The sequence below is a fragment of the Thunnus albacares genome, chromosome 12, assembly GCF_914725855.1.
Source record: "Thunnus albacares chromosome 12, fThuAlb1.1, whole genome shotgun sequence".
NCBI lineage: Eukaryota > Metazoa > Chordata > Actinopteri > Scombriformes > Scombridae > Thunnus > Thunnus albacares.
In genome coordinates, this window is record NC_058117.1 from 348,471 (window position 1) to 478,414 (window position 129,944).

Consider the following 129,944-nt stretch of genomic DNA (forward strand, 5'->3'; position numbering starts at 1 on the left):
TTTCAGAATGTATTTATTATTATTCTTAATTTTGATATGCTATACATAGAACTCAAAGAACAGCTAGCAAGTATTAGGGTCAGAGGTTTCACACTGGACACACTTAGTAGAGTAACTACATCAAATAGCAGATCTTTCCTTTCCTCTTTCATTGACCTAATTCACCAACAGAGGTCCTGAGTGGGATTATCAGCCAACACCGCTTTGTAAAGAAATCTCTTAAAAATCACTTAAAACCAGGAAGAGTTCACTCACTATGTAAATGTACACTGACAGGTCAAGTGAAATCACATATCATTTCACTTGACCTGTTTTCCAGAAATTTCCTTAAAAGAAAATCAACTAGAAAGAATCATTATTGATGGCTTGACAAGAAAATCTGATTGATGTTTAAACAGCAGATTTCCTCTGTAGCTTACTTTGTTTAAATGCAACCTTGTATAGTATTATTTGAAAGGGACATTGACGTTATATGAGTTTATTTGCAGTGTATCCCAAATCCAGTGTAGCCTTTGTTTACTTGTTACCATTTCATGAACTAACACTGAACATAAAGCTACCTCAGTTTGTTTAATGGACAGAATACCCTCCACCTTCTTATTGCCAATACCTTTTCCCCTGTAATACTTTAGTTACAGCTTCCTGTTTCTGTAAGGAACTCAATTAGACTGAAAATACAACATATCCATTAACAAATAATATTCGGTGCACTCAAAAGTATAACACTGACATTAGATAATGAAATTGAATGTTAAATTGACTTTTTAAAATTTGCAATGTACCAAACTGCAATTTAATTTGAATTGGAATTATGTATTGGTATTCTAGGTGACCATGAAAAATGCCATTTCCATTTAATTTTCACTAGAATTGGCTAAAAACATGTATTAATTTGAATTTGAATTAATTCCAATTATGCATTTTAAACCTGCAAATACATATATTTATTATTTTAATTTGTCATATATCATGCATATGTAAATTGATAATGAAATGGCAGCATTTAGTTTTTACTGCATCTGGCCCTTGGATTAAAGATGTTGTCAGTAAACTTAAGTTTATTGGCAATGGTTGGTCTGCCTTCACTTTCTTGTACACAAGCGATGACTTGTTTAATCTCACTGAAATGAGTTGCTGTCATAAAAAGAAGGATCCTCGACAGATAAGGATTTGGCTGGCGATTTTCTAGATTTTTTCCTATTGTCAGCAAATCTCAGGTGCAGAGCCAAACCAACAATGAACTGAATGTATGTGTATCTGAATCTTTTACAATGTACAATGTAGAACAAAGAGGTTGTGATATGTAACCAAACAGGTGGCTTTGGGTCTGAAAGGTGAGGCCAATGCAGAAGTGCCTTAAACCTGCATTCTCTTTAATGGCCAGCAGAGGGCAACTCCACTGGTGTCAATGACAGCTGTCACCCAACACCTAGCTGGTTGTTTTGATTTAAAAAATATATCCAAAGATGCTATTTCCTCTTCTGTTCTTGCTGATTAATGCTGTTACCTCTTCTTAAGACTCTTTTCTGAAGATTATTTGAAAGTTATTTTGCAAAATGTCCCACTTTTTAAGTCCAAGTTTGAGATGTATTCAGGAGCCCATCTCTGGTGTACCCATCTCTCATAGAACACAACCACCACTTTCCTAATGAGTTTATGGTCTTAATCGCTGGTTTCAAGTCCTCTTCAAAGACGATACAGCAGGGTATGCTTTAGGGCCTGGCTACCTTGTGATTGACAAGTCCCTACCCCAAGGGTGTGTGAGGGCGCTCCTCCCCAGCTCCATGCTTTCATCCAAATATGGTCACTTTTCATCACTTCTGGCTCCAAAAAACCAAGATGGCGATAGTCAAAATGCCAAACTAGAGGACTCCACAAACCAATGGGTGACGTCACAGTGGATACATCCATTATTTTTATACAGTCTATGTATGTAACACAACAGGCTGGCAAAGCTCTTTAAACGGAACCACATTCAAGCGCATGCGCAGTGGTGTCTGCCTGAGGGAGCATTCAGACTGACATTACCTCTGCATGAAAAAACACAGCCCAACCCCCGTTAATTGAAGCAGTGGGGGTGATACAGCAGACAGCTCTACAAAAAAGTTGAACCAGATAACTTTTCAGGGTTGTAAAATCCTGTCTGAGTATTACAAACCTCAGCACAGTATTTTGGCATCTGATAAGCATTCATATGCATTTATCTGGAGCTTTGGATTATATTTCATTGTCTCACTGTTTCCTTAATAAACACACCCCACCCCTTGCACTGTTTTAAACGTATGGCTGATTTCAGTCTGAATGCTGTCTTACAGGGAACTACTCTCCGGAGACTGAAAACATGATCGCTGTTATTACTCTTTGGAGCTCTTTCTAAACAAACTACCATGACCATAAACTTTAGGGTGAAGGAACATGTCACCCAGTGCAGGGGTATGACTCACTAACGTGTTTTAATGGTTTTTGGACAACAGTGGAGGTCTACAGTACAGAGGAATAACATATATCAAGCTTTGGATACACACACAATACTTGTTAGTAGGATGAGTTCATTGTTGGTTTGGTTCTACACATGAGATTTGTTGACACTAAGAAAAATATAGAAAATTGCCAGGCAAATCACCTAACCCTAACCCAGGCAAGTGCTCAATGTCTGATTGGTCGTGGGTATCCTGCTCATTACAGTGTATCATAAATAGGACATGGCATCAACAGACTCCCTCCCTCACTCCAGTCATAAATCTTACAAGCTGCTTTCTATGTTTTGTTAGCCTTAAAGAAGATATATTTCTAATTTGTTTTCTTTTTTTCAACCTCATCTCCCAATGGCAGGCTGAAGTGAAAGTGCAGCTTGGTTTTCTGGTTAGCCAAGTGTGTGTGTGTGTGTGTGTGTGTGTGTGTGTGTGTGTGTGTGTGTTTGTGTGTGTGTGTGTATGGGTGGAGGGTGGGGATTATTAGCATTATTTGTGTCAACAGCAGTTACTGTGCTTATACTAGGACTGAATCATTGTCTAACAAGGACATTGTATAGACCTCAGTCCTCCATCCCTCTCTCTGATGAAAGGCTTTGTGTCCAGTTCTAGGAAACATAGCTGGCTGCTGATTCTCTTTGGTTGGAATTCAAAGCATAATGTAACAATGTTACATGTAACAATACTGTAGATAAATAAACAAGCCATGATCACAATGATAAAAATGCAATTTTCCATTGCTTTCTATTTCCCAAATCTTAGGTAATAGTTTTTCTTTGCCTAAACTTAAGCAACATTTAGGCAGATCAGTAAAGCGTCATCATGAATCATTTTGCAACTGTCGTGTCATTTTGAAAGCCTCTGAACAACACCTATCCTGTCATTTAGGTATGAGGACTTGTTGGAGGAGACACATGGGAGTTAGCAATGACAAAAACAATTCCACAGTCACAGCACTCCACTCACACAGCCAGCATGTACTTGTGTTTCTATGTGGCTCTCTGAGATGTGAACAGGCCATGTTTCTTGTGAGCATCTTTGCCCTCAGGCTGTCTCTGTTCATCAGCTGTACACTCTACTGTACTCTCTACTGATGGTTAGGATGAGTTTGAGATGAGATAATTCAGCCTTAGTACAAGCACAGTAACCAGCAGGTGAATGATGATGCGATTCTAGTCCTGTATCCTGTCACACTATAATCATTTTGTACAGATGTCTGTTTAGAGAGTTGGTTGAACATGGAGTACCACAGATAATGAAATGATCAATTTAAAGCTAATCTGTAAATAAATGTATGCAAAGTGTACATGTTAAAAAAGAACATTCCTCTCTTTTTGAGTTCTGACTGTGAAGGGTGTCTTTAGAGGTTTGATGCCACCATGATGGCTGTAACTATGATGATATACTACAGAGAATAAAACGATAAATGTGGTGTATGTGGTGTATTTAAAAATGATACAAATGTTTAAGACAAAAAAAATATTGGTCTTTTCAGTAAGTTGCATTGTGTGATGAAAGTCTGAAATGCTAAAAATGCATTCAATGGGGAAAAGTACATTTTATTGTAAAAATAAATCAAGAGTGATAAACAGGATCAAAATGACATTTTTGTATATATGAAATTTTTGTAAATTTTTATTTGAATCTAATGCAACACAAACTACCAAAATTCATTTAATAAAGTACACTGTGGTCATTTTTTTGGCCTCAAGTTTGTTCATTTGTTCTTTCATTTATTCAGGTTGAGGAAAGAGTATTCTGGTATTTTATTTCTTTATTAGGATTGAGACTTAATGTGCACCAAATCAGGGTCAGTGTATAGTATCAGAATAATGAAAAAAAGTATCTAAAATGAGAAAAATAAAGCCATCCAGAAATCTTCAGATTAGTAAGATATGTGCGGGTTTAACTTGGGTTTTCCAGTGTCACAAAACTGGTTTACTTTAATTGATATAGATCACCAATCTATGCTACACAACTAACCTGCAAGTTACATGGGTAAGTAAATGTATTAAGCTGCTAAGATTAAAATTTTGGTCTTAAGTGCATGAAATTCAATTCAAACCATGATGCATAAAATATTTCAAATTTACTCTTGAAATCTCTTTTTTCTTAAAGAGGCCGTACTCTGAGCCTCCCCTCCCTTTTGCAATAAAATCAGTGTAAATCTGACATTTTAATATTTGGAGCTAACACACCACATGTTTTTATGAATGATTTTGGACCACTGTCGCAAATGTTAAATCAGTAGCAAGAAATCTAGGTGTCATTTTTGACTCAGGCCTTATATTTGAACAATATGTCAACTGTTAAATCATGCTTTTTCTACCTCACGACTCAGTTGGTCTAAAATGCAACAGCTCTACTTTTAATGGGTTTTAACAGACATCACATAACCTATAAGAACATAATGGTTCTGACATTCCTCCACTCGCTGCCAGTCCATTTTAGAATCGATCCTATGAGCCAGTGCACAGCTTTATACCCTCTTGCAGGCATTTACACACCGTTCCAAAATGTAAATTTATAACAAAGGGTGACCAGGCCTTCTTGGCTCAACTTCAGTACAAACTTTTATAGATGTGCTTTCTGTCATCTTTTATCTTGAGGCAGTCATGGTTTTAATTTCTGTATTGATCTCCTTTTCTTTTCCTTTACCTTATTCCCATGGGCATCATTTTAACGCTTTAATTTAAAAATGCATTGATTATTTATATGTGCTTTTGTTGTGTGTTTTGTTTATAAATGTGCAGGGAATGTTAAGGACTTTGTAAACAATATTTCTAAAAAGTGCTATATAAATAAAGATTATATTATTATTACCTGTTTGATACCTTTTAAGAGGTGGTCATGGCCTTGTGGTCACTCAGAATCTGTTTGGTTCTTAGTTGCATCAGGTGTTTGGACCCTGATGTACATGCTTGCAGGTCTAGTTAGTAATAGTAGAGTAGCAGTAGCAGTAGGCGACATCAGCAGTCGTGGAAGGTCTATAGTTCTCTATCTATAGATAGATATTACTTTATTGATCCCCGAAAGGAAATTCAAATTGTCAAGAGCTCATCAAAATATAAAAGCAAAAAACTATCCAGTCAATTCAGAAGGAATTGAACAGTCTTATTGCTGTGGGGATGAAGGATTTCCTGAATTGCTCCGTTCTGCAGTATAATGAGAGGAGCCGACTGCTGCAGCCACTCCTCTGTCGCTCCAGGAGGCTGTGGAGAGGGTGTGTGCTATTGTCCATTATAGCTTTCAGTTTGTTCAGTGTGCCTCTCTCCACCACAGATCTTAGCGGGTCCATTCTCCTGCCCAACACTGAGTCCGCTTTTTTGACCAGCTTGGCTAATTGCTTGGTGTTTTTGTCTGTGAGGCTGCCTCCCCAGCACACTGCAGCAAAAAAAGAGTGCACTGGTGATAGGTAAAAATTACCAAATAGACTGAGGTTGGTTGAAGTCAAGCATCTCTTTAATTCAAACCAAACATATGTTGTAGACACGGAGAGTACGCAGAGTCTCCGTGGAGAATTCTGACAAGACAAAGGAAAGACATTAGTATATATTGACGGTCTTGATGCCCTGGGAGGCACCTCTAGTTGTTTACAGATTCCTTCTAACAGCCCCAGACAAAACTTTACAGAGCTCTCACTTTCACATGACCATGATGTCTATTATGTCTATTATAGTGTTCCCCTCAAGGCCCTGCCGTCAAATACATACATACATATGACCATATCTACTTAACTAATACATGAATTTTTCCATCATTTCCCCCCTGTTTATACTTTATAAAACAAATGAATAAAATCAAAAACATAGAAAAATGTATAGTGAAAACTAAATGTGTAATTGATTAGGATATTCGTAATACAAGATACAATCAAATCAACATCAAATCATCATGAATGAACATAGTTTTTTTTTTTTTTTCTTAAACGATTACATGGATACATGATAAAAGATAACAGTCCTCGTAAAATCAATCAACATCAACTATGCCTAAGCCAGTAATTAATTACTAATGATTAATAGTGATTAATAATGATTAATAGTGATTAATAATTTTGACAATTTCGATTATACCATCATAATTGATAAAAAAATGATCAAAATACATCACAGCTGTAAGTTACAACGTTTCCATCAGAATCATCAGTCAATATCACTTCTCACGATTTTTAATATTAACGTCATAAAGAATCCTTCTTTTGTAACATTACATCACATATCCAAAAGTAGGAGTTGTTCTTGATATCTTGCTTCCTGGTGCATGACCACAGCTACAGACTTTTTTACCAGTGCCTTGATAATGGGAATGATGCAACAAACACTTACAAAGATCAGAATCAAAAATGGAGCGACTGGAGCCAATAATTTCAAACAAACAGCATACCATGGACCGGTTACGAACCAGGACTTATCAAATTTTGAGTCATGATCAACAGCATCACGCAATGAGGTCAGATTAGCAATAGCCTGCTGAATGACTCCTCCCTCATCATCATTAGCAGGGATGTATGTGCAGCATGAGGCACCTACGAGAGCACACACACCTCCAGTGGCTGCAGTGAGTTGATCTAGCACAATGCGGTTTTGAAGGGCAACGGCCCTGAGGCCTCTAAACTCCTCCCGTTCAGCCTGCCACATAACCAGCGTAGTGTTTACGAACCCAGAGAACCTGTAGTTCATAGTTTCCATCCGCAGCATTACTTTACCCACTCCAAGAGACGGGAAGAGTGACAGCATGACTTTTTCACCAGTGGACCACAACTTATGGTCTTCTGGAACATTAGAGCCCCAGACAGGATCATGCGGCTGACTTACATCTCTCCTCATACGCTGCTCACCCGGAAGTTCACCAGGGTGGGGCATAGCTGAAACAATGAAGGAATGATCAGTCAACTTCACTAGCTTTAGTGACTCTTTCCCTCCATATGAGAGTGAAGCCAGGTAGTTCTGTAACGGGTATAGGATGGACCCAATAGCAGCACAAATGACACTGGTATAAACTTAGTAGTCTTTATTTCACACGATGTCAAGGCAATATAAGCACGGTCGGAGAAACACAGTTCTAAGGAGTATGACTCCACTGGAAATTGAACCCCGATCTTCCACTCCCACAGCAGACAAAGACCAGGGAACAGGCAGGCAGAACTCAGAGTCAGGGACAGAAGGCTGGTGGGTTTACCGGGGCAGAGACGAGGAGCGATGGTCGAAGACAAGCTGATCGGAAACCAGGAAGGCAGTCCAGTGAAGAAAGCAAGATGACTGAGCATAGTAGCGTAGACAATCTGACAAGAAGGGAGTGGGCCGAGGCAGCTTATATACAGGCTTGATTGCAGATGATGAGCAGGTGGGAGCGCCAGGTGAAGGTGGTTGAACTAATGAGGGGTGTGGCAGAGCAGAGAGTGAGACTGAATGATTGGATAATTCCCACAGCAACAGGTGAGGGGGAGAGCAGACTCTGACAAGTTCCACACAGGAATCAGAGATGTTTTGATTCAACCAGGTTTCAGTATAACACATGAGGCTTTCTGAGTCTTCACCAATATCTCCAGCTCATCACTTTTGTTGGGCAGAGAGTTGACATTTCCCATGATGAGCGATGGCAGAAAGGGCTTATATCTCCATTTCCTGACCTTCACCTTTGCACCAGCACAGCAAACACGAAAACACCTCTTTATCTCAGCTATAATAGGGTGGTATCCTCCAGATTTGCTCAGTTTCAATGAAAGACGCTCTTCTCTTGAGTAAACTCTTCTCCCCACAGAAATATCCATCAGCAATTGACAAAAAATAATAAAAATACAACAAAAATAAAGTAAAATTTAATAAAAAATTGAGAGCTACCAGACTTTGCTGTTGCTTGTTGAAGTGCATGTTCTATCTATCTATCTATCTGTCTGTCTGTATATCTGTCTATCTGTCTGTCTATCTATCTGTTGGGACGGGTAGGAGAGTTTGGTTATTAGTAATAATTCATAATTATCATAGATAATTATGAATTATGAAATCAAAAGATTATTATATCAGTCAATAATTCGGGCACCAACTGTTGCATCTGTGAGGAGCACAGTTGGTTATTTGCAATAATTATCAATTATCAATGATAATTAATTAATCATAACAATTAATAGAATTATTAATATGAATGAACAATTACAGGGCACCATCCGGAAACTGGGACCAATAACCAAACAAGGTAGTCTCGTAAAAAAGTTCACCTAGAATGTTGATATCTGAGAGATATCAACATTCAAGGGTGAACAAAGAAGGGTTGAATTCGAGCTCTGACTCCTTCAATCAGCCTTTTTTCACGATATGTTAAACACAATAATGACAAAAGCTCTCTTTAAGCTGTAACAGTATTAAACTTAAATTAATTAATTAACTTAAAATTAAACTTAGCAAAATTAACAGAGTTAATGAATGCTCCGTTCAATAAGCTACTATTCTAAAATCTAATTCTACCAAAACAAAACACAAACAGCTATGTACAGGGTTGAGCACATGCAGAGTGCATGTGTGTGTGTGAGTGGGTGTGTGTGTGTATGTGTGTGTGTGTGTGACAAGATGGCAACCGGGCCTGACATGATGACGTCGTTGGTCTGCGACGTGGCCGTGACTATGGGAGGAAGTCACGTCACGCGAGAACCAAATGGCGGAAGTATGGCAGTGTCTGGGTTAGGCAATAGCAAGATGGCGTCGCCTGGTGGTCGGCTGACTCACAGGGGGATAGAAGTTCCCCCTAATTTAATTGAACATGGAGTTTGTATTTTTCAGGGCATCGTCTGATTTTAAAGGGGCGGTGATGTCATGGCTGTGTCATCATGACGCTCCGCTGTGCAGGAGCGTCTCCGCCAATGAGAGACTATATGTTGACTGTTTCCTGTCGAGGTGTGAAATTTGCAAAGCATCACTGGAAATGGACTTTGCAATGGACTCTCATTGTCTGTGAGCAGCATTTTTGGCGCTGTTACTTTGTCTCAGAGGGAACAAAGGAAAAGGCACCTCATGGTCAGGCCTCAGTGGGTACATGTAGGCCTTCTCTGTGTGACCTCGTGGTTTGAGGCCCAACATATCTATCTAGACTATGAGCATAGCCAATGACAATGTTTTGAGATGCAGTAGGGGCAGATAATATAGATATGACAATCAAAGCGAAAAACAAGTTGTTTTCTGGTTTTGATATATATATATATTTATATGCAGAGGTTGCGGCATGACTATCATGACTAAGCTGGACACCCGGCACCCCCGTAGCCGATTACCAAGGCTGAAAGTCTGCTAGAGGACGTGAATGCAGCACTACGTACTGTTCCTACTTAGACCATAACTGAGAGCAATCAGCTGATAAACACCACAGCAACAGTGATCCTAGAAGTGCTTGGCTACAAGATGAACACCATAAGTCACAAAGAGCATTACCCTCCATGGAGAATGAGACTGGAGGCCAAGATCAAGGCAACACGGAGAGAAGTTAGTCAACTCTTAGAACTACAGAAAGATGTGGGGACAAAAGGGATACCTAGGAAGTACAACATGCTGTCTATACCTGAGGCACTGAAGACTGCCAAGCAAAGGCTTATAGCTCTGGCTACCCGCCTGAAGAGATACACAGGAGAAGCAGAAGCTAGGAGAGAAAATAGAATGTTCTCCACCGAACCATCCAAAGTGTACTTTCAGTGGCAGGGTAACAACACCAAAACAGATCCACTCAGGGCTGAGACTGAACAATATTGGAAGAGCATATGGGAGAAGGAGGCAGGACAGTCCTGATCATGAAGTACCCCCAGAAGGGCATGATCTCATCCAGCTACTGGCCAATAACCTGCCTCTGTACAACATGGAAGCTCCTGTCAGGCATCATAGCAGCTAAGATGAATAGGCACATGGCCCAATACCTGAGCAGGGCCCAGAAAGGAATTGGTAGTAATACCGGGGGCGTCAAGCACCAGCTACTGGTCGATAGAGCAGTCATCCAAGACTGCAAGACCAGGCAGACCAACTTGTGCATCGCATGGATTGACTACAAGAAAGCCTACGACTCAATGCCACACAGGGATACTGGAATGCTTGGAAATGGACAACATCAACAGGACACTAAGAGCCTTCATCAAGAACTCAATGGGGCTGTGGAAAACAATGTGGATGCCAACTCAAAGCCAATTGCACAAGTTACCATCAAGTGCGGCATATACCAAGGTGATGCACTATCCCCGCTACTGTTCTGCATAGGCCTGAACCCCCTCAGCCGGATCATCTCAAAGAGTGGCTACAGATACCAGTTCCGAAGTGGAACAACCATCAGTCATCTCCTCTACATGGATGACATGAAGCTGTATGCCAGGAATGAGCATGACATCGACTCACTGATCCACATCACCAGGATCTACAGCAACGACATCAGAATGTCATTCGGACTAGCTAAGTGTAGTTGGATGGTATTGAAGAGAGGGAGGATGATCAAAACCGAGGGGCATGAACAACAAAGGACAAGCCCCTTGCACAGCATGTACCACCGACAGATAGAGGAAGTGGTTGATATCAAGAAATACTACCAGTGGCTGGAAAAGGCTGGACTGAAGGACAGCACAGAAGCACTAATCATGGCAACACAAGAACAGGCACTTAATACAAAATCAATAGAGGTGGGGATCTACCACACCAGACAGGACCCCAGGTGCAGGCTGTGCAAGGGTGCTCCTGAGACAGTTAGGCACATAATAGCAGCATAATATCTTTGCGCAGATGCAGGCAGGAACAGCGTACATGGAACGCCATAACCAAGTGGCTGGCATAGTGTACAGGAACATCTGCACTGAATATGGGCTGGAACTTAGCATAATTGTGGATCTGAGCCACTGTGTGAAACAGTTTTGTCAGAATGGAGGTTGTGGGGTAAAACGTGCCAGTGATGTTGGGGAAGTTGAGTCAATGGCTCAATTTACCCCCAAAAATTATTTTCTGATATTCTAGCGACTAGAGACACTGTTCATGTTAATGTTTGATCACTGTTACAGTGTTGCAATGTTGATGAATAAATACCTAATTGTTGACTAATGTTAAGTTTAAGCCACACACAAACATGTTGTACATACAGACAAATTAAAGGAAAAGCCAACAATGTTTTAGTAAGGTGTTGGGCCACCACGTGCCACCAGAACAGCTTCAATACACCTTGGCATTGATTCTACAAGTCTCTGGAACTTTTCTGGAGGGATGAACACCATTCTTCAAAAAGATATTCCCTAGTTTTGATGATGATGATGGTGGAGAGCGCTGTCCAACACCTCAGTCCAAAATCTCCCATAGGTTTCAGTTGGTTCGAGATCAGGTAACTGTGAAGGCCTTATGATTCACATCATTTTCATACTCATACATCAAACCATTCAGTGACCTCTCGTGCCCTACGGATGGGGGCATTGTCATCCTGGAAGAGACCACTCCCATCAGGATAGAAATGTTTCATCATAGGATTAAGGTGATCACTCAAAACAACTTTGTATTTATTTGCAGTGACCCTTCCCTCTAAGGGTACAAGTGGACCCAAACCATGTCAGCAAAATGCCCAGTAACAGCCAGGTACAAGCTCTCTATGTGTTACAGGGTTGGTGGCACACTGTGTTATAATTAACAAGGGGAGCACTTGAATTAACAACTAATTCTGACAGCTTGACAGGATGGCATTTAATGTGTGCCATTCGAATGCTGAACCAAAATTTTTACACTTCCTACAGAGTAGGTTCAACCTGAGTGGCTAGCAGCAACAGCAATCTCTTAGTTTAACACTACGAGGGCTTAAAGTGGTAGTTATCAACAACTCAAGATTTGGGTTAACAATTGCTTTAGCTAAAATTGATTTGAAAAAATCAATTCTCCCAACACTTCACTTGTTTGTAAGTACAGCTAGATATCTTCTCCTGTGGCAGACTGGTCGTGTTAAATATAAAGACTTTTGGATAGTCTAAAGGTTTTAGATTCCAGAATTTTGGTGCTGGCCAAAATTATGCTGAAATTAATATTGCACAATTATGAATAATTGCCAACAATACTCTGCCTCATGCAGGGCGCCATTTTGTTGGGCCGTGGCTACAAGTTTGGCTATCAGCAATAATTAACGATTATCAAAGATTAATCATTAAAACAGACAACAGGTATATCCAAAAGCATTTATTTAACGAAAGGGTAAAAGCAACACACAATACTAATCTAGCTAAGTGTACCTATATATAAGTGAGTGAGTGTGTATGTGTGTAGGGAAGACAATAGCAAGATGGCTGCAGTCACCTGGTGACTGAGCACATTGCATGCCGACAATTTCGCTGATAAAGGGAACTACAGAGATAAAAGGCCAGACCATGTGGTGTCTTGAACCACATGTGCTGCCTGAACCAAAGTTTGCTAAACTAGGTTTTAACCTCTTAACTGTGTGGTTCTCTATTCAAGGCATATTGGTGTATGCTAAAGGTGCCAGGTTAAAATGAGGTTAGTTGCATGCAAGGCCTAGTTACTGGATGTAACATGTGTTACACCTAGCGGTGTGGCTATGCAGTGACTATAAGCAAAAAGGACATCACAACAACAGTTCAATGTATAACCGTAACCAAATCAATACACGTACAGTACATTGTTTGAGTTAAACATTCTTGCTTAGCCGTACTATGCTTCACTGTGTTGCTAGGCTATGCCCAGTTGTTACCAGTTCATGAAGGAAGAGATGCTTTGTGGCGTTCTGCTTTGTAGCCGGTGGCTGAGCAGGCTGAGAAGGCTTTGGCTCTGAAGCTGAAAGATGCAGGCATTGCTGGAGAGACAGCACCCTAGTTGTGCAGAGGGCCCAGGTCACTCCTTTGTGTAGAGTTAGCGGCAAGCTAACTCCATTTCGCGGCTCCTGTACTTGTTAAACTGGCCAGCAGACTTGTGTGTTAGCTGCTGGCACAAGGAAACTTAGTTTCTGAGTCTTAGGCAGGCTCTCACGTCTTCTGCCGTAAAGAAGACTGTGTGTGTCTGCTGTGAGCAGGCCACACAAGAGAGCTGAGAGATGCTCCAGCAGCTGCTGGAGGTGTGAAAGAGCAAGCAGCTGCTCCTGCAGCTGAAGGAGAAAGAGAGCAAGGAGCTGCTCCTGCTGCAGCTCGTGGAGAAAAGAGAAAGATAAGAGGGGAATCTCTAGTTTTGATCACCTGAATCCATGGGTGGAGCTTCACACTTTGGTTGCGAACCCCAACATAACAATAATTATAATAGAGATGACCAGTAATAATAATAGCAATAATACCCAGAGAAGGTGTCAAGGCTGGACCACGCTGTCATCACTCAGGTTCTGGAATTTCTTGTGAGACAAGAAAGCAAAAAAAACTCCAGGGAAGAAGCCAAGTTAGTAACATGCATTAAACGTACATGAATGCATACAGATGGAGAGGTGGAGGAGAAGACGGCCCTAACTATAAGCTTTATCAAAAAGGAAAGTTTTAAGCCTAACTCTTAAATGTAGAGAGGGTGTCTGCCCCCCAGACCGAATCTGGAAGATGGTTCCACAGGAGAGGGGCCTGATAGTTCAAGGCTCTGCCTCCCATTCTACTTTTGGAGACCACAAGTAAGCCGGCACTCTGGGAGCGCAGTGTTCTCTTGGGGTAGTAGGGTACTACAAGCTCTTTAAGATATGATGGCGTCTGACCATTAAGGGCTTTTTAGGTGAGGAGAAGGATTTTAAATTAAATTCTGGATTTCACTGGAAGCCAATGTAGCGAAGCTAAAATGACAGAAATATGATCTCTTTCTCTAGTTTTTGTCAGTACATGTGCAGCTGCATTCTGGACCAGCTGGAGAGTCTTTAGAGACTTGTTTGGGCAGCCCGATAATAAGAAATTGCCATAATCCAGCCTCAAAGTAATTAAAGCTGCAAGCTGCGATGAATGGGCCCTTGCGCCTCCCGCACGTCAGGCCGCGGTGCACTCGAAGGGCTTCTGTCACGGGCATGTAGATGTCTTCAGACCCGGGCTGTTTTCAGACAGTGCAAGAAGGAGATAAACATCACTTCCTTTATCCACTATTTTGTTTGCTGCTGGGGCTGCTTCGCTGAAATTTTGTAGGGGGCGCTATTCAGCCAGTTTGCATCACTAATGGAATATTGTCATGCAGACGTGTTCAGGCCGGGACTCTTATCAAACATGTAAAGTTCGGTGCGGACTGGAGCATGTACAATAAAGTTATAGCAACTTCCTCTAAAATCTAAACAGTGTGAGGATGAGACTTTTCTGCAGGGTGGGACATGTCTGTCTTGCTCATACCTGTGTCATCAAAATTATGCAAGTTTTGGGCCCTTTCACTGTAATTTCAATTAATAATTTGAAAACTTTTGATGAGTTTGTGTGTAAAAGAAATTCACTTCCTAATTTTCATCAAGTCTATTTTTAGAAAAGTAAAGACTTTTAACCCACATGACCTGGTCAAAGTTTGATTGACATGTGTACTGTCAGGTGTGTAGAGACATAAGTAACTGCAGCTTTAGTTAAGAGCCCAAATTTAGTTAAGATTTTACTTTTCTACTGCACTTTATCACTTAGTCACCCTCACAATAACCCCAAACTTCATACAAATTTTGTATATAATGTACTGTAAGTATATAGACCTTTCTGCTATATCCTATAAAATTGAGCTACATTCAACTGTCACACCCATCCCCTGACTTTCTTCCCTCCCTCTCCCTGTCAGATTGAGAGCAGGATTTCAGAGCAGTCTTCTAGTGGAAATATCTTCATAAATCCCATGACTTTGGCCAAATCTTACATTAAAAATCACATTTTAGAAGGAATTTTCGTCGCGATTCCATTGATGCAGGTTTGAAAGTGGTCTGACTTATAGTTTAGATGTCAGATGCCTCAGTTTGGCACAAAGTCCATGCCCAGAGATTGCCTCCCCATTGGTTTACATTGTAAGGTGCAATGTGGCACTCCAACTTTCGGGGCTTATAAAATCTAACTCGTTCGAGTTATTACAAAATTTTTTAACAACTTTTGTTCAGCACAGTGTCATAAGTCATGTATTCAAGTTTGAAGCCGATACCATTAACACCCTAGGAGGTGATAGCGTTTCTTGGGGGTCCAAAATTGGCGCAAAGTCGTACTTTGATGGGCATATTGCAGACTTCCTGTTGGATTTAGGTCAGGGGTCTCAGCATAGGTCATGTAGGTCTTGATGAGACAAATAATTGAGTTTTGGTTCAATCTCTCTACGACATTCCTATGGGCCATGGCGGCCATTTTAGTGACATAGGGGATGCTATAGAGCACATTTTGGCACTTTGGGAGATAATTTTTACATTTTATCATTCAGGGTTGAAGTAGCAGAATAACAAAGAAGAAAGAAAGAAACAAACACACGAAATACAATAAGGTTTTCGCCCCTTTGGGGCTCAGGCCCTAATTAATTCACACATATACATATACATACCTACATACATACATACAGACAGCTGTCTATTGCGTAGGCCCACATGGGATGTTGAATATCCCGTTAAATGTGTTTTCATCTTATTAACTGTATCTACATTGATTGATCAAGGCTCCCAGTCTGTCTGTGAGCTTGCCTGTTTCATCAGAGGCAGACAGGTAGGCTCATTTGCTACAGTGGGTGGGGACATAAAGCCAATGATTCATTATGTATATCATCATATGCATCATCATCATGTATTTATAAATACAAACACTGTTGATTTCGTCCCGTGGAGCCAACATGTAAACTATTTTGGTTCAGCAAATTTCTACTGTCAGTCAGCCTGGTGAAGGCAGTTTGTCTGGCCACTGTCTTCTCAGCCCCCCAGAAGCTGCAACTGACAGACAGCTGCCTCTGTGGACAGAGATGCTAAACGCAGGTCTGTGTCGGTATGGATTAAACGGATATAACACCTTCCTCCTCTTTTGTTGAGTGAGGGGGAGGAGGAAAAGATCATCATCTCTGGATGTCAATATCATCCAGTGATGATGATGATGATGATGATGATCTCTGACCTGCGTTCAGTGTCTCTGTCCACAGAAGCAGCCATCTGTCAGCTGCAGCTCCTGGGGAGGGTTAGTGCCAGAAGGTGGCACTATAGGGTTAGAGTAACCCTGTCGCCACCTACTGGCAACAGGAAGTTATAAGCCTTGTACTTCTACAAACTGCCCCTTGCAGGTTAACCAGATCCACCTAAAATTTTGTAAATTAAGCTTTATGATGTGTTTGATGATAAATAGTGAAGCTTTTCAGTTTTCATCAAATGCTGTTGCCATGGTGACGCATTATTTGCAATGAAACAGGGAGCTGCTTTTGAGGTGCCAGACATGCTCGAAAAACTCAAGAAACTTGGCGCACGCATCAAAACCTGCGAAAATTGCAAGAATATACAGGGATTGCGTTCATGTGTATTTAGAAGGCTCCATAGCGACCCCTAACGTGTTGCAGGCCATAGTTGGGATAAAGTTGCTCCAATATTCATGAAATTTGGAACTCACGTTGCTCTCATAATTTTGGAGGTATTCACAGTGGTTTTCATTAGCTCCGCCCAACCGGAAGTCGGCTATTTTGGATTTTGTGCATTTTTTGTGTATTTCATGCTTATTTTTTGAAGTTCCCCTTGAGGGTTTATCAGATTCTTTTGAAATTTGGTTGGTATAACTCTCAGACTAATGTGACACTAAAATGCAAACAAATAGTCAATACCTCGAATGTCATAGGTCATGTGACAACAAAATATTATGGGAAATCTTCAGATGGCCACACAAACTGGTCATTTTTCATCAGCTCTGATCCACACTCATCCCAAATGCTTGACTAACAGAGTCATGGCACACACAACATATGCTTTTTTATGTGTTTCTAGCAATTTAACTGCTATTCCACACAAACTAGTCATTTTTCATCAGATCGGCCACAATGAGTTGGAAATATCAGCATATCGGATATTGGCAAAAATCCAATGTCGTGCATCCCTAGTTAAAAGTTTTTACATTCCTAAAAATAAACTCGATGAAAATTAGGAAATTAATTTGTTTTACACACAAACTCATCAAGGGTTTTCAATTTACTGATTGAAATTCAAGTGAATGGGCACAAAACTTGCATGATTTTTATGACACAGGTGTGAGCAAGGCAGCCATGTCTCACCCTGCAGAAACTTCTTTTGACAAAAACAGGAATTACATTCAACATTCAGCTCTTCCTCCACCTTCCTCCTGCAGCTCACATACACCGCCATCTTTGCCTGTCCTAAAACAAAGTTCAATATCTGACATTTGTTCTTCTGTTGGTGAGTATATTTATAACCACAACTAAAAGCCTGCTTCATAAAAATTTCTCCATATCTGCTAAAAATGGTTTCCAATAACACAAACAGAGCTGTCAGACGAGTGCACTCTGAGAAACAGTGAAACACTGTCTCTCTTTGGCTACAGAAGGGGCATTTCTCCTCCACGGCAGCATTAATAACAGAGATAAATGAGTTCACTGCTACAATGCCATGTAGGATTCCCCACTGCAGGTCTGCATGCTTCTTTGTTAAAGGAGGTTTATACAAAGACCTCCATGCTGGTTTGACGTCAGGGTCTAAGTCCTCCATAAGTTCTCCGTGGGGTGTCACAGTGTCCATTTAGTTTATTCTGGTTCAAAGTTTTAACCATCAACTTATACAGAGTCTTTCCTCAGGCGCCCTCCAATGAAGCTCCCACAGGGTTGACAGACTCAAGTAAAGGACCAGAACAGTCTTTAAAATCTGGAAAAAGTCCAATGGCGGGATACGGGTCCATACAGTTTGGCAGCAGCGCACCATCACAAAAGTCAGTTAACAGAAAGCACTGATGTCCTGTCAGCTTCTGTTTCCAGTGTTTCGAGTCCTCCTCTAGTATTTGTAACCCAGGATGAAAACCTGTTTGGAGAAAAATTCCCCAAACTCACCAAAGAGCCTCTTCAAAAACAGAAACAGAGGAGTTAACCTCACACATTCAAAAAAACAGTGAAAAACAGTTTCTCTCTGAGGACAGAAAGGACAACGCTCAGAAGCACTTGGATTTAAAACAGAAATAAAAGCATTTACAGGCAGGACGCCATGTAAAACCCTCCACTGTAAGTTTCCCACCTTCTTGGTTAACAAGGTTTTATAAAGTGCTCTCTATTGAGGCCTCACCTCGGCACTCAGACCCAGGTGAGACCTCCATGGTGTGTCAGCACGCCCCCTCAACTTGGCTTTGTTCACCATCTTTACCAACAGCTGGTACATCCTTCACCCAGTTAAACCATTCAAGTTTACACCTCCGGGTACAGCACAATTCAACAAAACACCAGAGCAGTCTTTAAAATCAGGAGTCAATGTGATTGCTGGAAAAGGATCAGTCGGTGGGTAAAACAGAGCCCTGGCAGTATAAGACCAGGAGGTTCTGTTCTGTCTGTGAGAGCTGGTCTCTCCACACTCTGAGCTGGTTGGTTAAGAGTCTCTCTGAAAATACTCCCAGCTGAGAAGCCAGAGCAGAAACCATCTCTAGCTTAGGTCCACACAGTCTCACCAGCTGCCCCAGCATGACGATTCCAGAGGAGACAAACCTCTCCATCAATGAGGTTCCCGGTCCACAGAGTGTTTTAAAACGTAGTCCATAGACGACAGGTTCCTTTAAAATTCAGTACAAAGAGCTTTCACTCAGCAGCCTGTGCTTCTTAAACATGCCCCACATCCTGAACAGCCCCTGATAAAAATCAGAAAGCCCACTCTGTAGTTCTGTAGATCCATTAAAAACAAATTCTCAGTCAACCCTTGACCTCCATCTAAGCCTAGGATCACCCAAGCCACAGGCCTCTACACCATGTCAGCAGTCTGTGAATGTGCTGGAGGTGGAAAACAGCACCCCTACTGGCCAGGTTAATCAGCCCTTGTCCTCATTCATCTTTAGATAAGAACAAGACACTGTGGGATCCAGTGGAGTTGATCCCAGAAAAAGTCCATGATCACCCTCTGGATGTTTGACAGAAGGTTAGCTGAAGGATCAACACAGTACAAATGGTGCCACAACATAGAAGCAATCAAATTATTAATAACCAGAACACAACCTCTAAAAGACAACTTGGGTAAAATCCACTTCCATTTTTTAAGTTTGCCTTCGGCTTTCTCTAAAACATTGTCTCAGTTCATAGAGACAGTGGTGGGATCTCTGAGGTATAACCCGAGGTATTTGATGCCTCCTTTTTTCCAGGTGAGCCTCCCAGGTAAGCTGAGCTGCTTTAAATAATCACCTACCATCAGAGCTTCACTTTTTTCCCAATTAACTTTTGAAGAAGAGATCAGACCAAAGTTTTCCACACTGTCAACTAAAGAGTCAATGTCACTCTGTTTTTGGACCAACACTATGACATCATCAGCATAGGCAGAAAGCTTAACAACAGAGTCGGAACCAGGGAGATTAAAACCAGAGAGTCGTGTTCTTAGTTTGTGTAAAAAAGGCTCTAAGGCCAATTAGTACAACATGCCTGAGAGGGGGCAACCTTGTCTAACCCCCCTCCCTACCTTAAAAGGAGCACTTAAACCACCATTTATTTTAAGTACACTTTCAATGTCTCCATACAAAGCCTGGATCTGGGCTATCAGACCTGGATTGAAACCAAAAGCTCTGAGTGTTTGTCACAGGTAAACATGTTCAACCTGGTCAAGCCTTTTGTTAATCTATGGAAATCAGCCCAAGATCTAACCCCAAAGAACTGGAGAGGTCCACAACATCTCTAATTAAAGCTATGTTGTCTGTTACCAACCTGTAAGGTATACAATAGGTCTGATCCACATGAATGACCTGCTCCATCTCCTTCCTCATTCTGTTGGCCAGAACCTTGGACAGAAGCTTATAGCCAGTGCAGAGGAGAGACACAGGACATTGGTTTTTAATATCCTGTAACTCTCCTTTTTTAGGGAGGAGAGTCAAGACTGCTCCAAGCACCGACCAGAAGGTCCTATAGAAGTCGGCAGGCAGACCATCAATTCCTCGGGATTTTCCACCCCAGTGCAGCACACAGTTCTTCAGACGATATCTCATTCCCTAGCTCTGCATTGGCGTCTTCCGAGACCTTTAGCAGATCTGCATAAAAGAACTGAGACACCTCCGGATTCTCGGTGTACTCTGACGCGAACAAGTTACCATAAAAACTCACTGCAAACCTGCGGATGTCAGCAGACTCCTGCAGCAGCTGCCCAGTATGTAAGCATAGTGACATCATCTGCCTCCTCTGCCCATTTTTCTGCTACAACCCAAAGAAAAAGTGAGAGGGAGCATCCATCAAAGCCACATTTTGAAACCTACTGCAGGTACCCAGCAAGTCAGCCAAGACAGACATTTTAGTTTTGAGGTTCTCAATGTGTCCTCTTTCTCCTGTGGAATCTGCAAAAGCCTGCAGCCCCACCACTTCTCTCTCTCTCTCTCTAGAGAGCTCTTATAGACCTGGCCATGTTTTCGGAGACATTGAAAGTGTACTGTAGACATAGTTTCTGGATCTGACTTTTCCCATTATCCCACCATTGTTGCAAGGAGCTGTAGACCCTCTAAAATTTTTCCAAAAGAAATTCAAAACATCTGTAAAATTTCCATCTGATAAAAGCGATGTGTTAAAATGCCAATAAGCACTGTCAGATTGTATCTGCTTGATAAAAACAGAAACCTGAACCAAAGAGTGGTCAGAAAAACCAACTGGACTTATAAAAGAACTTCTAAAAACATTTAAGTGATGTTTAAAGCAATAAAACCTATCGAGCCTGGCCATGGACAAAAGGTTGTCCTTAGTATGGACCCAGGTGTACTGATGGTGGCTTTTATGAAAAACTCTCCACACATCACTCAGCTCATGAGCTTCACTTAACCTAAAAATACAATTCTTAGAAGCCACATGTGGCTCTGGATGGTTCCTGTCCATTTTGGGGTTTTCGGTACAGTGAAAATCCCCTCCAAGGTACAGAAACTCATCAGAATGACATTGTTTAATTACATCACCTAAAACATCATAAAAGTCAAGTCAACTTAACAGAGAGGCTCTCTTGGTGATATCACTCGCTCCATTCAGATTTAAGTGCCAATATTTAAAGTGCACATGTGCAAAATGGGCCAAACCTGGGATAAAAGCACACAAAATAGAAAAATTAAAAACATATTATTCATCAGTGCGTATTTGATTCTTTCTTGAACTATTTTTTTTCAGTCTGGAGATCTCCTGATCAGAGAAAACAGGCTGCACAAACTCTTCTGTGTTTTTCATGTAAACTTTTACTGAATCCAGAAAAAGTTGCAGGTCTGGAAAATAACTGTCCACCTTGACTTGTCTCAGCCCCTTTGTGTCCTGTAAAAACTTTTGAAAGAATATCCACTCTTTAAGCTCTCGTTTTGACAGTCAGAGTCTAGCCTTTCCTCTGGTTGAGAGTATGGACACTCTGTCATTGACTTTGACACCCTTTTCACTCTGCCTTCAATTTGTTTGGTTTCTGTATTCTTCCGTTTCACTGATGATTTCACAACATCCTCATCCATGCACTCTTCCTGCTCCTACTCTAGCACAGACTCTGCCACCCTGGCAGCAGTCTGTCCCACTCTGCTCACTTGCCTCCTCACAGTTTTCTCCTTCTGACTTTTGCTGTCATTTACCCATTTGACACCTGTCTCAGCTTCCAAATCGGTTTGTGAATCAGGTGACCCCACATTATTTTTCTCCTTTATGCTTGTGTCACCTTGTATGTCCTCATCCTGAGACGCTGCCCTGCTCGACGCAGCACAGACCGGCCACCCAGACGGCTCCTCGCCAGGAGCTGGACCGGCCGCCCCTCCCCTCTCCGGGCATGAGCGTACGAGGTGCCCCTCCAAACCATGACCAAAGCACTTCATATTATCCGTCGTTACATGTAAAGTGTAATCAAAGTCATCTACCTTGAACTCTAAAATCAGGTTTAAGTCTTCCTCATTTTTGTTAAGAATCATGAAAACCTGTCTGCGGAAAGACATGACCTGTTTTAAATGAGGGGATTTACAGCCCAGAGGAATCAGTTTTATGGGCGATACAAGTTCATTTCTGATGAAAGGTGGAACATTTGAAATGATTACTTTTTTAGTGGGGTTCACCAACGAAAACACCGGAGTGAAGGTATGAATAATCACACCACTCTCAACCACACGGTTTACTTTGTCCACGCAGTCCAGAAATACAACCACAGAGTTGTTCATCTGGGAGGCAGATTTAATGCTGCCATACCCAACAACCTCCCCAACAGCCAGACTACACTCCTCCACACTGCATCTAACCGCCGGAGCCAGCTTAATGGCATGCCGGCGAGTTAGCTTCTCCAAGCCAGAGCCTCCACTTGCTGTCATGCTGACCAGCAGAGCTGGCAGCTGACGCCACCAACACCACCCAAAGTTCACTCAAACACAGTGAAAGACAAAACAACACGATCAACAGTGACTTTACATACACAAGAAAAAACATAAAAAGACAGAGAAATAAAACTCAGTCACTCACAGAGCAAACTCACCACCGCACTCATCACGCTCACTCCCAGCATGCACTCAGAGAGAGAGAGAGAGAGAGAAAACAATATCACCAAAAAAAAAAAAAAGATCTCCAGCACATATAAACCGGAGAGACAGCAGGGAACAAATGAACCAACCCTGCTAGCCTGACACAAAACCTGAAGGAACGGTAGGAAAAGAGGCTGAAAAAAAAAGAAAAGAGGAGAAGAGACAGAAGAGACAGAACATCTGTAACACTGAAAGAGGTAAAACAAATCTGTTTTAAAAAAAAAAAAAAAAAAATTAAATGCCTAAAACATCACTAAATTAGCTAGCTTTGTGATTCTGGCAGTTGAAGCAGAGTGTGTTACCATGGAGACGGAACAGAACAACTGCAGTTACAGCAGAGAGGTAGAATACCCTGCTAACTGTAGCAGTGCCATAGCCAAGAAAAAACACAAAGAGGCAACACTCTTGTCCAATGTAGAACAACTGTTTGCTGACTACATCATATGCAATGGCAAAAAGATCAAAAACAATGTTCTCTTTCATACGGACAACATCAGCACATGGAAGCAGGTCATTTATAATGACTATACACACATTGTAAAAGAAGGCATTGGTCTTGGTGGCCGTTTACCTGTGTGTCAGGATAAAAATTTAGCAACTCCAGGCCTCACACTCTTTGACACAGAGATTAGATACCTGCTTTATGCAGATGACCTTATTATGTTGTCCCCTATCAGTGATGGTCTTCAACATAACCTGACCATCCTGGAACAATACTGCCAGAACTGGGCTTTGGATGTAGATTTTAAGAAAACCCAAATCATGATCTTTCAAAAAAAACCATACAGATATCTTGAAAACAAATACCATTTTACTCTGAATAACACCCTAATTGAACACACAACAAATTATACTTACCTTGGTTTGAACATATCTGCATCTGCATGGAAATTTCAATATGGCAATAAACATACTCAAAGAAAAAGCACGAAGGACACTGTATGCATTAAAAACCAAATCATGAATTTGGTGAGCTATAGTTTGTATTATGTACTAAAGCTAGACCACAGTAATAATACTAATTAATATTGAGCTTAAAAAGGGTTCAGATGGTTGCAGCTGTGGCCTGTGAGACCTAGTTGCTCACTCTCTGCACTCACTAGCCTCAAATCACCTGCGTATGTGATATTCTCCTGTTAGCTTGGAGGTGGACTTCGGATGAAGAGGAACAGCTTCTTCCCTATTGCTGTTGGAGAGGAACTGACGGCTGCTGATACAAGTTTTGGTATTTAGTTTTCAGATTAAAGACAATTAAAAGTCTCATTTGGATTCCGACTAAAAGAGACACTTTTTTTTTTTTTTAAAATGAAGACAGTTTAGGTTGTACCAGTCCATGGACTCAGAAATGACTCTTGACTGATTTGACTCTTTACTGATACTGATTTGTTACCAGGGTTCAATTTGTTAAGCATCTGTAACTATCCATTTCATTTTAATGGAAGTGTAAGTTTCCTTTAATTTCATGTCTATAAGGTATGTAAGGAAGTAGGACAAAGATACTCTGTGATTATCTTAAGTATAATAGGGATAGAGCTATGCTCCAGCACAGCAATTCATACAAATAACTGGATGTAAGTAGTAAACTGCTATGAGACCCTAAATTTACACTCATATGGTCTCAGTAATTATTTTGTGGTAAGCTGAAGCAGTGGTTACAACTACAATAGTGGAAAAAAATGTTTAAATGCATGGCATTTGTTTTGATTTGGCATGTTGAGACTGGAACAGGGCTCGAAGGCTGGGGGTTGCCGTGCTCATGTCCTACCTCTAGAACCCCCACACTTTTAAAATCACTGCTCCACCCCTGCTCCTATCATCACTGATTCAAAACAACACAACAGAATAAAATTGTTATTTGGCCCTAACAGAGAATATAAACTGGCTGAATATCTCCACTCTGTCAGCGATACGAAGCAGAGACGGATCCTGACCAAATACAAGCTTAGTGACCATCAACTAGCAATAGAAACAGGAAGATATAGACAGACATGGCTGCCCATAGAGGAGAGGGTATGTGGTCACTGCTTGACAAGGGAGGTAGAGACAGTGATGCACATCCTCCTCCACTGTGAAAAGTTCTCTTCAATAAGAGACTTCCTCTACCGGGAAATAGCCAAGAAAATACCTAACCTCCAAATGTTAACTCCTAGAGGAGAAACTGGCAGTTCTCCTGGGTGAAGGGACAGCAGCTCCCCTAGCAGCTAAATATGTATCTGCCTGCCACAGCCTGAGGGACTCACAAACACTGTAAAATCTATATTTATAAGATATTAAGTAACTGTATCAAATTCTATAAAACTGTGTTGTACTGTATTGTATTGCAATCAAAGAATGGAGTGCATCAGTGTAATATAGAACCTGCATGTGACACCTGTGTATTTAATATGTATATGTAATATGTAATATATAATATATGAATCATGTTTTTTTGTTCATGCCAATAAAGCTATTTGAACTGAATTGAGAGAGAGAGAGATAGATAGACACACTTTCCTAACTTTTGCCTGATCACAAGTCATGTGTAGTGAAGAGTTTATTTTTCAACTGTAAAAACATCCTGCCTGGCACATTTCTTGGTGGCAATTGTTAAAAAAACAAATTCAATAGAAAAATCTTTATTTATGTTTATTGGCTAATATATGGATGTTTAAACTCTTTGATTAATACTGGGCAATATTCCATATCTTTGATACACATATTTAATAATAAAATTTAAGGGATTCATATTTAAAATGTTTGTTTATGTTAAAATACAAACATCAGCTGATATGTCTCAATCAGATTTTTTTAAACTCTCAAGTATTGACATCAGTTTTAGCCTCAGAAAATCCATTATTGATCAGATTATAAAGTAATAACATAACATTACAGTACAGTGCATTGTAACTATTATAAAAAACCTCAACCCTATTGCAAATTCATGACTGGTGCTAATGACTAAAGCAGGAAAGGACAGGGTTATTAATTGGCAATGCTACATTTAATAACCTGTTCATATATAAAATAATGTATTCATGAATGATTAATTGGTAGCCTAATTGATTGACAGTGGAGATTGTTGCTGTTGTGCTCTCAGTGATTTTTATGAATGGCTCAGTCACTGCTCTCACTGACTGTATGTGTGTATGTGCGCGCACGTGTGTGTTTATGTGTTTGGCTGATGCATACTGCAGTGGCCATGGAGGAGAAGGAGGACATAGGAGGGGGTGAGAGATGTGTGAGAAGAGCAGCAGTGTGATTGTAGGAGTGGAAAAAAGGAAGGAAGAGGAAACACATTAAGGAAGGAGACTAGAGGAGAGGAAAGAAATTATCTTATGGATGGATAAACTTGCTCTATAGCTTTCCTCTCTCTCTGTCTGACCCATTCCCCTCTCTGTTTCCATCCTCACATTGGTGCATTCTGCCTCTGCCCCCCCCCCCCACACACACACACACCCACACTGACACACTCACAGAGGCAGCTCCGCCTCCTCTGCAGTGTAGCAACAGCTAAAGAGGGCAGCAATGGAGGAGCCAGCAGTGCAGCAGGAAAAAATAGAGGGATCATGGGAAGGAGGGCATGATGGAGAGAAGGCAGACTGGAAGAATGAGTGCTCCCTCTCCTCCCTACTTAAACACTCCTGTCTCCTCTGCTGGTTGTCTCCCAGGGACAGGGACACTGACGTCGTGGAAACGGATGAGAGAGTCCTGGTCAAAGCAGCCGAGATCAGAGTAAGAAGACCACAGCACCTAGCGCTGGTGTGTGCGTGTGTGTGTTTGTGTGTGCATGTTGGGTTTTTATACATCTGTGTGAATGTGTTTTACGTTGGCATCACATTATTTGTTGCATTTGTTAATATATATGATGTTGACAGGACATCAATCATATGTGTGTTTGTGTGTGTAGTGTTTCCAGTTTGGGACTCCATCACTTCATTTCCCATGATGCTCTCATGTGATGTCATGATGCTGTAAGTCTCACACTGGATGATGCTACACATATGAATTCAATGTAATAACAGTAATGGTAATATGGGCCACTGAAACACAATATAAACTGAAGTGATCAGGACTTAAAGCCAGCTACATTTTAACCCAATTGTGAGGCCTTGTCTTGTAGAGGCCCTGTGTCAAAATGTAGCTGGAATACCTTAATTATTTCAGTGGATATTGGGTTAGAGGATAAGACTTGATAAGAGATGTTATTCTGTATTTTTTTATTGTAAACAAATGCCATTAAAAAGCCCAAACCAACAATGCAGTTTGGGTCTTTTCCTTATGTTTGAGTACACCCAAACATAAGGAAAACCCAGGAGGCTCTTGCTTCCTGCTTTCTTACAGTGCAGACGCTGATATTATATCCTTCCAGCAGCATAAGCCTGTACTGCAGTGACTGGAAATGTGGCACTTAGCTAAAGCTAATTAGCAGCAAGATGCTTCCCTTCTCCACAGATGACTACCACAAACTTCTACAGAAGATTGCAGTGCTGGAAACCAAAATTCACTGGTTAGAAGTGAACATGGAAGTGAATGGGCTATGTGGGAATGACACCACCTTACCATGGACTCAAAACAGTGGACAAGAGTATGCTAACACACGGCTAATTAGCACCACCAAGACTACCAAGAAACAGGAGGGCTGTGAACCGGATAATAAATCTACAAGTAAATCTACAAGCCTAAGAGTGAATAATTTCCTGGGAAAATGGGAGGAAGAGTAACAGGCAGAGCCCAGCACCCTGTGATTTGTGATGCGACTGGCTGGCCTACACCATCATCCAGGCAGAGTGGCTCTTCAACCCTTGTTCTTAGTAGGACACAGCCATGGACAGCTGTGAAAGGGAGAGCTAACAACAAACCTCCCCAACAACCGAGTCTGCAACTGGAGAACAGATTTGCTCCATTGCTGCAGGACCCTGGATTTCCGTCTGATGACCTGGATAACCTCTCATCTTCACACAGCAGGGTAAGAACTGAGAGTAAATCAGAAATTAAAAGGCTTAAGGGAAAGCTAACGACTGGGCCTCAAACTCTGATTTTGGGTGACTGTGCTGTAAAAGATTTAAGGAGCATGTGCAGTAACAACACCAAAATACTCTGGCTCTCATGACTGAGAGAATCCTGCATATCATGGCTGCACATCCAAATGTGGAAAACATCATACTGCACATAGGGACCAATGATGTTGTGAAACAACAGTCTGAGGTGCTGAAACGAGACTTTAGTGATCTGTTTAACACAGTCAGCTCTCTGAATGCTGAGGTGTTTATCGATGGCCCTCTACCACCAGTCAGAAAAGGAGTTGAGAGGTTCAGTAGATTGTTGGCACTGAACCCATGGCTTTCAACTGCATACTGTCCATTCACTGCACTTCATTGACAATTTCAACTTTTTCTGGGACCGCAGACATCTTTTTAAGGCAGATGGACTTTTCCTTAACAAATCAGGAGTAAAATTGTTCATCTCTAACTTATTTTACTTCCTGCGTCACCAATCTGCTCCCTCTGCTAAGGTCAAGAGACAAGAGGAATCAAAGCAAGAAGAAGACATAACAAAACAAGGCAGAAACCTTGAAAGAGAGCCGCCTCAGCCTCTGCCTGAAGAGAGCTTTAAACACGACAGTCAACAGACTCGAGAGGAGGAGTCTCCACCAATTTCCACCTTTGAGGATTCACCCCCTTCACCTCACCAAACCTAATCCAGGTCACTCTCTTCTCCAGTCACCCTTTCTCCTTCCTCCCCCCTCTTGGAGTTCACTAACCAGATGAAGGAGCTGGTCACTGCAGAGACCAAACTTACACCTGCTCCCATTTTCTCTCCCCTAAACCCCCCTCGGCGTCCACCTCCAGCAATGGCTTTAAGTCCTCGACCAGTGTCAACCCATTTGTCACAGTTACGGCGCCCGCCCCCTCCCCCCCCTTCACGACAGCCGCAGAGGGAATAAGCTCTCCTCCTCCTCGCTCTCCCCAGCCTGATATAAGAACAGCACATCCAGTTATTTGTGTACAAAATACAGCAAGCGCTAAGTGATATGTGCTGGGTCCAGGCTGCAAGGCTAATGGCACTCATATCTCTTCCCAGGAAAAGCTGGGGCCCAGTGTACTGGTAGCTTGCTCAATTCATGTCTTGATAAGTAACAGGTAAAGAATGGCGAATCTGTTAAGAAACAGGAAGCAGTCAACTGATTCTGCAAATATATCAAATTTAGCATCCATTCCTCATCAGCTACAGCTTGTCTCAAAAAATTAGGTAGATAATATTTTTAACACATTAAATTTAGCTTTGTTAATTGTCAGGTCTTTGTCAGGAAAAATATTTTTAATCAATGATTTTATCATCGAGCACTACCTTGATTTTATGTTTTTAACTGAAACTTGGTTACACCAGGATAACAGTGCAGCTGTTCTTATCGAGTCATCCCCTCCCAACTTCAGTTTTATGAGTGAAGCTAGAATGCATAAGAAAGGAGGTGGAGTGGCCATTTTGTTTAATGATTCCTTCCAATGCAAACAGATGTCTTATGGAAACTTTGATTCTTTTGAATATGTGGTTCTTCAGTTGAATTCCTCCTCTCGAGTTACATTTCTAAATATCAACAGGCCACCTAAATACTGTGCTACCTTTTTCGATGACTTTGCTGAACTGCTGTGTATTGACTTTGACTGTCTACCTATTGTTGGTGATTTTAACATCCATGTTGACAACCCCCAGGACAGAGGGACTGAAGAACTGTATTATGTTCTTGATAACTATGGACTGACCCAGCATGTGACGGAGCCCACACACAACAAAGGGCCTCACTCTGGACTTAATCATCTCTAAGGATCTAAACATTTCTAAGGTTGTAGTGACTGATGTTGCTCTCTCTGATCATTCCTGTGTTTTCTTTGAGAGTTTTATCTCCATCCACATAAATGTTCAAACAGGGGTAATCACAAAACCGTATATCACTGAAAACACCAGTGAAATATTTATTCAGGCCTTCTCTGTCATACCCGCCCTCTCTTGGGTCTCGATCAATGAGCTTGTAGATAATTTCAGTTCTAAAATTACAAATGTTATTGATGCCATTGCACCTACTAAGGTAAAGGCTGTCTCTAGTAAGAAAAGATCTCCATGGAGAAATGCCATGTTGGTCACAATGGAAAAAAGAGTGTCAAAAAGCTGAACGCAAGTGGCGAAAAACAAATCTCCAGGTTCATTATGACATCTCTAAAGAGAGACTTCACATTTATAATTTGGAACTGAGAAATGCAAGGCGGTCCTTGTTCTCTGACATCATTGCCAAAAATAATAATAATGCACGTGCCTTGTTTGCTACTGTCGACAGGCTAACAAACCCTCCTTTGTCAGTAGCCCCTGAACTTCTATCCACCAAGACCTGCAATGAATTTGCCTCCTTCTTCACTGACAAAATTCAGACAATCAGACAAGCAGTCAGTACCTCCATATCAGGTGCAGGATATGCGTTGTCTCTGTGTCCACTGAAAATCAATTTGAGTAGTACACAATTCCATCTGATCAATCATAAAAACCTGGAGGACATTATACAACATCTGAAATCCTCCTCTTGCTGCCTTGATATTCTGCCTACAGGCTTTTTCAAAATTGTTTCAAACTGCATGGCCTCAGATCTTCTACAGATTGTCAACACATCTCTTCTCTCAAGTGTCTTCCCACAGGCCCTGAAAACTGCAAGATCATTGAAAAAGCTGTTTTTCAACAGCTGAGCAACTTTGTGGCACTAAACAACTGTTTTGATGTCTTCCAGTCAGGATTTCGACCACACCACAGCACTGAGACTGCTCTTGTTAAGGTCTTCAATGACATACACTTACAGTATTAGTATTACTGGATCTCAGTGCCGCATTTGACATGGTCGACCACAACATATTACTAGACAGACTGGAAAACTGGGTGGGACTTTCTGGCACAGTACTAAACTGGTTTGAATCCTACTTAAAAGACAGGGACTACTTTGTGTCTGTAGGTAATTACACATCTGAGCGGACAAAAATGACATAGAGTTCCCCAAGGCTCCATTCTGGGGCCTCTTCTGTTCAACATCTAAATGCTCCCACTAGCTCAGATTATGGAAAACAACAAAATATGCTACCACAGTTATGCGGATGACACACAAATTTAACCATAACCATATCACAAGGGGACTATTGTCCAGTACAAGCTATGAGTAAGTGCATTGAACAAATCAGTGATTGGATGTGCCAATCGATTTTCAAAACTGAAGTAATTGTTTTTAGAGCCAAGGAAGAACGTTTAAAAGTCAGCACTCAGCTTCAGTTGATAATGTTAAAAACTACAAACCAAGCCAGAAATCTTGGTGTAGTCATGGACTCAGACCTGAATTTCAACAGCCACATTAAGACAATTACAAAGTCAGCCTACTCTCATCTGAAGAATATATCAAGAATTTAATTCTTGATATATTCTTATGTCTCAGCAGGATTTTGAAAAACTTGTCCATGCATTTATCTTCAGTAGACTTGACTACTGTAATGCTGTCTTCACAGGTCTCCCTAAAAAATCGATCAGACAGCTGCAGCTGATTCAGAACACTGCTGCTCAAGTCCTCACTACTACTACCAAGAAAGTGGATCATATAACTCCAGTTCTCAGATCTTTACACTGGCTTGCTGTCTGTCGAATAATTGATTAAAATACTGCTCTTGGTTTATGAAGCACTGAATGGTTTAGGACCAAAATAGATTTCTGATCTGCTGCTACATTATGAACCATCCAGACCTCTCAGGTGATCTGGGACAGGTCTGCTTTATGTCCCCAGAGTAGAAACTAAACATGGAGAAGCAGCATTCAGTTTTTATGCTCACATATCTGAAACAAAATCCCAGAAAACTGCAGGTCTGCTGCAACTCTCAGTTCTTTTAAATCATAGCTGAAGACTTTTCTGTTTGCCGCTGCCTTTTATTAAACCAAATCTGAGGGTCAATATTTCACACTGCACTGTAACTTTTATTCTCTTGTTTTATCTGTCTTATTCCCTTTTAGTTTCTTTTTATTTCCAAATTTAACACTTTTTAATTGTTTTTATATGTATTTTTACTTGTGTTGCTTTTATATTTTGTTTTGATGCCTTTTATGCTCTATGTAAAGCACTTTGAGTTGACTTGTTGAAATGTGCTATACAAATAAACTTGCCTTGCCTTGCCTTGCCTTGCCTTGCCTTCCCCTGTCTATGTCTCTCAGCCCCAGTCGATTGATTTCTACGGAAGATAGAAATATTTAAAACAGCTTACAAATATATAGTGCCATTTGAAGAGTAAAGTAATTTCTTAAAACAGCTGGTCACTGTAGTTTTTAGCAAATGTTACTTAAACGGGGAAATAGTGCATTTGGGACTATTTTCAGCAAGTGTGTGCTGAATTGAGACAAAGTAAACTACAGTGTGTGTTTGTGGTGATGTTTGTGGAATGTGTCACCCACTGCAACAGTGTGGCTCACTGGTGGGTTTTTAATAGTTTGTGGACAAATATGTAGTTCTACAGCACAGGAATAAGATTTAAAAGGTCTTGGATAGACACACCACATTTGTTGTGTGGATCAATTCATTGTCAATTTGGGTCTTGACAACAAAAATATAGAATATCACTAACACTGATTGCATCAGTGTCTGTATGAAGTGTGTGTTCTGATTTGAGACATGACTCTGAGAAGAAGGGGTGTAAATTAAATGTCACAATCTGGTTCAAAGGATTAAGACAACTTCTACTCTACAAACTAATGAACACAAAGTAAACCTTGGACAGCGTTATATTCCAGTAGAGGAGTAGTAGTTGGTTTCTGGGGCTCTCAAATGAAGCTACCATGTGTAGTCACATCTTGAGCCAAACCTGGTATATGTTAATGTGGTAAACCACCATTGATGGTTACCTCTGATCTTTGCTATTCTACCACTAGGACGATGTGGATATTGTGAAAGGGCATTAGTACCTCCACATGCCTGTTCAATCATTCTAAAGATGAGTTTGAAGCATGCTTAAATCCTAAACAAGTGTGTGTGTGTGTGTGTGTGTGTGTGTGTGTGTGTGTGTGTGTGTGTGTGTGTGTGTGTGTGTGTGTGTGTGTGTGTGTGATTGTAGGAGCTGGAGAATACAGTGGCGGTGGAGAACGTGGAACTGCAGGAGCAGCAATCAGACCGCAAGGAGCTGGAGGAGACTCTGGTTAAATTAGAGGCACACAAAGAGAAGCTGGTACATCAAATAAAGAGCACCAGGCAGCTCTGCTATGAAGAGAGTCAACAGGTAATAATGAACTGTTACTGTGCAGCTAGTTCTCTCTCATTGTAAACTGCATGAGTTGTTAAATTAATTAAATATAGTGTGTAGTGTGTATATATATATATATATATATATATATATATATATATATATATATATATATGCATATTCTCTGTTGCAATTTCTTCTGGAGGTTCTGTTACAGACTGTGATGCTGCACTGATGTCTGTGTTTACATTGTTGAAGGATTTTTGAATGGACACTTACTTCACTTTTCACTGAGGGCTTCTGTCACTAATTTGGAGCCAACACACAAGCTAAGTTATGGGTTTATGAATTGCAACCCAATTCTTGAGCTCAGTCATGATTATACCTCTAATTGGCTTAAAAGCAGTGTGTCCCAATTATAAGTGACTGGCTGTAGAGTAAAGTAAACTAAAGCAATAGCCCAGTGATGAAATAGGAACCAAAAAATAAATAAAATGCTTTGCGTGGTCGGAAGACTAGAAAGGTGCTATGTAAGTGCAGTCCATTTACCATTCTTCAGCCATAGCCAGAGCTAGAGCGTCACTGAATTCACTTTCTGTTGTGTGGGCCTAGATTATATATATGTATTTCTATATAGTAAACACTATACTGTCGACAGAGAATTACCACAAGTTAGAGAATATTTTAAAATATGAAAAATATTTTTTTTTATTAAAAATGTACAGCTCACTGTAAAGAGAAAGATTAAAACTCCCCAAAGGAATACTAAGAGACTATTATACAGGGCTTTAAATGATTTACTAAGTGAACTAGTGCTTCCTATGATTAAGTACTTGCTGATAGCATTCCCACCTGCATACTGCTTATACTTTTAATGCAGTCCTGCTAAATAATGCTGTACACTTTTACACACTAAGACACAGAAATAGAGTTAATGAGAATTAAGAAACATGTACTGATTCAGTTTTTAAGCTAATGGAGCAAGTGTTACTGTCAGCAGCTGGAGGCAAATATTAGTTTGACTGATAGCTAAAGGATTTTATTTGCTTTATTGAACTATACATTTACAGACGCAATGGCAGTAACATCAATTCAACATCAAAAATCAACTTGACATCGAAAATACTGAACAACATGTAAAATGAAAAAATACTTCTAAAAATACAAATAAAATTAATAACTGAAAGAGATAATAAAATAAGTTAAAGTTGCAAGCAGCTATGAGTGGCCCCTCACACCTTGCTTGCATCGCAGGGAGTGGAAGCCATAGTATCGCTACTGGAGGTTGGTAGACACAATTTATGATTTTAGAACTATCACTTCCTGTGTCCACTATGAGACGCTAGAGAACACCCACTAATTATATGTCCTGTAATTTTCATGTAAATCGGATGATGTTTGTCACGTAAGGCCGAATTCCTGTTGTCAGTGGGTGGGGTTATGACTATGACTCAATATTGACATGTAGATGTGTTCAGGTCTAGACTCTTATCAAGCATGAGAAATTTGGGGCAGACAGTGTAAAGTCATGTTAAAACAACTTCCTGTTTGATGCCCCAAAAATGTTTCGGGCAAAATTGACTGGCATGCCACGCCAAGGGCATTCCATGAAAACTTAAAAGCTTCGCAATTTAACATTACAAAGGTCTTTAGATGCAATCTACTAAATTTGAAGTCACTAGGGTTAAATCTGTGGTAGGAATTTGTTAAAGTACAATGCCTGTCAATGGCTTCACTTTGCAAAAAAAATGCAAAGTAGATTCAAAATGGCTTTCTTCCTGTCAGATTTAGGGTATGGCTAAGTCTGGGGATGGTACATATGCCTACCAAAATTTTGTACATTTATGTCAAATTTAAAGGTGGGGACTTTGACTTTGAAATTTTCTAGGGGGGCACCCTCAAGCCATTTTGCCATACCCAAGCCCATGGCCCACAGCAGATATCAAGGTACGCCACTTCTGATGCATGTGAAAAGTTTTGTTAGTTTCCGAGCACCCCTAGTACCTCAAAATTGCTAAAAGTGATTATGAGGTGCTATAGAGACGAAGAGCCACACTCAAGCCCAATTGTGATACTTATTGAAATATTTACTAGTTTGAACATAGGTGCAAAGTTTCTTGAATTTTTGCACATCGTAAAGGCCTTCAAAAATGTGTTTGTAAAATGAAAATTGATGCACGAAATCCCAAATAGCTGACTTCCTGTCCAGCGAAAAAATTTCAAAAAAATATGGTTTATGACCAGAATGATGAGAGCAATGAACCCACTGAGTTTCCTGAACATATAAGCAACTTTATCTCAGCTTGACCCTGCGTTTGGGGGCACTATGGATCCCGCTGGCCAGGCCCGAGCCCTGTCACTACAGAACTTTGCAATTTTGCAGTTCTGACGTGGGTGCCAGTTCTTGAGTATCAGAAGGCTGACAAAAATGCAATGGCTTGGGGGAATAATAATAATAATAATTAAAGCCACAAGCAGTGATGGTCAGGCCCTTGCTCCTTCACGCATGGCCGGGTGTGCCACAGTCGAACTACACCACAGTTGAACTGCTGTTATTGCAGAGCAACATGATACAGCAATACATTTACCAGAGGGCACCTGACATGGATTCACATTTTCATGAATATTGAACATTGCATGTAGGAGATAATTATCACTTCCTGTGTACGTTATGTGGCACTAGAGATCACCCACTAATTATACGTCATGTTGCTGTATATCATGGTTAGACCACACCATGTAATTTTCATGTAAATCAGATGATGTTTGTCAAGTAAGGCCAACTTCCTGGTGTCAGCAGGTGGTGCTATGACTATGACTCAGTATTGACATGCAGGCCTGGACTCAATTATGAAATCAAGCATGAGAAATTTTGGGAAGATTGGACAATGTAAAGCCGAGTTACAACAACTTCGTCTTTACTGCCCCAAACATGTTTTGGGCAAAATTATCTGGCACACCATGCCACAAGTTGCTCTGCTTAAATCTCTAGGAGGAGTTCGTTAGAATACAACACCTGGAAATGGCAAAATCTGTGCAAAAATTGAACACAAATTCATAATGGCTTACCTCTTGTTGGACTTTGGGTATGCTCCAAGAGGCTGGAGATGTTACATCTGCCTATCAGATTTCTTACATATACATCAAATTTAAAGGTGAGGGCTTTGACTTTTGATAGATGTACATAGTTTCGTGAGCTGTTGAGGACCCCAAGCACCTCAAATATGCTAAAAGTAATTAGGGGCGTTTGTGCTGATGTGCCATGCCCAAGCCTCATTATGATAATAATCACAATAATTCGAGCATAGTTACAAAGTTTCATGAGTTTTTGCACATCCTAAAGGCCTCAAACATTTGTTCGTAAAATGGACATTGATGCATAAAATACAAAATGACTGACTTGTTGAAAAAAATTGAAAAAATATGTATTATGTCGACAACGATGAGAGCAATGAACCTGCCAAGTTTCATGCACATGAAAGAAACTTCCAAAATGGCCCTACGTTTGGGGGCGCTATGGAGCACCCTGGCAACACCTGAGCCCAATCACTACAGAATATTAATAATAATAATGTCATGGCTCATCCTGTCTTTAGGTTATGTTTTGTTTTTTATTTCCCATTTAGTTCTGCATTTCCTGTTTTATTTTGGTTTGTGCCCTTGAGCTATTTTGCCACACCCAAGCCCAAGACGCATATCAGATATCATGTTTCCCTACTTCTTACATGTGTGTCAATTTTCACAAGTTTTGAAGCATCCCTAACCCTTCTAAAACAACTTCCTTTGTCATGGTGAATGACGTGCTGCCATGACAATGGCTTCTGTTGAAAACTCAAAAGCTTCACTATTCAGCATCATCAAGGTCTTACAACTTAGCTGACCAAATTTCGGTGGATCTGGTCAACCTACCAGGAGTAGTCAGTAAAAGTATGGGGCCTAAAACTAGCACTATAACTATTATTCAGCATTGACCTATACATGTCTTCAGACCATGTCCTCAGACCGGGACTCTTATGAAGCAAGAGATTTCTGGGGCAGATTGGATGATGTGCATATGATTTACTTCTTGTTTTATGGTGAAACATAGAAATTCGCTGTGTCGCCATAGCTCAGTGAAAACTCAAGATTTTGATAACTTTTCATCTCAAAGGTCTTTATTAGACACTGACCAAATTTGAAGTCAGTGGGGTTAAATCTCTAGGAGGAGTTCATTAAAATACAACGCCTGCAAATGGTAAAATGGCTGACTTCCAGTTGGAATTAGGGTACCTCCAAGAGGTTTGAGCATCTGGACATGATACATGTGCCTACCAAATTTTGTTAATCTATGTCAATTTTAAAGGAGGGGCTTCAAATTTGAAATTTTCTAGGGGGCGCACCATTCATATCTTGAGCCCTAATAATTAAAGCTGCAAGCAAATGAATTGGTGTGTAGTGTGAAATATTCAAAGAACAGTCATGTGGCGTCTAGGATGCCCTGCAACACCCCGACGAAAAGTCTAGCATGTCAGAATTTTTTGTATTTTCCTGTCTAGTTTGACATCTGCTACAATGTGATCCTTGATGTTGACTAATAAGATGACATGAGTGCTCTCTTGCACACATATATAAACACTGACACAGAAAGTCAAAGCTGTCCAGCTACATGTATGGTCTCCAGACTGCATGAAGAGCAGTGGCTCATCTTCGAGAACTCTGTCACTGATGACATGAGTCATCAGTGACTATCAACTGAAATCAAGAAAACGGTCACTGATGACTGATGGTTTTTCTGTATGAATCAACCTGTGAAGAGGATGGAGAAGAGCCACTGCTCTCTCCATTAAATGCAGCGCAGCCCGGCCGGAAATTTGCTGGAGAACAGCATTGACTTTCTGTGTCTGTGCTTACATATGTGCGCCAGAGAGCATTTACTCATCCTATCAACATCAACAAACATGTTGTAGGAGATGTCAAAATAGGCAGGAAAATAAAAATAAAAATTCTGACATGCTAGATTTTTTGTTGGGGTGTTGTGGGGTGTCCTAGACGCCACACGATTGTTCTTCGATAATGTCACACTACATGCCCATTCGTCATTCCCGACATTCATAATCAAAATCATGTCAAAATCAGGCCAAATCTGTGTAGTCTGATCTCAGCATAAATGACTGACTGTGGATCTACTGATTGCCAACAGTCAAAATCCTTTAGTCATGTAAGGATACTTGGAAACAGCACTAGAATTCCATATAAAAAAATCCCATTATCTTAAAAAGTGGCTTGAGGAGTTAGATCAGGTAGTTGAAAGAAAAAGTTTTAATCAGTGTTACCAGGTTGGCAGCAGTTGGAGTTTGTCACAGAGTCAACACAATGGGACTTCCCATCTATTTTTTACTCAAATGAGTGCATGCTGCTGACCAGATGGTTAGGTATTTATCACTTCCAGCATTAAAAATATTAGACTGTTATGCTTTTTTTGCAAAACTGAATTATTTATTTTTGTTTTAAACGAATAAATAACTGGATTGATTTACAGCCTATCATACTCTTTCTCTTTGCACTTGCCAGATCCTGTCTCTGCAGGCGGAGGAGGTGCAAAAGGAGGGCCAGGTGGAAGAGTATGAGAGGGAGCTTGCCAGAGCCAGGTGGAGGCTGAGGAAGCTCAGAGAGGAGGTGAAGCAGGCCAAGAAGAAGGTGGATGAGGCTGGAGAGAGGAACACTCCGCTGCAAGACTCCATCAGACAGTCCTATGAAGAGATCCTGCAGGTACGGGAGGAAGTGTATGTTTGTGAATTGTATGTGTGTGTTTGTGTGTATCTGAGATAGCCTTTCTAAAATTAAAATGAACTTGTGCCATCCCCTGATTATAATGTGTTGATATATAATGTTTTTGTTCCATTTACTGGATAAAATTAAAGTAATAGGATGCTTAAAATCTTCTTATCTATTTTTACATGGAGTATTTTAATTCACTAACAATCAGAATAGGAGCTCAACACACAGCCTTATCTGAAAAAGGTAGAGGTGTTGATTTCAGATAAAGATATTGACTGAGCTCTCATTCTGGAAGAAATACATTACATTTGAAAGGGTTGGTGTAAATGGTGTAAATCATTTATAATCCATCAAACAGAATAAAATCTGTTTTATAAAACACTTTCTAATTACCTTCTATTTTCTGAACAGTTATAGTCAATTTTAAGTAAGGGGGGCCACTTAAGATAAGTCAGATGTATTCCACTATAAAGAACTACCACTCTGTTCTGTTTTTATTGTAATTTACATGTTTTCAAGTTTTCCAAGAGGTGCATCTGTCTCTGGGGAACAACACATTGATATCTCCAGCAGTAGTAGGAGATATGTTAACAGGAAAAGTGCTCATTATTTGGTAACTTTGGGTTTTTACAAAGAAATCAGCCTCAATCTTTCACTGTCTCTTCACTCTTCTCTTCCATGTAGGAGGAGCACACTCTGTGTTCCTTGTCAGGAAGTGCAGCCACTCCAGAAAGCCAGCTGGAGGGGTCAACGTCTCCTGCAGACACCAATGAAGATGAGCCACTTTCTATGAGGCCATGGGGAAGGAGCCAATCCCTGCCTGCCTATGCTGACCTAGTTCTGGTAAATCATTAATGATCTAGAGTAATACTTGAAGCAAACACAGTATACATCACTGTAGTTAGATTTTTAGCAGTTACCGCTTTTGGAACTTTTGCATGTTTGAGCTTGTAGAATACATATTTAGTACAGAAAGGCTGTGCCATAGAATGGGGGGGTGGAGTTAGAAAGACAATGGCATTTACCAGCCAGTGAGGGTCTAATGAAGGACACTATCAAGTTGCATTATGGGAAATGTAGGATCCAGTGTTTTGGATCTTGAGACCTGGGAGTAGGAGCTAAAAGTCAGGAAATTTCAGCCCCTGCTGGCTTGATTTAGATCATTTTTTAAATATGTCTCGCATGAGACAAATGTTCTCATTTGACATAGAATCCGTGCCTGTGCTCATCATGATGGGTTCAAGAGGTTCAGAGATGTGTCTTCACATAGTTGTGAGCTTTTCCAGATTCTACAACAGGTTTGATTTCTTGTAGTCCGAAAAAAGGATGTCCCTGTGGATGGGGCTGTAGATTAAAGATTTCCACCACAGTCTTACCTGAAACTTGTGTAAATCCCATCTGTGCGTCACATCTGCACCCAAGACACTGACCAGTCTGCACCACAGTGGCTTCTCTCATGGTTTTGTTGAATTTTACAATAATTTGATCCAGTCTTGGATTTCCCCAAGTGGACTAATCTTGTAATGAGTACACCTGGTCTGACATCAGTTGTGTAGTTTGTGTACCCTCACGTCAACATGACAACAGTCAGTGAGATTTTTTTTACTGTGCAACTGCAACTGTGAATTTTTGAGATTTGTTTGTAGTGTAATCTGTGCTTGGTTTTAATTGCTGGAGTAGTACCTCAACCAAGATAAATTACTTTAATTTTACACAGGATTTTTGATCCTATTGTAACCTTATGTCCCACGCATTCAGGAAAACCTAGAAAATTGTAGATCAGTTTACTTGCGTCAGAAAACAGCTGGGGTGTGGCAGGTGTGACAGCAATTGAACTATTTGCACACAAATTGCAGAAATGTGTAGTAGTTGTTATGAAGTAGAACTGTCACTTTTAACAAAATATTAGTCAGAATACTTTTATCCAGTTACACTTTCTTTTGTGTGAATGAACATTATGAAAAGCATTTTCCATGTTACAACTCTCTGGCTGTCTTTGTCTCACTGTGTGTCTGGGGGACTCTACCAGCGGGCCAGTGGCTCGTCCTTCTGCAATAATCTAGCAGATACCAGAGAGGAAGCAGATGACAGTGAGAGCAGCTCGCCAAAGGTAGCTTCATTACCATGAAACACATCCCAACATGTACACCATGTATGTGGCATAGAAACAGTTTTGAGACAATAATTAAGTGCCACAGCAGACTGTATGACGAAAACAACTAAACTGCTTTTTTTGAGAAATGGTACCATGATTTTGAATTCATGATCACACGTCTAATGTAGGGCTATCAGCCAACCTTGGTCACTGCTCAAATAACATGTCCTCCTTGGTTTATGTTGTCTTGTTCCACAGATGGACAGATCCAACCTGGAAGATGATCCAGAGGAGGACGACATCAACAATGAACGGGAAATAGAGGGAAAGAATGAAGAGTCCACTATCAACCCAAACCCTCTCGACCAACTGGACTTCTACCAAGCAGACCCCTTCGCCCACTGTCAGAGTGACCGTATGTTTCAGACATGGAGCCTAAGCCACTGACTTGATGACTTGGCAGCAAAATTAAGCATGGATTGGTTTGATTTATCCATCTTTCTATATGAGATCATAGACACTGCCGCAGTTCTGTATTTAGAGAGTAACACCCACTGAGAGGTCTAATCACTCAAATTGTGCCAGTGAAACATTTAAATCAACACGAACAATAAGCATAAAGAGTTGTGAAGTGGGAGGAACCTTCTTTCCCAGAAATATCCACAGGCTTGTACCTTTGACTTTTTATCAAATATGCAGATATTTTCTAACATACTTGTTCATCTTTTGTACTGATGATTCAACCAGGAGAGTTGTCCATCCAAGCCATGAACTTCTCAAATTGTGAGTCACCTAACACTGTCTTTGGAGAAAATGAATGGCACACCCCACGTCACTACTCTATATCACTTGAAAGCTTGACTGACATCAAATTTGGCAAAAATCCTTTCTCTACAATCACTGCAGTACACATGACTCTGGAGGTTCAAAAGAGTTCTGCACTATGTGTATACCTGACACATGTATGATTTGAGAGCCAACCATACACTGCATTTATACTGTAACTCACTTTTTTTCCTTATCTTGCCACATTGTCTTATTGGTTATAAAAAGCAATTTTCTAATTTGTTTCCACTTGATTTACAGATGACCTGTTTAATGAAGACCTGTTCCCTAAAACTGACTCATCTGGTGAGTAATGGTTCAGTAGTAACCTACTCTTCATTTTACCTGAAACTTAAAGAGAGTTAACGCTCTTGCCCTAGATATGTTATTGATGGAAATGAACTGTGTTGTCACTCTTTTTTGAAATACTGTTAACTCAAGGTTTTAAATGAAGTCTTTTTGTTGCACATCCTCTACAGTTTTGTAGCACTGCAAATATCAGCGTAAAATATGATCAAATCAAAATAATTTCCAAAAATTATATAGGGTTTTCTATCTGCTGCTGACTGCTGCTCTTAATAGATCTGTTATTTTACAGTACTGCTTGAAAGTTTGTGAACCCTTTAGAATATGCTCTATTTCTGCATGAATATGACCTAAAATGTGATCAGATTTCCATGGAAATCCTAAAACTAGATAAAAAGACATCAGTTAAACAAATGAGACAAAAACCCTTACACTTGTTTGTGTATTCATTGAGGAAAATGATCCAAAGTTACATATTTGTGTGTGGCAAAAGTATTTGAACCTCTAGGATTATCAATTATCGATTTGAAGGGGAAATTAGAGTTGGGTGTTTCAATCAATTGGATGACAATCAAGTGTGAGTCTTTAAATAAGGCCCTGCCTTATTTAAAGAAGAGAAATCTGGGTCTTCACTATCAAAGTCTGAGCTTCACAACACAGGTTTGTGGAAGTGTGTCATGGGTCAGAAAAATGTTGATGCTTAGCAGGCTGGAAAAGGTTACAAAACCATTTCTTAAGAGTTTGGACTCCATCAGCCGACTGTCAGGCAGATCATGTACAAGTGGAAGACATCCAACATCACTGATACCCTCCTCAGGAGTGGTTGTACAACAAAAATCACACTAAGATCAAGGCATGTAATAGTTCAGGAGGCTACAAAGGACCCAAGGGTGATGTTTAAGAAACTAAAGGCCTCTCTTGCAGTGGCTACAGTCAACGTTCTTGAGTCCACCATCAGGAGTACATTTAACATCAATGGTGTGCATGGCAGAGTTGCAAGGCTGCCATTTACGGTTCGCTCAAGACCATGTGGATAAGCTATTAGGCGATTGAAACAATGTTCTTTGGATGGATGAGACCAAAATCAAACTTTTCAGCTTGAATGAAAAGTGTATGTTTGATGATAAGCAAACACTGCATTCTAGCATAAGAACCTTATCCCATCTGTGAAACGTGGTGGTCGTAGTATCATCGTTTGGGCCTGCTTTGCTGCCTCTGAACCAGGATGGCTTACAATCATTGATGGAACTATGAGTTCTGAGTTGTACCAGCCAATTCTACAGGAAAATGTCAAGATCTGTGAACTGAAGCTCAACAGAAAGTGGATCATGAAGTAAGAAAATGACACTAAACACACATGTCATTCTACCAAAGAATGGTTAAAGCAGAAGAAATTTAATGATTTGGAATGGCCGAGTCAAAGTCCTGACCTTAATCTTGTAGAAATGCTGTGGAAGAACCTGAAGTGTGCAGTTCATGCAAAGAAGCCCGCCATAAAGACTGTTCTGTAAGGAGGAATAGGCTAAAATTCCTCCAAGCCGATGTGCAGAGCTAATAAATAGGTAGCAGAAATGTTTGGTTGAAGTTATTGCTGTAAAAAGGGGTTCACACCAGTTACTGAGAGCAAGGGTTTGCATACTTTTGCCTCACATAAATATGTAAGATAAATTTCTTCAATAAATAAATGAAGAAATTTAATGTTATAGTCTCATTTGTTTAATTGGGTTCCCTTTATCTAGTTTTAGGACCTCTGTAAAAATCTGATCATGTTTTAGGTCATATTTATGCAGAAATAGAGAAAATTCTGAAGAGTTCACAAACTTTCAAGCAGCACTGTAAGTTGCTTGTGTCAAGTTGCCTGGTTTCAGCTTTTTCTTTTTGCTCTCAATATGATTGAAATAATTAAATTATGATGCATATAATATTTTCACTGGTATGTCATGAAATCAAAGTTTATTGTTAAATTATCTTCCTTCCAGATGGATTTGCTTCAGACCCTTTCAAAGGCAGTGACCCCTTTGCAGCAGATATTTTGTTTCCAGAGGCAAGTGTCGGTCCTGATGAGGGGGTAGCAAATGTCTGTGATGAGGCCGACACTAGTCTTTCTTGTGCTGAAAATAAAGCTTCAACAGGAACTCAGTGCTTCGAGTCTGAGTTCCCTGATGAAGACAGTGACATAGAAATAAGCTACAGCCGAGAGGACCTGGATGCAATTGCTGGGAGTGTTGATTCTTGTGGATTTAAACCCATCCAGAGCTCATCTGAGGAGTTAGGCCCAGAGCCCATCCGGGGCTGGAGGTCCCAGGGCCAGTATTCTGCAGAATCAGACCCTGATGGGTATGAGCTGGACCTAGGCACTGTCTCCCCTCCCTCTGACATAGAAGAGCGCAGTCTTGGATCTCTAACCAATGAAGTTACCACTGAGGCAAAAACAGGACTGGAACAAGGTAATTTATCCTCAAATCAATTCCCACTTTTAACATTTTACATTAATTTTACACTAATTTCTTTTCAGTGTGTGGACTAATGCTCCATGTTTTCCTACTTAATATACACTTAAAGGTATTACTGAGTGCCTTATGTAGCTTTGAACACTAAAGGCCAACTTACATTATATAAATAAAAGCCTCAAGTATTTGAGAGAAAGAAGAAAGAGGGGGAGAGAGGGAGGGAGAGAAAAGAGCGCAAAAGAAAGTGTTCCTGTTTTATGGCAAACCATACAAATTTACCAGTACCCCACATTAGTGTATTCCAGAACTCAAGATTTTGATAACTTTTCATTGCAAAGGCCTTTAGATGACACTCACCAAATTTCAAGTTGGTCTCTCGCAGGAGTTTGTTCAAATGAAATTCAATGCCTGGAAATGGCAAAAACTGCACCAAAATTGCACAGTAAATTCTAAATGGCCAATTTCATGTTGGACTTAGGGTATGGCTGCAAGAAGGTTTTGTGCATCTGGACATGATACATGTGTCTTCCAAATTGCGTTCATCTACATCAAATTTAAAGGTGGGGGATTTAATTTGAAATTTGATAGGGGTTGCTTTTGAGCCATTTTGCCACACCCATACCTAAGACCAATAAAATTCACACCATTTGATGCTTGGGCCCTAATTATATTAGTTTGGGCTAATATAATATAATAATATTGTATTATATTAGTTTATATTAGTTAGGGGTGCCCGGGCCCTAACTAAGTGAAACTCTTGTCCTTCTGAATGATGAAATGCTATCGTCCACACTGACAGCTTCTGAGATATGCCGCAAATATTGACCATATTTTATCTGCAGGTATTCTCTCCAGAAGCACTTGCATTGCTCCTGGACAGCAGGGCATCAACCTTCTCACAGTCACAAGGTGTAGGATTTGAAATGGTCAGATTATGGCATCTCTCAGAGCTCACCAGGAACTCCACTCTTTTCTATTATTTTTCTTCTACATCTCTCCTTTATCCTCTCATCTCCAAACATTCATAAAGACTGGGACACTTTTGGATCAAGCTGAAGAACTTCCAATACATGCTGACACGTCTTTGCCTCAATTTGTGCCATCCATATTGAGCTTTTGTCTATTTATGTCCACTCAAGTCTTTACATTGACTTTTTCATGCAGCCTCTCTTAAATGTGGTTTGTTTTCAGTCTGGCCCCACCTTAATACTATGGTCCCCATTTATGTTCAATGTTGATTTCAGTTGAGAGCCTTCTTAAATTAGCATCGCTGTCCTTTTGGACACTTTTAAAGTTGCTTTTGATTATAGTGTTTCAAATTGTTTAGTTTGCAAGACTAAAATTGGTGTAATTTAAAAAAACAAGTTTATTTTGTTGCTTTTCAGGCTTCATTAAAATCTTGCCTGTGATGATTTATACTTTTAGCATTGACCCCTCATTATTTTCTTTTAGCTCATACCGTCCCTGAGCTCAGCCAACAAGCCATGTTGGAACCAGATTGGACCAATGGCAAAGAGCAAACTCTGTCCCATGATGTCACCTCCAGTCAGGGGACAGAATGGGTTGGCAACATCGAAGAGGAACCTCGAAACCCTGCAACTCCCCAGAACTCACTAGACTCCCAGAGCCTCTTCATCCAGCCTGAGTCAGATCAGAACAGAGACCTGAGCTTTGAGTTGAGCTATGAACCAACCAGTCAGTCTTCCTTTGACCCATACGGGTTTAAACTCAGTCCAGAACATTCTAGTCATAACCTCTTAGACCCTGATGAAGCTGAACTTAGCCCAGAACCCACTGACCACGATCTGACCTTTGACCCTGAGCCCCTCTCTTTGCAACCAGACCAAGTGAACTTTGATCCCTATGGGTTAGACATCACTTCCTCCCAGATGGTACGGGACTCTGATCCCTACGGCTTTAAGCTCAGCCCTGAAGAGAACCAGGAGGTACTGGACCTCTGTCACCATGGTAACCAAGAAGCAATGGAGCTTTGCAGCTTTGTCAACAAGGAGCAAGTAGAAACTTCTAACTATAGCGACCAGAAAGCACTGGGACCTCATACCTATGAAAACCAAGAAGTGCTTGAACATTGTAGCCACAATAATCAGGAACTGCTGGATTTGTGTAACAGTGGAAACCAAGAACTGCTGGAACCTTCAAGTCTTGACAACAGGGAAGTTGTGGAATTAGTTAGCAATGAAAACCAGAATGTCCTAGATCTCTGTAGTCATGACAACCAGGAAGTGGTGGAACCGTATTGCTTCAGCAGTGATGAAGGACTTGGACCCCATAACTATGATAACCAAGAAGTGCTGGAACCTTTTAGTCATGGCAGTCAGGAACTGTTGGATTTCTCCTGTCCAGGGAATCAGGAAGTGCTGCGTTCAGATGACAAACAAGGTAGCGAAGAAAATCAGGAAGTGCTGATTTTAGGTAGCCACAACAACCAGGGACTCCTGGATCTTGGTAGCAATGAAAATCAGGAATTGCTAGATTTAGGTAGCCATGACAACCAGGAGGTGCTGAACTTGTTCACTAAGGATGTTCTCCCTGAAGCAAACAACAACCAGTGCATCCTGGAACCAGAGCTTTATGTCAGTCCCACGAGTAACAGCTCAGACAGTAATGTGGCATCAGAGGACCTGTTGGGATTGGACCTCAGTAACATCAGTATCTGCACTACCAACACCGCAAACACCAATAATGCTGACACCCTCAACATGGCCATCAGCAACATCTCTGCCAACCAGGACCTCGCTACATTCAATGCTCCCACCAGTCACAACTTGTCAGAAGATGATCTAGGTTCAGTGTTTGGGGCTGGAGGATACATAGGTTGTCCTGATGTAGCTGATGACCTAGAGCCTCTGGACCACAGGCAGGTTAACCCAGTAGCAGAGCCAGTACGACCAGTCAGACCAATAAGACCTCCTCGACCTTCACTCAGGGTAAGTCAGAAACCTCCACCCACAAGCGCTATACATTCAGGTCATGCTCACAAAGGTTACCTCTGAGCGATCTTCATGGGTCCACAAGATTCCTAGCATCCAAGACCTGACCTTATACTGGAGTTGGGGCAGGTCTAATCGGGTTGTGTTGGGCCCTGTTGTAGTTCAGTCTGTTGGGTCTATTCAAATCAAGTCTGATTGCTCTTTCTGACTGGGTCTCAATCGATTTGGGCAGGCACTCCATGGGTCTGTTTCAAGTCAGGTCTAAATTGTCTACTTCTGAGTTCACCTCTTCTAAGTGTTACAAATGGATTATAGTGAGTTAATTTTAACATGCTGAATTAATTTCCTTTCAGAATAATATGTAACAATCACAAGCCTGCATGATTTTTATTGTTTTGTAGAATTGTCCTGGTCATCTTTATCAAATCTTTAGTGATATTTACATTTTACATTTTGTCATTTGGCTGGTGCTTTTATCCAAAGTGGCAAGACAATCAAGCATTAGAGGACAGTGACTCAGATCTGTTGTACAAATTCTCAAGTAGCTGACTAGGTACAAGTGCAATGAGAGAGAGCGCTAGACAGAAGTTGTCTTTTTAATTTTTTTATACACATACTAATCTTACATTTTATATACCCTATATAGGCATATATAAGAAGTGCTCGTACAATAATAATGGCAGACTAGTCAATGCTATTAATCAGAAACAACAGTTTGACCATCAGTTTCAGGGTAATCATAACTATTGTCTGAATCCAACTGGTATCATGGGTAGGCCCGAATTTGAGGGGGGATGTAGTTTATATTCACCGGATCAGGCAGTTGAGAGGTAGGACTGGAGGAAGAGGATTACATATATGGCTCATTCAGGGGGAAGTGTCTCAGGCAAAAAGTATAATGATACATATTTATGTAAAAATATTTTGTAGTGCAAACCCTCCTTGGTCAACAGGCTTTTGTAATTTATTCATACCACGACAAGGTTGTCTGCTAACACACAGAAACTTTCTCCAAAATTTCTCCAATTGTCGAAAATAGTGTAAAGGAACTGAGATAGGTAGAGCTTGAAGAATATAATTAAACTTTGGAGGGGTAGTCATCTTAATGACATTAGCTTGATAGCAATGATAGATACAATGGTGACAACATTTCAATATCTGTCCTAAAACACTAGAGGAGAGGTTCTATATTAACTTTAATCATATCTGATAATTTAGGTGGGAACAAGACTCCGAGTTATGTGATTCCCTTCTGTGGCTACTGAAACCCTACAGGACAAAGTGTCTATTTGACAGTGATGTCAAAGATAGCGCTTCGCTCTTGGACCAATTTACCTTATACCCCGATAATTTAGAGAAGAAATAGATATTTTCTAGGAGGGATTTTATTGACACTTAAGGGTCTGAGTTAAAGACCCGTATGTCATCAGCATATAGCATTAATTTATTAAATTAAATTATTAATTTATGAATGCTTGAACCAATAGTAATTCCTGATTTATTTGAATTCTGACGAATAGCAACCGCCAAAGGTTCCGATGCCATGGCAAAAAGAAGTAGAGAGAGGGGCACCCCTGTTGTGGTCCTTACACCAGGTTGAAGTATGATGAAATATAGCAATTTGTAAGAAAAGCAGTATAGGCTCATGGGCTCAGTATACAGAAGATGAATAGTTCTCACAAAATCCAAAGGCTTTTAAATCAAGAACAGGTATTGCCACTCTATCAAATGCCTTTTCAGCATCTAGAGAGAGGGCAAGAATAGGATTCTGTTTGTCTTGCACATGCCATATAATATCAATAAATCTCCTAATATTATCAGCAGAGCATATGAATAAACCCAGTCTGGTCAAAGATGCAACAATCTGTATCAACCTTTTGGCCAAAATTTTGGTCAATATTTTTGCGTCATAATTTATCAGGGAACTTGGTCTATAACTCTGACAAACTGAATCCTTATTTTAAGTGTCAGAGTTATTAGTGCCTGAGTCATTGTCCGCAGTAGAGAGCCCCTCCAAACTGAGTCCACATACACATCAGCTGAATAAGGATTTATTGCGTAGCAAATGCCTAAAATTCAGCTGTGAAGCCATCTTGGCTCAGTGCCTTACCCCCAGATAATTGTGAAACAGCATCTATAATTTTGCTGTCTTTTATAGCTGCATCTGATTTGTTTCTAATAATAAAAACATCTTTATTTGTACATCTCATCAAAACTTCAAAATGAAGTGACAAAGTGCTTCACATAAAAAACAAATAAAAATATAGCAATAAACAAAAGCAAATAAAAATACAGCAATAACAGAATAAAAGTACCAAAAGAACAACACAAAAATTGAAATAATAAAACCCATAAAACAGAATAAAAAACTGGAATCAGGTGAAATCAGGGAAGGCAGTGCAATGAAAGTATGTTACGAGCTTGGATTTAAGAGAAGCCACTGACTCAGCCTGCCTTTTTTTTCTCATGCAGAGTGTTCCAGAGCCTCGGTGCTCTTATTTCAAAAGCTCTGTCCACCTTAATCTTCAGCAGCCACTCTGGAACAGATAGAAGGCACCTGCCTGAGGATCTCAAAGTGTGAGCAGGGTTGTACAGGGATAACAGATCTGAGATATACTGAGGAGTCAGACCATTTAGTGCCTCGTAAGTAATTAAAAGAACCTTGAAATCAATTCTAAAATGCACTGGAAGCCAATGTAAAGAGGGTAAAACGGGGGCGATGTGTTCAAACCTGTTTAAACCTGTTAAAAGGCTGGCAGCTGAGTTCTATACTGTCTGTAGCCGGCATACAGTTTTTCTATTTAAGCATGTAAAAAGGCTGTTACAGTAATCCAGGCGTGATGAGATAAAAGCATGTACAATTGTTTCTGTATGTTTAAAACTTAGATTAGGTTGAATTCTGGCTATGCTCCTTAGCTGATAAAAACATGTTTATACAAGTTTTGTAATATGCTATTCAAAGTTTAAATTACAGTCAAACAAGATATCAAGATTTTTTGTTGTATTTATTGGGACCATGTACAGCATGGGTCTCAATCTCGCGGCCACAATTGGCCCACGGGTTGATATTTTGTGGCCCCCACCTTTATATGAAAGTTTAATGTTAGTGCGGCCCGCGAGTTTTATATGAATGGCACTTTACAGTGTTGTGTGTGGAGGGTCCCTTTATTGCACAAGCTGGAGCTGAACGAACCTGCCAATCACAGGGGTATGTGGCTGTTTCACAACAACTATGCTATTTACAGGAAGAATGTGCGCACCTCACAATAGATTGTGTCGTTATTTTTGCTACACAGCTTTCAGTAAAATTCAAAGGTGAATTATTAAACCTTATTAAAGCATCATTCTGTTTATTTCAGCATCATCTTCATCGTTTTGAAGCACTTTGTAAAGTCCGTTTCAACACGAGCGCTATCAATAAATCATTTATCGTTCTTCTGATGTTTAATAATGACTGACACTTTATAGTGGTGACGATTTGCAGAAAAATGTGATGAATTAGGGGTAAAGTCGTTTCAAATATCCACAGCAGCCGTGCGTAATGATCAGCTGTTGGAGAGCCTGTGCGTAATTCTCACTGAGGTCTGATGAACGGAACGGACACAACTGTTGACGTACAAACGGAGGTTTAAAGACCTTTACATCCATTTTTGGCTCAGTGTGACAGCAAATGAGGCTCGTGCATGTGATTCCACAGTGTGTGACATTAAAAAAACAGAACCAGGTGTATCTACGCCTTTATAGGTCTGGCAGATAATAACTTCCACGTTGTGAAGTGAATTAAAAGTTAATATATACGTTTTCATGAACACACTTATGTTTATCCGACAGAGATCATAAATATTGAGTGTAACAAAACACCGTACAGCTGATGCTGCTGTGCCACACGTCATATTTGATTTGACAACGCCGCTAGCTTCGCAGCGCCCTCTGCATCCATGGAGTTATTATAGAAAATAAAAGCCAATAAATAACGCCTCCATGGCTGCATCCCATGGTTTGCACCTCCATGGCTATAAACCATGGTGTCCTACTGTCCCGGCTTCATGTTCTCCACGTTTGCTCTGCAATGATGTGACATTCACGGACAAATTATTGGAAAAAATCTTTCGGGTGAATGGAATGTACTGAATCATTAGCGGAAAGAGATTTATTCCTCAAAACATTTTACTCCATAGTAAATGCCTTGCACAATAAACATTATAAAGATATTTCTTTATGATGCCATTTGTTTCACTTGTTTCTATGACGACGTTTACAACAACAAAAGCACGGCGGGTAATGAACAACCCGGTAGTAGTCGCCTTTTTGCGCCTGCTATCCTAGCCTGCGCCTGCTAAGCTTTTTTTGTGGAATACCTGATGCGGCCCAGCCTCACCCAGACTCTGCCCCCAGCGGCCCCCAGGTAATTTGAGTTTGAGACCCCTGATGTACAGTGTTAAACATAAATGAGATGAGAGTTAGCTTATAGCTAATTTTCATCTGCAGTCCCTTAGGCAGGTCATAATTAAAACATAAAACAGCACATATAACAAACAGTACAAACCAAAAAACACACAGGATACATAATACAAAATACAAAGCTACACACAATAGCACATCACATACTCTCACAATGTCAACTAGAAATTAATAATGTAAGCTTGTCAAATTAAAAGCAAGATTATTTACGTTTATGAGAAGACCATGAGATGAAATTTAGAGTCAGTGGTTACAGAGCTGAGTAGTTTTTAGAAGATTTTTTAATTTGGTTTTAAACATACTGATGGAACTGCAGCTCTTCATATCATCAGGTAGGACATTCCACTGAGTTGTGGCTTTCACAGAGAAAGCTGATTCTCCAAATGCAGTGCAATGAAATGGTATAAAAGATATTCTGGAAGATCTAATAGAACTTACTGACCAAGTATACACAAAGTCCTGTAGTGGAGGAGGGGCTAAACCGTTTAAAATTTCATAAACTACGCACAAATTTGAGAATAATCTAAAATTCTCAAAGCTCAGTAAATTGTATTTATCCAGTACCCTACAGTGATGGAAATGCATTGGCTGTTTGTCCATAGTTGTATAAGGACCCAAGTCTTATGGCTGTTTCTCCAACCCTTTGTCTTGTTTACATTTAGACTGAGACATGATTGATCAAGCCAATGTGTGATCCTTTCCAATGTAATCATTAGCTTAGCAGCAGCTAACTCAGCTGTTTTTGCATGTGTGTACACAACCGTGTCATCTGCATACATTTGCAGTTCTACATCATGACACTGTTGAGGGAGATCATTAATATATAGGCTAAATAATAGGTGACCTAACACTGACCCTTATGGAACACCCATTGCACACTTCATGTTACTGGACATTGTGCACTGTCCAGTAACCTGTCTGGACTCAAGACCTGTCTGGTCTCAGCTTCTACTGAGACTGCTCTGCTGGCAGTTCTGAGCTCCCTGAGATAAGCAAGAGTGGTGGATAGGTCATCAGTTCTCATCCTGCTTGATCTATCTGCTGCCTTTGGCACAGCGAACCACCAGATCCTCCTGTCCACTCTCTCCAGCCTAGGCATCATGGAGAGTGATTGTTCGAGACCTACCTCTCTGTCCTTCCCTCCAGAGGATACCATAGTCCCAGCATGCCTCTTGGCCTGTCTGGCTGACATCTCTGCTTGGATGACAGATCAGCACCTCCAGCTGAACCTGTCCAAGACTGAGCTTCTCATCTTCCCTGTAAGTCCAGCTGTTCATCACAACCTCATTGTATAGCTTGGTTCATCCCTGATACTACCATCCAAGTCTGGGGGAATCTTGGGGTTATACTAGATGACCAGCAGTCCTTTGCCGAACACACTGCACAAGTCCATGTAGATTCACTCTGTACAACATGAGGAGGATTCGGCAGTATCTGTCTGAGCATGTAGTGCTAGTCCAAGAGCTGGTCATCTCATGACTGGACTACTGCAACTCGCTCCTGGTTGGACTACCAGCATGCACTGTTAAACCTCTGTAGAGGATTTGGAATGCAGTGGCACATCTGGTGTCAGCTCACATCCAGTTCAAAGCTTTGATGGTTCCCTTCAAGATGAGCAATGGAATTGCACCCTCCCACACTGAGTCACTAATTAGGCCATATGTCCCCTCCCATCCATTCTGGTCTGCAAATGAACAATCTCCAGTAATACCATCACTGCCCGGTAAGAAATCATGACCTTAATGGTCAGGCACCATCATATCATGAAGAGCTCATAGTACCGTATTATCCCACTAGAACACTGCGCTACCAGAATGCAGGCTTACTGGTGGTTCCTACAGTCTTTAAAAGTAGAATGGGAGGCAGAGCCTTCAGCTATCAGGCTCCTCTCCTATGGAACCATCTACCAGATTCAATCCGGGGTGCAGACACCCCCTCTATGTTTAAGAGTAGGCTTAAAACTTTCCTTTTTGATAAAGCTTATACTTAGGGCCAACCAGGCTCACCTTGGATCAGCCCTTAGTTATGCTGCTATAGGCCTAGACTGCTGGGGGACCTCCCATGATGCACTGAGCTCCTCTCTCCTCCTCCTCCTCTCCATCTGTATGCATTCATGTAACATCAATGCATGTCACTAACTTTGCTTCTTCCCCGGAGTTTTTTTTTGTGCTTTCTCATCTCACAGGAAACCCTGGGCCGAGCCTTCGCGGTCCTTCACAGTCCTATTGGCATCCTTCCCTGGCTGCTGCTATGTCATTGTCATCATTGTTATGATTGTTGTTATTCTGTCCCCCCGCCCCCTTTCCCTCTTTCTTTCTCTCTCTCAACCCAACCGGTCAAAGCTGATGGCCGCCCACCAAGAGCCGGGTTCTGCTTGAGGTTTCTACCCGTTAAAGGGGAGTTTTTCCTTACTGCTGTCACCAAGTGCTTGCTCATGGGGGAATTGTTGGGTCTCTGTAAATTAAAGAGTACGGTCTTGACCTGCTCTATGTGAAAAGTGCCTTGAGATGACTTTTGTTGTGATTTGGCACTATATAAATAAAAATTGATTGATTGATTTATTGATTGACTATCAAAGACAGCTCCACATGGTTTGCTGACTCCATTGGTATGTCTATAAAAAAGAGAATTAGCAAGGTAGCAATGCTAATTCTCATTAAAATCTATGCCCCAAATGATGACGACCCAACCTTCATTGAAGACTTAAAATGCAAAATTCATGATATGGGGAACCACCCAATTATTATAGGGGTCAACTTCAATCATGTTTTAGATAAAGCACTAGATCACAGTAAACCATCTACCTCTCATACCCAAAGGTCATGTCAGGTTCTAGATGGCATGTGTAAGACCTTGGGCTTGTAGACATTTGGAGACTTCTGAATCCAACAAGAGATTATACTTTCTTTCTCTACCTCATCAAACTTTCTCAAGAATAAAACAGGATATGTTCAATCAGAATCTTCTTCAATTTATAAAGTTAAAATATGAGTTCAATAATCTAACCCTGAAAGCTAAATTAGGACAAGGCAGAAAAATTTTGAGGAGGAGGAGAAAGCTGGGAGGCTGCTTGCTAACTTTGTATATTAAAAAGTAGGAGGCTTTAAGTATTTACCCGCTATTATGGGGAATCACAGTACTTTGAAGGTTACTTCAAAAGATGTAAATTAATTATTTGTTATTTTTTGATAGTCTGAGTCTCTTATAAGTGTGAATGCTTTTTGAGAAAGCTGAACCTGCCGATAATCAATGTAGACCTCTCTCAAACCAAAAGAGAAATTTTTGGACCTGGCTCCAGCAATACAAACATTCAAATACTGCCATCTAATGGATATCTGTCTGAATACATTAAGCCTGTTGCTAGAGGACATTTTAAAGGACAGGGAAAGTTAAGTGAAGATCATCTTACTGTTGCTTCGGTCTTATTTTTTTCTTGAGTCTGTAGATGGGTTAGGAAAAAAATTTACAAAAAGGAAACTGGATATTGCTCCTATAGATGCTGCAGGCCAGGTTTTCGAGCTGGTGGAGACTAAACAAAATCATCTGCTCCTTAAAAAGCTCCAAAAGTAGAGATGCTTTCCAATTTTACACCATGTTTATTAAATCACACAGAGATATTTTAAGTCCCCCATTGCTCATTTAATTAACTTGTCTTTTAAACACAGCTCCTTTCCTGATGACTGGAAATGTGCCATTGTCACGCCTGTTTTTAAATCTGGAGATTGCCTTGAAGCCAGTAACTACAGACCAATAAGTATACTGCCAGTACTCTCAAAGGTTGCTAAGAAAGTTGAAAAGACAATATTTCTTAATACAAGCAATTTTTGTCTACACTGTATGCAATTTGACTTTAGAGCAAATCATTCCACTGAAACTGCTACCTTGCACTTAATAGAGCAAATTAAATCAAGACTTGATCTGCTAAAGCATTCGAAACAGTCAATCATGATGTTTTAATATCGAAACTCTCTAAATTTAACTTCTCATCTAGAGTCCTCATATTTATCTAATAGGATACAATGTGTTAAAGTTTGTGACGCACTGTCCAGTAACATGAAGTGCACAATGGGTGTTCCACAAGGGTCAGTGTTAGGTCCCCTATTATTTAGCCTATATATTAATGATCTCCCTCAACAGTGTCATGATGTAGAACTGCAAATGTATGCTGATGACATTGTTGTGTACACACATGCAAAAACAGCTGAGTTAGCTGCTGCTAAGCTAACGATTACATTGGAAAGGATCACACATTGGCTTGATCAATCATTGCTTAGTCTAAATGTAAACAAGGCAAAGGGTATGTTTTTGTCTATAACCATGGGAAAACCTCCTAACGCTGATATTCTCATCAAAGGTGAAAGGACTGACATAGTCACTGTTTTTAAATATCTTGGTGTGACACTGGAATCAAGTTTGAACTTTAAGAAACATGTTTAAAAAACTGTTCAAACCATAAAGTACAACTTAGCAAATTGTATAAATATTAGAAGCTGTCTCTCTTTGGACGCAGCCAAGATATTTATGCATGCTATGATTCTTTCCCATATGTCTTATTGCATTACATGTTGGGGGCAGGCTGGAGAAACAGCCATAAGACTTGGGTCCTTATACAACTATGGACAAAAAGACAAAACATTTCAATCACCATAGGGTACTGGAGAAATACACTTTATTTACTGAGCTTTGAGAATTTTAGATTATTTTCAAATTTGTGCCTAGTTTATGAAATTTTAAACGGTTTGGCCCCTCCTCCACTTCATGACTTTGTGAACACTCGCTCAGTAAGTTCAATATGATCTTCCAGAATATCCTCTATACGAGATTGTACCATACCATTTTGTCACACTGCATTTGGGTAGTCAGCATTTTCTGTGAAAGCCACAACTCAGTGGAATGTCCTACGTGACGATATGAAGAGCTGCAGTTCCATCAGTACATTTAAAAGCGATTTAAAATGTTTGCTAAAAGCTACTCAGCTCTGTAACTAGTGACTCTACATTGCATCTCATGGTTTTCTCATGAATGCAAATAATCTTGCTTTTAATTTGACAGGCATACATTAGTCATTTCTAGTTGACATTGTGGGTGTATGTGATGTGCTATTGTGTGTAGCTTTGTATTTTGTATTATGTGTCCTGTGTGTTTTTTGCTTTGTACTGTTTGTTATTGTGCTGTTTTAATTGTGACCTGCCGAAGGGACTGCATAAGAAAATTAGCTATAAGCTAACTCTGGTGCAGTACATCAAATGGTAACATATATGTTTAACACTGTACATGGTCCCAATAAATAAATAAGACAATAAGTAGGTTGTTTTGTGAAAGAAAATTGGTGACTTGGTTAAATACAGAACATTCAAGTGATTTGGATAAAAATGAGAGAAGAGAAACTGGTCTGTAGTTTCCTACTTGCAATGTATTGCTTTTTGAGCAGTGGGGTTACCCGAGTCAGCTTAAAAAGAGTGGGAAATGTGCCAGGCATGAGTGACGTTTTGATGATGTGTCTAAGTGTAGAGTTGAGAGTGGGCAAGATGGACTGTAGGAGATGTGTGATAGAATAGGGTACAGGGGCAGGTGGTGGGTCTGTTTGAGAGGATGAGTTTGGAAGCATCAGTCTCATTCAGGTGTGAATGAGGAGAGTGTAGCCATGTGGGTAGAGGTAGTCTGATAGTAGCATGAATGGCTGAAGTGTGGAGAACTGGCTACTGATGGCTGCCACCTTTCATCAGAAAAGATGGCAGTGTTTATGTTATGTGTTTATGCTGAAAAACATATCAGCCAAATTCTTATGAGATTTTTTTTAAAAAAGGACCTTAACACTAAACTGAAAATCAATGTATTACTGCCTTCTATGGTTTAAAGTTTCAAGTTTGTTGCACCTCTGATACACACCTAGCATCCCTGATGGGTGTCATCAGAAATATGCTCTTTTGCATTTCAACAACAGTGATGTCACAGTGTATCATCACACCTTGAGTATACTTCTACTTCTTGCACATGACTGTAGCAGTGTCTTGCACATAACTAACATCATATCCCATCCATTGATTGGTGAAACACAAAAATTAGTGCTTTTTTGTGGTCTTCACCATTAAAATAGAGGCCTGTCCTAGCATTTTATGAATTAGCAAACTGCTTATAGTATTATAATTCAGATGCTATGGCATGAATTAATTTTTGTCTTTTCTTAGTATTTTGACTCACAATCATCACCTTTAATCACATTAATCATCATGTTGCCTGTTGCTTTTCATGTGTTTTAGACCAAGGAGAAGGCTCAGTCCCAGACTCAGGGCATTGATCTGAAGTGACCTCGACCATCGACCAGCACTCATTGGTTACCATGTCAGAAGGGGTCTCATAACAACAACAGCAACACAAGAGACAAAGAGGACAAGGAAAGAAGTAAGAGGACGGGTGATGAAAAGGAGGCAGACGGGGATGGAATGAAGAAGGGATGGAGGAGGGAGAGGTCATTCTGCAGTTGTTTATGGCAATAATTCTTACTATCAAAGGTTTTTGTTTTTGGTTAGAAGGGAAATTTTAAAGTAATGAGGGAAACATGGGAATTAGGCAAGGTGTAAAACCATTAGGTCTGGGAAACCTGATGGGCTCATTGTTTCAGCCTGTCTTGAGTGATTTACTGTTAAGTTTAGGAAACAACTACATGGAAATAATGAACATTCCCTGAGAGTGGTCTTAAAAGAAATGATTTGGGGTCTTTGAACTCCAGATGATGCTTGTCAATCAACCACCACGTTGATATTATCTCTCACTTATACACAGTATTAGCTGCCAATACACTCCAGTGTCCTTTAAGTCTCTTATTTTATTTCCTTCCTCTCCAATAGGTTTTGACAGGGCCAGTTGGTCCACCATGAAAATAATCTCCCCCATTTTGATTTGAGCTTGTTGTTGGAATACATTCAAGTGGACTTTGTCACCCAGACAAAATGTACATAAATTATATACTCTGCAACTCTATTGTGGTTTTGAGATTATCTAATTGATTAGTAGTTGTAGGTATAAGCTGGATGCAAGCTGTAGAGAGTTTGATCAGATTGTATGGTGATTCCATATCCATACCATTGCCTTGGTAACATGCCAAGTGTTTTCATCAGTTACTTTAAGGTGCTTGAAACATATTAACATCAGTCCTCTTTAACACATTTTTGAACAAATGGACCATCATCACAAAGTATGAACTATGCACTAATGTTAACTCCACACTACTTTGGCTCATACTGTACACAAGAAATCAACATACTTACTGTTTTGTACTAACAAAAAATTATAAATGTGAAAGTCTGCACAGGCTGATGTCAGTTAAATTGTGACTTTGGAAGACTAGTGCCAATTTCAAATATGAAAACAGAACAAATAGTGAGCAAGAATATGAATCTCCAAGTTTTTGTTTTCTCAGATCCCACTTGAATCTTCACACCACTGTCCACAGCACTCAAAAATCAAGAAACACTGCAGTGCATTTTGGTTTTACACTTAAAGACAAGGCACGTTTATTTGTAGAGCACATTTCATACACATAAACAATTTGTGCTTTACACAATGCATTAAAATATTTCAAATGAAATATGGCATAAAATGTTAAAAACTGTGAAACTTCACTTTGCTAAGTGTGACCATAAACCTAACAAAATGTTTATTAATGGTTACGACATCAAAACTGATAAATCAGTCAGACCACTGTATCAGCAGATGTTGACTTATTGTCAGTGTTTTGGTTTCGGCATATATGGTGGCCTATAAGTAAGAATGTGGTGGAACACAGCCACAGTTTCCAGTTTTTAGAAGCGCACAGCAGAATGCTGCCAGTCCAGTAGTTAAAATAAATAATAATTCTGCTTTATTACAAGTCTCTTATTTCCGAAGTTTTAGCCATCCTTCTCATCCTGTCATCATCTTTCTTGGCCTCCTTCAGGTTGGAAACAAAACCCCAGAGTTAGTCAATCTTATATGGAAGTGAAAGCAAAGAAGAATGGTTAAATTATTACAGTCCATCGTAAACATTCAACACAGTTCACTATGAGTGAAGAGAACTGGATACTGTGTTCCAAGATGGTGCCCCATTCATTTCTATGGTAGTCCTCCTTGGGCATACACGGCAAAAAGGTTTGTCAGGCTTCTGTGTTTTTTGGCCCATTGAGCATGGGCATTAGACTCCTTCTCTGGCCAAACCAACTTTCTGCTAACTCCTCACACATGAGTGGCAAGAAAATAATTTATTGATACAGCTCTATGAGACTTTTGGCCCAATTGTCCCAAAATCTGTTGATAAGAGTCATTTCGGGGTGTTTGTGATGCTCAGAAAAATGTACTCAGCATTTTACAGACATTCTTTTTTAATTAAGTTATATAATTTTATTTTAATTGATAATTTTAATAGATTGTATAGAGGGAAAATTATTTTTGGGTCAGTGCGCGTCACATGACCTGTGACCATTTCTCCAAAATCACCTTCCAGCCTTGAGACAACTTTCTGGTTCAACCTTGTTCACTTCTATAGTGATGTCAGCATGTTTCCAGATATGTGTAACTAACCATCCTTTACCCTTTTCAATGTATTTTTCATGCCACAATTCAAAATGTGGAGAAAATCTTGACATGCCTGCCGTGTATAGTTATGGTTCCTAAGCTGTGATTGGACAATCACTGTTCAGGGGAGGAGTTCAGCAGTGTAATGTTATCATAACTTATAGAAATGATACCCAAATTTCAAAGATAAGTACCAAGTCATAATAAACAGGACTTATCATTTAAGAAAGGAATTGGTTTGGCTGTCACAATTATAGAATATAGTTTTGTGTACAATACTAATGATGAATACATAATCAATATTATTCAGTGTTATTAGAGTCATCAGACAGTGAAAGCTTTGACTTTGCAGTACGTTTTGTTTTTCTTTTTTTGTCATTTGGAAATGTTTTTGAAATTTCTGTTTTATTTTGAGCAACCTTTTCAAATGTATTTTATGTAATCTTTTATTTATACACTAATTAACACAGTCTTGCCATTGTGATGACAAAATAGATATCACTGAGCAAGGAACCTCAAATTTCCTGATTTATTTGATTTTAAGAGTGTATGTTTTCAGTACAAATTGTAGAGTTCACCTGTCAGTCACATGATGTGTTCAGTGCTGTGAAATCTTTCACTTTGGCTTATCTGGGATTAAGTGTCTGTAGGTGGAGCTGTTGGTGTTCATGATAACTAAACTCTTCTTCTTCTGTTAATTCAAACATTAAACACAACACTTCCTCTTTGACCAGCAAAGTTCCTGTTTTTATGAACAGGCTGAACCAACATCTTTGCTGCATTTCGAATTGTATACTTCTACTTTTTACTTTTAGTGGATACTGCAGCTGCCCTTACAAAGTACATACTGTTGCATGCGGTATGCATACAATCGGGACATACTACTTCATCTGTCATTGCACCTTCTGTCGTTGCACTGGCTTCCATCACTGCACTGTCAAATGTGCTGTCATTGGTCTGTGCTCTCTCCGTCAATGTGATCGCACAGAGCATTGTGGGTCAGAATAACCAGAAAAGCATGCTGGCTTGAATACTGCAAAATGCAACTGGATATAGTAGGACATCCTGATACTTTTGGCACACTGCATTTGACATACTATGTATTGGGACATACTAAATATTTTTTCTTGCATACTGAATAGTATGGTAGTATGCACCCCTTCTTTAATCAAAAACCGACATGAAAATTACATTTATAGGGTTGATATTACAGGTGAAATTACTGTACTCATTAATCCTGTGTGAATAGATTTGTTTTTAAGAGAACCTAAATGTACAAGTGTTCCACATCTGAGTCAAGAAAAATCAACTTGCCAAACTCCAAAGCTAAACCAACAGGTTTTTGACCGTAAATTATATCTGTTTTGTTACTTTTAAAAAATGTACATAGTCACATGTAGCACAATAAACATCTCATTCTGTGCATTGTAAAATGTAAAGATTAGCAAGCAATTTTATTATCTGGCAGTTAAATTATTGGTTATTGTTGATATATTTATTGATTTATTGATTTATTTTTATTTTATTTATTTATTAGGGTTCACATCCGGAAGGGGTTAGAACCCATCTGCGTTTGTGCTGGTTCTAAGTTTGTGCTGGTTAGGGTTCAAACCAGAGTTAGAACCCTTATAAGTTTGTGCCAGTTTATTAGTGTAAATGCTGAAAGCTAATAACAGTGTGTAACAAGTGTGTAACATTTCATAAAATTCTACCAAAAGGGGGCACTAAAATAACTTTATAACATGATATTTTTGCAAATATGTTGTCTTTAATAAAATGAAACGTGGTACACAAGTTCTCCATGAGAATCTGAACGATATACTGAATCATGGCACCATTAGCCCCAACTTGTGGTCATTAATAAAACACCACCATAGTAATTACTAACTGCCATATCTATCACATGTAATATGCCATGGTAACAAAATTCTGCAAAATTGTAAAGATGAGGATACTGAACAGGTGTGTAATATTTTCAGCAATGCTTTGCGATTAATTTGAGGAAATGCATTTCCAATTATTTTTATTCTTCCGTACGTTTTTTTGCAAGCTTTCTACTCCACACTTTGAGCTACAAAAACCATTCAAACATCAAAATGTCCAGCTTTTTAAGGATATTTACACTATTACTTTTCTTTTTTCTAGCATAATATAGTGATTTTATATAACATTAAAATTTATAATGGAAAGTCTATGAGGGGAATGTTTGAAAGCTAATATTTCAAAAACTAAAAGTGCTAGTGTTCAAACTTCATGGACATGTGTCCTATGTGAAAATGCTTAACATATTGAAAAATGGGCCCAACAGCGCCACCATGTGGTCATTTATTACAAATTTTATATTTTGGCCAATAACTCATGAACCGTGAGGCCTATCCAAATAATATTTGCACCTTGTATTCCTTGGATGATGTCAAAAAGACTGATATAGGCCACGCCCATTTGTGCCTAAAAAAATTTCTGCTATTTTGGATTTTTTGCCATTTTTTGCTTCTGTTGGCACATATTTCATCCAATCTTAACCAAACTTGGTACATGCCATATTTAGATGACCGCAAACAAAGCTTATATGTTCCTTTTTTGGCATCACTTACCATTTTTCTGTAATTGGTTACAAAACTTTTGAAGGCATGGTCTGTACTCAGTGAGCCATGACTCTTCAATACTGAATTGGATTGTAATGAAGTTTGGGAATCTTGTACATACAGCCACATAGCCACACAAGTGTGTAGCATGTCATACAATTCTGCCCAGAGGGGGCACTAAAGCAATGTTATAAGTTGATATTTCTGCAATTCTGTTGTCTTTAATGAAAAGAAATTTGGTACACAGGTTCTACATGACAGTCTGCATGACATACTGAATCATGGCACCAATAGCTCCACATTGTGGTCATTAATAAAACACCATAATACTACTTATTAACTGCCATATCTCTTAAATGTAATACATCATGGTAACCAAAGCTCGCAACATTGTATGTATGGGGATGCTGAGGAAGTCTGTAGTATTTTCAGCAATGCTTTGTTTGATTTATTTTAGCTTTCAGCTTTCACACGCATTTTCCACAGGAAATGCATTTCTAGTTATTTTATTAGGGTTCAAAGCCCGAAGGGGTAAGAACCCTTCTAAGTTTGTGCCGATTATTACTATTAGTTTTCTGCCGCATTTTCTCAAATTGCCGTGAGCTAGAATGAGCAAAAAACAAAACTTAGCACAATAACTGGATATGATGTGCACGTGCTTCCCAAGAAATATAAGCCCAAATGGCCAGATGGTGGCGCTTTAATTTTGACTGATTGAGCTGCTTCCTTCTGTTGAATGCAAAAAGGTTTGAACCTGTGAATTGCAATTGGATATATTTATTATCATATAAACTTGGCACAATAACTTGAAATCATGTGCATGTGCTTCACAAGAAATATGACCCCAACTGGCAAGATGGTGGCACTGTAATTAAGGTCCCAAAATTCAATTTTTGAAAGGCCCCCTCACACCGTAAGTACGACTGACTTGAAATTTGACACACGTCCAGCTCAATGTGTTCTACAAAAAAGCATATTGGACCATAAAGTCTGCCATGATGGATTTTTTTCTAATTTACATAATGTGAAAAACAGTAATTTAACATCTGCTTTTTGGATTTTTACTCAATCATCGCCAAATTTGGTATAGAGCTTGGGGGACAGAGATACACATTTCTATTATAAATGAGAAAGATCAGTCAAAATACAGGGCTGCCATCAATCAAAATATCTTTGCAAAGGGCAGGGCTTAGCAAATATTGGCCATAACTCATTCACCATTTGTCCGATCATCATAAATCTTTGTACATAACATAGGAGGCGCCACAAATGCTACAAACATGTTTCTGAAAACCCGGTGGACAGAATTTCACCAAAATTGGTGTGCATGCTCTGAGTGCAAGTATTAACCAAAATCTGAAGGGCCATATTGATCAGTGCAAGTGGGCATGGCTTATCACATATTTGCTCATAACTCAAGATGCCTTTGAGTAATCCTAATCAACTCACTGGAGACATCTAGCCCTATCTCCTAAACGCGCACCCCAAGTTTCATTCAAATCGGATGAAGTGGGGAGGAATGGCAGAACTTTGAGTTTGCAATTATTGAAATGCTGCAGGCTTTCTGATGACTCAAGTGTGCGACTGGTCTCACTCCTTTAAACAGAATTAAACTAGCTGAACTTACTTTGCTCACCTTTGTGAAGCCTGAAACCCAATCATTTTTGCTAGCAGCTTTAATTCTGGAAGATTGAGCTGCTTCCCTCTGTTGAGTGCAAAAAGGTTTGAACCTGCAAATTGCTGCTTGCGGCTATATTTATTATTATTATTAGTCCTCTGCTGGGGCTCAAATTGCCATGAGCAGAAATTAGCTAAAACTACAAAACTTGACCCAATAACTGGAAATGATGTGTGCTTCACAAGAAATATGAACCCAGTCAGGCAGATGGTGGCGCTGTAATTTAGGCCCTAAAATTCAGTTTTGGAAAGGCCACGCCCCCCACACCATATGTCTGATTGACTTGAAATCTGACACACAAGCTCAATGTGCTCTACAAATCACCTCTTAGACTATGAAAGTCTCCTTTGATGGATTTTTTGCTAATAAGCATAATGTGGAAAATATGTGCAGAGTGCACAATTATTGAAATGCTGCAGGCTTTCTGATGATGAAACAATTGTGCAATTGGTCTCACTCCTTTAAAAAGAATTAAACTAGTTGAAGTGACATTGCCCACCTTTGTGAACCTGAAACCCCATTGTTTTTGTTTGTGGTTTTAATTTTGGAAGATTGAGCTGCTTCCTTCTGTTGAATGCAAAAAGGTTTGAACCTGCAAATTTCTGCTTGCGGCTAAATTTTATCTATTTATTTACGGGCTGCTTATAATTTCTTTTGTTATATGATGAAGACATGATCAAAATATTAGTGAAAACAGTTTTTAGAGCAGTAATATTGTTCAGAGAGAGACAGAGAATATTAAGTTGCTTCTGGAGCTTTTCATTTTTTGCAGTGTGTGTGTTTTATATGATACAGATGTATGTACCTCAAAGCCATGGTTGTGATATTCAATAATGATATTCAAAACAACTTCTTTGTGTTGCCATGGTTTGTTCTGATAATAACTTAATGTGTGATGTTGTATGTGTTGCTGTCTAAATGTGACGTTCTGTGTTGAAAAAATTAAGAAATAAAACTCATCTATAATTCCAGTATGTGATGTAGCAGTAGTATTTATGAAACCATTTAAAGGGCAATAGAACTGTTTTTACCAGTTTATTTTCTCCTTTTAGATTCATGTATGTTCAGTATCCAAAGGAGTCTCCACTTGAGCTATTTATCAGCTAACTTTCACTGAGCAACAGTGTGTAACAGCATAACCTGGGTAAGGTCATGGTTTGGTGTCAACAAGTCCTCCTAATTAAACAACAAAAAATTACCTCCTTCAAAAAAAGCCCATATGAGCATTTTCTCATCTGACACTACTGTCAACAGGATATAATGTGTCCTTGTAAAACTGTAGCAAATGACAGAAACAAAAATTATTTGATGAGTATTTTCTGATTGGACACCTCTAGGCTTCAGGCTTGGTCAAGTGTAGGCGTAAAACCTACTTGGCTAAGGGAAAGAACATATTTTGGTCAGAAGAAACCAGCACTGCTATTGGTAGGGAAGAGGATGTAAACAGTGATCTGTCACATGCTTTGATGACACAACCATCTGTGTCAGATGGATCTAAGTATTAAATTAACCCGAACTGAACTGATTGCATCAGTTAGCAGCACTGAACCAATAACTGATGCTATTGTTTTCTTGTGAGGAAATGTCTCTTTGGTCTAGTTGTAGCCCTGCACAGCCAAATACAGGTACAAGAATCATGATAATGGTCCATTTTTTAAAATGTCTTTCTTTTTTTATTTTTCTTTGTTTTTCTGAATTGTTTTATTCAGGAACTGTAGTGATGGATAGTTCCAAATAAATGTAATGCCCATATAATCATAAAACTCATACTGATTAGTCAAGTCATTTTTATTAATATAGCATCAAATCCCAACAGAAGCCATCTAAAGGCACTTTTCATAAAGAGCAGGTATAGACTGTATACAGACCCAACATTCCCCTTAGAATGAAAAAAACAACCACGAACTTCCTCTCCACACACTGCATCAAATCATGTTCCCAAGTTCAAAGCTCCAAACATTTAGTGATGAATAATTTATAACTGAAAATAAGACAATCTAAATGTTTTTAGGCAGTTTGTGTACTTAATATGTTGCCTGTCATTTACATCAGACCATTGATTTGCAATCACATCACACCTACTGCAATATTGCCACACAAATCTCACTTTCACTAAGGAAAGACGTGTATATTATGGCAGAAGATAGAGTACTGATGTTATGTAACAAGTTTGAGAATAATATGAGCAGAAGACCCACAGATGAAACCTTCTCTTACTGTCTGTTTTGCAAACAGGGCAAGGTTTTGATCACTGCATTTGCAGTCATAGCACAGAGGAGAAAAACTTTGAAGAGTGAGGAAGCAGGTTGAAGATCTTACTTTGTAGCATTGCATTACATCACATCACATCACTGGTGACTGCTCAAAGAAGACAATAACAGGGTCTGGTGCTGAAATGTTTCATTTTTGTCTTTTATTGCTTTTAAATCATTTTGATCAACAAAAGTTTATTTCTTACACAAAAAATACAACACAATAATCAAACATAAAGAGTTATATCACATCAGGATAAAAATATAGCTGAATATAGATTTGTAGAGACGAGTTTGTAGATGTAATTGTAGTTTCAAAGCGTGGCCACTAGATGTTACTAAAGAGCTTTATTTACTTAGTAGTTACTGGTTGTGGTCGTGACAGAACTTTGAGGAATAATATATATAATATATTTAAGAAAAATATGTTAAAAAACAGTTTGAGGGTCAAACTGGGTTAAATGGATTTGTTAGTAAAGGTGTGAGGGAATTTTAAACATTTAATCTGCCCTTGCACAATCTACTGGGTTGACAAAATTACATTTCATATGTTCTTAGTGAACTTCTAACAAAACTACTCCAGTTCTAAGTTCTAAACCTTCCAACCTCTTTATGTATGGCATGGGTCTGTGCAGCCCATTCAAACACACAGGCTAAAATGCACAGGTAGGGTCTTAGAAGACGCAGCTGGTATTTCATGTTAAGCAGAATTATACTTAATTGGTAAGAGCTAGCTACATATGTTCCCTTCTACGGTGAAATATAATATCAAATAGAAAAACTATTGACTAAAATATGCTGTAAAGATACTGTAGAGCATAGAAATCTAAAATAATGTCTTCCAGACAGGACAACTAAAGGAAGACCAGCTCCTTGTGTTTGAAAGACCCCACCCCCCTCCCACACACACACACACACACACACACAGTCATAGACTAAACAACTGTAGATGATGACTGAGATGTTTGGAGGGCTTTGTTTCTTTGTCGGCAGCATCTGCAGCAAAGGATGGTCGTGGTGACGATGATGAGGAGGATTATGAGCAGGATGAAGAGTCCACCTACCAACGCTCCAAGACTCAACCCTGGAGGGACAGTGAGGGTCAGAGTTAATCAGAGGGATCTGGCTCATGTTACACTTTAAGGTACACTGTTGAGGTTTTGACCACATTATTGTGGATGCAAAAGCATATCTCTGCTGACCCAACATGTTGGTCAAATACCGATGCTTTGTCACGCCCTCTGGTGTCTTATGCAGACACATAACTCTCTGGTGTCTGTATAGCGACACACCGGGCTTTCACCCAAATTCAATGTAGACCCATTGGTGGCAGTATTACACGTTCAGAGTAACTGGTGTGGTTTGGTTAGGTTTAGGCACAAAAACCACTTGGTTAGGTTTAGGCACAAAAAACACTTGGTTAGGTTTAAGGAAAGATCGTGGTTTGGGTTAAAATGATTACTTGAAACATCATGGCAACAGTAAACACCACAACAAAAAGCTGTCTCAGGTTGTGGTTGGAAACATGATACCTATGGTTGGAAGTGGGAAACAAACAGTGGCGTCCTGCAGCAAAGTCCACTTTTTGCATCTAACTATCTAGCCATCCGCTCAACCTGCCTCCTCCTTAAAAGGAAAACGTCACCGTATATAGATGTCATCAGTCTCATGGCATGGATGGGTTTACATTGGAGTTAGCTGAAAGCCCAGTGCGTCTCGCACAGACACTAAAGGGTGCCTTGTGCATTGGTATCAGATGCCGAGGGGCATGACAAAACATTAATATTCGATGCCCTGGGAATGAAAATAGGCCATCTGACCATGGACAGATTAACCTGCAAGAGGCACCAGGACGAAAATTAGCAAAGTGGACTCTATTAACACCCCGCAACCCCCTACCCCCATGCAATGTGTACAGTCTTTCTATGCTGGAACACAATGTGGCCTCATTGTATGACACCTTGGATGATTCATAGATAATTCATGGATATAACATCCTTTCTTTAATTTCAAACTGAGAGACATGGAGAAGGCCTCACCCCTGGACCCCAAACTTAAACACTGTGACAAAATGGAGATTGAATTGTTGGGTCTCACTAGCTGACCACATGTTTCAAGACTAAGAAAACTGAGCCCTTGGTTGCTCACACCTAAGGTGTGAATCTCCACCCATGGAACCAGCTTAACAAAACCAGAGAACCCCCTCTTCTCTCCCTCTTTCTCCTCATGGCTGCTGCTGGAGCAGTTCTCTGCTGGAGCAGCTCTCCACTCTCTTGTGTGGTCTGCTTACAGCAGACACACACAGAACTCTTTTCTTTATGGCAGAAGACACGAGAGCCTGCCTAAGATTCAGAAACTAAGTTTTCTAGTGCCAGCAGCTACCACACAAGTCTGCTGGCTGATTTAACAAGTATAGGAGCCACAAAACAGAGTTAGCTTGCCGCTAACTCTGTAAAGACTTTACAAAGGAGTGACTGGGCCCTCTGACCTGCACAACTGAAGCACTGTCTACCCAGCAAAGGCTGCATCATTCCGTGGAGCCAAACTCCTCTCAGCCTGACTCCACCACAGATTGCTAGCTAAGAAGCAGCACGCCACAAAGCATCTCTTTCTTCAGGGACTTGGTAACAACTGGGCATAGCCTAGCAACATATAGTGAAGCATAGCACGGCTAAGCAAGAATGTTTAACTTAATCAATGTACTGTGCATGTATTGATTTGGCTAAGGTTATTCACTGAACTATTATTGTGATGTCCTTGTTGTTCATAGTCAGGTTATTGCATAGCCACACCACTAGGTTAATGTTAGCATGCTTAACACATGTTACATCCAGTAACTAGGCCTTGCATGCAACTAACCTCTTCCTAACCTGGCACCTTTAGCCTAAACCAATTGGCCTTGAATAGAGAACCACACAGTTAAGAGGTTTAAAACCTAGCTTTGCAACTTTGGTTCAGGCAGCACATGCAGTTCAAGACACCACATGGTCTGGCCTTTTGTCCCTCTGCTTCCCTTTGTCAGCCATGTTGTCTGCATGCCATGTGCTCAGTCACCAGGTGACTGCAGCCATCTTGCCACACTCACACACGTACACTTGTATATAGGTACACTTAGCTAGATTAATACTGTGTGTTTTGCTCTTTTACCTTTTTGTTAAATAAATGCTTTTGGATATACCTGTTGTCTGTTTTAATGTTGCACAAAAATGAGTTTTGCCAACCTCTGTTCTGTGAAGAACTCCAAAATCCTTCAACCATACCTAGCTATTGATATGGTGATTTTGTTTATAGTTATTAGGTAAATTATTGATCAAAGTTCCAAATTGATAGATTAGTAAATTTTAAGACTGAATTGGCTATCTTTTTCCCTGAGTCCAGGGTGGTGCCCTGTTATTATAAATTCTTATTAATAATTTTATTGATTTTAATAATTAATAATTATCCTGATAATCATTAATTATTGCTGATAGCCAAACTTGTAGCCAAGGCCCAACAAATTGGTGCCATCCCATGTGAGGCTCCTCTGATATCAGCCTTTTTGCAATATTTATACACGATTATTAATAATTTTTCGAAAATTTCAATTTTTGAAATTTTGACTTCTCTAAGGCTCTGCCAAGCATATACAGTGTGCTAGTGTATTATATACAGTGTGCACTAGTGGTTGTGTTAGCAGAGAGTTGTTAGCATTTTGCATGCTGGTTGTTTAGCCCCCTAACACAATAACCAGCTATTACTCACCAGAAGTGCTGAAGCCACCTCACTAACATCCTAATAGGATATGTTATAGAGTAATTAGCATAAGCACTAACTGGTTGTTACTCACCTAGGTGCTAGAGTCACCATTAGGGTCCTGTCAGGGCAAGATAGGTTGCACTTTTGAGTAACCAACTGTGTAAGTCACAGGTCTATCTCTCACCTGTGCATTCTTGCAGCATTAGCAGTTGTACCACAACATATTGTTAGAGCCACCATGTACTGTGCATTTACTACAAGTACAATGAGTCCACCAGTCATCCCATGTGGCTGGAGCCATAGCTCCCCAGAGCCCAGATGACTAAGACATGCAGGATGTCGTCGCTGCCCTCCTCCACCTCTCCATAGAGGAACAGGAGACTCTCAACTGCTACAATATTAGCGACTGTGATTATTTATTACAGGGGATGGTTGAGTATGCCTACAACCCAGCCGGGAAGCCCAGGCGCACCATCCCAGACCTGTTTGGCGAGATGTTTCACCTCCATCAGCGCAGAACCCAGCTGCTAGCTGCACAGCGCCAAGCACAGCTGCTAACCGCAGAGCACCAAGCACAGCTGAGCCAGCTGCCACACAGCTACCAGGCTGTACTAGAGGAGAATCGCAGGCTGCGTTAAGACTGGTAGGCACTACGGAGATACTGTGGTTGCAGGATGCCAACAGAACCCTGCACCCACAGATCCAGTCTGTTTAGACCAGAGCCGAGGACAGTCACAAAGAGGGTCAGACCGGACACATGAGCATCGCTGCCGACATGGCCACCCAGGAGCCAAGTGATGTTCCTGACCTCAAAGAGGTCCCTCCTCCCAGTGCGACCAGCCGAAGCCTGCCCAGAGAAGCCCTACAGGTAAAGGAGCAGATGACCCCAGTCCACCAGGTCTAGTAGCCCAGCAATCCCTGGTGGTGCAGTCTCCGACCTCAACAGTCCAGACAACTGCCAAGTGCCTCCATCAGCCCACCCCATGGATGCAGGTGCCCCACATTCCAAGGGTGCACCCCCCTCAATCCTCAACCACATCCCCTCATGTCCAGATCGAAGGGGGGAGGATCACGCACCGCCTGAGTGACTCTGGAGTCTCTGATGTTGCAGACAGTCCGCCACCACATCTATGCCAATGCTTGCGCACTTGAAAGCTCGAGTCCCTCCCAAATGACGTTGACTGCTTCGACTCAGATAGTCAAGATTCAGACATCGATGACTATCTCCAAGTTGAATGCTACCTGGGTGAGGTAACTTACCCAGGTAGCATTTGACCTGCTAGGGGGCAAGAAGAGATGCTGGAGTCCTGTGGATCCACACCTCAGGAAATGCCAACCTAGCGCTGGAAGGCAACAAGATGCCTCGTGTCAAGATGGACGGCAGAACAGGACCTCCCAGGTGCCAACCACCTCATCAGTGGGGTGGGAAACGAAACCACAGGGGTGATGACCAAAACCACTTCTTCAGCTTTTTCCACTCCATAGATGCATAGAGCAGCCTCCACACCGAAAGGGGGTGGAGCCATCGTAGTAGCGTCCCCTCCAGTTAGGTGTAGTGTACTGTACCCACAACCTCAGCATGCACTAATGCTTACTACCACTCCCTCCGGTACCATGGTCACTGTCAGTTTGTAGTTTGTTTTCCCCATAACCTTTGCATGCCTTAGATACTGTGTCAGGTTTGATGTCAGGTGTAACATAGGTGAGTAGGTAAGTTAGACTAAGTCCTTAGATCTACTACTACTGTTATGCAACCTTCACAGACACATCCGACATATAGTTTTTGCATTGCACTTACAATCCAGTTACAACTAGGATTCACACACCTCACAGGTACATTCAACACACACGGGCCAGACTGGATTCCCTCCTTCCCATCCAGCCCATCAGTCTGTGCCACTCTTCTGGCTAACCCCAACCTCTTTCAGGAGTGAGCCTATTAACCTAACGACCTCTCCTTTTTCCTTTTCTTTTCTATCATGACTTTGTGTTGTGTTATTGGTGATAACCAAAGAGCAGCAAAAGGATTGTGTTTGTTAATACTGAATGTACAGATATTTGTTAGAACATTGCCCAGACTCTGCCTCTGTAACTAGCCAGACTTTGCCTCAGACTTTGCCTCAGTAGCTGCCCAGACAAGCCTCTGTGAACTCTGAACTATGCGCTATATGGACTGTTTCAACCCTTTCTTGTTCTCAGGAATATACGGACTGTTCCAGCCTCCCACCTGTCTCAGGAGCACATGGACTGTGTAACCACCAGGTTACTTCCAACCCACAGGGACGTTTCGGCCCTTGGTTTACTCTGAAGATTGTGGCCAGCACCCCACTCTTCAGACCAAAGGGTGGATGTTGGGCCTCAACCATGGGGTCACACAAACAAAGGCCTACATGTAAACTCTGAGTCCTGGCCACAAGGAGCCTCTTTTCCTTTGTTCCCCTGAAACAAAGGAACAGCGCCAATATGCTGCTCACAGACTCCATTTCCAATGATGCTTTGCAATTTCGCACCTAGGTGCTAAACAGAAAATGGTCCCAACAAACAGTCAGGAGTGCAGAGACGCTCCTGCACAAAGGAGTGTCATGATGACACAGCCGTGACATCACTGTCCCTTTAAAACCTGAGGACAGACAGAGAAACATGCATTCATTGTGAACCGAGCTGGGGGGAAGTCTGTCCCGCCGTGAGCTAGCTTCACTAAAGGGGGTACCCCACCCAATTGTTTTCCCCACCGACTAGAAGTCTCTCCCCTCGCTGGACGAGACAAGACTTCACTGTGTTCACCCAAACACCATCCCTGGATCCAAGAGAGACCGCTGCTGCAACCAGCGCTCTCATTTTCCCTGCAGAAGGAAGAAAAGGATTTTCTTCAGGAAGATGCAGATAACTTCTCTGCCCCACTCTTCTTCAACTGAGTCGACTGCTGTTTTCTCCGCCACACCACCGAGGAGCAGCTTGCCATAAAACCATGCCGATAGCGCAAGGACAGCCCCCGTCAGCATCCTAGCCAAGAAACTGAGCCGGACCGAAAGAAGGACTTAACACACACCTTGCTCACTTTCTGAAGCAACCCAGTAAGAGGCTTAAGTCTGGGCAGAGACAGGGTTATAGTGTGTTAGTTTCAGCTTCAGTGCTGTTGTTAGCTTTTAGCTTTTTAAGCTTTATGGCTATTGTTTTGTTGTATCGATTGATGGACCACCAAGTCTATTTGTTCTGCCACACTCTGCGGAATATTTAAAGTTTGCTGCCTGTTTAGTTGTGTTCACCACGCTAGACTGTCCTGTGTTTGTGCCACCTTGAGTGAGAAAATAAGTTGCTTTGTCAATCAGAAACCATACAACGTGTGTTACAGATTGCCATCCTTATGCACGCTCTCTGTGGACAAAGGAACAGCTTCTCTCCCCCTCACGGTTGCATCCCTCCTCTTTCTTCCCTCTCTTGCGACTAAACCACACACAAGCGCGTACACACGCATGTATACACACACATCTTCTTATACATCTGACGGTCAGATAACGTTGGACAAAGTGTGGTTCTGTCCAGCCTTATCCGCCATCAGACACGTGTGTTTTCCACAGAATTGGGTGAGTGCAAGACACCGTCCACCAGGCGACGCTGTCTTGCTATTATCTAACCAAGACACCGCCGTCACTTCCGCCATTTGGTTCTCGCGAGACGTGACTTCCTCCTCTAGTCACGTCTGCGTCCCAAACGACGTCATCACGCCAGATCGTCACCATCTTGTCACACACACACACACACACACACGCTTTCACCTGTATGTGTTCAATCCTGTACATAGCTGTTTGTGTTTGCTTATGTAGAAGACTACCTTTTTTGGTTATTGGTCCCGGTTTCCGAGTGGTGCCCCATATTAGTTAATTCATATTAATAATTCTATTAATTTTATAATTAATAATTATCTCTGATGATTATTGCTAATAACCAACCATGCTCCTCACAGATCTGAAAGTTGTGTCCCTCCCGTTAGGTTCTTTAACAGTTGGTGCCCGAATTATTGATTAATATTAACAATATCTTGATTTCATAATTCATAATTATCTATGATAATTATTAATTATTACTAATAACCAAACACTCTCCTACCAGTACCAAAAGAACAGACCTCCTGAGAAATCATTTCCGACCAATAACTGAGTTATGGCCTGAACTAAAAGCATAAATGACCTCTGGGGTTATTTGAACCAGGAGAAAGATCAACAACTCAATAAACATGAACAGAGAACTCTCCCCTTTTGGGCATCTTATCTTACCAGACCAGAGTCATAAACTCTAAGTCACATTCCTGACTTTTGTGAAGAACCCCTGCAAATCAGAGCCAAACCTGAATTTCATGTCAATGAAATGTCTAATCATTATGCAAGTTATGTAATGTTATTTGTCATGTAAATACAAGAAGAATTGTATAACTTTGATAGTTGTGTGATTTCATCTCATGGTCTTCTCATATAATCTCAAATAATCTTGCTTTTAATTTGACAAGTTTACATTATTAATTTCTAGTCGACATTGTGGGTGGCATCCCAATCTATTTTCGGATGCTCAGACTGTGTGGTAGCCATGGCTTTACCTCTTCTGTGCATGACAGATTTCCGTAACTTCTGACACCACGTAAGATATTGAGAGTGTGAGAGAAGACACTTAAGCTACAGCTAACTCTCTGCACTGGCAGACTACTACTTTCCTGTGGCGCAATCAGGTAATTTCCTCGACTGCATCAGTTTAGTATCTCGGTGACTCACCATGAGCCACAGTGCGGGATGGCGCACAGTTAAGGGTGTGGTGATTTTACAATCCAGTAGTGCACTGCAATCTGGGTGCAAAGAATGAGTCACTCAGAGCAAGTTGAAAGCTTGGCGCACTTCTTTTCCACAGTACTTTGTCATTTTATTTGGTGAACATGTGCCCATATAAACCTCCCTGAAATAAGACAAACTTTTTAATTCATGTTTGACTCATATTTCCTTTTACAATTTTTGGTTATGACTGTAGCATTATCTGCTTTTGTTATTAATATCTCAACTCGTGGGGCACCATTCTTTTGTTGAAGGGAACACATATGTTTAATTGATCAGTCTCAAATTAATTGTAAGTTTGTTTCAAAACTCTGTCTGCTGTGCTCAAAGGAAACCACAACAATAACTTCTTAAGATGAATTAAGACATTTATTAACACCTTAATAATATATGATGATGAGAATAATAAAACCAAAGAATAGTAAGGCCTTCAAATGATAACAGGAACTTTAAGTTCTGCCAAGATATGGGGAAAATGAGTAAGGTTTTTTAAGAAGGACTGTGTCCTGGAGAGATCTTTGTAGCTGCTGTGAGCAGAAGTCCCGCTCAAGCATCGTCTTTCTCTCTCTAGCTGCTCTGACTCTCTTGCTGGCGAGAACCATTATTTTGGTTGAGCACAAAGGAATGGGAGATGCCTTTTGGCTTTTTATCAGTTTCTGAAGTCTTGGGCGTGTTGAAAACTTTCTCACGCCAAAGTTCTAATGAATATTAATTTTCTTTGTTCTTAATTGAAAAATGTGGTGTTACTGAGTTATGATTTACTAATCCTTCCTCTTAGGGAATTAAACTTAGGGTTTACGCACATAATTACACTGAAAGCGTCTTTATGGCCCACCTTCATGTCAAAATTGTAGATATCAGTTTACTGTAAGACTATTCAGAAAACAAAGTTTAGCAGCATTTCTTAATTCCTCATTCAGCATACCATTCCTGATTAATCTAACTATTGAGTATACTAATATAAGGAAGTAAAATTAAAACAACAATTAGGTGATTGGAAACATAACATTTCTGTAGCGACTAGATTAAATGTTCAGTATTACCTGGATTCAAACGTAAATTCAACATAACTCTTACTTCATAATATAAAAACATTCAATACGACTTGTCTAATTTAACGATCAAAATATAATTTGGCTAATACTTGTAGTACATGCAAAAAGGTTAAACAGTTTAGGTGATTTTAAACTTAAAAATTAAATGCAGTTCATATACCGTAAAAAGACTTTGCTATAAAAGTCAACAGGGGGCAATGTTGTCACATGATGAAAAATATAATAAAATTGAATTTTAATATTTTAACAATGATTCAAGTAATGCTCAGGTCCTTGCTTCACATTAATTCAGGCATTGGCTTAAAGAAAGGGCTAAAAGGGAATCTACCAGTGTTAAGTCATTCAGGAATGTACTCTCAAATTTACAACAGTCCATGTGTAGATAAGTGAGACCCAAAAAGAGTCTTAACAGTCCAGAGTTCCTGTTTGTGTGGAGTTATCTGGTCCTTTCTCTAGTTCAGATTATCCCAAAGGTCATTTATGCTTTTAGTTCAGGTGATAATTTAGTTTGCCATCTGGCTTTTCCAAGAATTTTGACACATTGTTCGACTCTGGTCGGTGTCATGTTGTCAGACCCCCACTTGGGCTAAGATGTCAGTTTGTGTAGGTCTTGGGTGAGACACTACCCCATGTCTCTGTGGAATTGAAATAGGAAAACAAGTCTGTCTTCCTTTATCAGGAATAAAAATATTAGTTCAGAAACTCTTCAAAACTCCTCATAAAGTCAACACAACAGCAACAATTATGGACCAAACTGTGACACATTTGATTTGTTTTCACACAAACAGCATTCAGTGACTACATTCATTCATTCAGTGTGTTTGGCAAGAGGCAACATTAAATGTGATGTTGACAAGAACTTGTAGCCAAATGCAACTGACAGTATGAGAGTAAAGTCTGTTTTTTGTTTGTTAGAGTTGTTTTGTGCATAGTCGATTTTTACTGCATTAGAGAATTTACAATACTTTTTTTGTTTTCTTTACAGCAATATTCTAATATACCGTATTGATACTGTATTACAGTATTATAAAGTACTGTAGTTTGTATTTAATTTAAGAAAAGACAAAATTGTCAAAAATAAAGCCCACTGAATGTTTTCCTGCTGCGTTTCCATGACTTGTTCCTGTACAATACTCTGTAGTACGTTCTATAGAGAACTAAAAATCTTACTGTATTTACACAATATACACATTTTTTAAACTATCAATCATTAAAAAAAACAACATATATACAATAATTTAACCTCACAGCCTGCCATAAAATGATCAGCGTTTCTTGCCTGTTGTTAGTGCTCTGTGTTCGTCCTGCATTATACAAAGGAGGAGGGTCTAGCTAATGTTAGCTGTCTCTTCATGGGTCCAGAAGTGGTAACCAAGTGTGCCACTAGTGCACCTGGCCATGAAAATACCAAAGGTGCCCGCAGCACGCTGCACAGGGCGCACTTGACAGTGATCTGTGCTGCAGTGCTGGGTTCACGAAAATAGGGCCTATGGTGTTGGTCACACCCACATGCACCTGTGCCAGGGATTAATACTTGTGTCTGTGCCTGTGCCTCGTTACAAGAAAATAGGGCCACCAAAATTCACTGTGTTCATTCTTAAGGTCTAACAAATGTGTGGAATTCATTTCAGTCCTCATAAATTATTTGAAAAGCAGATTTTTTAGTACATCCAAGTTTATTAGCTTGTAGTCTTCTTTTTTGGCACATTGCTGCAAAACCATTGGCAGGAATACTAGAGTTCAGAAACTACAGAGAAAATGGATGATTTTTTTCCTGATCCATGTGTAGCATGTGTTCTTCATTTTTTGGGCTTTCATTTTGACTTGGAGGTGTGTTACTTTGAGTGGCATACCATGAATACTTCATCTACAGAGATGAAAAAATGTGCACTACAATGTCAAGGTGTATTCAAAAAATCTGTTGCCATCAGCCTTTATTGCATCTTTAGTACTTTCATATGTCTTTTCCAACTTTTCCAACCTGGTTAAGCCACTCCATGGTTTTGTTATACACAAACTTAACATGCGCATAAAACATGATGGTGTAATTGTACCTGGATTCAAACAATTTAAAAAAATTTTAAAAATGGCTTTGCAGATGTTTTACAAGGTAAGAAATGCTTTAATCTTGTTTGTCAGGCCCAGTGTGTTTGGGTGATACACACTGAATGTAAACAAAACTAACAACATACTTTGGGGACATTTTTTTAAGCACACCAGACAAAAGCACCATCCATAAAAGCCACAAGCAGAACTCATGACCTGAGAGTACAGTACAGTATTTCTACTGTTTTTGGCTATTTATCCAGCACCTGGACTACAAAAACTAAAACATAGTCATCTCAGGGATCAAAGAAAGGTCACATTATTACCTTGTACTGACCATTATGTGTCCATTCAGATGCCCATACCCTGTGTAGTGTATACAGTGTGTGTGTGTACCTTGTCCAGGTGTACATTGCTGGATGCTCCAGGCTCCCTGCTGGGAGTTTTTGGGTCTGGAGGGGATGAAAGCTGCCACCATGAAGCAGTAACTCTGTCCTGCATCCAGCCCCGACACCTCTGCTATACTGGAGTTAGATATGATGTCTCTCTGCCCGGTAAAAATAGGAAATATAACAAACACTCACTTAAACATCTATACATCTATCTAACTCACCATTCTGACATTTAGACGCTCAGAAATTCTTGATGTGACTACTGCATTTATATAGTAAAAAATGAAAATTGAAAAGACAAATCTAAGTATATTTCTGATATCAAACCAGATTGTGATGCTGCTCTATTTTAGTATGAACCTTTTTTTATTTTCAGTGTTTATACCTTAACATTGAACGGCCTTCCACATGTGTCTGTTTTTCAAAGACAATACTGGATCTTATATATACTGTAAGTAAGTAAGTATATATATACATATACTGTAAGTAAGTAAGTAGTAAGTAGTAACAATCTTATAGTCACTGTACATGAATGCATTTAAAATTTACATTTTTAAAGTTAATATTTTCTTTTCAAAGTATGTATACATATTTTGAATTCTTAAGCATGTCAATATGTGAAGTTTGTCATTGTTTGCTTCCTTAAGATTTTTACTGTTGATATTGTTCCTTTTATTTCAGAAGTGATTCATGTTTACAATGATCTTTCCAAATAGGTTTTTACTGAATACAATTATTCATTCCTTATAAAAGAAAAAAATGATCATGAATACAATACTTTATAAATAGTATGGTAAACCCATATTCTAAGGTCAACTGTAGACAAACATGGAAATAAGATTGGCTTATGTATAACTATTTAGAGATAAAAGAGATTAAAATGAGATGTGTTTTGGAAAATGAGGTAGAATTTTGTAATTTTGAAAAATAGTCACTCAGAGATGAAAGATTGTATTTTGAAAAACATGCTGGAAGTTGTTTGCACGGCAGAACTGTTCTGCAGTGATTGGGCTCAGGTGCAGCCAGTAGGCCCCCAAATGCATGGCCAGGTTGTGATAAAGTTGCTTGGATGTTCATGAAACTTGGTGGGTTCATTGCTCTCATGATGCTGGTCATAAAACATATTTATACATTTGTTTTCACTAGACAGGAAGTCAGCCATTTTGAACACGTTTTATGCCTTTGGGTGCGTGAAAACTCATGAAACTTTGCACCTATGTTCAAACTAGTAAATATTGTGATTGATATCACAACTGGGCTTGGGCATGGCACATCAGTTCTATAGTGCCCCCTAATTACTTTTAGCATTTTTGAGGTGCTAGGAATGCTTGAAAACTCACAAAACTCTGCACATGCATCAGAAGTGGCGAAACTTGACATTGGATATGGGTCTTGGGCATGGGTGTGGCAAAATGGCTCAAAGGTGCCTCCTAGAAAACGTCAAAGGTAGAAAATTTGGTAGGCAGACCATCTCCAGACTTTAAAAAAGCCTCTTGCCATACCCTAAATCCAACAGTCAGTCCACTATTTTGAATCTACTTTGCATTTTTTTCATAAAGTGAAGCCATTGACAGGTGTTATACTTTAACAAACTCCTCCCAGAGATTTAACCCAAACAACTTCAAATTTGGTAGGTGACATATAAAAACCTTAGCAATGTTAAATTGTGGAGCTTTTTAGTTTTCATGGAATGCCCTAGGCGTGGCTTGCCGGTGAAGTTTGCCCAAAACATGTTCAGGGCATTAAACAGGAAGTTGCTGTAACTTTACTTTACATTGTCCAATCTGCCCCAGATTTCTCATGTTTGATAAGAGTACAGGCCTGAACACATTTACATGCTCACATTGAGTCATAGTCATAATGGCAACAGGAAGTCAGCCTTATGTGACAAACATCATCCAATTGATAATTCCTATCAACATGGTGGGGTCTACACATGATATATAGCAACATGACGTATAATTAGTGGGTGTTCTCTAATGCTACATAGTGGACACTTATGTAGTATTGCCTACGTGCAACAGGAGGTGAGGCTTAAATGACACATAGTTCATCAAATGTATACATAATTTCCAATGAGTCATCACCAGCACCACTACTGCACACCAGAAATAATATTTTACCCATTCACACAGTGTCAGATAATCCTGAAAATTCAGAGCCGTGAAAATAAATCTACAGTAGCAATACTACCGCTGCCCGAGGGCCCGAGCACCGAACAGTCCAAAAGAAATGCATTTTTGAGGGGCTAAACGTGCTCTCAACTTACAAAACTTTGTACATATGTCAGAAGTTGTGAAAAATGTTATGGGTCTTGGCCATGGGCATGGAAAAATGGCTCAAGGGCAACCCCTAGAAAATTTCAAATTTGAAGCCCCTCCCTCAAAATTGTCATACATCAGCGTAATTTGGTAGGGACATGTATCATGGCCAGACAAACATAAAGCCTCCTGTGAGCCATACCCTAAATCCAACAGGAAGTCAGCCATTTTGAATTTAATTTGCAATTTTTGCACAATTGTTGCCATTTGCAGACCTTGTGTTTTAATAAACTCCTCCTAGAGATTTAACCTGACAGACTTTAAATTTGGTCAGTGTCATCTAAAGATGTTTGCAATTAAAAGTTATTAAAGTTTTCAATTAACACTGTTGCCATGGCGACATGGCAAACTTTGCTGTTCATGAAACAGGAAGTTGTTATAACTTAAACATACATTGTCCAATCTGCCCCAAATTTCTCACACTTGATAAGAGTGCCAACCTGAATGCATCTACATGTCAGTCCAGACTCATAGTCATAGCGCCACCTACTGGCAAGAGGAAGTTACAGGTGCTGTTCTTTTATGACCTCTGCCTTGCCGGTTGAACACACCACACACTTCAAATCTGGTCAGAAAAGCCCTAAGACCTTGATGATGATATATTGTGAAGACCGTGAGTTTTCATGTAACACTGTTGCCATGGTGACACAGCGAATTTCGATGTATCGTCATTGCAAAACAAACTGGTTTAACTCCACTCACTAACTAACTCTGGTCTAACTCTAACTCACTCTACTCCAGGTTTTGCCATTTGTAGGTGTTGTATTTTAACAAACTCCTCCTACAGACTTAAGCCAAGAGACTTCAGATCGGGATAGTGTCATCTAAAGAACTTTGCAATGAAAAGTTATCAAAACTTGACTTTTCATCGAATGCCCTTGACGTGGCGATGTGGTGAACTTCAGTGTTTCTCGATGAAGCAGGAAGTTGTTGTAACTTGAATGTACATTGGCTAACCTGTACAAAATTTCTCATGCTTGATAAGAGTCCCAGCCTGACCACATCTACATGTCAATATTGGATCATACTCATAGTGCCACCTATTGACAACAGGAAGTCATCCTTATAGGACAAACATCATCTGATTTTGCACCAAATAGTGTGAAGGCCCTCTTGTAATTAGGGCCCAAGTATCAAATGATGCAAAGGTCCTATCGTATCTGAGAGAATCCTTCTTCTTTTTCTTCTTCTTCACAATGAAACAATTTTTTTGAGGGGCTAAACATGCTTGAAAACTCACAAAACTTTGCACGCCTGTTCGAATGAGTAAGTACTTTGATTTGTTATCTCAAATGGGCTTGTGTGACACGGCAGCTCTATAGCACCCCTAATTACGTTTGACATTTCTGAGGTGCCAAGAATCTTTGAAAACTCATGAAGCTTAGCACATCCATCAGAATTGGTGAAACGTGATATTGGATATGGGTTTTTGGCCTGGGTGTTCTAAAATGGATCAAGGGCGCCCCCTGTAAAATTTAAAATTAAAAGCCCCCACCGTTAAATTTGATGTAGATGAACAAAATTTGGTAGGCACATGTATCATGTCCAGATGCACAAAAAAGCCTCTGGAGCCATACCCTAATTCCAATAGGAAGTCGGCCATTTTGAATATACTGTGCAATTTTTGCACAGTTTTTGCTATTTGTAGACATTGTATTTTAACCAACTCCTCCTAGAGAATTAACCCAAACGTGTAAATAAACTCACTCACTGTTTTAACCACACCCTTGACCTTGTTCTGACATATGGCATCGAAACTGAACATTTAATAGTCTTTCCACAAAATCCTATTTTATCAGACCATTACTTAATAACTCTTGAATTTCTGTTACTGGACTACAAGCCATTAGAAAAGAAAGAAAAAATGTCTTCACTAGATGTTTATCTGATAGTGCTGTAGCTAATTTCAAGGAAGTGATTCCATCAGCATTGAGTTTAATGCCATATCACAATACAACAGAGGATGCCTATGCTAATTTTAGTCCCTCCCAAACTGATCATTTTGTTGATAGTGCTGCAGGCTCACTGCAAATGACACTTGACTCCATAATCCTGCTAAAAAAGAATATAATAAGGTTCCTCAGGTTCCTTTACAGCACTTTGCCCTGGCTGACAGAGTCATAACTCTATTGATCCATGTATTCCCATATCTTTCAGTGGTAATGAATTCATGAGCTTCTTTAATGATAAAATTCTAAATATTAGAGACAAAATGAATTAACTCCTGCCCTCAACAGCCACCAATTTATCCCCAAACACAGGAAACTTAGAAACAGGTGGAATACCTGATATATATTTAGACTGTTTTTCTCCAATCAACCTTACTGAACCAACTTCAACAATTTCTTCATCTAAATAATCAACATGTCTCTTAGAATCAATCCCAGCAAGGCTGCTTAAGGAAGTCTGACCTTTAGTTAGTACTTCTTTACTAGATATTATCAATCTGTCTTTATCAACAGGCTATGTAGCACAGTCCTTTCAAGCAGCTGTAATTAAACCTCTTCTTAAAAAGCCTACTCTTGATTCAGGCATTTAGCCAACTACAGACTTGTATCTAACCTTCCCTTTCTCTCTAATATCCTTGAGAAAGCAGTTGTTAATCAGTTGTGTGACTTTCTACTTGGGATGTGCAGAGAGCCCAGTATTTGTATTTGTATCTGTATTTGTGGAGGCAGAAAAACTATTTGTATTCAAATAAAAGTGGGAAGAGGCTTGAAAATCCTGTTTTTGTTTTTATTACGATTTAAATTTTAGAAATTGAAAGTGTTACAATAAGTGCTCATGAATAAACTACCTTACAAAGGAGGTCCCCACACCGGGTCTTGAACTGGAGTCTCCCAGATCATAGACAACTGCGCTGATTACTGAGCTAAAACTTTACTCATCGCCTCATTGTGGGCAGACCTTTACCTATTTATACACCCATAACACAGAGACAGTACAGCATGTAACATGTAGGGAGGAACTTCAAAGGAGTCTTGTTTTGCACTTTTCATTTTTGCCTATTTTTTACAACCTAACTTTGTGGAAAGGAGAAGGGGAACAACAGGTTATGGAGAGTCCCTTGTAAGCACTTTGTTTGTGTCAGTAGCTCAGCTTTATCTCTGGGGAACACCCCCAATTCCAGGAGTGATGTGAAGGAAATGTGCATCATTTAGCAGGTGGATGTGACTCCCTTCGATGAGACCTGCTGATAGACGTAACAGTGGAGCAGAGGAGAGAGACTGAGATAGTGATATAACCAACCTGCGCTTTGGTATTTTACATGACTTTTTTTTCTTCCCAAAAACAAATAATTTTTAAAATATTAGTATGAAACAAATATTCGTATAAACTAAAGTCCAAGCATGCCTTAAGGACATAAAGACATGGATAACCTGCAGTTTTCGGCTACTAAACTCAAACAAAACTGAAGTTATTGTGCTTGGTCCTAAACACCTTAAAAAGACATTATTCAATGATTTACCTACTCTAGACGTAACATTGCCAAAATCAGGCACATCCTGTCTCAAAAAGATGCAGAAAAACTAGTCCACATATTCGTTACTTCTAGGCTTATTGGATTATTGGAATACCTTATTAATAGTCTGCAGTATCTAAAAACTCTCCAGCTGGTCAAGAATGTAGCTGCACGTGTACTGGCAAAAACTAGAAAAAGAGATCATATTTCTCTCATTTTAGCTTCTCTGCACTTGCTCCCTGTAAAATCCAGAATAGAATTTTCCTCACTTACAAAGCCCTTAATGGTCAGCCACCATCATATCTTAAAGAGCTAGCTCATAGTACCCTATTAACCCACTAGAACACTGCCCTCCCAGAATGCAGGCTTACTTGTGGTTCCTAGAATCTCCAAAAGTAGAATTGGAGGTAGAGCCTTCAACTATTAGGCTCCTCTCCTGTGGAACCATCTTCCAGTTTTGGTCCGGGAGGCAGACACCCTCTCTACTCTGCTAATTAAAGACATTCATTATGGACTGATCTTTCTGCTGAAATGTGGAGAAAAGCCTGAAACACTGAAAACCACTCTGCTCATTCAATCAGATGCAAAACAAGGGAAAATAGCACTCAGCTGCAAAACATTACAGGTGTGTTTATGCCATCATATCATTAGTGCAATATCTTTTGTGAATTGGACTTTGTGACGGGGCAGATAGCGGTTGCAGATGATATGCAATTCATGGTGCTATCAGCAGCAGCAATCCATTATTTGTGAATTTGCCCCTGTATCTTTTAAATAACCAGCTGATGAACTACATCCAATAAATTGAACACTTAAACATGCCTGATTATTGTGGTTAATGTTAGTAGGCATTTAATCACATTTCTTTGAAACTGTAATGTGGATGACAGACTTGTATATGAGGGTGAATGTTGGCAGTGGAATACCTTCCCTGTGCTTCCAGACTTGTAGTAGCTGATCTTGTACTTGAGGTCATTTTTGAGAATATCTCTGATTGTGAGTTGCTTCTGTTGTACATGGATACTGGTCACAGGATCAGTGATGGTCACAGTCACACTGCTCTCCTCTACAATCTCCACACGGAACGTAACAGCACTGATCTTACCTGGTAGAGGAGAAATCACAGTTACGGTCAAACTACCTGACAGGCTTATTATTAATATGAAATGAAAGTGTTTTATTCATAAAGCTTAAAGGTGTGAGTCAGTTTTAGTGACACTATCATTTGTGTTTTCATAGTTGCTCACAACATTCTGTTTAACAGCCTAGGGTGTTGTGTGGGTATATCCTGAACTGCATTAAATTGGATTTCCTCCTGTTGAAATTCTGGTCCTTAAGGGTCAATTTTGAACCAATATTATTCTCCTTATACATGATTCTGGAGGCACGTCATCCGTAGAAATTGCATCTCTTTCACAAATGTGCAGATGACACTCAGTTGTATCTCTCTGTTATGCCCGCCAACTGTAATGACTGTAATGGACGTCTATAAATGTCCTTAAAGCTACATTGATTTATTTTTGGGGGCCCTTGGGGGCAGCAGGACATCTTGTTAACACATCTGACATCGTCAAGTCATTATGGCAAATATTTAAGCATACTATTGTCTTATTGCACAGTGACATTAGCATCCATTTGGAGTTGTGTTTCTGGCCACCAGACAAATCTAAGTTGCACATTCAGTCTCCTTCCAGCTCTGGTTTGGTCTCCATCAACTCCTGAGAAAAATATGTCTTATTTGAACTGCTAAATGCTCCACCATGTTCACCAGCTGCTGTTTGGTCTTGGGTAGGTAGTGTACAAAGTTGTGCGCTGGAAAACCAGAACAACGAGCTAGAATGCTCTGTAGAGATGAGGGGAACTGCAGAGTCACTGATAATTCTCTGTGTGTTCCTCACTGTATGGGCAACACTTTTCAAACTTAACTCTTATAGGGTAGAAATCTTGATTATTGAGTCTCACTATATCACAAGACAAATTTGGCCATTCACTGGTTCTCTGAACACACCAATAAATCACAGTGACTTACCTGTGACAACAATGAGACTTGTCCAATTGTTTGTATGTCTATTCTTAGAAATATTTTGAAAATAAAAATGCCCCTATATGTGGGGCACAGTTTCCTATAACTATAGATTATTATTATTATTATTATTATTATTATTATTATTATTATTATTATTATTATTATTATTATTATTATTATTATTAAAAACAACAAAAGGAGTAAAAATAATCAGCAACTAAATAATTGATCAAAACTGTGTTTTACTTATCAAAGTAATATTTATACATTGGGGGAAGATTCTTGCTTGTAACATGTAGCAGTTAGTGTAGTTTTGTGTCTCTCTGAGCCATTTTGGAAATGGATGCAAGATATTTCTAGCTTACCTTTCTGTATATCACAACTTTAACTGCAATGTGTGTGTGTGTGTGTGTGTGTGTGTTACCTACTCTCTTTATAGGGGTTGAAGTTTGAGGAATAAGTGTGAGGGGGCTCCTCCTGGTCAAAGTAATGGTCCGTTTCAGCAGGTTCTGTTTGAATGTCAGCAGTGTAGGTCCTGTCAAAATAGGACTACATCAGTATTTGTCGGAGAGCAAGCAATATGGTGAATACAGGGTTTTTCTTTTTTTTTAAAGACGTTACAGTGACTGGTATAGAGAGAGGGCAGGAAATTCCTAAAATTAGGCCATGTTCACACCTGGCGTTAACATGCATCTTGGGTGATCTGATCACAAGTGTTGTGATCACACATCAATTGAGTAGGCAGTCCTTCAATATGGCCCAGGATGCATCCGTGGACATACTGCTAATCTGATCTCAATGTGTCCTATGTGTGCATCTTGGGCCCATTCACACTTGTACTTAGAGTTTGTGATTGGATCACCAATGTTTAATTTTAATGCCAGGTGTGAATAGGGCCTTAAATGGGAAAAGGAAATATGATTAAAAGCCAAACTAGTCAGCTTACTGAAACTAAAAACATTTATAAAGACAGACGAACATATATCCAGGCGAGAAAAAACATGGATGGATAAAATATGGAGGAGCTTCAAGTATTTTTTCTGATTTGGAAAAAGGAAACATTTCTTTTTTGAACTGTATTATACTATAGGGTATTATACATCACAGAGAAACTTCAAACCACTGCCCATATTTTATAAGAACTTACGAATAAAATGTAATGTATTCTAAATGTTATTCTATATGTATTAATATTGAATAAAAGATAATCAATTGTGACCAAACAGGAAGTGTAAAAGAGGTAAAGCGAGGTACAAACATGTACTTTTTTGGGAGAATGAATCTCCTCTATGATACAGGGATTAATTACACAAATACCAAATCCAACACCCATTTTGACTGTTATCAGCTAAGACTGTAACATGACTATCAAGTTTCTCTGCTAAAAAACAAACAAACTGGTTAATATTCCTTTTATTCTCAGTGGAAAACGCAATATTTTAAGATATTTTAGTTTCAGCATAAAAATGCATTTTGATAATATTTCTAGCGAGAAATGTGCATTTTATTTTCATAATCTTTGTTCAGTGAATGTTTATGATGTTTAGTTTGTTATTTATTATGAGATTCTTTCATCTATTGTTGCTATGGTGCTTACTATGGATGCTGCTATCGCTGAAACCATATAGTTGCATGTTGTTTCAATTATCTTTGTCCTTGCGTTGTGTAGTTATCTGAGCTGTTATGTTATTTATGTTATTTTATGAAACTGTTTGAACATGTTCTTTCAATAAAAAATTTAGATTTTAGAGTGCCCCAGGGATGAATTGAATTTGAAATCCCAAATTTGAAGCTTTGCGATTAGCTTATTGGAGGACCTGCTGCCTGAAAGTATTTTCCTCACTGTCACCATGGTATGGTTTTCTTTTAACGATATCTTTAACATTCTGCAACACAAAACATGAAATTGTCCTTGATAACTCGACAATACGATAGGCTCAGTTTCTCCTTTGATCCTACTTTGAAAACCAAAGGAATTACAACTGTGGTGCTGATTTGTATGAAGCTGCATAGCATGGCTCTAGGTTTAAAAAAAAAAAAAATCTTTTTACATTTTTTCCTAGGACTGGAGGTTGTAAGTACTGGATTGAGAGATTAATTCAGTACTTACTGGTGTGATCGGATTTTATATATCTAATTGTTAAATGGGTGGAAATTAATTTTAAACATATTTTACCTACATTTGACAGCAAACCCAGTTGTTGACTCACATGATAGCTGAGGTCAAGAGCTCTCAGTTGGTCCCATGTCTGTAGCCTCTTTTGTTGCTGTATTATAAGCCTTCAAACATCCACCGGGGTCAAGGTTCAAAGGTCAGTATGTCAAAGCAGGAGCCATGTGGAATCTTCAGCATATGCCTGATAACAGGCTTTCTGCGCCTACTGGACACCACCAATATTGGCTCACTGTAATAAATGGGTGATAACAGCCTCCTGAACGTACTAGTAGGTTTAGGAGGCCCCTACTAGCCCATATATTTGGGACAGATGTGTGATGATAACACCTATTCAATAGGCTGATAACAGTCAAATAGGACCTGTTATTGTCTGACCACTGGAGACATTGTACCTTTCAAAATTGTTGGCTGCATTTGTTGGCTCTGTTTTGCAGAGTTTAAAAATCTAGATGATACCACAGAGAAATGTCAATCTGTCTTTCTGATGGATCATACATTTGTAATAACATATTCTAGTTCACATCACTTCATTTTAGATGGTTGCAATAAAATTGATAATAGTTGACTGCTTAAACTGAATGTTTTTAATATGTTTTTAGGTTATATTTCAGTATTAAAAACTATTGCTCGTCTGCATGCAGAAGGTATATGTCTCTAGTTTTATAGTGGTAAACTGGGAGAATCTGCTGAGTGTGGTCACTCTGGACTCAACAAATTCTCTCATTGTCCACATGATGATCTGATATGGGTGTGAAATGAATAATTCTCTCCCCTGTTTCTGGAGAGCTGCTGGACAAGACATACAGACACTGAGTACCTATAATATTATACTTAATCATCTTTGAAATGTCATAAACTCAGAGTTGAATAGCTATAACCAAACATGTGACTATATTATTTGATAAGTTGGAACTAAGATAAAGTTGTCATAAAGTCAAGACGCATAAATATAATGCTGATGACAGAAATATCATAAGGAGTATACATATTAGAAACCATTAGAAATTACAAAAGAATGAGTCACGTGGCCATCGCGGGGGATGTAGGACGCTTCCTTTGCAGCTCTGCAGCGTCCTCCCAAATTTTCACTTTATTTCCATACCTTAAGCTGTTCTTTTTTTGTTTTTTCAGTTTCGCTGTGTTAATTTCAATTTTTTCATAACGAAATGGCGACGAGTTCAAGAAAGGCAGCCGGCAAACAGGTGGTTACAGCCCCGTCATCCGACAATGAGGGACTAGCTAACATTGTTAATCTACCGGTTGCAGAAGCTATGAAGGAGGCTATCCCTACACTCGTACAAGATGTGGTGGCGCAGCTGACAAGCAAGACGCAGGAGTTGGCAGATGCTTAAGTCGCTGTACTTCGGGGCGAGATGGTGGCCATGCGCACGGGCGTTTCGGAGTGTATGGATTGTTTGGAGAAAGACGGGAACCGTTTGGCAGAGGTGGACACCCGGCTTTCAGCATCTGTTAAAAAGTTTACTGCACAGCATGACCAACTGGAGGAGAGAATTGCGGACATGGAGGACAGGTCTCGCAGAGACAACATACGTGTGCACGGAGTCCCTGAAACTGCAGAGACATCGCATCTCCTAAACTACATGTCGGATTCTATCTCATGGTGGTTTCCAGATTTGGGTCCTGTGGAAATAATGCATGCACACCACTTAGGTGCTACCAAACGGGACGTGAACGGCAAATCCATCCCGTGCGTTGTCATCATGAAGCTGCTGCGTTTCATTGACAGAGATAAAAATCATCTATGTGGCTGCATCTGCATCTCTAGATACAAAAACCAGGCTCATTAGTATTGTTAAAAAGCAACCTCCCCATTACTGTGTTGGAGAAATATGGTAGTGATGATGGCAGGGTTTCCTATATCAAGACTATTATAGCTGGGCGCAATTTCGCTTTTATTTCTGTTTATGTGCCATCTCAATATGAATCAGAGTTTTTTCCAAACTTAACTGCAACCCTACTGCAACTACAAGATTTTACTCTGATTCTTGGTGCAGACATGAATTGCTTTGCGAACATGACACTGGATAAATCACTGCAATGTCTCACATACAATCAATCACGTGCATCCACAGATTTTCAAAAATTTCTGTCTGCACTTGGTCTAACAGACCTGTACCGTGCTGTCAATCCCACACCTAAAAAGTATACTTTTTATTCAGCTAGATATCAAAATTACTCCAGAATAGATTATATACTGGCTTCACCCGCATCTTTCTCAGAGATACATGATGTTTTAATCAAACCCTGCTCTCTATCTGATCATAGCATTATTGCAGCACGTTTCACACTTCAGGATACGCCTACCAGAGCACTGCGGTGATGGTTTAATACTTCTCTCCTGAAGAATGAAGACTTCTTGTACTTTCTTGGAGAGAATTTAAATATCTTTATAAATATAAATGTAGGTTCAGTAGATGACCCCAGATTTGTGTGGGATGCGATTAAGGGCTGCATCAGAGACTCCTCCATCACTTGTTCCTCTCATCTAAACAAAAATAGAATTAAGAAAATAACTGAGCCGGAGACTACTCTCACCCAACTAGAGGCCCAACAACAGGCCTCATACTCTGAGACGCTACAACGAAGAATAACCATAACGAGAACTGAGTTGAATTCTCTGTTAAGACGCAGGGCAGAGTTTTTGATGCATATGACAAGAAGGACATACTACTTTAATGGGGCCAGGCCTAGCCACCTTCTATCTTTGAGATTGAAAAATAATGAGAAATACTCAAATATTGTGGCCATAAAAACTCCTGCTGGTACTTTGAGCAACCCCCACAACATTAATACTGAATTCAAGACCTTTTATTCCACTCTGTATGCGTCTGAAATCCCACTTGACCCTGGCAAATGTACCCATTTCTTTCAGGGGTTAGATCTGCCCTCCCTATCAAACGATGAAGCCAAGTTGCTCAATGCCCCTATATCCTTAGAGGAGTTAAGGATGGCTCTTGTTAGTATGAAGAAGGGTAAGTCACCAGGATGGGATGGAATTCCGCCAGAGTTATACCTCGCCCTCTGGGATGTATTGGGGAAACCGCTGCTGGAAATGATTAATGCAGCAATTGATAAGGGTGCATTCAATGTATGCGTCAACACGGCCATAACCTCTGTACTTCTAAAACCAAATAAAGACCTGTCTCAATGCGGTAATTATAGACCCCTTTCTCTTTTGAATAGTGATGTTAAATTATATGCCAAAGTGCTCCCAACCCGACTAGAAGTAAATCTCACAAAATTAATTCATAATGATCAGACTGGCTTTATTAAGACTCGTCAAGCATCAGGCAACATGTGTCACCTATTGCACATTATCCATTCAGCTAGCAGTATTGATTCTCCGTGCTCGGCTCTATCACTGGATGCTGAAAAAGCCTTTGATTGGTTGGAATGGGCAAAATCTCTCACTGCCTCATAGATTGCAAGATCTGGTTTATTCTAATATACCATTGAAAAAAGCCAAATTGTGTCTAGGCCCTCTAATTACATACCTTCTTACAACTGTCCATACAGTAATGAAATATATGCGTGCAGATCTCAAATGGCATAACCACTCACCGATTTTTAACAACTTTCTACTCTTGACCGGCAATTTACCTTTCTCATTTCCAAGTTGGAAGAGTAAGGGAATCAACGTTTTGAAAGACCTATACTATAACAGTGGCCTGCGAGCTTTTAATGATCTAAAAACCCAATATGGCTTACCTGGTTCATCATACTTTTTCTATCTGAAGTTAAGGTCAGCCATGAAGGCCTACAGTGTCCCATGGGGGTCTGCACCTCTTACGCACCCTCTTCACAATGTGTTAGCCCCACCTGGACCCACGCGAGGGATTGTCTCTAAACTATATAAACTTATTTCCAAACCCAACAAGACATTACCAGTAGAAGCCATATGGCATAGAGACCTAACTAGGGCAAATGATGAAGTGATTTGTTGGGACACAGTGTGGACAAATCTGTTCAATACGTCAAAGAATCCCAATCACCAACTGATACATTACAAGTTTGCTCCTAGAATGCAACAGTGGGCCAACTCGCTTATTGAAATCGTCTTGATGGAGCTTGAATGCATGGGGCCAGTCTTAAGACACTTAAAATGTGGGAGGAGGCTTATAATTTAGTTAAGGAGATGATGCAGCGTGATAGACATTAATTCTTATTCAATTTTTTTTTGGGGGGGGGTAAGAGAGTAAGAGATCCAAGGTGGGTGGGGGGGTGGGTGGGGTTTCAGGGGTCGCCACTGGGGTAAAGGGGTGGGGGAGAGTTCGGTTATTACGACTGTTAATTGTTTATGTTTGCACAATTGTAACGTTTTCCATAGTAGATCTCGCAAAGTTTAAGATTGTATATATGTGACATTATGGGGGGAGTGGAAGAGAGGAGAAAACATGTAAAATGTATAATGTTTACACTTGTGTGATATACTGATATACAATACAAAATTGATCGAAAAAAGAAATTACAAAAGAATGTAAAATGTGTTATGTCAATGGGGACTAAAGTCACTAAACCCTACCACATAGGGATATTATATAGGGCCTTAAATGATGAACAAAGTGAACTCGAACAAGGTCCTGTTCCTACCTGTCGTGGGCCATGATGTGGTTGGTCAGATCACATTCTGATTCTGACACTCTGATGCAGTCAGGAATTTCAGTCCAGTCACTGTCATCACTGATAGTCACATGACAAAACACACAAAACATGATAATAACGCTTTAAATAAAAAAATCACAGACTGCTGACATTCCAACACTTTTTTATCACTGACATACTAACGTGACCCGACAATTTATTAAAGATAAATATACAGTTTTTAAAAAACAGTGTCACCGGACACAATGGAACACAGTGTGATATCACTTCAGTACAGCAGCACACTGTATAAATAAATAAATAGATTAAAATTAAAAAAAATAAAAGGTAAGAATATATCACAAATGTGATCTTTACAAGAGAAATGTAGCATAATAATAGGAAGAATTGTAAGTATGCGATTTGAAAAAACAGGATCTTGAAAACACTTCCTGCCATAGTTTAAGACATTGGCATGTTTTTATGCCCCTATAGTACTTACTGAGATGAGATGATGTGATAATCATGTCAACATTACACAGGCATCATAATTTGTTGGGACTGTTCAGGTGAAAGTATGGATCTAAAGCAGATCTGTGGGCCCAGCAGAAGTGAGGGGGTGAGGTCAGGGAGAGAGAAAATATTGAGCATTGTGCCCAATGCGGAAGCAAACTAGGTAGCATGAAAGTGTTTTAGGCTTTCATTCAAATGATTGGATGTCATCTTGGGCTCTTGAATCCAGTTCCCAGCTGAAGATCTCATAATCACAAGGAAGAATTCTCATGAGTTTCTCATAATTGTGATATGTTGTAATTAATGGGGGATGGAAACCATAATTTACTCTCCGTTTTGTTTCTTCTTTAATTAACTCACTTCTGCAATAATACATACCAGCATATAAACTCTCTTTCTGTGTGTGTGCGCGCGTGTATGTGCGTGCATGCGTGCATGTGTGCGTGTGTGAACTCACATAGAGTACAGGACAGTGTATGTGTAGTTAGACGGAGTGGTAGTCCATGTGAGGGTGGTTTTAAAGTCCACAGACACCCAGCGCACATTCTCTGCTTTGGGCACAGAGTCTTCATCTGTGAATGACAATAAGACATTTGAAGTATAGGTCTGAGTTAGACAAATCAAGTGCGTATCTTCTAAAGTAGCTGTGTTTTTAGTACAAAATTTTGTTCCCTTGGAGGTTCCTTGATTTTTGCAAGTTAGACTGCTAGGGCCTCACGTTAGTTTCAGCTACACTTTAAAAGTTATTCTTACACAGAATGAGGACTGTGGATTTTGTCCACCATCACTTAAATTAAAATCACTTTAAAAAGGGATCTCTTTGCAGGTTTCCTGTATGGACAGGTCGAACAATTACAACCACAAACAAGGCTTTCAATGCACATGTGAGGATGTGAGCATTGTATTAAGACAGACTTGAAGAAATGTGAACCCATCCTTTTACACCACGAGATAATGGGTCACATTTCAAAATTGCTTCATGACATCATATCATTGCCATGCTGCTGATGATGCACATGTATATGCATATCACTTTTCCACACTTCCATGATCTCTGAATATTCCCCCTTCTTGAGTTTGTGTTCTGTTTTGTTTTGTTGTGATTTCAGTGAATTTTTCATTGAAATAAGTCAAGATGTCCACTTTTCAGTGTATTTTTCGAATGGATATTTTCACATCCAGACATAATTTTAGTGAATGAATGTAATCACATCAAAACCAACATTGATAAATGAGTTGGAGAAAAAAATTGACATCCACACAAAAAACAGAAGTATTATCAGCAAAATGTTCTCAAAGTATAGCCAATTTTGATACTTTGAGCAGATAAATAGTAATAGTATTGCATCATAATATATGTGTATCATATGTTTTTATAATTATGATAATGATACACTTTATTTATATAGCACCTTTCACACAAAATGCATAACACATTTTATAAAAAGAAAAGAGCAGACGATTTAAACAACAGAATATGTGGAGTAAAAATTACAATATTTCCCTCTGAAATGTAGTGGAGTCGAAGTACAAAGTAGCATAAAATGGAAATACTCAAGTAAACTACAAGTACCTCAAATTTGTACTTGAGTAAACACACTTAGTTCCAGTTCACCATTGAGCATTATGTCCATGTTAAATTAGCACAGGAATGTCGGAACCAAATCCCAAACCAAAGAGATTCCATCACAAGCTACAAAGAACATAAAGTTCGACAACATGCAAAAGACATATTAGCCATAAACAAACATCACCCTCTAATGTCTGTACAGCACTGTTACACTCAAAAATACAGTATAAAAGACAAATTTCTGTACTAGCTCAAAGTGAGCAGTAGTCAGCCCAGAAAAAAAATCTATCTATCTATCTATCTATCTATCTATCTATCTATCTATCTATCTATCTATCTATCTATCTATCTTGTATTTTTACCTGCAGTAGTGATAATCCAAGAAGACAAGCAGACACCCAGATAAAATACAGTTTTCAGAGAGGCCATGTCCGCATTAGCCAAAATCCTATAACCTTGTTGTAGATAAGATTTTTCTCTGGGTTTAAGCTGCAGTTTCTGTTCAGTGGGACAAAGAGTGTGGGAGCTGCAGATGCGGGAACTCGGGGTCTGTTCAGGGTTAGGCCTCTGTGTTCTGCTGGCTGATCCCTCCCACATGCCTGCCTGCTCATGGAAGGTTCTACAACTATTTGCTCATCTTGAACTCTGCCTCTCACCAAAACATGGATTAAGAACAAGAATCTCAATGGGCCAACACCCCACTGCCCCTTAAAACTGTGAATGTCTCCTTCTATAACTGCCCAGTGTTAAACAGAAACATGAGTAATTACTTAGCAATAGTTACACCCAGCTTTACAAGAACCAAATAGTGGAGTCTTTCTTTGTCAGAATGAGATTCTCAGCATCAAGATGCTCGTATTTTTGTGTAAAGCAAAGTTTGATGTCCTGTTGTCTTGGCAGCCAGTGGGCATTTTTCCAAGTGGTCCAGTTCAATTTCTGTAGTTTAATAGGAAACTTTTTCATCACTTTCCAATCTCACACACAACACTGGTGAATCAGTACCTGCAAAAAGTAGATAGACTGATATGATTTCAGTGCTGACACCCAATATTAGAATTTAAATTCCAAATAACTGATATATGATTTGTATACATTATGTTCTTATGGAGAACAGTTTGACTTGTCAATCACAGCACCAAATTAGGATTAACCAGCTGCTGAAAATAGCTCCCAACAAATGCATTATTTCCTCCTATTTGAGTAACATTTGCTAAAAACTACAGTGACCAGCTGTTTTAGGAAATTACTGAGCCTGTTAAAAAATTGAAATTATATCTTTGTGAGCTGTCTATAAAGATTTATGTTGGAACCAGTAGGAACCAATGGTCTTAGGGATACACACATATATATATATATGTATATATATGTGTGTGTGTGTGTGTGTATGTATATATATATATATATATATATATATATATATACATATATGTTGTAGGAGAATTTCTTAAGAATTGAAGTTCTCTGAAGAATTAAAAACACAGAGTGATGAATCTTTCTCTCTTCACTCGTACATGCCAGCATAGAGAAGGGCACACAGACGTTCTCCCGAACAACCAAACAGTCTCAGCTTAAATACAATATGTCCTAGTAGGAATTTAACAGAGAGAGGGTAATAAAGTGATAAAGTAACAATGTCGTAAAATAATAAAGCACATAGCCTAACCAATGAACACTGCTAAACTCTTGATGACCTCCTAACAAATTTGACACAGTCAATTCTACTACCAGGTGTCTCTAACAAGATTCATTGTGCTGATGTCCTTCAGCAGTCTACAAAAGTTAAGACACATACTTTGACACAATAAATCCCTTACAATATATATGAAAATAAATTTACAGTACACATGTAGACAGGTCTTATTTTTGTATTTTGGTGTAACACTTAAAAAAAAAATGCTCTGCCCTGCTTACATGATGCATCGCGTCCAAGCCTGATGTACTTCAGCCATAATTCAACTATGAGTCCCAAACTGCAATGCCTCAATAAATCAGCCAATCACAAAGCTTCAAATTCTCAATTTCAAATTCAATTTATCCCTTAGGCTATCTAAAGGCACTTCAAAATCTAAGTTTTTATGTTGAAAGAACATCGTCAAACAGTTATATAAAATAACACAATTAACATAACAGCTCAGATAACTACACAATGCAAAGACAATGATTCAAACATGTTTTTTTTCACAGGAAGAAACTTGATAGTCACGTGACAGCACATGCTTGATAAAAGGCCTTCTGTGCCTACTGGGCTTCACCAACATGGGCTCACTGAAATAAATGGGTGATAACAGCCTCCTGAACCTACCCGTAGTTTTAGTAGGCCCCTACTAGCCCAAATATTTAGGACAGATGTGTGATGATAACACCTATTCAATAGGCTGATAACAGTCAAATCAAGTGATATTTCAGAACAGATATAACACTATATTTTATCACTAAAATAAGTTTTTTTTTAGTTCTGACCACTTAAATAATATGATAACGTATTTTGATGTTTTTTCCTGACTTATTCCATTAACAGTACAGGATAACGACAACTAATTCCAAAAGTTTTTACTTTTTAACTATAAACTCCTCGAACCTTGTTGTGATTGCTTAAGTTGACAAATTCTGTCATATATCTTTAAAAACGACTCAAGACCATTTCATCAAATGACGCCTGCACATAATAACTTATCCAGCCTCTGTCCTCTGTCAGTTAGCCCCCTGAGAAAGAAGAGTAAAAAAACAAGCAAAAGAATGTGGGAGTGGAGAACAGTAAGAACTAAAGATCACAGCTAAAGCGGGGTATTTTGGATTCATGTAGGGATTAAAGATGCCTGTATTTTCATATGTTTAAAGTAATGGTATTTGGCTCCATCAGAGTACTGCAGTAAATGTTTGGGACTTGTTCAGACAGATACAAAAGCATTGAGCAACTATGGGAACATTGCAGAGTGTGTGTCATGTGGGGGAAACGTTCTGGTAGCAATTACAAACCATCTGACTAGAGGGCTCACATGCTTACATAAGAGCACTCACATCTACATACACAGACTCTCAGAGAAACACGCAGACATTCTCATAGGGTGAATAAGACAGTAAGTTTGTATTACTCAACCTCTCCTAAAAATTACATCAATATACAACAATTTTTCATTAACAAATACATTTTGTAGTACACATAATGCTGCCCAGATTATGTTTTTTATCAACATAATGAGGAAACATTTATATTGAACCTGCCTACAAATGTTTATTGCTCAAAGTACAATGTTCACATTAAATCAACAAGTCCAAATTAAACAACCATGGAGTGCATGGAGTGACCATGTGATTCCAGAACAACACTTAAGAGCGTTTTCTAATCTGGTGCCCCTATTGGCATTAATCAGCAGGACAACATCATTTGTCTGTGCTTTCCAAAACCATTACAAACCAATGTTAAAAAATAATGATTTTTAATAATGTGACAACACTATGGTTAAGGTTAAGGTTAGAGAAACATGTGGTGTGGGTTACTACTTCCTTGAAGTTAGGCCACCTTCATGGTCATGGCTATCATAATAACCACAGGGTTAAGGTTAAGGGACACTCATAGTTAAATTTCTAAAAAACTGTCCCTGTTCGCGGTTGGAAACAGGAAATGAAACAGAGGTCTCCTATAGCAAAGTCCACTGTTTATGGACCCATTCTGTAATTTTTCTTGGGAGTCTCCATTGAACGTATCAGCAAAACATTCACTGTCAACATATTTCATTACTACAATAACAAATTTGAGATCTGTTCTTTGTTGATTCCAAAGTCTGGTAGAACCTTTTTTACTGCTCTTTTATCTTTTATCTGCTCCTGGTATGTTTCTACAGTATGTTTCTGTTTAGGTAATTCAAAGCACTTGGTTTAGGCTTGGGAATGGTGGATTTGTTGTTACTTAATGAAAAGGTCAACACTGACTCAAGGGTGAAACAGGACATGTTTAACCAAATAATAATTAATAGTCTAAACCAGTGGCAAACTCAGGCTGTCTCAGGGACAGGGGCAAAAAAATATAAAGGGTACCCGATACATTTGGTGGGCTCCCACTTGACAATATTTTTCTCCCATACAGTGCATCTTTTTTCATTGAAAGGGCACCCAATTTTGCACTTCTGTATGTTAGACTTGGGAGAATGCTAAATTGTACTTTTTCCTTGTCATGTCATCCTGATTGATAAGTAGACAGTCATTACAGAATTTGATTGCTTGTTTTCTCTTTTGTACAGGCACCTTAGAGGGCATTTTATCATACTGTGGGGGCACCTTAGAGGGCACTTTATCATACTGTGGGGGCACCTTAGAGGGCATTGTATCATAATGTGGGGGCACCATTTTATCATACTGTGGGGGCACTTTGCAGGGCACTTTGCAGGGCACTTTTGCTGTATTTTTTTGTCCTCGGGGGCACAAGCAGGGGCAACCACCCCCACGTTCTATCTGAATTCTCAGAGTTTTTTTTAACTTAGTCCTTAGCATAGATAAAGTAATTATAGTAGGTGACTTTAATATTCATGTGAACGTCGATAATGATAGTCTTAGCACTGCATTTGTCTCATTATTATACTCAATTGGCTTCTCTCAGAGTGTAAATAAACCCAATCACTGTCTTAATCACACCCTTGACCTTGTTCTGACTTATGGCATCAAAGTTGAACATTTAATAGTTTTTCCACAAAATCCTATTTTATCAGACCATTACTTAATATCTTTTGAATTCCTATTACCAGACTACATGCCATTAGACAAAAATGTCTTCACTAGATGTTTATCAGATAGTGCTGTTGCTAAATTTACAGAAGCAATTCCATCAGCACTGAATTCAATGCCATGTCTTAATACAACAGAGGTCTTTTATGCTAACTTTAGTCCCTCCCTCATTGATAATCTTATTGATAGTGTTGCAGGCTCATTGCAAATGACACTTGACTCCATTGCGTCTTTAAAAAAGAAGATAATAAAAAATAGGAGGTAGGCGCCATGGTATAACTCTCAAACTCGCAAATTAAAGCAAACATTGGGAAGATTTAAAAGGATATGTCATTCCACCAAACTGGAAGAATCTCGCTTAGTCTGGCAAGATAGTCTTAAACATATAGGAAGGCCCTCTGTAATGCTAGAGCTGCCTGTTACTCATCATTAATAGAGGAGAATAAAAATAGGCCTAGGTTCCTTTTCAGCACTTTGGCCAGGCTGACAAAGAGTCATAACTCTACTGATACATGTATTCCTATAGCTCAATAGTAACAACTTAATGAGCTTCTTTAATAATAAAATTCTAACTATTAGAGACAACATTCATCACCTCCTGCCCTCAACAGGCACCGATTTACCCTCAAACACAGGAAACTTAGAAACAGCTGTAAAACCTGATATATATTTAGACTGTTTCTCTCCAATCAACCGTCCTGAACTAACTTCAAAGATTTCTTCTATCAACCCGTCTCTTAGACCCCATCCCAACCAGGCCACTTACCTTTAGTTAGCACTTCTTTACTTGATATGATCAATCTGTCTTTAGTAACAGGCTATGTACCACAGTCTTTTAAAGCAGCTGTAATTAAACCTCTTCTTAAAAAGCCTATTCAGGCATTTTAGCCAACTATAGACCTATATCTAACCTTCCCTTTCTCTCTAAGATCTTTGAGAAAGCAGTTGCCAATCAGTTGTGTGACTTTCTACATAATAGTTTATTTGAGGATTTTCAGTCTGGATTGAGAGAGACAGCACTGGTGAAAGTTACAAATGACCTCCTAATTGCATTGGACAAAGGACTTCTTTCTGTACTTGTCTCGTTAGATCTCAGTGCTGCAATTGCTTTCATTGACCATCATATCTTATTACAGAGACTGGAATATTTAATTGGCATTAAAGGAACTGCATTAAGCTAGTTTAAATCGATATTGATATTAGTTTGTACACATTAATGATGAGTCCTCCATGCGCATAAAAGTTAGACACAGAGTTCCACAAGGTTCTGTGCTTGGACCAATACTATTCACCTTATATATGCTTCCTTTAGGTAATATTATTAGGAAACACTCCATCAATTTTCATTGTTATACAGATGACACCCAATTATATTTATCAATGAAACAGATGAATCCAATCAGTTAACTAACTCCAAGCATGCTTTAAAGACATAAAGACCTGGATGACCTGCAATTTTCTGCTAAACTAAACTCAGACAAAACTGAAGTCATCGATCTTGGCCCTAAACACCTTAGAAACACATTATCTAATGATATAGCTACTCTGGATGGCATTACCCTGGCCTCCAGCTTCACCGTAAGGAATCAAGAGTTATCTTTGATCAGAATATGTCCATTAACTCCCACATAAAACAAATTTCAAGGACTGCCTTTTTTACTTACGTAATATTGCAAAAATCAGGCACATCCTGTCCCAAAAAGATGCAGAAAAACTAGTCCACACATTTGTTACTTCTAGGCTGGATTATTGCAATTCCTTATTATCAGGCCGTTACAAGTCTCCAAAGACTCTCCAGCTGGTCCAGAATGTTGCTGCACACATACCGACAAAAACTAGGAAGATACTGTAAATCATATTTCTTTCATTTTAGCTTTGCTGCATTGGCTCCCTGTAAAATCCAGAATAGAATTTAAAATCCTTTTCCTCGCCTACAAAGCCCTTAATGGTCAGGCATCATCATATCTTAAAGAGCCCATAGTACCCTATTATCCCATCAGAACACTGCACTCCCAGAATGCAGGCTTACTCGTGGTTCCTAGAATCTCCAAAAAAGAAATGAATGGGAGGCAGAGCCTTCAGTTATTAGGCCCCTCTCCATCTTCAGACACCCTCTCTACATTTGAGAATAGGCATAAAACTTTCCTTTTTGATAAAGCTTATGACTATAAGCTTATAACTATAAGCTTTATCAAAAAGGAAAGTTTTACCACAGGCCCTAACTGCCTGTGGTGGAAATCTGAAAATAAAAAAAACTGACAAATAACCAAGTTGTCTTTTTGTCTTTTCATGAGAACCTTGCAAGGGATCAATATACACAGTTAAGTATACAGAGTTTAACTGCAAACTGATGTTGGTTACAAAGTGTACATGCATTTTATAGACAAGGAGTAAGGAAGGCAGTGTCAGGATGTGCATGTGTGGTATAGTGCCGGTTGTCGTCAAAGCTGTCAATCTGTCGAGAGGAACTATTACATGTTCAAGGCAAAGCTACTCCCTACTTCATACCAGACAGTGCCAAAAAGCAATAATGAGCATATATGCAAGGTGGTTACATGTTCAAGGTTATACAATGTGAGTTCATCCAAAGTGCAAAGTATGAAGTGTGGTGGACTAGAGTACAAAGTGTGATTTTTCTATTACAGGCCGGTCAGGCTTGCCTTGGACCAGGCCTTAGTTATACTGCTATAGGCCTAGACTCCTGGGGGACTTCCCATGATGCACCAAGCTCCTCTCTCCTACTCCTCCTCCTCTCCATCTGTATGCATTCTTGTGCCATGAATGCACGTTACTAACTTGGCTTCTTCCCTGGAGTTTTTGTGCTTTCTCATCTCACAAGATGAGGGACTTAGACCCCCTGCTTTGGCCTCCTGTAAAATCCAGAATCCAGGTTATGGACAGCATGGTCCTGTGGGTGTCCTGCCTTGAATCCCACGCCCGCTATTATTATTACTAGTCATATCACTATTATTATTATTGTTGAAATTGTTATTTTATTGTTGTTATTATGCTTCTCTGTGTCTCTCTCTCCCCTCTCTTTCTCTCTCAACCCAACAAGTCAAGGCAGATGGCAGCCCACCTAGAGGATGGTTCTGCTTGAGGTTTCTTTCCGTTAAAGAGTAAAGAGTTTTTCCTTACTGCTGACACCAAGTAAATGGTAAATGGACTGTCCTTGTATAGCGCCTTCCAAGTCTTCCGACCACTCAAAGCACTTTTTACACTATGAATCACATTCACCCATTCACACACATTCATACGCTGAATGGGTACAGGGGCTACCATGCAAGGTCCCAACCTGCCCATCAGAGGAAGCTAACCATTCACACACATTCATACACTGATGGCACAGCCATCAGGCGCAATTTGGGGTTAAGTGTCTTGCCCAAGGACACATCGGCATGTGGACTGGAGGAGCCAGGAATCAAACCGCCGATTAGTGGACAACCCGCTCTACCTCCTGAGCCACAGCTGCCCCAACCTGTAGTGCTTGCTTGTGGGTGAATGTGGGTTAATGTCTGGTCTCTGTAAGTTATAGAGTACAGCCTTGACCTGCTCTGTGTGAATAGTGCCCTGAGATAACTTTCGTTATGATTTGGCACTATATCAATAAATTTAATTGAAAATTGAATTGAAAATCATGATGAAATTGGTCATTGTGCCATCTGTAGGTCTATCAAAACAACAAACAAACAAAAGCTTTGGGTTATTTCCTGTATTATTAATGCAGTGACTCTACTGGGTCATACTTAACATTATTTCATTCATGGCAAACTGACATATAAAACTGTATTAACATCATCATTCACAAAAATAAAACAATGAAAGAAAATACACAATGAAATGAAATAAAATATAGTACAGCATACAAAGAGTTCAGTCTGAATATACTGTATGTTGAATCACTAAAGATAAATTCCTGTCTCTTAAAAACTGTCCTTTGCTGCCTGAGCATTGATCAATTCTCACATGTTTTAAGGAGAATGTTATCATTATTGTCACTATAAATATAAATCTATGGATTTTTTCATCCCCTGAGTAGTGTCTCACTATGGCCCAAGCAAGGTTCCAACAATAAGGAGGTTAGGACAGCCGGTAAATGAGAGGAAACCCCAGGCTAGAAACCTGTATATCTATGAGTGCAAGGTGACCCAGATGTGCATATCTGCCATCTCTTATTTTGGACTATGACAACTGGACAATAAAATGACTGTTTACAAATGTTAGTGAACCTCTCAAAATACACTGGGGTACTGTCAACCCTATGAACAAAGACTCTGCCTGGTGACTAGAACATCTTGCAAATGGCAATGACAATGAAAAATCCTGGCCAATTATGTTTTTTTCCAACACAGCTCTTAAAATCCATTGTTATCCTGCGTGATTCTGAACACTGTGCCATAGACATTTATTTTGTATAGTTACCGAGTTATCAGTTTATTGAGTACAAACACCCGTACAGTCAAATGCAATCCATCAATATATTCTTCTATCAGTCCTCCAAACTCTGAACATGTTGCTTTTTTTCTGTATATTTTGTTGCACTCACACCTTGTCCTCTGTGTGCTCTGGTCAATGTTTTTTTTACTAAAAATTTCCACTTTTTGTAAGCAAGGAGCCTCTAGTTCTTCATAAATGACATTTGAAAATATCTGAACCTTTACCCAACCAGACCCTGGAGTTATACACAACAACACATCCCAGAAATCTGTACTCAGCTGAGTGTACTCCACTGGGATTGAAGCAGCGACTCAGTCTGGCTTGATACATTAGGGATGGCAGATTCCAGGAAATATGATAGCAAGTCTGGAGAAACTCAGACTTTTTATGAATAATAGATAAAATGTCCTCACTATCCGGGGGTGTGGAAAAGTCTATCAGTTTATATTTGTGTGAGGAATGCAGGTTTCATTTTGTGGTGTGAATGAGAAGGCTCAGCATGCTGTTTCTGCTGAATGGAAATGTAATAGCTGACCCACTCAATCACTCATGACTTCCCAGTCACAGTTCTGTAGGATTTCCATGTTGTAACCTTGTAGTCATAAATGGCTGTTAGCTGCAGCTGGAACATCTACATCCCAGTTGACTCATTTCTATTAGTAGTACAGAAGCACTGAGTAGATCCACAGATGGGATTTAAAGTCAGAGAAATTTATAATTTGGTTTATTACAACTTACAACTATTTTTGTAGTTTTTGTAGTCATTTCCATCCGTTCCCTCTGAGATTAGCTGCATAAAAGTGAATGAACTATCTTTTGTACAAATACTTTTCCAAGTTTAGTATACACCAGGTGTGCACTGGTACCTAATGTATTGGGGTGTTTTAAGGTTGCAGTCGCCGGCTACAGAGAGTGAATGGGAGTGGGTGACAGCCCACTCCCATTCACTCTCTGTAGCCGGCGACTGCAACCTTAAAACTCCCGGACAAAATCACTCAAGTAGTCTAATAAGCCTTTTAACATGCTATCTGTTACTTCAACTGGACTTCCTAGATTGTATTTCATGTCGTACCGGCAGTGTTGTGGCAGTCTTGCACGCTATAGCCTCTTTCACACATAGTTCCTGGTAAATTACTGGGATAACCTTTAAGGCACTGCTAGTGATTTTCACTATTAACACAATGCAGCTACATTCAGGAACATTTCTGTCACCTTTTCACACATGCCATAGCAATAGATGGGCAAGGGACAGTCCAGCAGATGGAGGTAATGCAACACTTATGGATGCCAACTGCCATAAACTCTAACAGAAGAAGAGGGCGAAACTCACAAAGCTCAGATTAAAACCTTTCACTTAAATCTGAAATTATTGCTGTGTTTCTTAACAGCCTGAATCTTGACTAGTCTATGAAGTCAGAGTATTATTTATTGTTACTCTATTCTCAAACCCTGAAGGTGTTAGAACCCTCCTGTGTTTGTGTTAGTTTATTATTATTACTACTGAGTAAGAGGTTGCAGGAGACTCAACAGCCATGCATTTCTCTGTTCTCTATTTCTCTGTTTAGCATCTGCAGGTAAGGCTAACCCATTGTTGCTAATTTTGGAGCTAAACCCCTTAACTTTTCCAGCAGTTTGGGAAACAACAGACGTGACTTTTCTTGGTCTTGAGAAGCTACCACATTTATTAACTGACACACTGTAGTCTGTACTGTACATTTATTACCAGATTGACAACTTCTTTTCCTTTGCTCCACTCGCATTCACCGTCACTTTTCTGCTACTTTCACATAACCACTCATTTGCCTGCTATGCCACATTTTACGCACTGCCCCATTCCTAAAAGGAAGAGTTTCCTAGGCAATGACACAGAGGTTAACTCATGTTTCGGAACAGCGCTGCACAGCTCCCAATCGCTATTGATTTCCCAATGAGTGGATATTTGGCATTATTTTTGGCATTAAAAAAATTGTTTTGGCCTGGCGGGGGCTCTCATTGGTCTAGTGGCCTGCCAGGCCTGTACTGTTATAGGGGAAACACTGCACCTCATCAACCATGTCAAATCCATGACCATGATCTTTCACAAATCTTTTTTATTATTTACTTATTCATTTTTATTGTATTTAACGATGGGTACAAAACAGATGAAGTTACAGTAAGAACAGGAACACATAAACAACCAAGAGAGATAACAGATGGCAAGACAAAAAGAAAGGGCAATAACAAAGGGGGATAAGACAAACTAAGGAATATAACATCTCTGACAGAGGTATGCGATTAGATGGATGTGTGTCTGTGTGTGGAGTTTGCTGCACATGTGTTGTATGAGACCAGGGTGATGGGAGTGGGGACTGGGGGGGATTAGATGAGTCAAGATAGTAGCGTTCATTCACAGATACACGCATACCCATACACATACTGGATATACAAACATATGCACATAATGCATATATCCCTCCTCCCTTATATGTGTGGTAAAAATAAATAAATAAATATATATATATATATATATATATATATATATATATATATATATATATATATATATATATATATATATATATATACATATATATGTAAATAGAGTGGACACTTATAAGCAAATCAGTCAATTGATTCAGTTGATCTCATGCAAGATCTGTCCCAAGTGATTGGGTGAGTGAATATCAGTGTGTATGTGTGTTTGAGTGTGAGTTGGGGTAGGGGGAGTGAAGCCGGCCCATAGCAAAGGCACCACACCTACATGGTAGATGAGCACAGGGCTGCATGATAGGATGCTGCTGGCGCTCTGAGGTACAGAAACCAAAGAAAATTATGTGTTTATTTATTATTATAATTTACTATTATTACTAAAATAACGTGGTTGAAGCTGGGACCCTGAAGGGCAACCACAGACCTTCAGGAGGGGGTCTGTCCATCCCAGTCAGTCCCTGTTATTAGACAGGCCCCTACTGGCCCCACTGGGGGTGTTCATGAACACAAATAATCTTGCTTTTAATTTGACAAGCTTACATTATTAATTTCTAGTTGACATTGTGGGTGTTTGTGATGTGCTATTATAAGTGCAGATCAGATTAAAAATTTGTAGGGATCACGATGTAAATGGAATGACAGATATATGTGTGGGCAATGATGGCGTGACTATTTATTGTGGATAGTTGACAGGCAAAAAGAGGTTATGAGTATAATATGTGTGCAGATTAAGAATTAAGACTATTGATGAATGGATTCCAGATTATGTCAAAATCACTGCTTGCTTTTGTTTTTGATGGAGGCAGATAATTTTTCCATTTATATGTGTTCAATAAGTAGATTTTTCCAAATTGTTATACTGATTGTGTTCCTTGATTTCCAGTTTATGAGGATAGTTTTCTTGACAATGGTTACAGCTATGGAGAGTACTCTACTGGATGTGTTTAGGTTGATGTTGGAAATGTATCTTAGTAGGCAAAATGAAGGGGATTGTGGGATGTGGCAGCCCAAAAGAAGAGAGAAGTTGTCAGTGTATCCTGTCAGAATAATTGTTTAATTTGTGTACATTCCCATGTGGCATGCATGGACGGGTGAGAAATTAAAGGACATAAAGTGTCTTCGTAAGGTGTTGGGCCACCATGTCCCACCAGAGAAGCTTCAGCGCACCTTGGCATTTATTCTCTGGAACTCTACTGGAGGGATGAGCACCATTCTTCCAAAATGTATTCCCTCATTTGGTGTTTTGATGATGGTGATGGAGAGCACTGTCTAACATGTTGGTCCAAAATCTCCCATAGGTGTTCAACTGGGTTGAGATCTGGTGACTGCAAAGGCCATAGCATATGATTCACATCATTTTCACACTCATCAAACCATTCAGTGACCTCTCGTGCCCTATGGATGGGGGCATTGTCATCCTGGAAGAGACCACTCCAATCAGTATAGAAATGTTTCATCATAGGATAAAAGTGAACACTCAGAACAACTCTGTATTGATTTGCAGTGACCCTTCCCTCTAAGGGGACAAGTGGACCCAAACCATGCCAGCGAAATGTCCCCCACAGCATAACAGAGCCACCGGATCCCCTCACTGTAGAGGTCTAGCATTCAGACTTGGACCATTTTTTCTTTAATTTGTCACCCCTCTGTAGGGGTCAGTAGTGTTTTGTGTACAGGAAGGAAAAATTTTAGTGTCTATAAAACCCATTTTGAACATCTTTTCTCCGGTGTAGTGTATTGGATGAATGATCTTATATTGTATGAGCTGGATGTTCAAGTTAATGGATTGAGAGAAGATGTTTTTGGAGATTTGAGTCCAGAAGTCGGCACTGGGGTTAATATGTATAACCTGTTCCAGTTTTTTGGAAGGGTCAGATGTGGAGATTATCTTGTAGATTAGGTTTTTTTTTTTTTACCTGTGCTGTTGATTAGGTTTGATTGTAATGATTGTAATTCCAAGTTAGATGATTTGATGTTAATTTTGATTTGAATGGAGGACTTTACCTGTAGAAATTCTAGAAAGTGATTCTCCCCAATGCCGTACTTCTGGACCAAATGAGGGAATGTGATCAGAGTGTTATTCAATCAATCAATCAATCCATTTTTATTTATATAGCGCCATATCACAACAGAAGTCATCTCAAAGCACTTTTCACATAGAGCAGGTCAAGACCGTACTCTTTAATTTACAGAGACCCAACAATTCCCCCATGAGCAAGCACTTGGCGACAGCGGTAAGGAAAAACTCCCCTTTAACGGGTAGAAACCTCAAGCAGACCCCGGCTCTTGGTGGGCGGCCATCTGCTTTGACCGGTTGGGTTGAGAGAGAGAAAGAGAGAGGGAAAGGGGGAGGGGGGACAGAAGAAAAACAATCACAACAACAACAACAAGCACAAGCAGCAATAGCCAGGGAAGGATGCCATCAGGACTGTGAAGGACCGCAAAGGTTCGGCCCGGGACTCAGGTTTTCCTGTGAGATGAGAAAGCACAAAAAACTCCGGGGAAGAAGCAAAGTTAGTGACATGCATTGATGTTACATGAATGCTTACAAATGGAGAGGAGGAGGAGGAGAGAGGAGCTCAGTGCATCATGGGAAGTCCCCCAGCAGTCTAGGCCTATAGCAGCATAACTAAGGGCTGATCCAAGGCGAGCCTGGTCGGCCCAAACTATAAGCTTTATCAAAAAGGAAAGTTTTAAGCCTACTCTTAAACATAGAGAGGGTGTCTGCACCCCTGACTGAATCCGGTAGATGGTTCCATAGAAGAGGAGCCTGATAGCTGAAGGCTCTGCCTCCCATTCTACTTTTAAAGACTGTAGGGACCACCAGTAAGCCTGCATACTGGGAGCGCAGTGTTCTAGTGGGATAATACGGTATTATGAGCTCTTCAAGATATGATGGTGCCTGACCATTAAGGGCTTTGTAAATTAGGAGAAGGATTTTAAATTCTATTCTAGATTTTACAGGAAGCCAATGTAGTGAACCTAAAATGGGAGAAATGTGGTCTCTTTTTCTAGTTTTAGTCAACACACATGCAGCTGCATTCTGGACCAGCTGGAGAGTCTTTAGAGACTTGTTAGGGCAGCCTGATAATAAGGAATTGCAATAATCCAGCCTAGAAGTAACAAATGTGTGAACTAGTTTTTCTGCATCTTTTTGGGACAGGATGTGCCTGATTTTTGTGATATTACGTAAGTGAAAAAAGGCAGTCCTTGAGATTTGATTTATGTGGGAGTTAAAGGACATATTCTGATCAAAGATAACTCCCAGATTCCTTACGGTGGTGCTGGAGGCCAGGGTAATGCCATCCAGAGTAGCTTTATCATTAGATAATGTGTTTCTAAGGTGTTTAAGGCCAAGCACAATAACTTCAGTTTTATCTGAATTTAGTAGTAGAAAATTGCAGGTCATCCAAGTCTTTATGTCGTTAAGGCATGTTTGGAGTTTGTTTAACTGATTGGGTTCATCTGGCTTCACTGATAAATATAATTGGGTGTCATCTGCGTAACAATGAAAATTTATGGAGTGTTTCCTAATAATATTACCTAAAGGAAGCATATATAAGGTGAATAGAATTGGTCCAAGTACAGAACCTTGTGGAACTCTGTGTCTAACTTTTGCCTTCACGGAGGATTCATCATTAACATGTACAAACTGAAATCGGTCTGATAAATAGGACTTAAACCAGCTTAATGCAGTTCCTTTAATGCCAATTAAATGTTCCAGTCTCTGCAAAAGGATTTGAAAGATGTTTGAGATGCATAATAACTTAAATAATAAAGACTGATCTTATGATGTGTAGTTTTTGTTTGGATTCCAGTGATGTTTATGCTTTGTTGCTCCAGCTGTACCCTAGCAGGGTACAAGCACTGTACCTTTGAACATAGTACATTTTTGTACCTTCTTGTCTGTACCTCTAAAAGAACATTTCTGCACCCCTAGAGACAAAAATGTACCTTTATGTCCTGGTACAAAAATGTATCCATTGGAAAGGTACAGAATTGGTACCTAATGAGGTACAGCTGGAGCGACGTCATTTTGTACCTTTATGAGGCAAAAACATAGCCTTAAATTCAGAGACAAAAACATTTACAATCATTCACCAAAATTTATTTGAATAACAATTAGTTTACATCTTTTAACAAAATCAATATTTCACATGTAAACCAATTCGTTTTCGTGCATTTCAATCAATGCATTTTTCTACTAGAACTGATTTGTCCTTAACAAGTTCCAGCACATAGCAATAAGCAGTCTGTTTCAACATTAAGCTGAAGCATAGGACCTAAGGAGCCATTCACTAATCACTGAGTGAATTAAAACTCCATTTCACAACTTGGTTTCACACATAATGTAACAAATTCAATTCAATTCAATTTTATTTATATAGCACCAAATCACAACAAAAGTCATCCCAGGGCACTTTTCACACAGAGCAGGTCTACACCGTACTCTTAAATTTACAGAGACCCAATAATTCCCTCATGAGCAAGCACTTGGCGACAGTGGTAAGGAAAAACTCCCTTTTAACGGGAAGAAACCTCATGCAGAACCCGGCTCTAGGTGGGCGGCCATCTGCTTTGACCGGTTGGGTTGAGAGAGAAAGAAGGGAGGGGTGGGGGCAGAACACGAACAGCAACAACAATAGATACACGACAACTACAAACAGCAGTGAATTGAAAGAAAGTCATGTTTTTCAGGTGTGGTGGATATAAAATGTTGAAAGCAAAATACATACTGAAGGCTTCATCAAGACCTGTGCACTGACACACGCCTCCTCCATCTACTTTCACCACACTGAACCCTCTTCCAGTGATCACCATTTTCCACTCAATCCCCCTACACAAAAGAAAAACATGCAAAAAGAGGAGATTACAACTTTTAACCAATAAGTAAATTAATTACTTCATTGGCATTTTTATTGCAAGCGAATCAGATTTGTCAATGTTATGTTAGTATGGCAGGCCAATTTTACATTTAATAGCTAGACTGGAAAAGTACAAAATACAATGTGCCTTGTAAGAATGACATTATGGATATAAACAATTTGTATTATGAAAAATGCAATTTCAGATATCTTCAATTAGAATTATGACTAGTAAAAATGCAATTTCAGATATCCACAAATGTATTGTGGATATCTGTTGGATAGGATGCCATTTTAACATAAAAAGTGCTCATTGACTATCCACAATTACATTTTAGATATCCATAACTCCTAGTCAAAATTGTATTCTCACTAGTCAGAATGGTAATTAAAGATATCCACCATAGCTTTCTTACTAGTAGAAATTGTATTTCAGAGATATCTACAACTTTGATCGTGCTATTCAAAAATACATTTAAGGTATCTAAAAATCTTTAAAAAGTATAAGTGGCTGTTTTAACATTTAATAGCTAGACTGGATATTTATTGCAGATATCTCTAATTCAATTCTTCCTAGTCAAAATGAACATTTCAGATATCCACAATGACATTCTTCCTAGGACATATGATGTCACTTTTGCCATTCATGTGTATTGGGCTTTCAGTTTCAAATATCCACAATTACATTCTCGATATCTAGAATGAACATTCTGGATTTTTGCAATACAATTCTTACTGGGAGAAACTCCCATTGCAGATATCTACAATCCAGCTCTTACTAGTCATAACTTAAATCGGCATTTGCCTTCGGTGAAAAAAGAAAAATCCCACCAAAAGTGGTCACTAAATACACACACATGTCCTAAACTCAGAGATGATTGTTACTGAGTGATGATCAGGTCAAACTAGGCAGTGTTGTTCAAATATGAAACAAGATTCTGTTACTATAGTGCCTATTTCTCACATCAAATGTTTTCAGAAACATATTGTATTTTACTGTTTAGCTGTAAAGTGAGATTGTTTGTAACGCAGCCACCATGTTGAAAACGGCAGAGCAAAAACCAAGTACCGCCCAACTTGCAGTACATCACCCACTATGTCGATCTACGTCAGTTACAATTTCAAACATCAAAAACTGCATTCTGAAGAGGAAGAATTAAAATTATGGATATCCACTATATTTATATAGATGTCCACAATTGTATTTTTCCTAGTAAAATTGAAATTGTAGATTTCTGTAATGACATTTTTACTAGTCAAAATGTATTTTTAAATATTCAAAATTATATCATGGATATCTGGAATTAGAATTATGGCTAGTGTTGGGACGGGCAGTAGTGTGTTTGGTTATTAGCATGAAATCAAGATATTGTTAACCTTAATTAATCATTTGGGCACCAACTGTTGGATCTGTGAGGAACACAGTTGATTATTTGCAAAAATGATCAATTATCAAAGATAATTAACTAATTATAACAATTAATAGAATTTTTAATATGAATTAACAAATATGGGGCACCACCTGGAAACCGGGACCAATAACCAAACAATGTAGTCTCATAAATGGGAGTTCACCTAGAATGTTAATATCTGAGAGATATCAACGTTCAAGGGTGAACAAAGAAGGGTTGAATTCGAGCTCTCCTTCAATCAACCACTTTTCACAATATGTTACACACGATAATGACAAAAGAACTTCTCTTTAAAGATATAACAGTGTTTATTAAACTTAGCAAAATTAACAAAGTTAACAAATACTTCATTCAATAAACAACTATTCTAAAATCTAATTCTACCAAACAAAACACAACAGCTACGTACAGGGTTGGACACATGCAGGGGAATGCATGTGTGTGTGTGTGTGTGTGTGTGCGCGCGCGCGACAAGATGGTGGTGACGGGGCCTGACGTGATGACGTTGTCGGTCTGTGACGCAGACATGACTATGGGAGGAAGTCACGTCACGCGAGAACCGAATGGCGGAAGTATGGTGGGATCTTGGTTAGACAGAAGCAAGATGGCGCCGCCTGGTGGTTGGCGTCTTGCACTCACCCAATTCAGTGCAAAACACATGTGTCTGATGGCGGATAATAAAAGACAAAGCAAAGCATTATCTGACCATCAGATGTACAAAAAGATGTCGGTGCGTGTATGTGTGTGTGTGCGCGTGTATGTGTTAGTCAAAAGAGAGAGAAGAAGGAGAGAAAGTGATCGTGAGAGGGAGAGAAGCGGTTCCTTTGTCCACAGAGAGCACACGTACGGACGGCAGTCTGTGACGCACGTTGTCTAGTTTCTGATCAACAAAGCAACTTACTTTCTCACTCACCATGGCACAAACACAGCGGTAGTCCTGAGCGGGACAAACACAAAACAGTCACAAACACAAAACAGTCTAGCATGGTGAACATAACTAAACAGGCAGCAAACTTAAAATACTCCTCAGATTAAAGCAGAGAAAAATGGACTTGGCGGTCCGTCAACTCACACAACAAAACAATACCAATAAAGCTAAAAAGCTAAATGCTAAACAACAGCAATTAATGCTGAAAAGAGCACACAACTAACACTGCCCAGACTTATGCCTCTTACTTGGCCGCTTCAGAAAGCGAGCAGGGTGTATGTGTAGTCCGTCTTTCTGTCTGGCTTTGTCCTTGGCTCAGATGCAGACGGTGGCCGTTCTCGCACAGTCGGCGAAAATCATGGCAGCTGGCTCTCAGCGGCGTGGCGAAGAGAACAGCTCAACTCGGTGTTGGGCCGTGGCTACAAGTTTGGCTATCAGCAATAATTAATGATTATCAAAGATAATCGTTAATTATTAAAATCAATAAAATTATTAATAAGAATTAATAATAACGGGGCACCACCCTGGACTCAGGGAAAAAGATAGCCAATTCAGTCTCACAGGGTACTAATCTATGAATTTGGGACTTTGATTAATAATTACTTGAATAACTATAAGCAAAATCACCATATCAATAGCTAGTAAAGGTTGAAGGATTTGGAGTTCTTTACAGAGCAGAGGTTGGCAAAACTCATTCTTGTGCAACATTAAAACAGACAACAGGTATATCCAAAAGCATTTATTTAACAAAAGGGTAAAAGCAACACACAATACTAATCTAGCTAAGTGTACCTATTTACAAGTGTGAATGTGTGAGTGTGTGTGTGTGTGTGTGTGTGTGTGTGTGTGTAGGGAAGACAATAGCAAGATGGCTGCAGTCACCTGGTGACTGAGCACATGGCATGTCGACACGTTGGCTGATAAAGGGAACTACAGGGATAAAAGGCCAGACCATGTGGTGTCTTGAACCACATGTGCTGCCTGAACCAAAGTTTGCCAAACTAGGTTTTAACCTCTTAACTGTGTGGTTCTCTATTCAAGGCCAATTGGTGTATACTAAAGGTGCCAGGTTAAGATGAGGTTAGTTGCATGCAAGGCCTAGTTACTGGATGTAACATGTGTTAAGCATGCTAACATTAACCTAGCGGTGTGGCTATGCAGTAACCTGACTATAGGCAACAAGGACATCACAACAACAGTTCAATGTATAACCTTAACCAAATCAATACACGTACAGTACATTGTTTGAGTTAAACATTCTTGCTTAGCCGTACTATGCTTCACTGTGTTGCTAGGCTATGCCCAGTTGTTACCAGTCCATGAAGGAAGAGATGCTTTGTGGTGTCCTGCTTTGTAGCTGGTGAATCCGTGGGTGAGTCAGGCTGAGAAGGCTTTGGCTCTGAAGCTGAAAGATGCAGGCTTTGCTGGGCAGACAGCACTCCAGTCGTGCAGAGGGCCCAGGTCACTCCTTGGTGTAGAGTTAGCGGCAAGCTAACTCCATTTCGCGGCTCCTGTACTTGTTAAACTGGCCAGCAGACTTGTGTGTTAGCTGCTGGCACAAGGAAACTTAGTTTCTGAGTCTTAGGCAGGCTCTCGCGTCTTCTGCCGTAAAGAAGACTGTGTGTGTCTGCTGTGAGCAGGCCACACAAGAGAGCAGAGATGGTGTGAAAGAGAGCAAGGAGCTGCTCCTGCTGCAGCTCGTGGAGAAAAGAGAGAGATAAGAGGGGAATCTCTAGTTTTGATAACCTGGATCCATGGGTGGAGCTTCACACTTTGGGTGCGAACCCCCAGGGCTCAGGTTTCTTGGAGTCTTGAGACATGTGGTAAACTGTGGTCCACATGTAGTCCCAACATCGGTGAAGAAGAGAGGAGCGTTTCTTCCTTCTCAAGGGAATTTGAGGACGCTGGTTGCAGCAGCGGTCTCTCTCGGATCCAGGAATGTGTTTAGGTGAACACGGGCGAAGTCTCGTCTCGTCGGGCGAGGGGAGTCTTCGATGAGGGGAAAACACGTGCGTGGGGTACCCCCTTTAGTCAAGCTGACTCACAGAGGAACAGAAGTTACCCCTAGCTCAGTGACATGGGAAAGGCGTATGCTTCAGAGCACGTTCAGTTTTTAAAAGGGGCAGTGTCATAGCTGCGTCATCAGGACGCTCCGCTGCGCAGGAGCGTCTCCGCCAATGAGAGACTGTATGTTGACTGTTTCCAGCATCCTTGGAAATGGAGTTTGCAATGGACTCCCATTTTCTGTAAGGAGCATTTTGGCGCTATTCCTTTGACTCGTAGATATCTGAGATGGGAGTTTCTCCTAAATGGAATGGTAAATGGACTGTACTTGTATAGCGCCTGTCTAGTCTTCTGACCACTCAAAGCGTTTTTACACTACGAATCACAGTCACCTATTTACACACATTCATACACTGAATGGGTACAGGGGCTACCATGCAAGGTCCCAACCTGCCCATCAGAGGAAATCTAATCATTCACACACATTCACACACTGATGGCACAGCCATCAGGAGCAATTTGGGTTTAAGTGTCTTGCCCAAGGACACATCGACATGCAGACTGGAGGAGCCGGGAATCAAACTGCCAATTTGATTAGTGGACAACCCGCTCTACCTCCTGAGCCACAGCTGCCCTGGTAAGAATTGTATTGCAGATATCCAGAATGTTCACTCTGGATATCCAAAATGTAATTGTGGATATCTGAAATTGAAAGCCCAATACACATGAATGGCAAAAGCGACATCATTTGTCCTAGGAAGAATGATGTCATAGATATCTGAAATGACAATTTTGGATAGGAAGAATGTCATTGTGGATATCTGAAATGTTCATTTTGATTAAGAAGAATTGAATTACAGATATCTGCAGTAAATATCCAGTCTAGCTATTAAATGTTAAAACGGCCACTTATACTTTTTAAAGATTTTTAGATATCTTAAATGTATTTTTGACTAGTACAATCAAAGTTGTAGATATCTTGAAATACAATTTCTACTAGTAAGAAAGCTATGGTGGATATCTTTAATTACCATTTTGACTAGTCAGAATACAATTTTGACTAGGAGAAATGCAATTCTGGATATCTAAAATGTAATTACAGATACAAATGTGGTTTCATTAAATGTTAAAACAGCTTGCCATAATATTAGAGCCTCTTGTGTACAGTATAAGCACTTCCCGGGGATCAGTCCTGAAGTTTGACAAAATTTTTGATGATTTGCAGCACCTAAGATAAAGATATTTTTCATATATTTATGTATTTTATAGCAAAGTTCTATTGAAAATTTCCTGTGAAAAGACATATGGGCTTTACACTTACGCTATATTTTTCATACCTAACTCATTAAAACAAGCAAACAAAATATTAATACGGCCGAAGACTAAATTAAGCATAATTCCTGAATCCAAGCAATATTTTTCTTTGCATGTATTTACATGAGGTCTACCAGTCAGAATTGTAGGACAATACAGATGCCTACCTCTCGCATAGTGATGACTGTTCAATCTTTTCTCTGAAGATGGATGGCAAGAGGATAAGCCTGGCCCTTAAGTCGATTCCTGTAATGCAGAAAAATATCCTACTTTCACAATCACATACATTTTAAAGTGTGTAATGTGGTAATTACAGATTTATTGTCAGGTTCATTAGCAAGGTGACTGTCAAAACACCAACAAAGCCTTCCCTGAAGTGATGACAGAAGCTGCTTGTTACAGGATGTATTTGGTCAACTTGGTGAAAAAACTATAAAATATACATGAAGACATTATTATTGATATTCAGTATATCACTGTGAATAGCTGATAAAAAGCCTCAAAGCCTGTGGGCTTTACAGACTATACTAACTCAACTTTTAGAAAATCTTATTTTACTTGTTTTCAGTGTGCAACAATTGACATTCCTTCAATTTCACAATATCCAAAGTTATTACATAGATTGATAACACTCTCCTGTAATATTTATGGGGCTAGAACAGTGGCAGTTAATTTTTGCCATTGAAAACAAAACCTGAGCTGAAAAAGGAACACTTTTATTGGAAAAGGCTGTATTGGCACTGAAACAATTATTGGCACAAAAAAACTTCCACTGTAAAATTCATTTTAAGAATTTTGATATATGATATAATTCCTTTTGGAAGATAAATGTTAATAACAATTAGTTGGTCTGAATGTAAAGTGTAGTGAAGTGAAGCTTCATGTTTTTACTTGTTTCATTGTATTTTAGGTGTTTTCACCATACTTACTCCAGTAGGTGTCCTTACGTACATGGGTATTTGTTGAGTACATCCTCCACGGGCATCCCTTCCATGATTTCACAACAATTCCAGGAGAATGCTTGTGCCATGCGATCTTTGACAGTCAAGATTTCTGGATGTGTCTTCAAGTACTCTGTAGCACGTTCACATGGGTCTGAATGGACGTTGAATCCTCCCCTACACACATTTCCTTTGGCAAAAGGGCAGAGACAGGTACATTCTAAAAGTCCGCACAATCATTGTACACTAAGGTGCTTTGGATAAAAATATCCATTGAACTGCATGAACAATTTGAGACCTAGTGTACAGTTGTTGTATATGCAAAAAAGATAAAATGTCTATTAAATCTGCCTCATATTGTCTTGCACTGTGTGTGCAAGTGAAAAAGTAAAAGTGATTAAAAAACATGAGAATAAATTATTGTAACGTCCCTTGATAAGCAGACGATGAGACATTAGTCAGTTTTTGCTGCAACTTTATTGCGCACTACAACACAGGCTACCGTGGGCTGTAGCCAATGCCAAAATGACAAAAAGACCTGCCATGAACTCTACACTAGCTTAGACTTAGCCTATCATAACACCAAAGAAGAAAGAACAACCCCCCCTCCCCACTCTCAGCCAATTGCAGGTGTGTTCTCTCCCACTGGTCACTTTTACAGGTAGCTCACATGACACAACAGGCTTCACAGCATCTAAGCTGACAACATGTTCACTGACAGCCTGGGAATATCAGTACTGCAAACTCAACAGACCATATGTCTGAACTAAACGAACGTTTCTTACAGTAACAATCATAACAATTTAACACTAACATGAACACAGTCTGTTACATTACATTGCCACGTGGCAATGGACTGACAAACGTTAGATTAGCTGGCTGGAATGGGTTGCACTACTCAAGTCTGCATGGGCTCCATGAGGGAGCACCAATGCATAAAATTAATAAATACAGAAAAACAAGTCCCCATGGAGAATTGCAAAGAATGTTGAATGAAATGGGGAAAATACTTCATAAAAAATAAAATAAAATAAAATGGGGAGTAATGGTGATGGCAAGTGGAAGCATTTCAACTCTGCTACACTATAGTTAGCAACTTGATTAGATGAACAAAATCACTCTCAAATAAAAAGTATCCTGTCACAAAGTTTAAGTCACTTGATTAAAATACCAAATCATTCTGAAATAGCTAATGAGAGTGTAGCCTATCTAGCAACAAGCCGTAAATGTAGCTAGCTAATGTTAAGTTACAGTATCCTGAGTTAGGCTTGTTAAAGTTGGCTAGCTAGCTAACAATAGCATGAAAAACATTAAGGTCCAGTTACTTACCCCTGAATTTTCTTGTCTCTTCTTTGTTTAATTTTATATTCCATCTTCAATTATTTTTTTAATTAGTCCATCATCCGCTTGACAAAGCAGTAAAAACTAGAAAAAAAACTAAAAACTAGCTGGATATTGACCAATGGCCAAAAAAAGTTTCTAGCTTCCGAGTTTGCTTCTGCATTGTGCGGCCCACTGAATATGCGCAGTAGTGTTTCCCCTGCTGGCCCTGCCCGCGAGTTCCCGCTGGGCCAATAAACTTTACATTGTGGTGATGTCACAGATTTTTAATTCGCTTTTCTCGGCTCGAGGAAAGTTTTACAAATATAAAACCACCATGGATCAAAAGTTCATAATAGAAAGACTCATAATTGACATTGTTTGCAGTTCGAAGTGCCCTCTTTTACAATGGTGGTCTATGGGAAAAATGCTTTTTGGGCCGCAGGGGGATTTTTCGTTGCAATACCATTAGTGACCACTGAGAAATATTGGCTGCATGGCTGAGAGGCAGCGCCCTATCCAGCTCTTATTATATATCTATGTTAGGAACACAATGGGGGATGAACCGGTTTGAACCAGTTTAAGCTTGTACAATTATGTACCCTTTTCTGTCAGGAATGATTTTGTACCTTTAAAATAAAACAAAGGTCCACAGCTATCACCTTAAGGACCATTGCTGTACCTTACAGGATACTTTTCTGACAAATGTACCTTAAGGTACAGAAATTATACCCCTATTTCTCTGTGTGTGTCATTCAAATATGTTGCAGTTTTACAGAAAAGAAAATAAACAACCCGACATCTTGCACTTGCGTCATCACTAAAGCGAGCGAAAAAGCACAGGGTGGGTTACTTCCTTGAAACTTCAAAATAAAAGCACCTCTCTATGTCCGTATCTCTAAACAGTGTATTTTAAACATATTGTCCATCGTACTATTGAACAATTACCATTACCAGGTTTCCCATGAATTCTCAGATTTACTATAAATACTCTAAGTGTAAATACTGTAAATAGTATATTTTTAACATTTCTTTTATATATTATTTGAACAATTACATATTAATTGGTTTATTTAATTACTTTAAACCAAAGAAGTCACAACAACATGTGTGCATGTGATGGGACCCAGCAATTACATTACAACACTAGTCTGTAAAACAGATACAATGAAATCCTTCAAAAAACTAAACGCCAATCCTATTTCTCTGATATGGCCTGCAGTGACAGCAGGTGTGTCTGTCTGCAGCCACATCCACTGTGGCTTTGCATGGCTTTTACACTTTCCACAATAACCATCACCACAACCTGATTTTGTGTGCGTCTATGATGACAGTCTATGATGACAAGAATGCTGTCTCTGTAGCCTGGTTTTCCACCGTTGCTAGGTAACAGTGTGGGGTTTTGCCCACATAAGAACACAGAGCCTCAGAACTTGTGTAAGGGTGTGTGAGTGTATGTGTGTGTGTGTCATGGCAGTGAACAGCACTGTCTTTCAGAACAGCAGCCACACACTTACAGACTCTTGACACGTTTCTCCTCATCTCTTTCTTCCTCTCCATCTGTGGAAACCACCCTGGCTAGTTTAGGTGAAGATTTTTAGGGGGAGTTTTTTTATGTCTTATTTGACTAAAGCAAATGAGTATGCTATAGACAGATCCTGGTGGCCTACGGATCAATGAGTACCCCTTAAAGGTGCTTTTTTTTTTAAAGAAAACAATATGAAGCTCAATGGCTTTTGTGCTCCATAACCAGGTGAAACCTTGGCATAGCATCCAATTGGCATACATGTTGTTCCATAACAGCATGTGCTGAGAACATCACCCACTGACAGTCCAAAACACCTACAACATGCAAAGGCTCACCGAATGGCGTTGGGTTGTAACCACTGCTTGTCAAGACCAGTCCTGAATAAAATGTGCTAATAAATAATTTGACTTGACTTTCAACATGAAGCAGCAGTGGTTCTACACCAAGGTCCTTCCTTTCTGAACTCCACACTCTACATGTACATCTAAGGGTGAGATCAGTCACCCTAAGAGGGAATTCATTTTCACCAGCTCATATCCACAATTTCATTCTTTCAGTCACTACCCAAAGCTCATGGCCATAGGTGAGTGTTCATTTAAGTTCATTTACATTTTGAGCATTATTTTCCATTATTGCAACGCATTTGCTGCAGGCATTTAGTTTGCTCTTGTTGATAAAATCACCAGATTTGCTGCAGCGCAATGTCTAAGACCCAGTTTTCACCAAAATACTAACTGGCTTTGTGCTGCTTCATGTGAATGTGAATGTGAATGCCCTGCCACCTTGGACCCAAGCTAATGCTAGCTTACAGGGAACACCGAGTGGTGCACACTTTGGCTTCTGTTAGCTACTTTGGCTAAATTGTGCTAACAGGGCAGGTATGGTAATCAAGTAACTTTAAACTTAGTGAAATATTGCAACAATCATCCGACTCAGTGCAAGTCTCAGAGCCGGGAAGAGCAGCAGGTGAGAGAACTGTCAATCACCACTGTCAATCAATGCCCACGCAGCAGACATCAGAGCCTACTATAACTACTTTGTGTGTACTTGTGTACTTTGTCAAACTGAAAATGCAAACTTGCAACTTGTGAAAAATATTTGCATGTATGGATGTGCTTCATAAACGTACAGAGAGGAGAGGAAAATGGAGAGCAACTTGAAGAAAGAACCACAGTCTCTGATGAGTTCTGAGTTCAGTCAGAGGCTGAACTAGCAAACACAGGCACACTCCCACAGACATGGTCGGTGTGTCCTTTGCTAGCTAACTAACAGCTAACATACAATTGGTATTTTGGCAAATAAACATAAGTGGTCCAGCTGTCACATATGCATGAATGATGCAAGCTGAAAATTTGCTTCACATTCTGACACACCTTAACAGTGAAGACCCAATGGAAGCAGTGCCACTCGAAGGTCGCTCCCATTCATTTTTCAGTGGGACATAAGTGAATCACTTCACAAGGTATTGTGGGATTCCAGGCAATGCAGGACTGACCAACGGCCTGGAGGTGATACAATGAAACTGACAAAGTGGCTTGGTGGTGGACCAGTTACCAGGAAGCTCTGGTGTCCATGGAGGAGAAAAATAATCATTGCAGTTTCAGGAATACCCCTGCTATACCTTTCCCTTCAAAACCACAGGGTCAAAGACAAAGGAAATGACAAAGGTACAACAGAGTAATAGCTAAGATCTTCTCCTGGTGATCCATGGCGATACAGAGTCAAACACAACTGATTCCAAACCTGTTTTGAATACACTGTAAACTCTAACAACTTAAGTTCACTTAAAAAAATTAGGAAACCGATTATCTTGGGAAAAGTAAAGTAAACAAACTTAACTGTGTCGAGTTGTGTGAAATAATTATGTGTTTAGAATGAACATGTGATATTTGAGTAAGCTGTACTTTTTTGAAGTTGTGAGCACTTAATGTGCTGTATGGTCAAATTCAATCAAGCAATTACAACTCTAAAATTATGAGTCACATTAACTTAATATATTCTGCCAAAAAACTGAGCATTACTTTAAATTTGTAAGACACTATATTTAAAGTATCTTAGTGTTGTCAACTTCCATAAAGTTGACAGGAACTCAACAAGGATAAGTCACATGAGCTCAATATACTGTGCTAAAGTTAAGTGCAATGCACTTAATATACCTTAATTTAGCTGACTTAAAAATAAACTCACAAAATGTGATTATGAAAAGCATAATTTTTTTTAGATAGAGTATTTGTACATAACAGGTGAAAACTTAATATTACGTTAGCATTTTACTTGATACTCTTCATACAATACAAACACTGGATAAAGACTGAACATGCTGTTCATTCTGAATCTTAATGCACTTCACATTCATTTAGATTCAGTCTAGAAAGAGACCACCAAAGGTCAAGAGTGTGATGTAATATATGGGAAATAAATAAATAAAAATAAATGAAATTAAATAAAAAGTGTTATCCCACTGCTACATACGAATACACTACATACTAATACTAAACATCACATACACATCACATGAGACCAGGAAGCAGAGCTGCAGTCCTACACGCTTCTCTGCGCTTCCATTAGAGCAGTTACCCACCCAAAACCACATAGAGACTGTGTCTGTCCCCCGACCACTTAAATCAATTAAATCCAAAGTAAACAAAAGAGGAGTCATTCACAAAAATCTAGTAAAAATTAAAACCACTACTGCAATAGTACAACAAAATAAGATAATTAAATGTGGACTCTTGAACATTAGATCTCTGTCATCTAAAGCTGTATTAGTAAACGATTTAATCTCAGATCATTATATTGATTATTTTGTCTTACTGAAACCTGGCTGTGTCATGAAGAATATGTCAGCCTAAATGAATCCACTCCCCCCAGTCATATTAATACACACATTCCTCAAGACACTGGCCAAGGAGGAGGAGTTGCAGCCATTTTCAACTCCAATCTGGAAAACTTTACAGCCAGTTCTATTTGTTATAGTGTACCGTCCTCCTGGCCCGTACTCTGAATTCCTATCTGAATTCTCAGAGTTTTTATCAAACTTAGTCCTTAGTACAGATAAAGTAATTATAGTAGGTGATTTTAATATTCATGTGGACGTTGATAATGACAGTCTCAGTACTGCATTTATCTCATTATTAGACTGAATTGGCTTCTCTCAGTGTGTAAATAATCCCACTCACTGTCTTAACCACACTCTAGACCTTGTTCTGACTTATGGGATTGAAATTGAACATTTAATAAATTTTCCACAAAATCCTATTTTATCAGATCACTTTTTAACAACTTTTGAATTCCTATTACTGGATTACACACCATTAGACAAAAATGTCCTCACTAGATGTCTATCTGATAGTGTTGTAGATAAATTTAAGGAAGCAATTCCATCAGTACTGAATTAAATGCCATGTCTCAATACTACAGAGGACTCTTATGTTAACTTTAGTCCCTCCCAAATTGATAATCTTGTTGATAGTGCTGCAGGCTCATTACGAATAACACTCGACTCCATCACCCCCTTAAAAAGGAAGATAATAAAACATAACAGGTTAGCGCCATGGTATAACTCCCAAACCCGCAAATTAAAGCAAACATCGCGAAAATTGGAAAGGATTTGGCATTCCACCAAAGTGGAAGAATCTTGCTTAGTCTGGCAAGATAGTCTTAAAACATATATAGGAAGGCCCTCTGTAACGACAGAGCCACCTATTACTCAGCATTAATAGAGGAGAATAAAAACAGCCCTAGGTTCCTTTTCAGCACTTTGGCCAGGCTGACAAAGAGTCATAACTCTATTGATCCATGTATTCCTATAGCTCTCAGTAGTAATGACTTTATGAGCTTCTTTAATGATAAAATTCTAACTATTAGAGACAAAATTAACCACCTCTTGCCCTCAACAGGCACTGTTTTCTCCCCAAACACAGGCACCTTAGAAACAGCTGTAAATCCTGACATATATTTGGACTGTTTTTCTCCAGTCGACTTTTTTGAACTAACTTCAATGATTTGTTCAGCTAAACCATCAACCTGTCTCTTAGACTCCATCCCAACTAGCTTGCTTAAGGAAGCCTTACCCTTAGTTAGCACTTCTTTACTAGATATGATCAATCTGTCTTTACTAACAGGCTATGTACCACAGTCCTTTAAAGTAGCTGTAATTAAACCTCTTCTTAAGAAGCCTACTCTTGATTCAGGCATTTTAGCCAATTATAGACCTATATCTAACCTTCCATTTCTCTCTAAGATCCATGAGCAAGCAGTCTCTAATGAGTTATGTGACTTTCTACATAACAATAGTTTATTTGAGGATTTTCAGTCAGGATTTAGAGCGCATCATAGCACAGAGACAGCACTGGTGAAAGTCACAAATGACCTCCTTACTGCATCGGACAAAGGATTTGTTTCTATACTTGTCCTGTTAGATCTTAGTGCTGCATTCGACACAATTGACCATCAAATCCTTTTGCAGAGACTGGAACATTTAATTGGCATTAAAGGAACTGCATTAAGCTGGTTTAAGTCCTATTTATCAGTCCAATTTCAGTTTGTACATGTTAATGATGAATCCTCCATGAAGGCAAAAGTTAGACACGGAGTTCCAAGGTTCTGTACTTGGACCAATTCTATTCACCTTGTATATGCTTCCTTTAGGTAATATTATTAGGAAACACTCCATAAATTTTCATTGTTATGCAGATGATACCCAATTATATTTATCAATGAAGCCTGATGAAACCAATCAGTTAAACAAACTCCAAGCATGCCTTAAGGACATAAAGACCTGGATGACCTGCAATTTTCTACTACTAAACTCAGATAAAACTGAAGTTATTGTGCTTGGCCCTAAACACCTTAGAAACACATTATCTAATGATATAGCTACTCTGGATGGCATCACCCTGGCCTCCAGCACCACCATAAGGAATCTGGGAGTTATCTTTGATCAGGATATGTCCTTTAACTCCCACATAAATGAAATCTCAAGGACTGCCTTTTTCACTTACGTAATATCGCAAAGATCAGGCACATCCTGTCCCAAAAAGATGCAGAAAAACTAGTCCACGCATGTTACTTCTAGGCTGGATTATTGCAATTCCTTATTATCAGGCTGCCCTAACAAGTCTCTAAAGACTCTCCAGATGGTCCAGAATGCAGCTGCACGTGTACTGACTAAAACTAGAAAAAGATATCACATTTCTCCCATTTTGGCAGAGCCTTCAGCTATCAGGCTCCTCTCCTGTGGAACCATCTTCCAGATTCGGTCCAGGGTGCAGACACTCTCTCTATGTTTAAGAGTAGGCTTATAACTTTCCTTTTTGATAAAACTTATAGTTAGGGCCGACCAGGCTCACCTTAGATCAGCTGCTATAGGCCTAGACTGCTGGGGGACTTCCCATGATGCACTGAGCTCCTCTCTCCTCCCCCTCCTCTCCATCTGTATGCATTCATGTAACATCAATGTATGATGTATGTAGACCTCGACATCTCTGCAGCACCACAAAACACTTACAATAGTATTTTGCCACAGTTTAACTTTATCAAAACATATGAAAAAAGTTATATATAAAATATAATGTTCAATTCAGTAAAATAAATGCATAAAATATTAAATAATGTTCTGTTAAATTGTTCAGCCCTATCATATAATCACACTCATTCACAAACTACACTCATACAGACAACCAGTTTTTAATGTTTGCAGTTTTGGGCTGAGCTTTTGTTGTCTGAGGTTCAACAGTATCTTCTGGATGAATTCAAATGTGTTCTTCATACCTTTTGGGCAATCCAGATGGAGTGCATATATTAAGCCAAATAGAAGGGAAAGTTCTTGAGAGTGTGTGGGAATGGCATCCATGACAATGTGTCTTTCAAGGATGATTGCAATGCTGTTCAGCTGTGGTGGCATGTTCTCAGTCATGAATGCAAGAACCCCAACAGGCACCTGGGTGAAGTCAGCTGCTGTGTCTGAATCCTGCATTTAAAAATAAAAGAACACAAGGAAATAAATTTAGGTAGGATGTTATGACCCACAGTTGTAGTGTGTTCACACCTGTAATCAAAGTGACTGCAGGAATCACAGTTAAAAGTCACACAGAAGAAACCAGCACTCTGGACTATTGTCTTGCAGAGCTCTTTTGAAAGCATAGGGGCAACAGGTAGAAATGGACACGTTTCAGCACTAAGCCATCTATTAATCTCTCCTGCTGCCACTCACCAAGCTGTCTGACAAAGTTACAAAAGGCTGTTAATACTAACAACAGGATGATAAAACATTTAGTTGCTTTTTTGAAAAAGGTAAAAGAGAAGAAACGTTTACTTGATGTAACATAAATAAAAAACAGGTTCAGTACAGTGATTGTCATACTTGCATTTGTCCATGTTGTGCAGCTAGGAACTGTTATTTTCTTGCCATTAATGAAGCTAGTGTTGCTTACATGCTGCAGTGGATAGTTCCGAATAACAGCACTGTAGCGGATATCCATTACATTTCCAAACAAAAAAAATATATATATATTTTCTTCCTACACACCTGTGGTCCAGACCCAGCAGTAGAGAACCACTTGCCTAAAGAATGAAAATTTTCCACTAGCGCTATACCAATTTCCCGCACACTCTTGCTTCACAAGTATTGAACACATGAAGTAATGAAGTATGAATACATTACAAGTATGAAATTAATTAATTAATTACATACACCTTATAGTATTTTTTCAAGTAGCACTTGAAGGCATCATTATGTAGCTCAATGCAACCTGTCCCCACACTAATTTAAACAAAAATGTAACATTGTATTTCTACAAAATTCAATTACAAACAATGTCACAATGACAATCATATCTTACACCGTTGGACTAACTGTTTAAGTAAGAACATACCTGTAAACGTGTATTACTTCAGCACAGCAGTGCGAGCTAATCCGGTTACAACTTCATTTAAAGTCCCGAGCAGACGTTTACACAGACAGTTGCGGACACCACGGACGTGTAATTGCTCTGTGTATACTAATAACGGCTACCTATGATGGCGTAGCTGGTGCAGGGACACTGGGTCACACACACACAGACACACACACACACGCACACACACACACACACACACACACACACACACACACACACACACACACACACACACACACACACACACACAGAGTTTCATGGTGATCTGGTCTCCCAGCAATTGTAAACGTTAGTCTGCTCATCTCCTGTCGGTAAACCCAGATATTGCCTTACTTCAAGCCATTGTTTAATGCAGCATCATTTGTGTATTAAGGTAGGCTGGCTTAATTTTATTTTATTTTATCCAGCTAAACATAACCTTTTCTTTTTGTTCTCTGATCTGTTGTGATAGTGACTGAGCTGCAGCTTTTGCAACTCTCCTCTTCCCACTGCTGTGAAGCTGCACATTCACTATATTTTGTATGTATACGAGAGTTTGCATTACTTCTGGTTCATGTGTAGTTTTCAGTTGATAATTTTGGTGTTTCACGCACTTTGCAGGTATTTTTTAAGCCAGGCTATGCACTACGGTGGTAACGTAGTTACTCTCTTTCCTCCACATATGGCCTACAGTATGGGGTGTTTCTTGGTGTGGTATGAAGGAGATTTTACTTTCAGCTCTCACCAGTGAAACAGGGTAAATCACACATTTGGTAACATTTAGATCAAACCCTGGGCATAACTGATAGGGATCTGCTTTTATACCCCTAGCAGATTCTCCTGATTTTGAGGAAGATACTCATTTTTTAAACTCTCCATTAAGAAATCAGCTATTTCCAAGTCTAGGGAGATGTGCTAATTGGAGATCTGAATGGACCAACAGGAATTGAACCTGATGTGTTCGGTCAGTCTACCCTTTTTACCACACCAACCAGTATCCATCAGAACAACCTTGACGCTGAAATAAAAGTGAAATCAAAGTGGCAGGGAGGTAGTGCATCTCTGTTGGGCCTTAGGCTTGTACATAGACCCTTAGAAGTAAGGGTTCCAAAAGGGTTCTTCTTGAAGGGCTTGAAGGGCTGAGGTTCTACCCAGAACCATTTGCTTTTGAAAAACCCTTTTTCTGAAGAAAGCATTCTTCAAGGGTATTAGAAGATCCTCATCCTCAAATATTCAAATGTTTACGCATGTT

General features: G+C 39.6%; 2 protein-coding genes and 1 long non-coding RNA gene across 4 annotated transcripts; 1 reads left to right on the forward strand and 2 right to left on the reverse strand.

The window, feature by feature from the left end:
- The first annotated feature begins 26,532 nt into the window (after positions 1–26,532).
- On the forward strand, positions 26,533–65,880 carry LOC122993335. Its single transcript, XM_044367414.1, has 10 exons — positions 26,533–26,739; positions 33,126–33,287; positions 38,802–38,999; positions 39,693–39,851; positions 41,038–41,118; positions 41,362–41,518; positions 42,190–42,234; positions 44,214–44,681; positions 46,137–47,632; positions 58,357–65,880. Exons 1-10 carry the CDS (start codon positions 26,533–26,535, stop codon positions 58,402–58,404), a joined length of 3,021 nt encoding a protein of 1,006 aa, XP_044223349.1. The 3' UTR covers positions 58,405–65,880.
- Positions 65,881–66,723: 843 nt separating this feature from the next.
- Positions 66,724–96,447, reverse strand: LOC122994170 (tissue factor-like). Its single transcript, XM_044368720.1, has 7 exons — positions 96,240–96,447; positions 94,765–94,879; positions 93,804–93,893; positions 87,445–87,551; positions 85,917–86,095; positions 79,211–79,361; positions 66,724–68,245 (listed from the first exon to the last, which is right to left on the reverse strand). The coding sequence occupies exons 1-7, from the start codon at positions 96,304–96,306 to the stop codon at positions 68,097–68,099; spliced, it is 858 nt and encodes a 285-aa protein (XP_044224655.1). The 5' UTR covers positions 96,307–96,447; the 3' UTR covers positions 66,724–68,096.
- A 21,395-nt stretch (positions 96,448–117,842) lies between these two features.
- On the reverse strand, positions 117,843–120,607 carry LOC122994270. Of its 2 annotated transcripts, XR_006406546.1 has the most exons (4): positions 120,296–120,607; positions 118,955–119,156; positions 118,193–118,271; positions 117,843–117,939 (listed from the first exon to the last, which is right to left on the reverse strand). It is a non-coding gene; the product is annotated as an uncharacterized LOC122994270 (long non-coding RNA). The 2 variants fall into 2 exon arrangements; XR_006406545.1 differs by having other exon boundaries at positions 118,955–120,607.
- Positions 120,608–129,944: the final 9,337 nt, after the last annotated feature.

Bases quoted from the DNA above. Each gene is read 5' to 3' on its own strand.
- LOC122993335 (XM_044367414.1), top strand. From the start codon at position 26,533: ATGGAGGAGCCAGCAGTGCAGCAGGAAAAAATAGAGGGATCATGGGAA. The intron at 26,740-33,125 runs GTAAGAAGACCA...GTGTGATTGTAG, and splicing joins TCAAAGCAGCCGAGATCAGA to GAGCTGGAGAATACAGTGGC. The intron at 44,682-46,136 runs GTAATTTATCCT...ATTTTCTTTTAG, and splicing joins AAAAACAGGACTGGAACAAG to CTCATACCGTCCCTGAGCTC.
- LOC122994170 (XM_044368720.1), bottom strand. From the start codon at position 96,306: ATGGCCTCTCTGAAAACTGTATTTTATCTGGGTGTCTGCTTGTCTTCT. The intron at 86,096-87,444 runs GTAGGTAACACA...CTCCTCTACCAG, and splicing joins CTTCAACCCCTATAAAGAGA to GTAAGATCAGTGCTGTTACG. The intron at 68,246-79,210 runs GTACACACACAC...CTGTCCCTCCAG, and splicing joins GCAATGTACACCTGGACAAG to GGTTGAGTCTTGGAGCGTTG.